The sequence below is a fragment of the Xiphophorus maculatus genome, chromosome 18, assembly GCF_002775205.1.
Source record: "Xiphophorus maculatus strain JP 163 A chromosome 18, X_maculatus-5.0-male, whole genome shotgun sequence".
NCBI lineage: Eukaryota > Metazoa > Chordata > Actinopteri > Cyprinodontiformes > Poeciliidae > Xiphophorus > Xiphophorus maculatus.
Window position 1 is genome coordinate 30,990,869 of NC_036460.1, and position 139,755 is coordinate 31,130,623.

The 139,755-nt window shown below is 39.5% G+C and overlaps 2 protein-coding genes, 2 long non-coding RNA genes and 1 pseudogene across 5 annotated transcripts; 3 read left to right on the forward strand and 2 right to left on the reverse strand.

Annotated features, from left to right (window-relative positions):
• Positions 1-52,974: 52,974 nt before the first annotated feature.
• On the reverse strand, positions 52,975-66,509 carry LOC111612009. Its single transcript, XR_002754363.1, has 3 exons — positions 65,603-66,509; positions 64,215-64,310; positions 52,975-56,420 (listed from the first exon to the last, which is right to left on the reverse strand). It is a non-coding gene; the product is annotated as an uncharacterized LOC111612009 (long non-coding RNA).
• A 131-nt stretch (positions 66,510-66,640) lies between these two features.
• lhx1 (LIM homeobox 1) lies at positions 66,641-75,052 on the forward strand. 2 transcript variants are annotated; one of them, XM_023351640.1, is made up of 5 exons: positions 66,641-67,593; positions 69,329-69,552; positions 70,132-70,415; positions 72,115-72,241; positions 73,113-75,052. In XM_023351640.1, the coding sequence occupies exons 1-5, from the start codon at positions 67,424-67,426 to the stop codon at positions 73,490-73,492; spliced, it is 1,185 nt and encodes a 394-aa protein (XP_023207408.1). In that variant the 5' UTR covers positions 66,641-67,423; the 3' UTR covers positions 73,493-75,052. The 2 variants fall into 2 exon arrangements, with proteins under 2 accessions (XP_023207408.1, XP_005813915.1); XM_005813858.2 differs by having other exon boundaries at positions 66,642-67,593; positions 72,115-72,280.
• Positions 75,053-92,317: 17,265 nt separating this feature from the next.
• LOC106700314 lies at positions 92,318-94,052 on the reverse strand (annotated as a pseudogene).
• Positions 94,053-105,976: 11,924 nt separating this feature from the next.
• LOC111611915 (piggyBac transposable element-derived protein 3-like) lies at positions 105,977-107,462 on the forward strand. The gene is made up of 2 exons (XM_023350881.1): positions 105,977-106,315; positions 106,424-107,462. The coding sequence occupies exons 1-2, from the start codon at positions 106,123-106,125 to the stop codon at positions 106,900-106,902; spliced, it is 672 nt and encodes a 223-aa protein (XP_023206649.1). The 5' UTR covers positions 105,977-106,122; the 3' UTR covers positions 106,903-107,462.
• Positions 107,463-108,917: 1,455 nt separating this feature from the next.
• Positions 108,918-109,518, forward strand: LOC111612061. The gene is made up of 3 exons (XR_002754383.1): positions 108,918-109,067; positions 109,151-109,263; positions 109,336-109,518. It is a non-coding gene; the product is annotated as an uncharacterized LOC111612061 (long non-coding RNA).
• The last annotated feature ends 30,237 nt before the right edge of the window (positions 109,519-139,755 follow it).

The following is a 139,755-nucleotide window of genomic DNA, read 5'->3' on the forward strand; positions in this document are numbered from 1 at the left end:
TTTCCCATGTTAATTCCTCCATGCTCATACGTAGAAACAATAGCTCGTCTTGTATGTCCTAAGAATTCTATTTACGCATTCTGGCATCAATACTGACAGCTTATCACTACCTCACAGCACGACCTAAACAAAGCCCACGTTTGTCTCTCTTTAAGGGTGGAAAGGATTCCCATATAAAGGAAATAAGCCTGTGGTTTCCTTCAGCACAAGGGAGGAGGATAAAGAAAGTGAGCAAGACAATCACAGACACTCCAATGAACAGTTTTAGCTTTATTTATTAGTTTTTGGAATTTCCACGGCTAATTTGCTATGAAATGCAGCTATGGACATGGAGATAATTTCCTGAACAAAACCTTGAGTAATTAGTGTGCGGCCAGATGCTGGAGAGCATCCCCTGGTAAAAATCCATTGGCTTTGGCTCAGAACAGGAGCAGGGAGAGGAGCCAAAGCATTAGCTATTTTTAACCCATTCTTTCCTCCTTAAGATCCCGCCTCACCTCTTCCTCATCCACACCGATCGTCTGCTTTGTCATTTCCTTTTTGTCTCATCTCCCACCAGTTAAAGTGAGTGATTTCTGCCAACAACAACTCTAAGCTGATGGCTGAATTTATGTTGCAAATTATGCTTTTTGGATTGCAGAAAATTATCAAGTGAAAAAAATTTAAAGTATTATCCAGCCTGTAAAATGAACATCCCCAATGATTTCTCTGTTTCAAATTTCTTTGCACCTTCTGTTACTGCACCATTGAACTAAAATGTTGCATGTCATGTTCACAATTTCAATTTAAAATACATTTTTCACAGAAACCCTTGAGTTTAAACTGTTATTTTTAGCCACAAAAGTCCCAAAACGAGTTTCTACAAGAAAAAAAATCTTAAACTTACAGACTGTCTGTTATTTCTTATCTCTATTGCTTTGAAAAACTTTCTTTTTTTTAGGTACAGCTTCAGTTTAGTCAACAAAATATTATTTTAAATAACAAGCAATAAAACCGTTAATCAATTTTAACCAAACACGGTAGATTTTAGAACATTTTAAAATGTTTAGGAGCTCATATGGTGCTGGGGACAAAATAATGTTTGTACCTAATAGATGGGTAACTGTACCTTTGATCCAGAAAAGAAAATTTCCTCTTAAAGGGGATGGTCTGTGCTGGCAAGGGTAGTCTTGGTGGTTTTCACAGTCTGCATGTTCCAGATAGCATGTTCCACCTTTTCCACCGGAGATCCTCCAGTAGTTGTTGGGACAGCATGGCAGCGAGTTTTTCTGAAGCATTCAACCTTTTCCTTTGCTTAACAGATTATCAGCCTCTGGTCATGTTCCTCATGCCACTTCATACAGTAGCAGGTCTACGTTGAATCTCCCTTCTGCCACAGACCGACTATAACAATGTCATGTGTAAACATGAAGATGAGCCTGTTTGTAAGGCCATTCTTATATAAAACGGTGATGGAGGACACATCCTGTGGAGGACAGCTATTTCCTGGATTGGACATCATTCACACTTACTGTGTGCAGGTCAACATATTAAAAAGTCTTAAATCCGTTCCACCAAATTAAGATTTTCAGAAAATCTTATCAGAAATGTCACAGAAAACATTTAGAGTAGTTTTTTTTTCCTAGTTAGACTCAGTTCTTGTGGCAAGTTTATAACTTGCTTTGTCAAACTGAAGCTTCAAAATATTGTGTCAGTTATAATGTGGTCATGTTGTGGTAGAAACACAATGAAATAAAACTCCATATCTACACTAAAACAGAGAACAAAATCATAAAAATAAGTAAATACAAATATTGTAAAGATTGTTTATACTAATTAGAAAAAAATATAAAACTAAACAAAAACAATCAACAAATTAATAAATAAGGAGGTAATACAATAAAATATGTTTACATGCCAAACTGACTAAATATCTAAATCTATGGAAAAAAAGAGTTCCAATATAAAGGTGCAGAAAAAAAACAATAAGGCCTTGACAGACTGTAGATTTGTTAGAATTTCCTTTGAACCAAGATTGCTTCTGAAAAAAAAATTGGATGCTTATCTCAGAAGATATGTAATAGTGTAAGTTTGAAAAAAGTGTCTGTTTTTATCTGTTTTATTGTTTTTATTTATAAAGAATTGGTATTTTAACCAATTTTTTCTACCCTTCTAGTCAGTTGAATGTCTTTATTTACATTACATCACTCAAACCTCTCTGATAGCTGCTGATCTTCTTTTTGTATTTTTTTTCTGGTATTTTAACTGTTTACATTTGGTCAGTTCTAGTTAGTGATTGAGCTGGGAAGGCCTTATTCTATCACCCTAATCTTTAGCTTCCTTCAGATCCACTATCAATTTCAAGTTGTGTCTCTGTCTCGGTCACTTCAAAATGTTAATATTGCTTCCAGTCAGAAGAAATGTTTTGGATAAAATAAAATAAAAAAATAACTTTAAGCCTAAATCTGCCAGGGCTGTGAATAACTGCATAAGCAAAATTATGAAATTTATGCTTTAAACTCAATATAAAGGCCAATTTAAAAAATGACTAGGGTTGAAATTAGTTGACTTTAAAATCTCTGAAAATTGCTCAATGTCATCAGCATTACCTTGATGACAAAATTCTCCCTGTTAACCAACAGTTGATGTTTCCACTCAGGGAACTAGAGTCATACAATAAAGCCCTCGTGTTCAAATGGATTACACTTGCACTGGTTAAGTCTCAATAGTTTCATTGGCGGCTGGTAGTGGAGTGTTTGAGGCTGAGCTGAACCGAACAGACAGGCAGGATCCTGGTGAACATGTGCAAATTGCCTTGGCAGAGGGCAGCACTCCTCTTCCTCCTTCAGCTCACTGTCTCCACTGTGGCCAATTAAGTGAATTTCAGCAAAAGAGCATTTTATTAGTGCTTGCCCACAGCCATAGAATATGGTGATATATTCTTCCTTTGAACACACAGGAAAACAAATTGGCACATTAAGTGGTGAATGGCTGAAAGAGGTTTTGCTACCCATGCCTCCAGCACAGGCCTTGGAATTTGAAAGTATGCCGATTGAGAGGCAATCCCTCAGCTTTATCATTCAGCATGACAGTATGGGGCTGCACTGTAGGACTCAGATGGGGGAGGCCGATACCAGATGTCAGCCATTAGCTCTTTCTCTCCATCGCTCCTCTCTCCACATGCACAGATCCATATGCACGCCCTCCAACATAGACTCCCTCTGCTCCCTTTGGCAAGACCAAGCTGTTTGCTTTTGTGGCCTGACAAGCCCTTTCTATTTATCTGTTATTACACTGGAAATGTCAGATCCAAAAAACAAGAGGGGACCCGAGAATTGTTCCAGCACTGTTGGCCGATAGTCGGTGTTTACTGCCACTCTTCCTCTCATGGAGCTCCAGCCTTTACTCACAAGCAGTCCCTCTATCGATCATTCTCACGTTGGGAAACCACACACACGCACACACACAGTCTTAGTGGACCTGCATGAGAGTCTTTCTACGCTACGGAGTTCTGTTCCTTCTGCTTTAGCAGCTAAATGAGTTTCTGCGTGTCACAATCCTTCCTGGCTAGATGCCCTTCTGCCTCCCCAGCACTGCATCAGAGGGACCTTCAGCAGTGCTAATGAGGATTAGGCTGTTTGTGCTGTTTACATGTGTGTCACTCTAATCCTTTTAGCAATAAGCTGTTTTGCAGGAAGTGTTGGTAATTTATGCATGGCACAATTTTCATAGGATTGTACTCTGACAGGACAGACATTCTTCATCCTGTAAGTGTTTACTGAGACATGGGGTAATTTGGCAGATGAAGATAAGATCTGGTTTTGGCCCACTATATGAAACAAATATCCAGAATGAATCTGTATTCAGTTCCACAAGTGGTTTTTGAGGGCCAGTGTGCAGTGCTTGGCAAAAGTATTTGTCGAGGGTGAAATAAGCATCGGACATGACACAAAGTGTCATACTAAACATATTTCTGAAGGTGCTGTTGATATGAAATGTTCAGCAGGTTTTAATGACAACCAAAGAGACAAAAATAAATAAGGTCAGAAATAAAGTTGACTCATCAAGCCCCTTGACCTCCTATTTGTTTAATACTCTCCTTGCTTAGCCGCTTTATTAGATGAATAGCCATGCTTTTCTAGGTTTGCGCTGCAGGTTGTCATACTATTTCTGTTTACAATCATCCATCAAAGCTTGGGATATTGTTTTATGACCTAACCAGTATACCTCTCCATAGCTTTCTCTCGGACTTGTCTGCTGTATTCATTGGTCTTCATCATACTGTTTATATTCATGTTTTCTGAGCTGCATTAACACAGAGGTTAAATTACTGAATGCAGTTGGTAGCGCTGGTGTTATTGAATTTCAGCCACAAAAACTAAATTTATTTGTAGCAACAGCAGAGACTTGATAAAAAAAAGTCAGCTGGTTGTCCTTATAGAAGGCGGTTTCAGTTCAGACAGACTTTGTTTCTATTTGTTCATCCCAGTCAGTTCATACTGGGATGAACTGAGTGACATGTTAAAAGTCATCCTAGGTGAGTTTCTTTCTTTTGTTTTTGCTTTTTTTTTCATTAATGTATATTTAATCAAGAAATTCCCATTGAGATGGAGAACTCCTTTTTTGATGGAAGTCCTGACCAAGAAGCAGCAAAAGTTACGCAACAGTTCCAATGGAATTACATGATTAAAATGCCATACAACTGTGAAACACATTTCCAGTCTGGACTTAAAGGTGCTCAATGAAAAATGTTCAGTTTATTTTCAGTCTGTCTGCAACTTGTTCCATGTCAACAAAGTCAAATAAACAAAGGTCCTTTGTGGGCAAATCGAACAGAGAGCAAGAAATGATCATTTGAACTCAAAGAGTAAGAATCAATGCTTCTCTATGTGATTAAATCACATGGTCTTATAAATTAAAGTGTTCCAAAGTCCCAACCTCCTGGTGGACATGGAAGGCCATCCCAGTTCACAGTGATGGGCCAAGGCCAGCTGTGTGCTTTGTATTTCTTTAAGACATTTTTGTGTACACAATTTCTTACCTTACCTTTCATGAAGCCCACATTTCTGCAATAAAAAATGTTTTTTTTGTTGTTGTTGTTGATCAGATGTAATATTCTTACAGCGAAGTAAATGTGTTTTCTTTTGCTGTCAGAAGAAAAGCATCCTAATTGATAGAAATAAATATTTGAAAACATCAGTGTGCAGACTGTGCAAAATTAATCTAGTGAATTTCTCTTAGTGAATGGGAAGAAATGAAACTTTCAGAAATACAATGAACCCCCAGTATTTGTGGTGGTTGGCTAAAGTACTTCAATAACTGAGACTCCCTCTGAAAACAATTATAAGTGTCTATTTTAACAGCTCAAGTACCACATACTCTATGGATGGAACATTTATACAATATACAGCAGTAGGCACAATGGAAGCCATCTTTGAGCACTTTGAAATGTCTTGTTGCTGAAAGGTGCTGTACAAATAAAAACTGATTTGATTTTGATCTTGGCACTACTGCAGAAGTTAACATTAACAGTATTCTTTATTTCATCTCTTGGAAGTACAACCAATCGGCATCAAGGGAAAGAAATGCTGCTCCTGGATTAGCTGCCAGGCACAAACCAGCCAACAATGTGTCAAGTAGCATTGAACTGAGGTATTTTAGATTCCAACAGTCCATTTCATTTGACATATTTTAGATTAGCCATTTGAAAAAAATGAGTGAATAAGCAAATTTTCCTCAAATAATTTGGAGTTCTGTTCCACAGGTTGGGGTCCAGTGTATTTTGATTTATTGAACATGTTGTATATACTGTATACTTTGTTACATGCCATGTAGAATTTAACAGGGAAACAAACAAATCACATCTAAAAAAGGAAAAACTGCAATAATCCGGTTCCACAGATATGCACAACTTTAAACTAAGACTTTGTTGAAGCACCTTTTCTGTTTCAGTGTCTTCAGTCATCAACTGTACTGAATCTGATGAACTGAAAATACATTTTCCCACATTTACTTATTTGAATCCTTAATTGAAGGATGCAATTAAGGATGCATCCATAATTTGTAGAAATTTCTGCCATAGTTTCTGCAAACTATGGCAGAAATTGTCTCTCTGTCATAACTTGCAGAGAGATTATGAGGGTATCAGTCATGAGATGTGTTCCTTACAGATTTCTAACCAGAAGACTGAATGAGAAAATTTGATCGGAAAATGCTTCGTTTTGAAATTATATGTACATTTTTAAGTAAAACAAATGTGTCATTTTAACAGGGTTGTTCACACCTTTGAGAGTCACCGTACAAAGTACATGAATAAATATTATCATGGATGGGTCTTCACAGGAAATATGAAAGTTAATTAAAGACCTGAAAGAGGCAGAAATGCATGATCACACTCTGCAGGCCTGTTAATGCAGCCTTTTATTTGCTAAAGGTTTGGAGTCAGGCCTGGGATATGGGCCTGGCCCTGTCAGTCAGGGCATGCTGCCGCTCCCTGGGCTTTCATCCTCTCAACAAGCCCGGCAGTCCCCTCCTACACCCCTCCAGAAGCCCATCAAAGGCTGATTCTCCACGCTGGTGGTCCAGCCAAAGGCAGGTGGGAGGCAGGAAAACTGTGGGGAAAGCAGAGAAGGCCAGTGGGCCAGAATCTGAGCACAAAGATGGAAAGCTGCTTTCTTGGCCAGGAAGTGAACTGAAAACAGTTCTGACCAAGCAGAGACCCAGATCTAAGAGGTAATAAGATTTTTACCATAACATATTTCACATATTCTATCCATATGCTCATACTACAGTGTCAATAGAGAAGATTCAGACAACAGACTTCTTCTTAAATCACTTTTACAGCTTGGTAAGTCTGAATCTATATTATGGATTTTATAGACATGATGAAGGCATACAGCAGTAAAAAACCTTGCTATCTGTACTTGCAGTCCGGACAAATTTTACCCTAGGTCTGCTTTTCTTTTAACTCCCAGCCTCCATAAGGGGTTAACATCTGTATCACACTGCAAAGGCCAGTTAGGCCATCATACCTGCTGCCCACTGGATTTTGCTCCTGTTGTCCCACTCTCTTCCCTTTCAGATTTTAAACTTCCCTTGCCACCTTCCATTTTTATGTCGGTATAAATGAGTTCCCCCACAAAATCTTCAATGCGTCTTTAAAATGCGATAACTCTCATGGCTGTGCTGTGACATCGACCCCCCCAGCAGGCCAGTTCCGGTTCAGTGCCCAGGCCTCCTGCTCAGCAAACACACAGGCAAACACACACAGTCTCAGATATCTGCACATCAACACACTGTGGGTGTGTGCGTGTGTGTGTGTGTGTTGTGTGCCAGACCCCAGGTGCACCAAGAGGAGCAGTTAAATTTCATCATTACCCTTTCTTCCCTGTGTTGGAGCTTTTTATAGGGCCTTTTTACAGCGCGCTCTGAAGGTGCCACTCTTGTCCCAATGGTGCACAGGAGAGAGATAGATGGAGAGAGACATGAGGGGAGTCAGATGAGCTAGGGGAGGGCAGGATGGGAAGAATGGAAGGTGGAGAAGCAGGATCTGTGCTGGAGGGGGGGAGAGACGGAGGTGAGAAAGAAGTGTGCATGAACAGCCACGAACATGCCCACCGTTAGGTATACAAGCTAGCAGGGCCACTGGGGAATGAGAAAAAAGAAATGAGAAAAAACACTGAGGGGTGGAGGGCAAAAAGAAGAGAATGCAGCGAAGGAGAGTGAGGACCATCAGCTGTCAGTTTCACTGCTGCCTGATATAAAAACAGTGGTGCTGGATAAGGTATATGATGAATGGGCTGGAGACACTCATCCATCCAACTAAACGATTTGTGGCCACAGAGTGGTGTCCAGACGTGTCAAGGAAAGAAAGGACTGAGAAAGAGAGAGCGAAAGAGAGGGAGACAGAGGCAAAGAGAGAGGGGAGTTATGTTTTTATGTATTAGGAAGGTATGACAGACTTGTGATAGGGAGATGGGGTGAGGCACAGATAGAGGTCTCTGTAAATCTGAGTGGATGTTTCTGAGTACATATCTAGTCATGGCATGCTGGTCTCCATGCTTGTGCTCTGAGCGTCTCGTGTGCATATTTCTTTGACAAAGCCTCTGCACCAGTAGGAAGATGACAGGCCTGTGTTCTGGAAGATGTATGGCAATACATCTGTCTAACTCCGATCAGGACCATCCATATCAATCTTTGCTATCAGCACTGTCCAACTCCGCTTTATGGCACCGAGCAGGAGTCATAATGACACGTGGAATCCAGCTCCTCAGAGTGGAGTAGATTGATTGGTAAACAGACACAGCTACTTGAAATACACTTGTACATCACTGTCCGGATTCAGCAGGTCCTGTGAAGAGGCTGCACTTTGACTGACGCCAAACCAAAAGCAGAACATGGCTATCAGTTCTCTGTGTTCTTGGTTTTAGTACAGTACAGATTCCATATCAGGTATTAAAACTTGACACAAGTTTTAAAAACATCTTATTTTATGTAAGATGTTTTAATAAGATCTTACATAATGTTAACATCATTAATAACTGCTCATAAAGTCAAGTTTATAATTACAATAACAAAAGTGAGAACAAAGTAGGGTTTGGAAAAAATACATTTCAGAGGAAACACTGCAGAGATGTCGGACATTGTTCTGTCAGAAATTCCACAATGTATTACGTTACCTATAAAAAACTTATGGGAATGATGCTCATTATTATAATCCCAACATTTTGGATAAACAATTTTAAAGGCAAGTGTAGGAATGTGGAAAAAAGGATGCTTCTGGAGCACAGCAGAATCCTAGTTGCTTTTCACTTAGTTGCTTATATTGACTGTGCAGAAATGTGTAGTTCTCGGTCATTATTTATAGGAGGGGTAAAAACATGTTTTATTATTCTATTTTTCATTTTTGAACTCCTTTGAATAATCGACTGACTTTCAGGTGTTGTTTTATAACTGAGATCCATTGGAATCAATCAAATCAAAATGATTTAAAAAAAAAAAGTACCTTGAGCCAGGCGCGGCAGTGACGTAGGGATAAATTGTTCAGTCCATGCACACGGCCATCACAGGTTCAAGTTCAAGTTCAGTAAGATGATGACTTTAAATTTTCTTAGGTCTTCAAGAGCCTAACAATGTCATTTAGTGAGATGGAGAATCTGAAGAGCCTGTCAAGTTCTAACAGATCTCTGACCCAAATTATGAAAATTACTGATGCTGATTCCAGCCCATTACCATGATCTCGTATTTGCAAGAAAAACTCTTACAAAACAAAAAGTTCCTTAGAGAGACCATGAATCCTCCAACACCACAATCTTACCTGTGTGAACTGTGCAACAGAGGAGCAAATATGTGTGAGAAAAAGTTTTATTCTCCATCTCATCTGACTGGTGATGAAGGAGTCTTTCCACCGGTCAACACTGCTGTCCACCTGTCTGACAAAGAACCTCTTGAAGGATAATACCATCCCTCCTTTGGTCCATACGGCAATGCTTCTTTCTCTTGTTTGTGTTGTTGTATTTTGTAGCAAATGCATTTTGAGTTTAGTGTTGAGTATATATAGAAATATGGAAACAAATCAATCCAGTAATACATGTTTATTGAAATTTTGTCAAATACTACATCCTGATTCTGTCCTAGACATAACACAAATTCAGCTCATAATGCCAGTTGGTCAAATCATTCCCATCTACAGAAGAACAACTGATGCTTAGGAACCTCAGAAGAAAAACCATAAAAGTAAATGACCATGAAACACATATTTCCACTTACTTTTGTTCAGTTAAATCCAGAGCATTGGTGTAGCCTGGATTCTCGCCTCCCTTCAGTGCTCCATCTGGGATTTCTCCCATTGACCTTGATTTCTCCAGTAGAATTTCAAACAGGTCAATCAGAGAACAGAAGGATTGGTTGGGAATGATGATGCAGATTTTCTGCGCTCTTGTTAGAATTGTAGACTGTTGACAGCAGCAGAGGGAGTGAACAAAGCCGTTCAGTCTGTGTTGACAATGCTTCCAAATATTGAGTAATAAAGTTGTAGTAATAGGAAAAAATATTTTATTGCTGTCAAAGATGGGGTTCAGCTCAGCACTTCTCTCTTCACAGAGGATAACGGCTGTTTAAAGTGCACATCATTTCCTGTAAGCTTCATTAGATAGCTGGCGCTTCGGTAATTGGATGAAATCAGATGATTTAAAACTTCAACACAGGCCATGCCACCAGCAGACCATCATTTCTCAACAGCCTCTGTATGAATCACTGGTGGTGTGAAGGTTCACTTTTTTCTGAGTTGTTGATTGGCTGGGGTAGGATGTTAAAGCAGCTGCATATTCAAAACTACTGCAGTCCTCTTCAGGTTATTCTGACTTTCTTATACAAGGTTTTTCCTTGTATAAGGAAAAATACATCCATATTTTAATACATCTAATGCAAATGAATGAAACCAAGTAATGTGTATTAATGAGGGGAGCCGGTGGCACCATTTCCCTCCGGTAATTTTTAAAATTTGGTGCCATAAAGGTGTCAAAGCACATTGAGTTTCAGTAAAAGATATTTGCAAGTACAAAGTTGAGCAGCCTGCAGAAATAAATCTGACCATAAAATTGTTATTGTGAAAATAATTTTGTAAACATGATACATTGTTGGATGTGGCTTTAAAATGGTTTAAAGTGGTCCACAAGAGGCTTCATTTAAATCCACAACTTTTGCCCTTGAATTTCACAATCATCACAATTTTCTTTATATTCTGAAGCAGTTGCTTTTCTTTGAATCAAACTTTCATTTCGGTGGTAAACTTCAGGGACACTTCTGATGCTCTTTGATAAGGAGTTGTCATTCTTCACTACTGTGAAAAGACAAACTGGATACAAACCATCACAGGATCATTACTGGTTACTAGAAATCATTTAAACAATGAAACTCTCATCCTGCTGAGTCTCAATAATACCTATAGTTTTAGAACAGTGCCTGCTCTCATCAAATATAAATACAAAACTTTCTCTGTAATACCAATTAAAACTTGCTGGTTCCTGGGCCTTCTAACTTAACGGTAGAGGTAACAGTATGCCTTCTTCATGGGCATTGTGTTGTCTGTAAGTTGTGCCAATGTTACCGCCTTGTGTTTTTTGCCAACCTCAACAGGGGCTGGTCCTCAGCTCACACCCCATGCCCTGGGTCTTTGCAAACTCTCCCATGTGCATATGCTCCGTATGGTTCAAGTGCAGTTGCCAATTTTCCACCATCTGCCCGTGCCCTGTACTTCGACACAGAGGCAACGTCTCTGCTGGATAGCAACCGCCACCCTTCACCTTGCCGGAGCAGAGACGTTTTAAATGTTAACTTGCAGTCTGCAGGAGCTAAGAATGATCCACAAACTACACCACAGTGCCAGCTGAATGTGCTCATGTTGAAGGAGATAGGACATATTTGTTATCATTTATTTTTCCTTTCTGCTTTTCTTTTCTGTGCTGCGTATTATCCCCAGCTTGTTCTACTGCATGCTTCCTTGGCTCTCCTGATTTTTTTTCACACCTCTGTTCTCTATCTACCCCCTTTCTTCATCTCACCACTCTAATGCTGCTTCTCTCTTGCTTGGTCTTGCAAACGGATGCCCACCAACAGTTTGTCTGCAGAGGTAACACATTTGAATGAAGGAGGTAGACAAAAGCAAGAACAAAGAGGTTAGAAAAGACGCCAAGCTCAAACTAAAGCATGTCTGATGTTAGCGTTGAAGTGAAAATTTTGTTTGTACATGAGAGGGTCTTTACTTTACCGAGGGCAGCAGTCCAATTTCAGGATGCATTACTTTACAGCTGTAAAATTCAGAAATAATTCAGAATGCATGATGATGCATTCACTCTACCGACAACTGTCCAAGGAATATCTGGAGCTTGCAGATGTACTAGAACTGTGCTTCTGCAACATCAGGGTGCAGTTCATGATAGCAGCCCTCACATGCCATAAGTCTATAGGTACAAACACACACACACCCCTGCAGACACACAAACAGATTATGCCATGAATGTAGGGCCAGCTAAGCAGATTATTTAAAGGAGGCATTCACCACATAAACGCTTAGATTAGTTTCTTTAATTGTGAGACTTTCAGAAACACTAAATGAATCATTAAATGGCTACAACAGCCTGGAGATTGAGCTCAGCTATAGACCTGAGTTTACATTCTGGGTTCTCAGGTCCGTCTGCTTTTCATGCTTTGTGTCAAGGTTCTGTTTTAAGAAAGAATTCAATATTTTTAAGATATAATGTCCACTTATTCAGCCAAGACATGTGTCTGACTCTCTCAGTCTTTCTCTCATTGTCAGTCTCTCTTTCTATGTGGATGTCTGAGGGCGCGCGTGTGTGTGTGTGTGTGTGCGTGCGTGGGGGCGTGTGTGTGGTTCCTGCTTTGTGCGCATGTTTATTCCCTGTCAGGGAAACAGTGGTGGGTGGGCTCAGAAGTGGAGGGGGGTACTTTAACGGTCTTTTGAAGGAGATAAATGGTTTACAGATGGTCCAATCAATATATTCAAATTAGACAAAGAGTCTAGCAATGAGCATTGAGCAGTGGGGTATGGGTGATGGAGGTCGGGCCCCAAACACTTCGGGTCATGACCGGCACCAGAGCTCATGGCGAAGATGCAACACAACTGAATCCATCTCATCGCAGTCAGCTAGAGTAGATTTTTTTTATATCCCAAATATTTGATATTTACTATATTTTGTTAATTCGCCTGAAAATGATCAAATTAATCAATGCTAAGCAATATAGGCAAATTAGTTTTTAAAGGCAAACCCAACATCACTACATGTAGTCTAAGTCTGCACCATATAAAAAATAAAAAAAAACACCTAAAAACGTTATCTATGCTGTCAACATCTTAGTAATATTCTATAGAGTTGTGATTGAGACAGTGCTAACATCTCAGCGTGGTATTTTAGCAGTAAAATAGCTGACAGAAGTGAAAGAAGCTAAGAGGGTGATTTAAGACTTCAAATCATTTCCAAGTTCAGTTTTTTAACTGTTTATAGCTTTCAATCAAGACTGAACCAGTCTGTGTGATTCTTGATAGAAAAAGTGAAATGTTTCAGTGGGATGTATATGAAAAAACACAGTAACATTATTTAAACTGTGAACATTGATTACTTTCCAGCTTCATTGGTTTATTACTTTTCAATAAGGTATATAAACTTAACGTTTTTTGTCCAAGATTTGAAACAGTATTGCTTATAGTTTAGCTTATCAGAAGCTATTAAAAGTGCATATCATTTTTCCTGCACAGTAAGCCCACAGGCTACGTAAGCTTTGCTGTATTTCCTGGTCTTTTTCTGCTGACTACCATTACTCGCTTTATTTGCTTCTGCCACGTTTTTCTGTTCACAGTCACAAACTTGAATAGGCAGCCTGTTGACTATTTTGAGAACTCCTGCCACCTGGTGACTGGAGGTCCCACTCAAACTGTAACCTCACTATTTGGGAGGTACTGATCTAGTGAAATGACTGTTTTCAGATTCTGATGAGGGCTTTTTAAATCCCTTACCAGAGTCATAATTTGATACAATCTTATTTCGGAGGATCTCAGACAGCTTTGGATTTTATCACTGTGTTCACTCTAACTCTAAACCAAGTGGAAAATAATTTCTTCCTCACCAGAAATAGATTTTAATTTTTTTTATTTATGTATTTTTTTTAATACTTTTTTTGTATTTTGACTACTGGTTTTTTTTGTGTTGCTTTCTTTTTACTACTTGAATTTCTTAGGTTTGTTGGTATTGTTTATGTTCATTATTTATATTGCTTTTATTTTGTTAGAAAACAATCCATTCCCTCTGTGAGGGTCAGGAGGACCTTGGTGGTTTGGCTCTACACATAAACTCCCTGTCCACTTTAATAGGTACATCTATAAAATTAGCCATCTCGATGTGGTGAAGACAACTTATGTGTAAAGTGGAAGAGAGGAGATAAGAGGAACTACATGGCTCTGACTGCAAGGTGTGGTTGTTTAGTGGCAGAACGACTTTTTTTTACGTATTTCAGAAACTGCTTAATCAATCAGTCAAATCAATCAATCAAATTTGATTTGTATAGCACATTTCAGCAGCAAGGCATTTCAAAGTGCTTTACATCATAACAAACACAATAACACAAAGTCATGCAACTGAGATTTACACACTCAATCGGTTTTACAGAGAATTTATGAAAAATGCGAAAACATCCATTGAGTTTCAGTTGGGTGGACAGAAATGCCTTGTTGATGTAAAAGGTTAAAGGAGAATGGGCAGACTGCTTCAAGATAATAGAAAAGCAGCATTAGCTCAAATAACTACTTGTTATGTCCAAGATATCTGAGAAATCATCTCTGGACCTTGAAGTAGATTGTTTGCTGGAGTAAAAGACCACACTAAGTGCCACTCCTGTCAGCTAGGATTTCAAAACTTACAATGCGATTCAGATGATAAGGTCAAAATTAGGGGTGTACAAAATGGAGACCAATGCACTGTATGCTTATGAAGACTTTATTTGATTATTAAACATCATCAGAAATAAGTTAATGGCTCTACAACAACAAAAACACACTGCCTGGTCAAAAAAAGGTTGCAAACAAAAAAAAGGTTACACACTCTAATATTTTGTTGGACCACCTGATGCACCCATCACTCTGGAATTCTGGGTAAATCTGGACTTATCAGACCATGTGACCTCCTTCTATTGCTCCAGAGTCAATCTTTATGTTCCCTAGCAAACCAAAGCCTTTTTTTCTGGTTAGCCTCAACAATTAGTGGTTTTTTAAAGGCTACATAGCTGTTCAGTCCCAGTCCCAAGAGTTCCCTTCACATTGTGCTTGTGGAAATGTTCTTACTTTGACTATAAACAGTGCCTGGAATTCTACTTTTTTTATTTATTTATTTATTTATTTATTTATTTATTTATTTGATTTCAGACGTTAAGTGATCACCGATTGTGATCACTCAGGATTTTTTCCGGCCACATTTCTTTCTTGAAGAAGAACTTTCTCCTTGTTTTCAGTAAGGTGTTGGACAGTTCTTGACCCAGTTTTAGTACTTTCTGCAATCTCCTCAGTTTTTTTCTGTTTGATGCATGCCAATGATTTGACCCTTATCAAACAGACTGACACACCATAGGATGTGTCTTTTCCACATGGTTGATTAAGAAATGAGAAGCAACTCATTGCACCAGTTGGGGTTAAATAACTTGTTGCCATCTGAGACATAATCTCCCATGCATTAATTATCCAGTAGGAGCCTTGTACCTATTTGCTTAAATCCAGGGGTTGAATTTTTTTTTTTGGCCAGGCAGTGTATCAAATAATATATATTTGTTAGGGGTTTGTGTAAATACACCTGGACTTTGTCATGTCACATGTGAGGTCACTTATCTGAGACACTGTTAACAATAGTCCATTTTAGAGATAAATATAGCAGAGACCTTCACAGTCTCATCACCAAGTAGTTAGCTTCAAGCATTCAGTTTCCATGACCTTTAACATCAGGTGATGACTTTCAACAATAAATGTTCTTTCACTTTCCTTCACAAGAAAATACATAGTATACAGGTGGGGTGGAGTACATGTTGGATGTGTCAGGACAACAGGAACAACAAACACACACCCACACCTGATGGCAGTTTACAGAGACCAGTCAATGTGACATTTATGTCTTTTCAGTGTGGGATACATGATAATAAAGGAAGAAACCCCACACATGTAGGGGGCAAACACTAAAACTGTTTGCACTAAGGCTTGGGCCAAGCAAAACTTCATGCCCAGAAACCTCTTCTACGGGGTAGATGTGCTGAAACCACCATGCAGAACTTAATACTGTGGGTTCATATTGATCACAAATTGGTAACATGTTTTATCAGCAATTGTGTTTTCTTTAAACTGTATACAATTCACAACAGGGTCTTGACCTCCCACTTTGGAAATCTCTGCTCGACACAAATAACATTGGCTCATATATGCCCACATAATGTCCCACTTACACCCTGTCCCTACACATCCTGAGAGGGGGGTTTAAAAAATTAGAGCAGCTCAAGTGGGAAAACGGCACCCATTTGTCTTTGGGATAATATGAGTGTGGGTGCATTAGAGACAAATAGCATCCACTTCCATTTCCTTTATCAGTGTCAGGTCAATTAATAGGCCAAGGATCCTGAGTCACTAGATGGAGGCAACACACACAAGAGCACAAAGGGAGGTCTTTCAGCTGGTGACCTTGGATGCTCCTCCCAACACAAAAGACCCCAAGAGATGGATGCCTCTTTAGAGAGCTCCGAGTCCCTGGAAGGATTCTGTTGCTGACACACACACATCACAGAGTCCTGGGGAGAAAAAATGACATGTATGTGCACTGATGGGTTAGGGGCTCAAACTAACACTGGAAAACCCTCAACCAGATTACTGATGTACAGAGTGGAGGCTATCAGTATCATCAGATGGAGTAGAGGGAGTAGACTGATTGAAAATCCCAGCTGTAGCATGCTCATTGTGAGGCTGCATTGAGAGCCATGAAGAGCCTTCATTGACTCTGCATTTATCAGTCTGGTAGATTAGAATGTCACCTGACTGTCACCTGAAGGACGTACTGGCTTCCTACTGGGAGGAGCTCAGCACTCCATATATTTTATACATTGTATTGATGAAGAATGATGACGATGATGATGATGATGATGATGATGATGATGATGATGATGATGATATTTTAGTTGTTGTTTGGTCATCCTTATCTCTAATTCTTAATTACAATAACGACCTGGTGGGGAGGAAAGAAATAAAACTCTAGAGACTGTTACTAACAAAATCTAGGCCCACTACCTACTCCAAACAAGATAATATAAATATTTTCTGGGAAAACTGCAGACAAATCATAAGTTTTTTGTGGAATGTCTGTATTTTTTAACTAATGGACCAAAAGAAAAAAAAAAACACATTTGGATTCCCAATACACTACATCCCATCATTGACATCATCAGATATGGTAAATCAGACTGAGTTCAGCTGTCTTTACATCATTTTGTTAATATGTACTTGCTTGCAGTCATGAACACACTATGCATTTCAGAGAATTCAACAAAGACAGTGACAACAGTAAATGTTAGGCTTAAGCAACAATCACTTAAACCTAACAGTTCATACCTTCAAATGATCTGTGCATTGAACTTCTTGATCATCAACACAATGATAAGCTTGTCTCACGTCAGTCCCCTCTGTTCGCTGCTTTCTGTGAAATGAAAGAGCAAACACTATTGTGCGGTAGAAAAAACTTATGCCAAGATGAGCAGGACTCAATATATGGTAATTATTTGACAGGATATACTGTACTTACACAGTGATTACCATATCTCCAAGACTAGACAGATACAGTGAGGAAAGCGAGGGAAGAACAGAATAGTGAGGAAGATGAAAGACCCCTGATAAGAATTATTTTGCTCCCTTCCCTACATGGGGATGTACAAGACTGTGTGAAGGCAAATAGGTCTTCCATATGTATCTTCACTGATAACTCATCTCTATAGGGACTGAAGGAATTCTGAGCAGGAGCAGCTCTGGCACATACCAGATTATAGATCATACTTCTGTCTAGTTTTCTGTATTTTGACTGTTTGTTTATAAATGCCCTAAACAGAGCTGGACTATTAATTTTGTTGTTCTGCTTACTGTGCAATGACAATAAATCTAATCTAATCTAATCTAATCTAATCTAATCTAATCTAATCTAATCTAATCTAATCTAATCTAATCTAATCTAATCTAATTGCATGCATACCAAAAGTCAGACCCATAGTTGTGTTATATCAAGCAAACAGGTACAGCATATTGAGGTAAAGATACACAGACAGAATGAGACAAAGTCAGCTAATATCCTGAACATTTGCTGAAATACCACACAAACCACACTGAGTGATCAATTACACTGTGTTTTTCCCCAGTCTAGTACATACATCTTACTGTCTGCTTTTGTGTCCTATTGGTTCATTTTTGCCAATAGTCCCACTGTGGAGTGTATATTTGACCAGTGCACAACAGTTACTACCATTTTTACAGACGCATGCATGCATATCTTTGTACTTCAATACAAACTGAAGACTTTGTATATTCTTCCATTCATTTTAGTAACTACATATAAGCCTAGCATAGATATTTTTCCTAACCAAAAAACAAATGCTAGTAAATTCCTAACCCTAACCGTAACCAAACCTAATTGACACCATCTCTCTAAACCTAACTAGCAGAGTTCAGTACAACTGCAAAAAAGTGAGGACCAGGAAGTGTCCTCATTCCTTTTGACCTTTTGATTCCTTATAAAGAACTATGATATTCACTTACTGTGAAACTGTGAAGTATTTATGATCAAGAATACAAAGGCATTCCTATGAATACAGATGTCACCCATTATCTCACATAGACCTTTAACTGAGCTGTGCATCATAATTTCATACTCTGCTCTGTCCAGTGGTTGATGTGAATTATGAAGATTTTATTAAACTAGGGAAACATTTACTGTATAAAATGAAAAGTTTTCCATTCAGAGCCAATTGCCTGAGCTCAACATCAGGAAAAGCTTTTGACCTGCTGAGTTTAGCTGTGTCCAATTTTTCTTCATTAAATTTTAAGATATTATACAATACCAGGCAAAATTGTTTTTTGTTATCCTCTTAGCAGTAATTAATTTGTCATGTTAAGATACAACGTGATCCTTATTTTAACTCTGAGAATTATTTGTGTTTCAAAACAGACCGATGCTGAAAACTCAGAAGGATGAAAGAGAGAAACTTTGCTGCAGTTTGTTTGGCCATCCTGTTATCTGTTTTAAGTTTAGCACTCAAAGCCTCAATGAACAGCAAATTTATTTTTCAGAAAAAAAGTTTATTTTGAAATAGCTGAGCTTCCTCTTAGTTTGAGATGTCTTCACTAAGTAACAACACTCACACTGAAGAGCATTGTTTGTCAGGCAGCCTGGAAGTGCTTATGTATGATTACTGAAAAAAAGATTTGACTTTTTATTTTCTGATTAACATGTCAGTGCTAAAAAAAAAACAAAACAACAATTCTCCTACTTAGCAGTATTAAGTATAATTTATTAAGAATAAAGTTAGAATGAAACGTTGCTGGAAGAAAACATCCATAAAATCATGTATCTTACAATACATGTATCTTACGTGTATCTCATATCTTACAATATAATTTGTTTATGTTGTCCATAAATATGTCAGCGTGTCTATATGGATGAATCCCTTCTCTAATTGAAGAATTGTATTTGGTATTTAAATTTTTGACTTAGAAGTCACAACTGTTACTGACTGAAAAATGTTGAACTTCAGATGGAATTTTCAGCTATTATATAAAAGCATATTTCATAGATTGCACCAATAACACATTCAGCCATCTGTAATTGAGCACATATGTAAATGAGAGCTGATGTGTCTGAGCTCCAGTTGTTAAGGGTAAAGATGTTTCCATTTGTGCTACAGGGTTTTGAACACATGGTCAAATCTTTGATCCATAGCAGTGTTAGGATGAAACAATGTTTGACTATCATTCTTAAATCATTATCTGGTGCAACATGAACAGATGATGACATCAAAAAGAGATTTGTTGTGTGATTTCTGTCTTTTATGCACTTCCCAAACTAGACTAAGTTGACCTCTTCTCATCTCAGCTTCCCAGTTCCTTTAATCATGCCTCCTCCTGTCCTGATTGAATATTTATTGGCTTATTTATTCTTAATCACAGACAGCCGCTTGTCTGTCCTATCAAATTCAAGCTCCTTGTATTGCACACACATGCTCATGCATGGACTGGTAAATGAACAGCTGAACCCCCATTCCTAGTTGCCCCTAGCAATCTTTCTGTGTACTTGTCAGTGGGTATGAAATTAGATTTGTGCCAATAAAGTCACATTTTTTCAGCAATCAAAAAAACAAATAAATATGAGATTTTAAGAAATTAAAAATAAAGGCAATTACTTCTTTGGTAATGTACTGTTGTCATCTGCATTTTGATACTGGTATGAAAATCTGAATGATAAATTTCCCATTCTATTTACTTTGTAATATTGTGACAATTTATTTGCAATTTTTTGCAGAAATATCCCTGGCACACGTGACCTTACGCCTACCTGATAATGTAACTCAGGGGTGTCAAACTCCAGTCCTCGAGGGCCGCTGTCCTGCAGTTTTTAGATGTGCCACAGGTACGAAATGCTGGAAGGAAATGGCTTAATTACCTCCTCCTTGTGTAGATCAGTTCTCCACAGCCTTGCTAATGACCTAATTATTCTATTTAGGTGTGGTGCAGCAGAGGCACATCTAAAAGTTGCAGGACAGCGGCCCTTGAGGACTGGAGTTTGACACATGTGATGTAACTTTTAGGCTTATCAAAAAACGTTGGATAGATATTTAAGCATTCGTTCATTTGACTTTTTCTCAGGTAAAGCTTTTAGGCCAAATCAAATAGGTTTATTTGTTCAGCACAGTTTCAGCAACAAGGCAATTCAAAGTGTTTGCATAATTGGAAAGAAATGGAAGCAACAAACCAACAAAAAAGACATTACATTGTAATTGCAAAGTAAGAGATAACAGTTTAAATAGGAGACAGTTAATGAAGTTCCAAAGCCAACTAAACAAATATGCTTTTGGCTTTGATATATAGGAACTCAAGATTTCAGCATCTTTGCAGTTTTCTGAAAGTTTGCTCCAGATTAGAGCAGTAACTGAATGCTGCTTCTTCATGTTTGGTTCTGGTTCTGGTGATGCAGAGCAGACCCGAATCATTAGACCTGAGAGATCTGGAAGGTTGATACAACAACAGCAGATCTTTAATGTATTGCGGTGATAAACCATTCAGTGATTTATAAACTAACAACAGTATTTTAAAGTCTATACTCTGAGCTACAGGGAGAACATTGGAAGGACTTTAGAACTGGGTGACATTCTCTATCTTCCTGGATTTAGTCAGAGCACCAGCAGCAGCGTACTGGATCAGCTTCAACTGTGAAGTAATCAATGTGACTAAAGATAAACACATGGATGAGTTTCTGGGTGCTGACCCTAGATTGTTCCTCTTTCAGTCCAAAAATAATAACTGCAGTTTTATTTCAATCAGTTAGAGAACGTTACAGCACATCCCTGCATTAATTTGTTCTATGCTTCTCCTCCCGATCACAACAGTCCCTTTAGGTAAGCAGCATGTGTGGTTATGTGTTATCTCTGCTCCTCATTATGATTTCAAGCTTATTTTCCATGAAGAGCCCACACATCTCACAGCTGCATGCTGGAATCAGTCGCTGCCTGTTTGCTGAGTGTGAAATCAGACTGTTTAGGAAGTGCATTGTTACTGAGAGGGATTACACTGGACCAGTGCCCGACCCTTCTCCACATCCAAATCTCACATTTCCACCGTGGAACGAGGAAGGTTGCCTTGTTTCACTATAGCATCACATTCTCTTGACAAGGTCTTCATACAATCTGAATCATATCTTTTTTTATGTATTTTATGTATAAAAAACAACATTAAAATGAAATTGAGCAGAGTTTGAGTTTCATTGTGAAATATTCATGGTTCAGACCAAGAGTTACCATTGAAGGAAACCAGATATCACATTAGAAGTAAAACCAGTCCCACTGCAGCCTGAACCTTATGTAAAATCTTCTAGCTTTGTTGCGTCCTCACAATCTTCTCCTTGTACCTCAATTTATCCTTGTTTTTGGGAATGTTTAGGTTTGTCCTGCTCACTCAGAAAGTCTCCGTGAGCTCAAGCTAAAACTCATCAGAATGCTCTAGAAGGTTTTTACTTTCTCAAAATGTTTAAATGAGTTCTGCTGTAAAATTATGCAGAGATTTTTACCTGAGAACCACAAACCAGTCAGATCAGTTACCATCAAATCAAGGCTTCAGTTTTTTATTCCTGTATCTTAGCCACAGTGGCTCTGGTGCTGCTTTTTCTTCATCACCAACACCTAATCTCTGCCTTTACTAAAATATGTTCAGTACTGCAAGTGAGATATTTTGTGATGCACATGTCAGAACATTCCAGGCACTCATGAGTAATTAGATATTCTCATGAGTGCCTGAGAATATCAGGCACTCATATATATTTGATATATTCTCATATATCAAATTTGGTATATAATTTGGAATTAGCTATATATACAATTTCTCATGAGAAATTTTATGTATAAATTTTATATATAAAATTTCTCATGAGAAATTTTATATATAAGTCTATGTGTCATTTGTGCAGGTCCAAGTCTTATTGTAATGCTGACACATCCTGACATCCTTCTGTCAGTGTTCTATGTTACCAGTGGTCTTTGTAGAAACATTGGTAGGCATGTCTTTTAGAAGATTTTTATGTGTTGTTGTGTTTCATGTCTTTGTTGTTTTAATGTCTATGTGGACCATGAGTCTGTTGAATAAAGCAATCAATCCATCATGTGATTTATGTGCTGCTATGGAAAGACTGAGCTGTTGGTTTTTAGGAGCTTACATTTAGCAAATAATTATTTGACACATATAATCCTATTGCTGGAAATTTGTTCACTGAAGTGACTAAATCAGTCAAAATTTGTATGTAAATTACAATCATCAGGGGAAAGAACCTCAAGGTTAAGACCAAGATTTGGACTAAAAATGAGAAAGATGCTTTTCTTCTGCTTATTTCCTTTTTTTGGACTGAAAAGTATTTTCCCAGGTGCTTGATATTCTTGTATCACCAAACATGACAGAGAACCATTCCCACATAACTGGTAGAAGCCCAGGTGAATGACTGTGGGACCCCACTCAGTGCTTCACCTCTCTGATGCCCTGTCTTTTCCACAGGCTGTCTTGCACTAATTGAAGTCACAACAGACGTGGTGTATCAATTCTAACTTTGCCATTAAGGTTTAATCGGGTGTGCAGGAGACCAGCCTGCCAGACCAAAGGCTCTTTTTGTGAGAGTCCCATCTGTTGGTGATACAATGGCCCCCAGACCGGCCCCGGCCCAGAGAGAGAGGGTAAGTGGGAGGGTTGACAGGATGACAGGATAGACTGTTCCACTTAGCGCAACCAAAACCGTCCTGCCTTGTGTCTTTCTGGACAGTTCTGCCATGACACACACAAACACAGACAACTGGGAACTTATTTCAGAACTAGGGCCATATTTATATTACTCATATTACAAGTTATCTTGAATAGGGTAGATTCTGCTTTTTTATTGTTTGATTTGATTTTTTTCTAAAGATGATTTGAGAATATTCAACAGTAAAGAAATAAAGATGCTTGATTATATTTGCTAACTAAAACCCCCTCAGTCATCTTTATGTTGAGATGTTTCTATATTTACTGTATATAGAAATATACAGTAAATAGGGTATAAATGCACACACTGAGGACACACACCTAACAGAAACACACTCCTTATGTTTCTGTTAGGTGTATGCAGGCAATTTGCGGGAAGGCCATAACCCTGGTGAATGATGAGCTATAAACTTTCATTGCTGCCACACACGTATATTTATATATGTGTTAATGTGTTGAACTGCATAGTTGGTCATATGGGTTTCATTGCAAATACAAATGTGCCAATTACCCCCTACCATTGCCAAAAAAATTTTTGGTGGAGGAAGTGTGATGCTGTGGGACAACATCTCCCTGACTCCTTAATATGACTTTCAATCATATTAGTCACTTCAGACTGCAAGATCCTGAGATGAGATTATTCAACCAATGGGATGTTGGACCTGACATCACTGAGGAATCCGTTAAATGAATGAGAGCAAATCTGAACTAGAACATTCATCCTTAAGAACAACCACATAAAGTAATGCTATATAAGGTTGATGGTTTAAATATGTCCACACCATTGACACCACCCACCCATTGTCCTGCATGGTGTCTCCCAGTACAGTGCATGGACCTTGAACCTAAGTGGTACCTTCAGGTCATGGTGGTAGTGGTGGTGGACCACCTGCCATTAATGGAACAAAGTCAGCTGTGGTACATCCTGACTCACTTTGTTGAACAAACCTGCCTCTGACACCATGATGTAACCAGACCAACAACACTCCGTTGGCTAAGCTGCCAAGGCAGGACAAGCAATGAGTATCAAAGAGAAGGTACCTGCTTTTCCCACTGACTATTCAAGCAGATATACTCCTACAAAGTGACATGGTCTGCACAATTATAAAGCAAGTCATGGTTCTAGCTTGCAACTACAAACAAAACATTAAATGGGAAAGCAGAATTTATCTTGGTGTTGAACCTCTTTTCAAATTGACCTGTGTAATTCAGGTCAACTCGACTCAGTTGCTAAGGTTTTCCATTAGGTACTGGTACTTGATACCAGCTCCTTTCTTAGTATGTACTCCCAAGTTCCAAACAAGCCAAGTGAATGAAAATACAGTGACTAAATACTGAAGGTTGCTGATTGTCTATGGTGTGTCTCCATTAAATCCGCCATTTCTAAAAACTCAGACCATAAACTAAGCATGTTTGGAGTTTTAAGGAAAATAGCCCTACTACAATCCACACCATGGTCCAAGGATGAGGTGGAGACATTTTTGTGCTTGGTGGCTGATGAGAAAAGACAGAGTGAGCAAGACAATAATGTGCAGCACATAAATTAGGTAACATTACTTTTTGGACCACTTTGCTATGGCATCCCCAGTCAGATTGATGTGGTACTCAACTGTAATGGACATGGATTAAGTCAAGCAGGTTCATGGAAAATTAAGAGCCCTGTTTATACACAAGATGACAAGTTCATACAGACGCCTGCAAAGCTAGTGTTAGCATGTCCACATGAAGCAGATTTCCACCTGGTACTTGTAGGTACTTGTGTTGCAAAAGCCACATCACGTCTGTTCAAGAAATAGAAAGAAAACTAAAAGAAATAGAGAAAAAATGCCTATCAGTAGCATCATATGTTGTGAGAACTGATTTGGACCCATTGACTGCAGGCTTGTGGTGGCCTGATCTGTGCGGCACAGCTTGATAATATCACCAACTGCTGTTGATCCTGCTGAGCTGCTGATTGTCTCAGTATTTTCTCAGGAAGAGGCCTTTGATGGAACACCACTTACATACTTTACACGAGCGCTGCAGTGAGTCCATGCTTCACATATCAGACACGGAGCAGGAGAAAATGAATGCTCACATCGCATCTGGTGAATATTGAGACAGTTTTTGTTATGATGAAAGAAATTCTTTTGAACCAAATACACAATATGAAGATGATACAAACTGATGATGATGGAAATTTTAATAAGGTCAATGATGGATCTATCTGGTCCAGTTGAAATGGTTACTGTTCTACAGTGATGGTGACACTACACACACACACACGCCCACACGAATGCACACCACAGAACAGTTTAGCACAATACACAGGCGGGGCAGCTCAGCAGGCCTCCACAACCCAGATGACACAGACCTGACCTTTATGTGTGTGATCTTGTATTTAATACGTTGTAAGGACCACTTTTCCAACAAATACTCATTTTTGTGAGGACCCACTGTTCATTATGGGGCACAAAGCCTGGGCCCCACCAGAGGAAGTGCTGGTTTTGGGTTAGTGATTAGGTTTAAAGTTAGGCATATACTGGTAATGGTTAGGCTCAAGGTTGGGCTGTAGACAAGAACGAAAAATGAATTGAAGTCAATTTAAAGTCCTTGTAAAGATAGAAAGACATAATATGCATGTGGGCGTGTGCGTGTGTGTGTGTGTGTGTGTGTGTGTGTGTGTGTGTGTGTGTGTGTGTGTGTGTGTGTGTGTGTGTGTGTGTGTGTGTGTGTGTGTGTGTGTGTGTGTATGTGTGTGTGCGTGTGTGTGCGTGTGTGTGTGTGTGTGTCCAGTCTATTTTCATGGAGGGCTGTCACTCCCCTCGCTTCTAGCTGCCAACAGCAGCAGAGGGGAAGGGGCGGGGGCTTAGGTGGTGGGGGCAAAGTCAGCAATAGCCCAGGCTCATTGGGGTGCAACATGAAGGCGTGTGTGTGCGTGTGTGTGTGCGTGCAGTTGGGGGAAGAAGGGAGTAGGGCTTGGGGACATGAAGCAGTGAAGCATTGCACGTCTGTTCATGGCTGTGTGTGATTGTTCTTGCTTGTCTATTAATTTCACATTGATGACAAATGATTTGCAAATGACGCACAAAAAAGGAGAGAGTAACTTCAAGCTTAAAATGCATCATCAGAAGAATCAGAGAATGATTCATCATCTCAATGTAACATTTGAACATTTTGTCCAGAAAAAAAAAGATAAAACAAAATAAAGTACCTAAAAAAGTACCACATCAGTGGTGAACAGCCCTTAAGCAGGCTTTGGCTAGACCCCTCCAGAACATCCACCCTGTTGCCTTTTAACTATCTCTTGTAGCATTAGCCGGAAGCTTTGGGTCGTTGTCCTGCTGGAAAGTAAATGTTCTCTAAGCCGTAGTTCTCCAGCAGATGGAAACAAAATGTGCTCCAGGATTTTTTCTAGATTCTGCTGCTTTCATTTGACCTTCTGCCTTTACAAACCTTCCAGGTCCTGCTGCGGGTAAACATCCCCACAGCATGGTGGTGTGATGGTGTGTTTATGGTGATGTGCAGGGTTTGGTGTCCACCAAACATGGCGTGTCAACAGTAACTTCCTCATTGACTCAGTGACTTCCTACTGTCCCATAAAGCTCTGAGTGGTGAAGAACCCAGGCAACAGTTGCCATCTGCAGAGTCTCTCTGCTGCTGAAGCTTGGAACTCCTTCAGCATTGTCATGGTTACCTGGGGTCCTCTCCCACCAGTCTCCTTCTTGGATAGTCTCTCAGGTTGTAAAAAGAACCTGATCCAGACAGATTTACATGTGACATACTCCTCCTGTTTCTTGATGACAATTGATCTGAACTCCATGGGTTGTTCAGAATCTTAGAGATTGATTTGTATCTCTATATGTCCTTTAGTCTTCATGCTGTAATGTTAACCAGGAATACTGATGAACCAGTACCAAACGTCTTTAAACTACGATCACTCACTGCACACCTCCATTCCAAACTAGACCTTTAAGAGACCTGGTCCGGTCTCTTAAAGGGGTTGGATAATTATGCAATCCATCTATCTGTTATTTTGGAAAAATGTTTTTTTATTTTGACATTAAAGGTTTAATTTTTGTAGATTTTTTTGTCCAAAAAGCCAAGTTTTGTTGCTTATGATTAATTTGTAAAAGCTGTAAAAATGGTGAAGGGAGTGAATACTTTTTACAGGTTCTGTAAAAGCTTGTCTCCCTGTTTGTGTGGGAATGAGACTGGAGACTTGAAAGAGAGGGCATCAGGCACGGAAGGTAGCCCCTTCTGGTTATCCTCTGAGGGGTTGATGATACTAAAGACACTGGAGAGGGACCCGGCTGTGACCCAGACACACACACACACACACACACACACACGCCCACACACGCACGCTCACATCCTCCAAACCAACCATTCTGTTCTCTTTACAACTTTACAAAATAGGCTTTTAATTTAGCTGGACGGCAGGGGCGTGTGGGGCCCGCCAGCATCAATCATCATGAGGAGGCTGAGGAGCGCCGGCGGTCCCCTGGGCTTTCTCACTGACAAGGATTCCCCTGGCCCCACCCCCAGACACACACTCAGACTCACACACCCCGCCTTATGCTCTTTTGTACAGACACTCGTTTGCAAGACCTGAAGACCTTATCATTTTGTATTATACATACACATGCGCATGCTGATGGAAATGTAGACACACACACTCTCCATTACCCTCAGGGTGCAGATGATGAGACCAGACTAAACCCAGATGGGAAGCGGGGGTGACTGCGGAAATAAAAGATTACTACTTCTCAGTATTTTTAAATCACATTTAATCATCACAAAACTAGAACAAACCACATGGCAGTACACATAGGAGTGTTAATTTTCTATGCAGCCTGACATAACTCTACTTTCTAGATCATATTTTATTTGTCTTTCCCATTTTGTCATCTGTTTTTGAATCCTTTGTACAATCATGTTCTCCTCTAAGCCAATTTGTATTTGCATGGCAAACATTCATTTCCATTTTTGGGTTCATATGCCTACTTTCTTGGTTAATTGGATTTGGATCATATTCAAATGCTCAGTGTGTACCCAGCAATAATAATATTCCAGAAAAGATCTGGATGAATATTGTCAGAAATGTTGGCAGCACATCAAAGACGTGACAGTGTTTTTTCCCCCCTAGTCTGTAAAAGATGGTTCCAAAATAACAAAACGTCAGCAGAATATCATTCCAGAGAAAGTAACATATTTCATTTACTATACTACAAAATGTAAACCCATATAGTGCCTTCAATAGTAAACAGCCCTTGAGCATGAACTCAAATTTCGATACAGTTTATCTGAATTTTATGTGACAGTCCAACAAAAAAAAGGGCATGAATTTGAAGTTAAAGGAAAAATGACACATGACTTTCATGTTTTCTTTTTCTCATCATGCGATAGTCAGATAACTTCTGACTCAAAATAAAATCCAGCTGAGCCAAGTACATTACAGAAGTGGCTTTGCATTCCTGAAAACATTAGTCTCCACAGAATGATACTGCCACTGCCATGTTTTCCTGTGGGATGATGGTGATGCGAAGGCTAGTTGTCTAATAGAAATAGTCTAATAGAAAGACTATTTGGATGTAGTTCAAAAAGAGTTTCACTTTGTAACCTCTTATGTTCTTCACTTCAACATTAGCATTGCTCTTGCCAGTCTTCCATTAATGTTAAAGTGCCAGAAGGATACATGGAGTGCATGACTTGTAGTTTTACTGCCAACTGATTCTTCAGATCAGTTGGCAGTTCTCCTGATCTCTGCAGCTCCTCCACAGTTAGGAGGATTGCGTCTCTTATCCATGCTCGTCTTGCGCAGCCTGTTCATTCATTGGGGCAGCAACATTCCCTCTTTGTGTGATACTTTAGGTCAGGTTTTACCAAAACCAATATTATAGAAGTTTGATTCTAGCATGAGAAAATGTGAAAAAGTTCAAGAAGAATTTATTTCTTTGTAAGGCTTTATATTTAGTGAAAATTGTCTTTAAACTGTTAACAAAATAATTCTCTCTTTCTTTTTGTTTTAACATTCTGCCTTCGTAAATTACCTGATTTGTCATATGTAGGTAAAAAAAAAATCATAAAAAAGAAAAGTCAAAGCCAAGGTTTTTCTTCTCGAGTGTTGTCACATAAAGTGACTAAAAGTCTTTAAGTGTCAAAGTTCCAAATTTGAAAGCAAATGTTCTGTGAAAAATGTGAAAATCCCAAATCTGTTCCTAAGGGATAGGTATCCAGCTCCAGTCCTCAGGTGCCGATGTCCTGCCAGCTTCAGATGAGTTTGCTGATGCTTAGCAGACTCATCTGCTAAGTCTGTAGCTTTACAGACAAAAATACATTTTCTACCAGGACTTGTTCACATCATTTTATTTAATCACTGATGTGATGGTAAACTCCCAAGGTGGATTACTCAGCAGTTTTAACCCGATCTAACATTCTCAGCTGTTAACTTGGCTGGTGCCAGATTTCACACAAAGTATAATCTACCAACTACAATATGCACAGGGAATATAGTAACTGGGCACATATATTTATCCAGTTGTCCAGTTAAACAGGTGAGAAAAAAAATCAATGAACATTTTTGGGAAAGATTTTTACCAACTCATTTTTGCACACAAATTAAAAACAGTTATGAAATTGCAGCACTGAACTGTACAACTGTGCTAAACTGTTTCATGTCAGCCCTCATCTTATCAGTAACTTTGGTCTGTATCTTTAATTTTCCATAATCATAAAACAGATGGTACCCAAAACAAAAACAAAATGTCATTGTAAGATAAAGTCTTAAGAAAAAAGGAAAAAAGTATTTCAAAAATCTTTAAAAAATTCTATTAGCCTTTTTTTCTGTAAAGATTCAAGCTTTTAAGGGAAAACGTTTCACAAAATTAATGAAAGCCTGATGTTGAGAGTTAAGGTATATCTATAAATATCCATAAACCTTACATAATAAGGTTAAAAAAAACATACTGCAACCTCTTCGACATCACTCAGCTCAACATTCTCTCTAATTTGTTTCATTTTTAGTCATTCTCTCTATCTCTCTGCCTGTGTCCTCATGGTTGTCTGTAATCAGATATACTGAAGCAAGAGGTTAGATAAGGAAGAGGTTCCCTAGGGGGCCATGTTGTTCCCTCCTTTCCCTCTCCCTTCAGAAGCCCCCTACCTGTACACCCCGACACACACTCATTCACACACACACTTGAAAAAAAATGGCACAAACAACACCCATCATCTCAGTGCTACTAACACATACCACCCATAGACCTTTTCCCCTTTCAGCAACCCCCCAGCTCTATCTGAGCTGCCGGTGGCTATGTTGGTTTTAGTATGCATAGAGCTCAGCTATCTGCTCCACTGCACCTTGGCTCCCCCAGTACTCTCACTTTCACACACCCCCGCACACCCCTGCACACGCCCATATGCGCGCGCACAGACACATTTGTATTTCTATCCATATTTGCTTTGACTTTGATTCTTTTTAGTAACTGCATTTATACCTCACCTACATGTTTTCCCTTTCCCTAACCAGTACCCCACCTTAACTTTAACCAAAACTTAATTCACTCCATACCTCTAAGCTCACCTCCTGACTCTATACTACACTAGGGGGTTCAACGTACTAGAATGTAGTTTAGGCCCCCAAAATCACATTGGTCTGAAGATGGTTACTACATATGTCAGAAATTATCCTAAATAGGATAGGATAGGATAAAGTACACACACATAATTATATTTTCACAGGGACGTTGCATTGACTTCCATTAATTTTTCATTAATTTTGATATCCTAACCCTGACTTTTACCCTAAACCAGTAGGTGTCTAACTCTAAACCTAACTTAAACACATTCCACATATCAGTCCTATACCTAACACTTAATCTGAAAACAGCACATCTTCTTAAGAACAGCATTTTCTTACTGGAAAAATATGCCTTACCAGGAGGGACATTCTGAAACACACACAGGTGGGTTTTTTTTGTTTTTCTTTTAATGAAAAGTATACACATGTGTGTGTATACTTGTATATAGAGCACTAAAATTCAAAATTTACTGAGCACATATGAAAGCAGCTACACAGACAGACTTTACCACCACACACACTATTGAAAGCTGGGTCAGATTTTTGGTAGCAGCTACTGCTGGGTCCATTGCAAAGCTGCTTAACAGGACTCATCTGGGATCAGTGGCAGATGGACAGCCTATCCTGGAGGCCTGGGCACAACCTGAGCTTTGGGAAACAGGTAAACCTGGTCAGAGCCCTGGAGAGCTCCCTGGACATTTATAGTGTAATCAGAAGATTTAACAGAAAAAGGCGCTCACACATGTAGGTTACTGGACACACCTTCCGAGACGTTTTGTCAGAACCAGTGAGTCCAGTCCTTATAGTTTGACTCTAAAAGCTCCAGTAGTTCTTGAGAAGATTCACACATGGAGAAAATAAATTTCACTTTAATTTCAGTATCAGTTGATTCCAAATAAAAGACATTAAGGAAAGGTCTACATAAGTGACTGTCCTGTTTCCAACCTGGACAGTATGCCGCTACCAGCAAATCACAATTCAACAGGGGAAACTCAGAAGAACTGAGCTTATTTTTACTACCAAGGCAAAGTTTGATTAAAAAAAAAACTCACATCAAAGCTATGTTTAACTTTTGCTGGATGTCAATATTTAATGGTAGGTGGACACTTGACCATTGCATTGTTGCCCAAATGTACTTGACTGAGAATTAAAAGTTACTGCCATAAATATTTATCAAGTTACTGATTTGTCTGGATTTTCTTTGTTTTAATTTGTCATGAATAAATATTGTACAACTTGTGGTCGTGTTGCTACAATCCTGTGTCAATACTGTTACAAATATTTTCGCCAGTTGTTTTCTGAGTCAGATGCAGGAATGCTCTCCGGAGATAAATGGGATGAATGGTTACAGTTTTACAGAAATTGAATAATGTTTTGTCTGATGATCTAGATCCAGGAAGTTCCTGGTGATCGGGGACCGGAAAACTGGGAGGAAGAGGTGAGTGTTGTTGAATGTAGTAATGAATTATGAGGAGAGGAAGGGGAGTTGGTCTTACTGGGAGCAATAAATGGTGGAAGCCAGGGCATTGGGCAGGTGGTGCATTGTAGGACGGACAGATTAGATGGTTGAATGGAGAGTGAGAGGTGGAGTGAGGTTGCCAGTCCAGATGTTTCTGATACAGAGGGTTATTGCACTCCAGGAGACAGCACAGAGGGATCCATGAACTCTTTAGTGAGGTTACCTCAAGAAAGGGAACAAGGCAGGACCTTTGTACAAAAACAACAGAGAACTAGAGGTACTGCTTAGGTTAGCACTCAAAAGTCAAACAACCAGCAGCCAGCTCCTCTTATTCTTCAGTTAATAGCTAATTATGCGTAAGTGTGTGGTGGCACACTGCTCAGTGCTGCCCTCTAGTGGAAACCTTTGGGGGAATAAAATGCCTCAGAGGCACAAGAACCCCAGATTCCTGACAGTCTCATTGACCAAACATTCACAATTAATGTTTAGTCCCATCTTAATACCGCTTGTACACACATCTGTCTTTCAGCCTCCAGTGGTACATTGTTGTGCTATGTCTTCACAGGATTAATACCTGATATAAAACAACCAAGCTCACCTGCTCATTCTCACCTCAGGGATTTTTAGGGACACCTTGCTAGTGTCATGTTTAATTAACTGTCACCCCAAAAACACTTACATGGAAGTCAACGGGTCCCTGAGGACTTTGGTGTCCTCATGGCAGTTAACACACTATTGCCTTCTGAAATTTCTTAACTCTTCATGGCATAGAATCTACAAGTTCTACAACAAATTTTAGCTCATACTGATGTGATAGTATCTCACACTTGCTACAGATTTGAGTCTATTAACTGTGGAAGCCGCTGGGTTACTGTGAACTGCTCATCATATTCAACAAACCCATTTGAGATGATCTGAGCTTTGCAGCATGGGGAACTACCTGCAGGAAGAAGCCATTAGACAGTGGACACACTGTGTTTATAAAGGGATGGACATAGTCAGCAACAATATTCATGCTGGTACCAATACACCGGTGGTGCTAAGGAGCCAAAAGTGTGTAAAGACAATATTCCCCACATCATGACACAGAACGTTTTTTACACGGTTAAGATCCACAGATAGACTTCTCTCTCAAAGTATGCTTGTCTGTTCGTATAGTGAAGACAATGTCCACATGCTGTCACAACCAGCTCTGTATTACACATTGTGTTTCACACTCACTTTACAGCTGACAGATGATTTGTCAGCAGCTAAAGGATAGTATTAGCTGCATCACTGTCATCCTTGGCCTTTGGCCAATAGCTCCTCACTCATTTGGTCAATTTTTTCTGTTGGTTTAAAATATGTGACCATGTAGGAGCAACATTGGAAGTAAAGATGGGCTGTTTGGCCTAGAGGGAGGGTAGCTGGGGCAATAATTAGTGTATTGAAAAGTAATAACAGTATGGATTAATGTGAGAGAAGTGGAGTGGAGCGCATCATCGAGTGAGACAAATCCAATGCTGAGAATTGGCAGACAAAGCGGAGGCAGTCAATAGGGATTATGTGGGGGGCTAAGCCGCCCCACTTTTGCTCAGGAAGGTTGGACCACAGAGGTGCAGGCTGCTTTGATGACCATGCTGGCTGCTTCTGGATTGGCACTGATTAAGGCCTCTTGGAGATAGGTCTGCTGATGCCACTAACTCAGAACATGATCCTTATGGACCCTGGCAAAGGGTTAGGGGTCGCACAGACTTCCTGATAACGGTGGAAGACTCAAAGACCACAACATCACTATATTTAGCTCCCTGGAACCCAAGTGATTGTGATGCCTCTTTAGGGAAGTGGTGCATTGGCTGCAATAGTTGAATTCTTGTCCAAATAGATGCTAATTGTGAATTGCAAAATAATTTCCTTGCAAATTGTAGGAGTCCAGACATAACACAGATCCCAAACCAGCAAGTAGAGCCAATTCAGACACTGATTCTATAAATATAAATGGCATTAAGAGTAATTCTTTTCATGTTGTGATTATTAAATTATTTAGGATCAATTGTCTGCATTTTAAGCTCAGTAATATGTATGAAATAATATGAAAGCCTCCTTTTTTATAATTTTGTTTAAGAGAGACAAATCTGTAATTCTAGATCATAAACAATATTTTTTCTTGGGTTTTTTTAGATTTTTTCTCTCAAGGAATTGTCTTGTTGCTGTGTAATCACTTCAAACTAAAGCTTTTGAAGGAAGAGGCTTTGTGTTTGCTAAGCCACGTAAAAACCACCCATTGGTGGTTTTTACATGGTTTTTACGTGGTTTTTACGATAAGGCCTTCTTATCTTTGGCCTTCTAGCCAAAGATAAGAAGGCCGTTAAACCCATGGATAAGATCTTCTTTCTACACCTGACAAAAAACTTCGGGAAACAAAATCAAATCATAACTACGAACTTTATTATCATTCCCTATCAATTCCTTTCTCTAGATATTGAGTTGGTCAAATTAAAAAATAATGTCCCAAAAGCCAAAAGGGGTCTAGTCACTCATCTGTGACATTTTGCATAATAGCTGACTCAATTTTCTCCTCTTTTGTAAATACAGAACTATTTGTTGAGTCTGTCTGAGAGCTCTTAGATGTTTGCTGTCAGGACAGTTAGCTATGGTGGCTAATGTTCAGGATTTAGCTTCCAAGAAAACTTTATGGTTTCACATCACCAGATCTGCGTCGCCATCACTGGTACACTGTCACTACTCTTTTTTTCTGTTCTTTTAGCAGTTAGATAAACAGCAACTACTGAGTTACACCTGAGTCAAAAAATCAGGTCATTAGCATTAACTTGACAACACTGAGGACATAATTCAACCATTTGATTCAAGTGATTTGGACCAGGGAGACATTTAATAGTTGCAGGACACCAGACCTTGACGTCTGGAGTTGCCGACCCCTGCTGTATTTTATTATTGTTCAGTGTTTAAAAGTCAGTATCAACCTCAATTCTCGGTTTTGTGTTATAGTATCACATCATACAACAGCAAACAATTTCTTTCTGTCCCTAAATTTGTGGAAGCCTAACAGTCTTTCCTGTAGCAACTTCCTTTTGTAGTCCTTTCTAAAGCTTCATGAACACTAATTTTTCTTAGAATTCTCAAGGAAACTTTTTATTTTTGCATTTTTAATATTTATTCATTCATTTATTTGTTTATTTATTTTGAGGAAACTGGTTCAAGCAGCCTTACTGCACACAATGCCATCTGTTCTTGGAACGTCCCTCAAAAGGTTCCTCACACGGTTGTTAAACACTCTATGCAGTGGGAAACCCCAAAGCCTAATGTTGGACAGCTTTCAACATAATTGTCTCTTTCTTTTTTAGTTAATGAACATCCACAATGGAAAGACATTATTTTAATGAGTCCTATTTTAGAAACCAAAATGAAATATCCATAAAATACCAAAATCTACAGCTAAACAAAACCTAATTATGTTGGAGTATTGTTCAATGTGGCAGACACAGATGATATCATAACTTGACACATTCCACATGATGGATTTATTTGTAAAAGAAGCACTTAGAAAATCTTAAAACTTCGAATCGGCTGCTCATCACATACACTGGGTTGTATTTGAAAGAATTCCATCAGATCTTTTTACTCAGTTTTCACTTTGCTTCCTGCTGTTGATTACATTTTTATAAGCGTGTGGAATAAGAGCAATTATACCAATACCTAGCAATATAAATATGTATTTGAGTATCACAATGTAAAAACCCATATTTTCCTTCCATTTATGTCTAGTGAGTTACTAGTTAAGAAAGAAGGGTGTTCATTCAGAGCATCAATTTTGTTCAACAATAGGAAGTAAAAAAGAGTACACAGCTTTCACTGTGGAGAAGGATGTATTAATTTATTTATTCATTCATTTATTCACTGCCTATTTTCTTTGAGTATAATTCTTTAATTTTTATGTTAATGGCCACATGGGGCAATGCAGTGTTTTGATGACTTATCTTCAGTGGAGATCCTTGGACGGCTTAACCGACCCATCCAAAAATAGCCGTGAAATCTGGCCAAATAATAGAGGGGTGGTAGTCGGAGAAGCGGGGGGCACGAACGGTGGATTTGTGGCAGCTGAGGCTTTGCATTCAAATGGCTTGGTCTGTCTGGAATGAAGAGACACCCCTCCCACCCCTGCACCTCCTCCACAACACCCTAGAGAGAGAAAGGCACAGAGGAGGTGTTATCGGATCCTTGCAGCTATAGCCCCGACTTGTTCCTGAATACAGAATGTGGCAGAGGACCAGAAAAGTGAGTTGTCTTTGTTTTGTCAAGTGTGCCATAACAAAATGCTGGGGAGCCCCTACCCAGTGACCCTTCCTAGGTATGCAAGCCAGAACACACACACACACACACACACCCCCGTGCACCCACACACACACGCACACACGATTTTATGCCACCTTGTTTGACCTCATCACTTTAGCATGAATACAAAAACACACATGGGTAATGGTGGTGTAGGGATTGTCCACAGTACCTGACACACCACTGTTGTCATGGGAATGACAAGATGGTTCTAAGTGATATATACATATAAAAAGTATAAAGATACAATGCTGAAATTGTAGAATAAAGTGTTCTCTGAAAGTATCTAGCAATTTTTTCAAAACACGTTTTAAACTTTCTGTTTCTCAGAGAAAATTTTTGTCAATATCATTAAGAATTGTGCTAAATATTCATTACTTCTCGACGTGATGTTGGGCTTGTGGCAATACATTCCAGGTGGGGACAGTGTGACACTGGCATTCAGCCTATAAGGAACAGAGGTCCAGTACGGATAATCACTCTGCTGGACCAATGAGGGACTCTGAATGGGTCATTCCATACAACATTTATTCCACACCAAATATCTATATTTGCCAGATGTATAAATAATTTTGGGCTTAATTATAGGTGATAGACAATCACAGAGTAGTTCATAATGATGAAGTGGACATAAAATGATGCACAGTTTTCCAATTTTTATTTTTTTACCAATAAAAATATGAAAAGTGTTTGTGCCCAGCCTCTTTTACTCTGACATCTCTAAATTCAATCCAGTGTAACCAGTTCTTTATAAAGTCACCCAGTTAGTAAACAGAGTTCATATGTGTTTAGCTGCTGTTTCCAGTTTTGTCTGTTGCTGAGTTCAACATTTCATCATATTCATCAAGTCTCAGTCAATGTTTGTGTTTAAGAAACAGAAGAAATATTTAATGCATCATCAAAAATATTGATGGCATTAAGATATTATCTTAAACAATTATACTCAGTCTGACAATGCTTAAAGTTAATATAGGAATATGTTTTTGTAACATGTTTTCTACAGTCAGCTCATGCACTGTTGACCTCAGCAGCACATTATTAACCACAGTGACAGTGGTTTAGAAAAAACTGCCTCACAACTTACCATTTGCTAGTAAAAACCTAGAAGAATGTGAGTTCATGTGCCGTGCTCCCTGTAGGTGTGGGCACCGCTACGTTGCTGTCTGCCAGGTTACCCACTGAACCATCTGACACACATTCACACCTCGATCACTATGGCCAAACACATGTAGACTTCTCTAGCAGCCTGCTGTGTCGATACAGTTATGGAGGTGAAGCAGAACAATGGACTGCTTTGAGATAAATTAAAATATTTCATCTAAATGCTTATTTTTTAACAGATTTGATTGAACGACCATGTCTGCTAAACTGTGCCTTGCAAAAACATGTTATCTATCCCCATTAAAACTTTTTGCCTTTTTACTCATATCAGTCTTATTTCATTTTCTTTCAATTTATTTTATTGGGATTTTTTTCTAATGGACCAAGAGAAAGGAGTGCATATGTGATACACCATAAAGTGGGAGATTGTAATGATCATTTGTTTATATAGTCAAAAAAATTTAAGGGTATAAGCCACCACATAAATTATTAGTATTACGATGCATTATATATGTTTTTTTTAGGGTGAAATTGGCCAAAATACCACGTCAAATTAAAGAAAAAAAAAAAAAGGAACCAAATTATAGACAGCGTTTCACCAGGAGACCTAGAATGAGGAGCTGCGCCCCTCCCTTCACGCGCCTCAGACAGAGTTTGGGGAAAAAGATGGCGGTCGTTCTTCGTTCGCTAATGCTGTTCTTGTTTACAAGCTTCCCACTCGGAAGATCCGATACATTCAAGTCCATGACTAGGACTTCAGAAGTAAACCCTTAAAATTCATAATACAAAGAAGCATGTAAAAATAACAGGATGTGACTTTCATCTTAGCAATCAGCTGTTTTGTTTTAAGAATTTTGCAAGTTTTTTTTTTTTCTCAAGTGGCTAATCATAAGAAGTTGTAATCATAGAAAACATGTAATGTTGGAAAGCTTAATCAAAGCTGTATATATTTGAACATTTAGAATTGTAAGCAGTCAATGGAAAGATTATTTCTATTAACTGTGAGGAACTGAATCATTATAAATATCAACAATGAATAATGTTGATCAAAGATATTAATGGGGTGAGGATGTACAATCTATGTGATTTAAATAATGTTCTGATTACAAATGGATAAAATTTATTACTTGGAAAGATAAAGGACAAGAGATGACTCAGATGTGGCTTGTTGTTTTGAACAGAGTACAGAAAACTTCACTGCAGGTGGACTCTTCCCCTCTTTGGGAAGATGGCTAATATCAACAATTCATGCAAAGAGTCACATAGACATTGAGCCCCAAAAGTATAAAGCAGAAGCACCGGAGACAGTCTTCAAGCTCACATCAGGAGAAGAGATCTTGAAACCATCAGAGTTTTGAGAGAAGACTTGAGGCTCAACCAGACTGGAGATCTGCAGTGACATCAAGGCCAACCCACAAGCCAAAGGTTTGGGTTTTCAAAATTTGGATTTACTCTCAAGATTTCTCAACACTGGGATTTTTCTTTTTGTTGCATCCAAGAACTTTCACAGGTTCTGCCAAGAATGAACTCAAGAATTTTTAAATGGATTTTTGGGGCTACATTTACCCATTTGGGGAAAATTGAATTATATAATGTTTTCCCACACAAACATGCTTTTTGATTCCTGGATAAACCCAGGAACGGTCTTCCCATGTGTCATGAGTCTCTATCTCTCACTCATCCAGAGTTTTAGGGAAAGAAATTGTCACTTTTAAGAATTCTTCCAGGTAGTAAAAAGTGTGGTTGCATGAGTTCAGCCAAATTGTTTGAGGTTTTTAATGGTTTGCTTTGATCAAGAATGTAGAAAACAAAACCCATAAAGTTTATTGTCCATACTTCAAAAACTAATTCAGCCCAAATCCAAGTGCAAGTAATATGAGAGGAGCAAGCATGTTGAATAGCTGGCCTGTTAACAGATAGCGCCACTTGAGTTGTGTATCTTTGTAGCTTCTCCACAGCTCCCACGGACCTCTTGGCTGCTCCTCTGATTACTATTCCTATTACCTGCACTCAGTGTAGTCTTCATAGGTATGCAGTTGTTCTTTTTGGTCCGTTCTTTAATGTTGTGCTTACAGATCTTCTGGAGATGGTCAAGGTTTGGGATATTGTTTTATAACCTGACTGCTTTAAGCTTTTCTACAACTTTATCCCTGACCACTGGGGTGTGTTGCTGTGTCTTTATGATGCTGTTTGTGTGATAATGTTCTCTAACAAAATTCTTTAAATAACAAATTTGTCATGTTCTGTGTTGTCTGTGTATTTAATTAGAGTTTTCTGTGTCCCCGAGTCTTTGTGCTGTCCTGTCTTCCCCTTGATTGTTTCCCAGGTGTGTCTCGTTTCTGTGATTACCCTCCCGTGTATTTTATGTCACCTGTGTCCCAGCGTCTCTGTCGGGTCCTCGTCTCATTTGGTGTCTTGTCTAAGGTGTTCCGAGTCCTTTGTGTTAACCATTTGTTTTAACAGTTGCTACCAGCGTCGAGCCCTGGTTTCTGCGCGGCCGTGCTGCCCGTTGTATTGGTCCATGTTGGACTGTGTTGTTCTGGACTTTATTCATTAAAATAATTCATTTATTGCATTCCTGGGTCTACAGCGTCTGCCTCACCACCTCTCACCACCCGCACTCCATGACAAAATTCTTCTTTAATAGGGACAACTGAAAACTTACATAAACAGCAGCAAAATAGAAGGAAGAATAGGGAAAGGAGCAAAGCCTGGGGAACACGCAAGTAACTGAGGGATCACAGATAATCACAGAAAGAGGCAGTGGAAAAATCCATCCGTCTGTCCGTCCGTCCATCCATCCATCCATCCAGCCAGCCATTCATCTTCTTCCGCTTATCCAGAGTCAGGTAGTGGGGTCAGCAGCCCAAATAGGGATGTTGTAAGTAGGCTCCCTACTTAGGCTACAAAGTAGAGAGTAAGTAGGAAGCTTAAGTAGGGCATCCCTATTTACCCTCGCAACCTGACCCTGAATAAGCGGAAGAAGATGAATGGCTGGATGGATGGATGTTTTCCACTGTATATACATGAGTAGGGAGTTCCTAAGCTCCCTGCTCACGAGCAAGTGGCCTAAGTATGGTGCCTTAGGCCACTTGTTCCCCTGGACCAGCAGCTGATTCTGGTCTTCATCTCATCTACTTTGCTTGGTCTCTTAGAGCTGACAAATTCTTAATAGATTTTCCTTGAAAATCCTCTCAAGTCTTTAGCTATTCTTACTGCTGATCCACATTTTTTCTTTCAATCAACTTTCTATGAAGATAATATGAACCATCTTTTCTAACAACGATCTTTTGTCTTTGTGGAAGGTGTCAATTCACTTTATTCTAAGAATGAGTTGCATAGATTTTCAAGTTAATCTTCAATGATCTAGCCATCTTTCTTTTTTGTCTTCTTTCTCTTGCAATAAAATCTATTTAGTTCATGATTACTTTCAAACACCAAGACATTCAGATGCCAGCTTGAAAACAGTTTGTTACATTCAGACTAGCCAAACAACAGCTGTATGTCAAAATATTTCCCATGAGCAAAACCAGAGATGTAAGAGTTGCGTCTCCAGAAGTCCAAATTTAAATCCCACAGATTTTGGACCACAGAACAGGCTCCCTTATCAGTTTTACTGCAGCAGATTGAACCTCATTTACAGGTAACTTCTACTTTTTACCTTTCTCTCTTCCAATTTTTAATATTGGGATATTTTAATTAGACCAGAGAACACTTATCTAGCAACCCTGAACAGGAGCACCTAGTTTACATACTTCAACATTAGATTCTTTTTCTTCTTTTGCTTTTTCCTTTGGTTTGTTATTTTGTTTATATTTCCTTTTAATTCCTCCAAAGCACTTTGTATTGCCTTGTTTCTGAAAATGTGCTATATAAATAAAATTACCTTTACCTTTATTGACAAGTACATACAAACAAATGATGCATGAAAATGTTTATTTTTGCGCTTCAGAGAAAGACACTGACAATATTTCTGGTGACCTTAGCTCTGTCTGAATACTAATTCTCTTTGGAAATTCCCTTTGTTGTTAGAATTCACAGTCGATCAATTATAGTCTCATATTTCAATAACTACATACTATTTTGATACATAAACACAAATAAATAGCTGTACCAATAGCTATATTCAGTGGTCTACTTCACGATCTTATCAGACACATCCCTACATCTAAAGCAGTGAACACTAGAGTCTGACGCTGATTTCAATGTGTCTCTTACTCTCACTCTCACTGTCTCCCTCCTTCTGTCTCCCTCCATCATTCACTTCCACCCTCCTTCTCCCTGCTTCTCTCTCCCAGCAGTGAGCCCTCTAATCTCTGCTGTTGAACTGCCAGGCAGACACATGCCCTCTGTCTGCAGAGCCAGTGGGTCTGCTTCCTGTGCAGGTGTACCACAGAGAAAGCACAGTAGGTGGAAGCCAGGGAGCAATAGCGCTCTGCTTCAGTACAGGCTGGCCCTGGAATGACAAGCGTGCCGGCTGACCCGACAGTTAGTGAATGGTGTGCAGTCATGGCAGTTTTGGTGAATATGGCAGGAATGACTAACGCTGTGCACAGTAAAGATGTCAAATGCAGGAGGTCGTTGCTTATGATTACCGGAGCCAAGTGTAGCGGAAACTGCAGTAGGTATGGCAGGTACTGAGGGCGCTGGGGGACTGGCAGATGGTGTGCACAGAGAATAGTACATGGCACAAGCTTTGGGTTGGATGAGCATGGCTGGAGTGGCTACTGTGGTAGTGGTCATAGGGTGAGTGCATGCAGGGTGGCGGGACCTGAGCCCAAGGTATGTGGTCAAATAAAGACTCAGGCCAACACACCCTGACCTTCAACATGGTGCTTACACTCTGCCTTCTTGCTGAGTCATTATTAATTTTTGATAGAAGGTATCGTTTCTCCCCTTGTTGCTGGCATCTCTTAATCAATGTTAATTGGCTTGAAATTAGCATATGTTAATTAATGATATTTACTTCAAATTAAAGATATGAGTGGTCCCACAGGGTTTCCTGTTCATCTAATTAGAACCAATTAGCTGCAATTAACACATGTAAATGAGACAGCAATGAGTCCAAAACAAACGGTGTGTATATGGAGGCTGCTGCCCAGATTCCCTTGTGTTGCTAAATGTGCACAAGCCCCATGTTTTCCTTATGTGGGCTAGTACTTGTGTGTGTAAAAATGCTGCCAATTAACATTAACAATAGCAGCATGTGTTGTAACAGACCAGATGCAACGTAAATATATTCCATCTTAAACAAAATACCCCTTAAAGACCTCTTCACTTCCACTTCCCATCCTCAACATGTCTTCTATTTTTAGAGCAAGCTGCTCAACCAGTTTGTTTTACAGACCATTCTATCAAGTGAAGAAAATCCTGCAGGTGTATTAATTGAAATTCAGTTGATGGCGCATCTTGTTTTGGTTTAAACCACCAGCCGTGTGGAGTGTGTAGCGTAATCTCACACAGGGAAAATTGCCAGGAAATGAAAAGATGTAAAGAAGAAAGAAGGTAGGAAGTAAACAGAACTCATCCAAGCATCCACAGCATCTCACCATGCTATTCAGAGTGTGTTACCAGCTTCCCTTATCAATGCGACACGCAATGTTATATTTAGTAAATCTTGTGAATTTTTTAATCCAATTTAAAAAATAGAATGATATCCAAACTAGATATAAATTCATATTTTCCTAACTTTATATATATATATATATATATATATATATATATATATATATATATATATATATATATATATATATATATATATATATATTTATTTTTAATTATTTTTTATTTTTATTTTTTTTTCTGGGATTTTTAGAGGGGCATGTATTTTCATATATAGTGTCATTTCATATCACAAACAAATAACTATGTAATCTTTATTTGTGATATAAATGATGTATATATTAAGCATGACTTAAAGGAAAGTTGGCTTTGAAATTTGATGTCTTGAAATTGGGCCTGTGACTCTTTAAAAGATCCTGCTCTTTCCAACAGTCCGCCGTCAGTATGTCATTACAATAATGCTCCTCCATTAAGCCTTTGACAACATCCATGATTGGTGAAACATGTTGTCCTAAATATCTTGTAATTTCCCTATTAACTAAAAACAATCTGTTTGTGATATGATAAAACTCATAACTACTTCAAAAAATGTGTATCAGGGATGCTCAAGTCCAGTCGTCCAGTGCAACTTTTATCTGCAACTTTCAGATAAAAGTTGCAGGACAGTAGCTGTGGAGGACTGGACTTGTGCATCCTGATGTATATCATGCAGCAACAGCAAAACACCAGCTTCTGTGGCCAACTCTGTCCTCTTCCTCTGTTTGGTCCTCCTCATCTTGTGATTTCTACATTCTGATCGATTACAACGTGCTCCAGCTCAGCAGACGACCTCGTGCTGTGTAAGAAGTGTCCATTAAGCCGATCCAACCAGTAGGAAGTGCTTCAGTAAGTAGGGGGGTAAAGTTTCCTCGGATTTTCTCAACAAATTGACAGCTAGAATGCCAAAGTTTGGAATGCAAATGGATGGCTAGTTGATATGAGCAAAGTTTGAAGGAGAAAATGACAATTCAATTACAATTAATTCTAACCTTATCAATGTTTTGAGTATATTTTCTATTCATTTTGCATTTTAATTTGATGATTAAAAAGCAGGGTTTTTTGGAGAAACATAATTTTTGGGTGATGCCAGACTTCAGAGCAGTAGTGTATATATATGTATGAACAATGTATGTGACAAAATATGGTAAGTTGTCAGAAATAGCAATATTGTTCTCTCAAACCAACGGATGTTCAGCTGAGTAGGATGACTTTACTTTAAAAATGTATAATGTGTCTGTATATTGAATTTAAAAAAAAAGTACACAAACTGCAATGAGCAAGTAAACATTGCAGGTGAAATTAAAGTTTCACCTGCACTTTAATTTGAAATAGTGTGTTTGAGGTCAATATTCCTTTCTATCCTTTGTGGACTGCAGAACACAAACCTCCAGCAACTACTTGAGTGCAGTGATGGAAATTTTACTTTTAATACATTTTAGATGATCTACTTTGTACTTTTATATTTTCCTTTTTTTTGCATGCACTTAAGTGAAATTTTATCCGACTGTCTGTCCTTTCGATAATTCAGATGTTGAAAAGCATGTTTTAATTCATAGGTCTAGACTTGGCATCCTAAACAAGTAAGTAAGACTTTTTTGTGTTTCTCCCAGCTCCTTTGTGTCTGGACTGTAGGACTACCAGGGAAAGGTGAAATCCACAAAGAACATTGTGTGCTGTCAGTGCTTAGCTGGTGAAGAGACCTGAAGCACTGTCTGGAGTGTTTTGGCACACATACATACATCCTTTCATTCCACCTGGGTATTATAACTTCCCACTATGTGTGTCTTTTTGAAAAACCCCAGACTTCAATTATCCATCCAGCACTGGCGAGGTTTCACAGAGGAACCCAACAGTTACATCTGCAACTTTCCATGCTTCCTTTAATCATGAATAGATGCAGATTACTGTATGTTCCTTTTATGTCATTCTTTGCCACTTTCACCATTGCCCAAACCCCCACTAACAGCCGTAAAGGTAGAAAACCTCCCAGCACAGGGCGGAACATAATCTTGAGTTAGTCGCTGTGTTGATGCTGCATTGACAGGCGTCTGTCTCTGTCTGTGTGTATGTGGTATTTAGCAGATACCCGTCTTAGTCTCCAAGGTTTAGCTGCAGGAGACGGTGAGCAGCTTCAGCATACTTACCACTCAAGAATCAGGGGCTGGATGGAAGGTGGCATTCCAGGGGTTTTTGCAGCTGAAAACATCATCTGCCGCCTTTGTTGTGTGATAAAGAAAAGGTGGGGTGTGAGGGCTGAAGGGATACATGCACATAAGGAGTGATCTAGGAAGCTTAACAAATCAGAGAAAAGCATTATGGCATAACAGGCTGCGATATTGGCAGTTTCCTTTCTTATTTATTTGTTTTTCGGTTTCACAAGGGCTGATGTGCAAAGAGAAATGTTGAGGAGTATAGATGCTGCAAATGGAGAGAGGGAATGCAAAAAACTATACTAAAAATTTTTTAAAAATATTTAATTTACCTCTGACATAGACCAAAGATCAGTTGGTCTATGTCTGTTTTATTTTTTATGTATATATTTTGGTCTGAATCTTCAAGCTTCAATTATTTGAAGTCTTTATCCTACTTAGGAAATACTTAGGCAATATAAAGCACCATTTACTAGCGTTAAAACATTTCGGAATGTTTTAACGCTGACATATTAGTTATGAAAATATGCCAACTCTGTGTAACTTCTTGCTTTTGGTTGAAAAAGGAATGTGTGTATTTGGGCACTCAGTATAAAGTTGAATTTTAGCTTTCTGTTTTTTCTCCTTTTAAATATTACTCATTTCTTTTTTTTCCACATATCATGTCCCAACAGCTCAGATACATACAATGGTGGTCTACAAGAGGGGGGTTAGTGAACTATGCCTCCAGTTGAATGGCTGACAATAACTGATTAAAGAATTGATAGCAAACATGTTGTTAACACATCCAGGTGGTCGTGTTGGAACCATTATAAAGAGAAAAAGCAGTGAGGAAAGTGTAAAAAGGGGAGCTTAAGGGAAAAGGGGGGAGATGACACTCCCAAACAAAATTACAAAAATCCAAGTATATACACATATCTGTGCATATACATACTGTACATCCATACAGTGGATCTGTAGAGAAGCTCTGAATTGAAGCTATTCACAGAGATTCAATTTTTCCACATTTTGTTTTTACAGTCGTATTCCAAATTGTATTACATTAATCTTTTCCTCAGAATTTCACTTAAAATATCCCATTATGGCAATGTGGAAAAATAGTTTTTGAGGTATTTGCAAATTTATCATATTAGTATTTGCAGCCTTTGCCATAAAACATGTTATTGAGCTGATTCCACTGACCATCCTTGAGAAGTTTCTGCATCTTAAATGGAGTCTGGCTGTGCTACGTTCAGCTGTTTGGATTGATTTGGAAAGCCACACACCTGTCTCTGCAGTTTAGGACAAACAAGACTCTCTGGTCTGATGAGGCAAAGAAAGAACTCTTTGATATGAATTCTGAGGAGAGAAATTAATTTATTACAGTTTGGAATAAGGATGTAACATAACATACATGTTGAAAAGGTGAAGTGCTGTGAATACTTTCTGGATGCTCTGAATACATACATACAGTTTATCAATTCATTTTCTAAACCCATGTATACGTGCAGGACCAACAACCATGCATGCGCACACTGACACCTGAGGACAATTTAGAGACCAGTTAACTTAACAGTTATGTTTTTGGAAGGGGGGAAGTTGGAGCACCAGGAGAGAACCCAGGCATGCACAAGGAGTTCATGCCAACTCCATGCAGAAGGATCTCAGGCTGGGATTTTACCCAGGACCTTCATGCTGCAAGGCAACAGTGCTAGCTTTTAAAATGCATAAAACATAGAAGTCTTGGTTGTATTGTCTTGCATGTGCTGTGTATTTTTTCAAATGCATTTTTTTAAATGCTTCTTCATCTATCATCACTGCTAGATCTAGAATTTCTTTTTCTGCTTTCTTCACATCTGTGTTGTCACTTCAACTAACAAATCTAAGCAGGTAGGTCCAGCTGGATATGTAGCCAGTATTGAGCAGAGGGGGCGGAGGAAAAGGAGAACTCTCCCTGCTGTCAGCTGCTTTGTGGAGATAAAGATTCAGTTTTTACCTGTGTTTGCCTTTACCTCTGTGTCTGGAAATTACACTGGGGAGTTGGTCGATAACGCCACTAGAATCAGACTCACCATAGTGAGTAGCATGTTCTCCTTTCAGAGCTGTCACAGAGGAAAGACAATGTAGCACACCTGTAAGCTCCTCTGAGAGCTTCTTTGGTTGCATTGTCAGCTGGGTGTGGAGGGACTGAGGCTGCTGCCTTTTCCTGCGGGTCCTTCACAACAGAGAAACGATGAGGTCACAAGAAGTGCTTGCCTATGTGTTTCAATACAGTGTTTCTGAACATCCTAGTTTTTATTTTGGATGTTTACACCAATTTACTTTGCACATAGAAATATCATTCTTTAAAAAAAAAAACAAAACTACCATTATCAACCCCCTTAAGACCTTAAGAACTGACCTTTTTGTTTAGCCACAAATAACTGTAATGAAATCATGTGCTTTCTCTGTGTAATCAGTTTGTAATCAATCAATCAATCAATCAATCAATCAATCAATCAGTCAGTCAGTCAGTCAGTCAGTCATTCAAGGTTGAACTAAGGTTCTGTCCTATTCTTCACACACAGCATAAAATTGTCATTCAGGGTTTGAGCTGTCACTTGAGAAAGCCTCATGCCAAAAGCAAAAGAATTCAGTTTAGACTTGAGAAACAGAACTGTTGATGTTCACAAAGTAGGAGAAGGATGAAATCATCACAATGTTTCCCAGTGTCAAGAAGTGGAATGAGTTTCTCTTTAGTCACATTGATTACTGCAACAGTGTCCAGTAACTAAAAAGTCAATCAGCAGATCCAGAACGCTGCTGCTGGAGTTCTCACTAAAACCAGAAAAACGGGGCACATTGTTATTTTAGAGTATCATACTAAATTGGGCTTTATACAAATGCAGGCAGCTGTTCAGATTTTTATTTGTAAAATATATGTAAAAGTATATTTGTTCACTTTTTACTGGTCTGTCACATAAAGAAACATTTAAATTCAAAGTGAAACAGAATGGGAAATGTTCAGTGAAGATGAAAACTTCCCCAGGAGTGACCATACTGCAACTTTTAATTTTCCATTACTTTTGTGTGTCCATATCTTCATTAAGCAAAATAAAAATCGAAAAAGCATTTATTCCATTATTGTTCAAAGCCATAAGTGATCCTACCAGAAATAACCAAACCTATTTATTTCACTCTTACTGCAGCTTTCCTTTCTGTTCGTGATTCAAGCCGTTCATTTCATCACTCTGTCTTTAAATTCAACTTTGAAATGGATTTCATCTTCTCTTTCCACCGTCATAATCATCCCGAAAAAGCTTGCAACTTGTGAACTTGGGGAATGCTAAATCCCCTTCCTCTGTTTCCCCCAGTACACATACACATACCTACATACGCCCATTCACCCCCACATACGCATTACACAGACACACGCACCCCCCCCCACACACACACACACATACAAACAGTCGCAGGGATCTTAGGCATTCATGGGCTGATGATTCCGATAATCCAAGTTCAAATACAATTCCCGGATCACAGGATTTAAATGACATTATATAGAAATTAGATTTCACATCTAGAGCAACTGCACCTCCCTCAATCCCATCTCTTTCTAATTATACCACTTTCCCTTCGAATCTGCACCCGACTCGTTCTACTGCTCCCTTCTTTGTTCATTCTGCTTGAATACAGATTGGGTTATTCTTTAGCTGCACAATGCATCTATTACAATACAAAGTAAGCCGGGAGCTGCTATATTTTCCCAGTGATGGTTCCCCTGTGAATTGGCAGTGTGTTTGATTCATGGTGGGCCGTGGTGTCACAGGGAGCATGAGGAAACCTATCCAGTCCTGTTCCTGTAACTAACAGGAAATATTTACAAATGGAGATCCAGTTCAGCTGAGCTTTGAAACGTGTGTGAACCTAGAATCAGAAAGGTGGTCTATCAGTGATATGAGCTCCTCTGATTCCACACACTGATGCAGGTATAGATGCCCGCTGAGGTCAATTTTCACTTTTGATGATGACTTTCAAGACATATCATACTCTCTGATAGACGGAAACACGTCTTTAAAGTTTGCTTGATTCTGCCGGTATGTGTATGTCTGTGCAATGTATCTACTGTATATGTATGGTAGGAAGCTCTTATAAGGAACACGCTTAGTGAGCAAGTATTCAGTGTCAATATAAGATCGTTTTGATGTCAATATGAAGATATAAAAATGTCTATTTCTATAAAAAATGTTCTTAATACTACTAGACTTTAACACATTAATTTTAATTAGATGGTTACATAGATTTTAACTCAAACATTTTTTTAACTCAATTCATTTTTTTGGTATAGTATTTGCTTATTTCTGGTATACTCTTAAATCTGATGGGCAAACAACCTCTGCATAAAGCAGCAATGGACGACAAAAATGCTTCTCTTGTCCCACTGGTGATTGATTTCAATAAAGCGATCTGGTAGAACTGCTTTTTTGAAGCACAAATTGAACACGCTGTGTTCAGGTTGTGCTGCTGTAAGTATATAATAAACAGAACAACAAATGATGGTAAATTATTGTTTTTAAATACATAGATTATATGTTGATTTAATCAACACTTTAACAGCAAAAATGGTTTTTGTATCGAAAATGTTGCTTATTTTGTCATTGTATAGTTTTCTCTTAAAATATGACTAATTGTTGATTAATTAAAGACCCTGCAATTAACCTAACTAAAAATGTTTTTTTTCTACATTATGATCAATTACATTCTTTAACACAAGATCCTTTGCAAATGTTAACATAGTAAAATTCGCAGGATGAAAAACTAAGTTTCATTGTTAAAATAATAACATTTATAGTGGACACCTGACAGGGACCACAACCAGCCATGAATAGCAAAAATCAGTGAATACTTGAGATCCCTTTTAAAAATGCCTCTATCTGCCTATTTTAATAGTTCAAACATGTAATATATCTTAATATAATAATACAGGACCTGTGATTATGCTAAGATAGCTTCCAATGTTCTTCAATTTTTTTTCTGCTCTTGGGGTTACAGCCAATCATAAAATGAATGGCACTTCTTTATCGACTTACTGCAAACATAGCAAGTAAAGTGTTAAGTAGCACTATGCTGAGGTATGTCAGCTTCAGCAAGTGGCATTTTGTTTAGAATGTTTTAGTTAAGCTCACTTGAAGCTACATTCCACAGAAAAATACACAGGTATAATAATCAGAATGCCCATTCAACAGTGTTGGCGTGTGTGTGGGCGTGTAGGGGTGTGTGTGTAGGGGGGAGGAGGTGTAGTCTCTATACCCATCTCATTGTGTTCATAACTGAACAATAACTTTGTGGACTCAAAATTAAGGTTATGAGTCAGAGCAAACACTCTTGTTAGGAAAGAATAGTTGGAAGAAAGTAGACAAACGTCCTTTAGAAGTAAATGTAAAAATACTGATATAGTCCTTAGTGAGTGAATCTTTTAGGTCCTAACAATGGCATCAGCACAGAACGTCTGTAACAATCATAAATTAAGAGCATTAAAGATCAGAAAGGCTCTTAAAACAAAATATTTTTTAGCTATTTAGTTTGCAGTCCAGATATCCAGGCTGGCTATGTCTGCAGCAGCAGCCCTGCAGCCCTGCAGCCCTGTCCCCTGTCCCCTGTCCCCTGTCCCCTGTCCCTGCCAGCTCTCATTCATCACTGACTATCAGAGGCTTCAGTATTTGTCATATGCGGAGCGCGGGACTGTGTACTGTGTGTGACCAAGCAGAGATGGGCCCAGATAAAAGGATCTTGCCAAGTCCTGATTAGATCTGCTCTCATGTTTGTCTTCCAGTATCAGGGATTACATGATTTATTAGAGTGCTGGGCTGAGAGCTGCATGCTGCTAACTCTCCCACCTATGCCCCATAGGGGAGTCTGTTCCAGTAAACTCCATGCAAATGTAGCCACTGCTCCCTCCCCTGCAGCTTGTTTAACACTCTCCTCCCCAGCTGAAGCACCTTGGGGTTGCTAAGATAATTTTCTCCATTAATGAACTCCATGATTGCAAATAAGCAACACTGAAACAGCAGATCGATGAACTGCCAAGTGTGAGATTAATTTGTGTAATACAAGCCAATTTATAATATGTGGTGAGTTATTGTTGAAGGTAAGGCTGTGTGCTCGCTATCACGCACTATTTTCCTCTTGCAGGAAAAGGTTTTTGCTGTGTTCTGTGTTTATTATATATCAAATAGTCAAATACAATTTGCTGTGTAAAATGTATTTTCAGAAAAAAAAAATCAATTTAGTAGAAATAAAAAAAGATCCACAGCAGCTTGGTTTATGATTTACAAAAATCTGAAGTTAGCTCTTTATGTAACCAAAGCAGGAAATAAAACTTTCCATCATTTGTCAGTGGCAGCTTTTTTTAACCTTGTGTGTTTTGTATTTACTCTAGTTTTCTTAATTTCGTACAGACGTTATAATTTCAGCTTCACTGGTAAATGAATAATGACATGTTGAGTGATGTGTGTAGTTTTCTGTACTGCTTTTTATTATTTCACCTTTATTTTAGCATGTGATCTAATAGACTCCCTTTTAAAATATAACCTGATTTTGATAGCGCTGAATCATTTTCCGAGCAGGTGAAGATTCGTTTCTGTATTAAAACTCCAGAATAGACGAGGTGTGTTTCATGACTGTACTTATCAGAAAGAAGAACATCATGTGGTGCAGCCAACGTTTAGTGCAAATATGAAGTACGGAATGCTTTATACACTAGAGCAGGAATTCCCCTTAATTGAGTAAAATGCATGTACATTATGTTTAATGAATGTGTTAGAAATATTTAAAAAAATAATATATTTACTAAACCTGCCCTCCTCCTTCAGTGTTTTCCATTTCTTCAGATTTTCATAACTATCAGAATCAACCCAAAAGTTTGGCTACTCTGAAAAAAAAAAAAAAAAAAAGACTGACTATAAGATTTTCATAAAATCTTATTTCATTTATTTGGTGTAGAATTTAATCAGAAATTTTAAACTTGAAATTAAGTAAATATTTAAATATTTAAATATCTATTATTTAACTAAATTAATTAATTACTTAATAAATATTGATATTGTTTAGCTCAGCTGGTTTATTCACTATGCAGTAAAAAATAAATAAATAATAAATAAAAAAGCTGACTTGAACAGTGGCTGTGAATGTTTCTCCTGGATTTCCAGCATTTAAAACGAGAGTCTCAGATTTGATTTTAGTTCTTGTGCAGGACAAACAGAAACTCTCAGTCACAGATCTTATGAATTTACTGAATCTATGTACATTATAATGATATTTAATACATTTGAGTATTACTGAAAAGTGTGTTTCAGTAACCCAGCTCACATATTATATAGTTTAATTCCACACAGACTGAAGTTTTCAAGCCTTTCTAATTGTTAAACATGTTCTGCTTACAAATGAGAACACAGCATTAAATATTAGAATGTTAAATCATTTAAAATATCAATTTTAATCTGACAATGAGCCCCATCTAAACATATTTTGACTTATTAATTCATAATACACTCCATGAACATAAGTTTTGATGTTCTCCAATGGTTGCTGTGTCGGAGGATACAGTTGACTGAACCAATATTTCCAGATGCTAAAATTTTATTTTCAAATTATATTTTTTTGATGTACAAAACATGAAATAGCAACAAAAAAAAAAACAATTCAATATTAAAATGATGCATCAGACAAACCAATAATTTAAAATGTGAAGTCAGCAAAATGTCAGTGAAAAAAAGAATACTTGGTTTTCTAAATATTTAAAAGATTAAAAATGGTTGATAAATCTGTTTCTTCTCACTTATTAAAGCGGAAATTGTCTGAACAAAACTTGATTGAGACACACAAGAAATTAATTTATAATTTTGTTGAAGTTCCTGGAATATGTTTTATACATATGGATAATATTTGCATTGAGCAGATCTTTGTCTAAAATATACGCAGTCTGAGCATTTTGTGGCTTCAGGGTTTGGTGTGAAAGAAAAATCTCAGATAAAAATCAGAGAGCTCCTCTGCCTTCATCTTGATTCTTTGCTGGATTTCCTAAAAGGAAGACAAGGGAGGATGACGCTCTCTGAAACTACTGCTGACCATCCATCTACCCTGAAGACTTATTTACAGCCCCTGCCTCCACCCTTCCATATCAGTGGTCGATGAACCTCACCACACACAAACCTGCATTGCCATTCTTCTTCCCCTTCCTCTTTCTCACCGGGTTTTGCTTTGGGTGTCTCTCTCCTCCTCCCTGGCTGGGTGTGAAGTTGCCAGCAGCATGCTCCAGTGGAGCCCAATTAGACCTCCCTGGCCATGTCATTGTAAAACATTCCCCTCTAAGGTTGTGACCTTTTAGCCTTTTCAACTTATCAGGAGTGCAGAGTCAGGAGTGAAGAAGCGTTTTCCATGCAGTGGCATAACTATCCCACCAACATTTGCACATGGCAATAAAAAGAAAGTACACCTCTTTTAACTCCAGGTTTAACTACTGTATATCAGAATGCAGTAAATAAATTAAGAGTCTGAAATAATTTCAATCCCGCCATAGGTGTACAAAGTCTTCTCTTAGTAAGAAAAAAAATCATGGCAAAATAGGAAAAAATGGGAAAAATTAAGCACAACCCGACTGCTTCTGTAGGTTTTAAAAGACAAATTAGCAGTCAGACGCTGCTCATGAAATGCACTTGAATAGAACATCAGCAAGTCTCAGAACCTAAAAAAAGATTCTATGAACAGTTTATTGCTCTCGAACATATGTAGAGTGATCAATATGATGCGATCAATATGATGTGATCAATATGATGTCCGGAAAGAAAAAAAACATCAGCTGTAACATATTTCCATTTTGCCTTCATATTTGTTTCATCTTCAATAACAGTCTGGAATTTCTTGTGTAATGTTGTAAGTCAGACCTTGTCCGGTCATTGATTTATACAATTCTGCAACTTTTAAATGAATTCTTGCTCCAACACACCGTAATCAAATGACTGAATCCCCTCATCAGCCTGACATTGAGCCATTCATTTGATTGAGGTATGGTGGAGCAGGAATGCACCTAAAAGTTGCAGGATGGCAGGAAGTCGTCTTGAGGACTATGTTTGGCCTCCCCTGTTGTGTATCTAAGATTAAATTGTTTTAGAACCCAGGAAAGGTTTATACATGCAACCACTTGAACTTGTAAAGTAAAGGAAGTTCTTTCTTTCTAAAAGACCTGGAAGGAAATACATTAGCAATGACCATAGAGAATCAACTCTCCATCTGTTGGGGTATGAGGGTGAAGAAATCAGATGATGACGTCACTTCCAAACAATACCAAACAATACCAAGTCCATCACAACCAGCATTCAGTATGGAAAAAAAATCTTTAAAATGCTTGACAATTTTCTCAAGGGTAGATGTTCTACCAAGTCTTCCCCAAGGTCAGAATGTGCAACTGGAAAAACACCAGTATATCTTTGATGATTGGCTGCTTTGGTTTGCAGCTTTTGCCTGAATGGATCTAAACCATCATTTGGACAGACATGACCAAGGTGATCAGCCGTTATGCACCAAGCAGAAAACCAAACACTGCTCCAACTGATAAACACGGTAGTGGAGGGCTGATGATTTGGGTTAAGGTTAGTCAGTGAGAAGACCATAAACTCCGCATTATACTATTGCACAGTCAAATGTGAGGTCATCATTAGTGAAGCTAAAGCTGGGCCAGAACCGGTTCTTGCAACCAATGAAACAATGTCTTACATAGAAAAATGAGCAAATATTCATGCAGAAGTCGACCTTGGAAAGTTACTGCGACTCTACAAGCTACTAAGTCATGTTGTGGATTTTGTTTTTCACTGTTATTTACATTTTGCCTTTATGTTTGATTACTGATCAACTATTGTAACTTATTATTTAATATTGTAAATCTGAGCTTAGATTGAAGTAATTTTAAAAACTGGTAAATGTTTCTATGTGGAACCACGTAGAGGGTTCAATTTCTTTATAAAATGTCTGAAAATAAACTTTTAAAAATTAGATGACATCACATATGGGTGCTATGATGTACCCGTTAGTTTCTATCTTGGATCACTGACATGAGTGTGCCCATAATAGTGATCGATTGTAGTATTTGACCACTCAGCCAAATGCAAACCAAATGTGTGACCCCCTTTAATCCTCCAAAAGCGGGCAGTGTGGTCTTATGAGTCTGCACGGCACCCTGTGTGTCTGGTGACCTTCACTCACATTGACAGACACACCACACACTGTCTGGTACACCGTTGTGATGTCACCACTTATAAGGTCCCAATCTAGACATAACAGCTTCTTGCAAAAGAAATTATTTACAATGTCCTTCTGGTCTTCATGTGTGCCTGTTAATGTCCAAACCTGACCATACATTCTAGGTGTCAAACATGTAGGTGAGTGGTTTTGATTATTAAAAGTATATAATAAAATATTAAGCTCATTTACAGTATATACTTTACAAACTCACAGGTTGTCATTTCAGTTTGTAAAGTTCCAGCTCTCGGAATAGCACCCTGTAGAGAAATGGTTCTTGAAGTAACTTCTGTGGGGTGTTTTTTGTTTTTTTATAAATCATTTTAAAGGCAGAAAATAACTTCTGAAAGCCAAGGGTACATAAATTTACCTTAAACTTTAAGGTGAAGGCAAATGCAGGGGCTGAGCTCCTGATATAGAGGCGTGGCCGTCACTCTGCTGTGATGATTTACTTTTATTTCGAAGCTGAGTTTGAGTGGGTCTCTGTGTGCCTGTGTGGGTTTTCTCTGAGTACTCTGTGGTTTTATGTTACATAAAAGTAATGAGTTTACAGCAAGGATTGTGGTTTTCAGTGAGGCCATTTTCCTTTTCTAATTTTAGTTCAAGTAGATTCACTACGTCGCATCGTTCAAAGTGCTGAGCCTGCACCTTACTAATGTAGAGATGGAGAGATTAAACATGTGCCTTTATTAAGACAATTCAGGACTTTGGTGTCTGGGTGTGTACTGTGTTAATAAAAACCATTCAGACTTTTAGCACTGAGCCGTAATACACTCACACTTGCTCATGCACATACATAGACATTCAAGCTCTTTCACCGTTCAGCTCCCTGTTGCTCTTACCTGATGAAGTCATCAGCCAGACGCCGGAGACGGATATGCTTTTCCCGTGCTCTCATCCCCGCTGCAGAGCCTTGACACAAGGAGAGACAAACAATTTGGCCTCCCTCCCACAGTTCCAGCTCTGTGAGCCAGCAGGGGAGCCAGCTAGGGTTTTCTGTGTTCCTGTCTGTGTCACAGCAGTGCAGCGGTCGGGTTAGTTTGAGCAAAGACTGTTTTTGCTGCATGAAAAGTATAAAAGGGCTTTTTGTCTGTTTGTGTTCTGATGTCATATCAGTTCTGTGATTAGCATTGTCTCCTTCAACATAACATGTTTGAGTTTAACCTTCACAAAACATTAAGTGATTTAAATGATCTACAGCGGAGTGAAAACAGGTTGAGTCTGCAGTTGAAACCAGATATTTACTTACACTGTGGAAAAGAACATGTTCAGTTATCTTAATCTCTGAATTAAATCAGATTAAATCTTTTCTGCTTTAGTTCATTTAGGATTAGAAGCAGTCTTTTTACGTCCCACAATATTAAGAAAAATAGTTTTTTAAGACACGTCTTATTTTCTTTGAATTCAGAATTTTACATGCACTGCTGTACTAAACCACATGTGTCAAACTCAAGGCCTGCAGGCCAAATGTGGCTGCCATGATTATTTCTGTGGCCCTCTGAACTCTAACTGTTCTTAAATATTATTTTATCAGTCAAATCATAGTAGTTGTTATTTGGATAGTGCCAAATTACATCAATTTGAAAAGATCTTTTAAAACAATTTAATTTTAAGAAGTACGGATCAAATAGAGAGAAATATATACTTCAACAGTTTGCTAATTAGTAGTTCTATCTCTGCATTCTGTCAATGTCCTTTGACATTTATAATGTGGTCTGAAAAAATAATGAGTTTGATATACCTGTACTAACCATTTAAACATTTTGGGAAAGCGTAAATAATAATCTCATTCCCTTGAAAGGTTGATTCACATCCTTTAAGTTAAATGTAGGCCCTTCTGTGGATTTATTTTAAGGCAAGTCCTCAAAAACAGCTTGTTTTGTGGCGCCAAGGAAATATTTTATGGAATCAGCCAAGATACTAAGAAGGGACCTGTGAACCTCTTCGTGTCTTTGGGTGCATTTTCTGATTCTTGAAACTGCTACATTCACACATTCAAACAATTAGATCTAAATATAAACAGCAAGAGAATGTCCAACTACAGTTGAAGAAGATCTGTGTCCCAGAAGTCACTGCCAATTCACAGGAAATGTTCAACCCAAAAACAAAACTAAAACACAGTGTTAAGGGTCTGGTAATAGTGTCAGTATCTGTGATTATAAACATCCAATTCTAGACAGAGTTGAAAAGACAATAATCCCGGTGTCATATCTTGTGGTCAGATAGTGCTTGGCCCTAATGATCTTAATTTCTTTACTAAAATGAGGGAAGTTTGTAAGTCTCAAGGGGTGGCAGCATCATGTTGTGGGGCTGCTTTTCTAAAGGAGGTACTGGTACACTTCAAAAATCGACAGGAACATGAGGAAAGAACATTAGGTCAAAATATTAGAGCAGTATCACAAGACATCTTCTAGAAACTTAACGCTTTGGGTGCAAATGGGTCTTTCAAAATAGACAATAACCTTAAACAGAACCAAGTCAGTTACAACATGGCTTAAGGACACTAATGTTCATGTTTTCTCGTGTGGACACCACAAAAACAGAAAACCTTTGAGCAGAACTGAACAGATGTGTGTGAGAAATGGGGCCTGGTAGAAACATGACCCAGTTACACCGGTACTGTGGGCCAAAAGGCAAGCAAGCCAAACACACACCTTAATGGTAATGTGTGTACATTTCTGAGAAAATTTGAATTTTTTTTTCTCTTTCTATATTCTATTGTTTAGCAGAAATAGATTTGGTAATCCTCAGTAAACACAGCCAAAGGCTTAGACTGATTTAATGTCAGACAGGAAGAAAAGAGGTTATCATCATATCAGATATTATCGGTATCTACACTGTGGACAGGTGGTCAGTGCATCACCAGGAAACACAACCATACCCCTCTCTCCGAACACACACACACACACACACACACACACACACACACACACACACACCCACACACACTTAAGAACAATTTTTAGAGAGAGACCAATTAACCTGACAGCCATGTTCCGGAGGAAGCTGGATTAACTGGGGAGAACACACTCATGCTTGGGGAGAGGATGCAGCCTAAGAGCAGAAAGACCGCCGGCCTTCTTGCTGCAGGCTAAAAGAACAAAAGCTGTTCTAACATGCAGTCCTCTTTTTATGCTGTGTGGGTAAATTTCTATCTGAATTCGAAAAAAAGAAAGAAAAAGAAACTAAAATAGTTTCAAATCTGACCGGTTTGCCTGCAGCAGACAGACTTCTGAGGATGTGCATTACAGTTTTTGCCCTGCTTTGATTATTACCAGAGACACGATAAGACTGGCAGGTGTTTGACACAGGTCTGGGACAAAAGGAAAACAGGGTCGTGTGGAGAGATGGTGAATATGAATCTTAATGCGGGTGCCGATGTCATTATCTCTAAATCCACTGAGCGGCCTCAACAAGGTGTGTGTGTGTGGGGTCAGGCTGTCGACGGCCACTTTCCATCCTGTGATTGTCTGACCGTGAGCCCGGGGGCATGACTGCCAATCCCATCCAGAGGATTTGCTTCTTCCTCCTCCAAATTCAGAAAGAGAATGCAGACTCATAAAGGTGATGAGAATCGGAGAATTTTTCTGGGACACCGGGCCAAAGTCAATGAGCTTGTTTGTCTGGTAACTACAGAGGAAGGTGAGGAAGATGAGGCCTTGGTGACACCTGAAACCCCCCTCCTGCACTCAGACGAAGAAGGAAAGAGCTGAAAGAGGCTGCCTGACTTTAAATGAAATAAACAGTGTCAGATTTACACACTGCCATGGTTTCCAGCAGCCCTTGATAATCTCTTCCCAGAAATAAATTGTCCCATTAAAATGAAATGTTGCCCATATAGGTTTAATCAATTGAAAACGCTTGTTTGAATCCTCTGTAATTTGGATGGAATCCCAAGCATGTAGCAAGGGGCTGCAGCAAAATAAGATTATTTGCTGCGTATTATAATATATGCAGCGTTTTTTATGCCACCAAACAGTGTCACTGAACCCCCTGATGAAATGTGTGCTTATTTATATGCAGTTATTCAGGTATGCTGTAAATTCCAATTATGTCTTAAGATTTCTATTTAGCATAGGAGAGAAATATGACAGGGAGGCCCTCTGTTTCCAGCAGTATTGTAAATCTTGTTACCTCTTTGCTGCATATAGCGAGGAAACTGCATTTATGTAAGTGAGTTAACAGAGGATGAGCTTATAACAACTAGCCTATAAAACTATGTAGAGATGTAGAAGAGGTTTCACAGAGGAATCAGCCAACGCAGAGTTTCAGAATAATTTTGACTGACTTATTGGAAGTATTGGTTTTTATTATGGGTTTTTTTTTTGGGGGGGGGGGTTCATTCTTAAAATATGTTAAAGTAAGTTTAGGTCACAGGAAACCCTTTGCACTAAACCTATGGTCTTTGCTGGGCATTCAACAAAGACCAAATTTATCCTGATGACAAATAAACTTGACTGTAGGAGGTGAAACTCTACTTACTGAAAAATGAAACAGCCCATTATTGTCCCTGACAGGTCATTACCTGTTTGGGTTTTTTTAACACTAAAGTATCTTAAAATTTCTCCTTTAACTCCAAAACACAAATAGGTAAATAAATGGCATGTAACCACAAACAGGTCTCATCCTGAGTAATTATTGCAGATAAAACTCCAATCGAAATATTCCCACCAAATAAAGTCTTCTGTATGTTCAAAATGTTTCTTTCATAACACTTTTTCCTCTTTAACTGTTGGGCAGTTACAGATTTACAGTTTCCTTGTAAATCAGTCTAAAAATCCATCATAAGGAGCCATTTTTAATGTTCCATTTTCTTTTTCCAATCTAAGTATGAATGTCAAATGTTACCATCCTGTTAGTTCTGTAAGCTCCTCTACAACTGCCTCAGTTTCTAATTGCACACCAATTTTTTTATAATTTGCCTTTGGGGCATTCCGCTGTTTTCATTACAGTCATGAAGCCAGTAGAATAAAGTAGCAGATTACGTAAAGAACTACAGTTCTATTAGGAAATCAAAAGAGGTTTTTAAATCACTCACTCGTGACTTCAGGGGAAAAACTCCATTTAAACATGGCTCATCATGTTGGTGCTGAGTATATGTTGAAGTTAGCTTCTCCACAGGGGAGAACACTTTTCAGTTCTACATGCTTTACCTTCTCTAAAAAATATAGATTCTACTCCACATATTTTATATGGTAATCTAGTGCTGCAGATGGATAGGCTTCTGTGTGTTTCACATGGTTATGAACAAACACTGGGACAGAATCAGTGTGGGTCAGCTCTTGTCTAATGCCTGCGTTCTTTCATTATGAGCTCTATCGGCACAGCCGAGGAGGCTTCTGCCGATTCTGTCGCCCCTGTTGCTCCGTCACCCCGTGCTGGGCCCCCAGGGGCCCTAAATCCCCGCAGCTCTTTGCCGCAGCCCCCCTCTGACGTGCAGCATGCCGAGGCGAGCAGCGCTTTGCCTATGCATTAGCCATCCATTTCCAGCGGCTGACACCTCTCCAACATAAAACCGTAAGGCAGAGGTAAAATATCTCTCTCCTGGCGAAAATAAAGCTTTGTCTGCCTCCTGATCTATTGGATATAAAAAAGAAAGCCGCGGCTCTGACGCTGGGCTTTACCTTCTGCGCTCCTTCGGTTTTTGCGCACACAAAGGCTCCGGTGAAGATGGATAGCGGGAGCGGCTGCTGTGCGAGCACCGCAGCAGGATCAGCCACTTCAGTTTTCCTTCCACAGTCCTCCCGCTCCCTCCCAAGCACTCTCTGATTCGTTTCTTAGACTATTGATCAGCTAATTCTGATAATTATTCTGGATTTTCTGCCTAATCGGCTTTAGAAAAGTTGTCCGCTGCATTACTAACACCAAGCTGCTTTCAGGGTCCTGTCTGGTTTTTTTTAACTTTTGATTTTATTGACTATGGAGAGAGAAAATTCAATTCATATTTGTAGCTGTACGAAGGAGGAGTATTAGGAGAAACTTTCATAATTTCCCCAGATTTAATATTAATGTATGTGAGATGTTCCACAAGAGTTTAAGGCATCAGAGCTCCCAGCAGGTCCACGATTGCTTTTTAAAATCCATCAGCTGTTATTAGAGAAGATAAATTATCATTAGATAATACTTCTTTTTTATTATTACGATTATTATTAATATTACTTTTATTTGTCTCTTAAACGGCACCACGGAGATGAAGTGTAGGCATGAGATTTATAGTGAGTGTTGTAGAATTCAACTGAAGCTAAAGAGAATACAATGAATTTTGCAAAAAGGTGAAACCAAATCTCACGTGGGCTGTTTGAAGGCCTCAAATGATGAAACTATTCTGTCCTCGTCATTTGAATGAAAACATATCTATCATTTCAGTTTCTCCAGCAAACAAATAATCGTTGGGAACATTTCTTTTTTTTTTTTCGAAACAACGTTTTCATTTAGCATTTTTCTTCTCGCAGCCACGAGCCCTTTAATGCCCTAAATGTTGCATTCTGGGAGCAATTAAATCCATGGAAGATTGCTGCACTTAAAAACAATAAGAACGTGCTGTTCTGGTTAAAATCCCTGCTGTGATTTGAAAGGTCCAGGGTGTTCTTGCATTAAATATATATAAATCTTTATGGCGTTATAATTTCCAGGAAACAGACAAGGGAAACAAAAAGGGCCAATAAATGAGCGCCCAGCTTTCTCCTCTCCATATTTTAATGCATGTATCAGCAGCCAGCACTCCCACTTTCCACGCTTTCCCCCCTCATTTCTGAAAATCCGCTGCAGCAGCAGCCGGAGCGGCAGCAGCTATCAGGCGCTCTGCAGCCATGCAGCTCGTCCCCTGAGCATTGGCCAGCGGGCGATAATATCTCAAAGGGAGTGGTTATCGCCACACATTATATTATAATCATTAGTGATCCCAGCCCTTTCACCCCGACTGCAGAATAATCGCGCAGTACCATTAATCTAAACTAGGGGAACTGCTTTACAGGCTGCTCTAGGCCCAGTGTGCAGGATAATCTCTCAGTGAGGCGGATTCTGCAGCATCTTCACAGAAAACTCTCTTTTTTTCGGACTAATCAAGGAAAACCAATGTTCTAGTTCTTTTTATTAATATAATCTATTACGGGATAGAAAAAAAGCTTTTCATTCAACATAGACATATAAAGTAATAACGATGATGATGACGGCAACAACAACAACATTAATAATAATAATAATAATAATAATAATAATAATAATAATAATAATAATAATAATAATAATAATAATAATAATAATAATAATAATAATAATAATAATAATAATAATAGAAACATTTTTAAGATTATAATTGGGATTGTAATATTAACTATAAAAGCTTCCTAAAATAGAACATTGTAGATCATCATCGATCCTCTGTGATTTTTCTTTACTAAATCCTTCACAGAGAATCAGCGATGCTTCAGTTTGGAGGCCACACAATAAAAATGAAAACATAATGTCAAAATAAAAAGTGTCACGGCCTGTGCGCCCCTTTCTTTGTCCGGACCGAATTCGCCCCCTAGAGGAGGAAGCGAGATGTTGATCGCGCCCTTTTCTCCGACTGACCTCAGAGTCTCGCGGTGGGTTCCTGTTCCCGAGCTCAGAGCCACTAATACATGATGTATTACACTACACACACCCCCACACCCCACTTTCCCCCACAAACACACCCCGATTAAAACGGGCTGCAGCGGAGGCTCTGCCTGCTGATGGTTCTGGGTCTGATCGAACCTCCGAATATTGGAGCGTTTGCGATGCTGAGGTCGATCTATAGTGGAGGCGGGGGGTCAGCAGGGGTTGACCGGCTGAGAAGCGACAGCTGTAGGGAGATGATCTATAAATCCCATCGGATTTCTCTCAGCACAGGCCGCAGCGGAGTTGGGGAGCCTGGAAAAATGTTTGCTCAGAGTTTGTTGCTGGTTCAATAATCTGCGCTGAGTTCACATCGGAATATGTTTTGGGGCAGACGGCGTGCTGGAGTGGGTGTGGGCTTGTCTCAGCCCACGCACTGACCCGGGTAGCCCGTCACACGTGGGTTACACCGCCAACATCTCACCGTGTTGCATGGTGCAACCGAAAAGGAAACACTCCGTTAAACTGCGCCACTTCCGCCCAGTTCAGTTTAAAGCCCTTAGCGGAACTTCTTAGGCGGCGTGCAATTTGTGAAAAAAGCCTATTAGATCTTGTAGTTGCTGGTTCCTTACAGTCAGTGTGAATGACTTTTGATCCATGGACAAAATTAATAAATACATAAACAAAATCCCAAACATTTCCAAGGCCCAGACCAGAGTCTGAAGCAGGGAAAACGTCAGAAATCAAAGTCCGTTTCGGGTAAAATCCTTTATTTCTCTTTGTTTCCCTGGGCGAAATATTTGAAGAAAAGAGAAGGAAATAAAAGAAAGAAAAAGAAAAAGAAAATGAATGAAAGAAGAGAAAAGAAAGGAAAAGAAAAGAGAGGAGCAGAAATCGATATGAGCAGAAATGGGGAGCGGCCCGGTGGACCCCTCTGCCTCCCTCCTCTCCCCCGGTACTCTCAGCTGACCGCAGCTCCAGTCCCGGATGATCATTTCTCTCTAACCCCGGAGTCTCCCCCCCTCAGTAGCCCGGCCTAGAGCGGCTGCTTCAGCCGTGGTTCTGCTCAGTGTCTCGCTCTGGGCTTTGGCTAGGCCTTCAACATGCTCACAGAATGCAGCTAATCACCTGCTCGGTTCAGAACTGAACCTTGTTTTGTCCTCTCCTTCCTTGGGCCGTGTCCGTCATGCGTGGCGTGGCGACACCGGCGACTCCGAGCTGAGACTGCAGAGCAGAGGAGAGACAAATAAACGAGCCGTGATTACAGTGAATGATTCCATGCATCTCCACGGCCTCTTTCATTATCTCAGATGAATTATCTCGCAGTGGAGTCGCTCACTGGTCTGCACTTCATAAACCCCAAATCTCCCGGGCTGCTCTGATAGGAGCCGGTACCTGCTATTAATGGAGGCGTCTAAAATTAGTTTGTGATTAGAGAGAACGACAGAAAAAAAACATACATCTATTCAGATTTTTCTTTTTTTTTAAATTCTTGTAATGGAAATCAGTTAACATATTTCAAATGTCCTTTTCGTTCCCTTTAGTAAGTATTCTGTCATCTCAATCTGTTGCTCGATCTGTGTCAAACCATTCCGAGATTAAAGCGAGAGGCTGAAAACAACAGAGAGAGAAAGAGAAAGAGAGAGAGAGAGAGAGAGAGAGAGAGAGAGAGAGAGAGAAGTTTTGTTTTCTTTAAACTGGGCCCAGAGGCGGCAGCGCAATGATTCCAATTTACAATTTGCGCCTGCATCAGAAGGAAAGTGCGAATAAAAATCTGTTCCAAGCAAAGGATTACATCGGTGAGGTTCAAACCATTTCCCCCCTTCATTTAATAGTGTCTCTGGCTGGAGGGAAGCAGAGATATGTTAAAGCTTATAGTTTATTTTGATTTTTTTTTCTCTTCTTTTCCATCCGTGGATTAATCCGCGCCTAGCTGCAGCTTCTAGTTCTTCTTCCCTCTTAGCTTTTTCTAAATCAGGCACAGATTATCCCTACTGACACACTATCAGTGCATCTTCCGCACATGGAAGTAACAACATTTTGTTGTTTACATGCTGGGTTAAGATGAGGGGGGGGGGGGGAGGGCGTCATTTTTCTGTCTGTGCCATCCGGGATTTCGTGGCAACACAGTCAAGCTCTGTAGTCCATAAGATGTGCAGTTTTCCCACCGCTTCTTTGGAGAATCTCATCCAGTGAAGTGGCCCGTTTCTGATTTTTCCTCCGTATGAGGTCTATGAGGGAGGAGGAAGAAAGAAAGAAAGAAAGAAAGAAAGAAAGAAAGAAAGAAAGAAAGAAAGAAAGAAAGAAAGAAAGAAAGAAAGAAAGAAAGAAAGAAAGAAAGAAAGAAAGAAAGAAAGAAAGAAAGAAAGAAAGAAAGAAAGAAAAGCAAACTAAAGCAAATCTGTTTACATTATGCTCTCTCTCTCTCTCTCTCTCTCTCTCTCTCTCTCTCTCTCTCTCTCTCTCTCTCTCTCTCTCTCTCTCTCTCTCCTTTAGAACCAGTGACCTGAACTCACGTCCTCTTGAAGGGGTTCTCCTCGGGGGGAGGTGGTGTTGGTTGGTTGGGAGATCCGGGGGAGGGGGGAGCGGTCAGCTGGACTGTTGCATGAGAAGCGGCGCAGATACATGGGAGTTTGCGGCGGCTTTCCTCCACAACACATGCGCAATTCTTCAGCGAAAAGTGTGCAAACGAACACGCAAATAAACACAAACCGCAATAGCCAACGCGATAAGTGAGCAAACTTTAAAAAAAAAAAACATAAAAGAAGAAAAAAAAACTTCCAACCTCTTTCTTGTTAGATCTCTGTCATCTTGAAGCCAAAACTTCACCGCAACTTTTTTTTTTTCTTCTATTAAGCAAATCAAATATCAGGAGTGTTTGCAGCCGCAAAATCAAACGACGAGACTTATCTGTGCGGGGCGGCCCGCGCTGCGGTGGAAGTGGATTGAGTTCCCGTAAAGAATTGCCTGGAAGAGCTGTCAACTTTCGAGCCTTTCAGTCTTTCACTTCCACGAGAGAAAATGGGAGGGCTGCGCGCGCCATCACCGGGCACGAGACATCATCATCACCATCACCATCATCATCATAGTGCTATCATCTACATCCTCGGCAGTGCGCAGCCTCCTGCTGTGAGAGGAAATATTTAGATGAGTCCAAACAGTTTAGAGTGCAGCGGCGACGCTCCGCCGCGTCGGGCCTTCGGGATGCTCTCACACGCCGCCAACACCGACAAAAACTAAACAGAGAGCGCACGCGCCTGCAATCTGCGCCTCGAGCCTGTTTATCCCGAGGAGAAGTGTGCGCGTGTACCTGCTAGGATTCCTCCTCGTCATGCCCAGAAGACATCTCTGCTCTGCAGCAACAGTCTCCCTCCGCGCCGCTCGCCCTGCGCCGCCGCCGCCGCCGCCGCCGCCGCCTCCTGCAGACGCCCTCTCTAACATATGACACTTTGCAGGGGAAATTTTTTGACAATTGGTGTCCTGAGTGTGCGGCATAAATAGCAGGCAGAGCACTTGCTGGGTTTTGATGGGGAGGTTTGATGGCTCCTCGCGTGGCTCCGCGCTGATTGGTCCGGCCGCCACCTGACGTCAGGAGGACGGGAATAAGGCTGGTGTTGGAGCTTTAGGAGCAAGACAGTGAACCGGAGACCCCAGCGCATCCCGGCACACGCACCGTACCGGAGACTGAGGTGGGCATCCCAGCATCGCGCCGCTGGCAGCACAGCTCCAGGATCAGCCCGCAGAGCCGGAGGGGAAAACACTCTTTGATAAAATCTTTTTTTTTCTTTTTTTTTTCTTTTTTTCTTTTTGGCTTCTTTTTGTTTCTTGCTTCTCCTTTGAAGGACTGGATACGCTGCCACGTAAAAACCAACCGAATGACTGTGTGAAAACTATGATCTGACAGCGGTTTGTTAAACGTGCCTGTGCTCCTGACCGGCGGCCGCTCCGCCTGCTGACCGATGCGTCGCCTCCAAGATCGCCGGGAAGAACAAGCTGCCTCCTGAGCCCATCATCTGTATCAGATCTGAATTCAGAATTTTTGCCTCGGGCCCACTAACGGGACTGATTCCCCAGTTGTTTCATACCACTGAGGACCTTCGGCGCCTTCTGCTCTTGTATTTCCTCTTCAGACGGAGCCTGTTTTTTTTTACGCATACGGGGAGAGATCTGTAGTGACAGCTGATCGACTGGCCTCTCCGCGAACACTGACCCCGGAGCTGGAGGCGGAATCAGCAGAGGCAGAACTCAAACACTCGGTCAATGCTCGGCCTGCGCCGGTGATTGGGTTTGTGCGTGCGCGTCGCTCGTGGGGGGTTGCCGCGAGCCCAGCCGAAGCCATGGTCCACTGCGCCGGCTGCGAGAGGCCTATCCTGGACCGCTTCCTGCTCAACGTGCTAGACAGAGCCTGGCACGTCAAGTGCGTGCAGTGCTGCGAGTGCAAATGTAATCTGACCGAGAAGTGTTTTTCTAGAGAGGGGAGACTGTACTGCAAAAACGACTTTTTTAGGTAAGCCTGGGGGTGATGCTGGAGAAACTCACCGGCACCAGTTTGTTTTTAGTGGGAGCAGTTCTTGTGTTGAAACGGCAGGAAAACAGGAACAGGAACGGATACACTATGGATATTAATTCAGAAAATTCAGATTCAGCAGAAATAGTAAAAGATGTCCCTAAAGTCAATTGAAACAGTCTAAATTTTAAATATCAATAGGAATATTTAAAAGTTTTTATATGTATGTAGAGTATTTTTATTTTTTCTGGACATACAGTAAAACTGGTGTCCTAAAAACAAAAACAAACAAACAAAAAAAACGAACAAACAAACCAAAAAAAAGACAAGTAGGTTGACATAAAAATAAGAATAGAAAGGGAGTAAAGGTCATTAAACAGCATTAAACCTATCAGATATGTTTTTTTTTAAAGCAGAGTGTATTTGTCAGATCATTTTACTCAAAAACGACAAAGTCGCACTCAGCACCTGGAGACAACGGGCTTTGATTAGCGTGTGATTAATTTAAAGCTTATTCGGAATTCAATGGGAAACAAAAACAAAAGGACAGGAGGAACATCCAACGCGTGTGCGCTTCTCTCTCAGCAAGGTGAAGCGTGAAAACAGGGGGCGGTTTGTTGGGGGAAGCGAGGAAATCACACCTGGGTGTATTTTTTCTAACATCGAGGATCAAACCCGGACTGGGTCAGCCCGCTGGCCCGCGCTGTTTGCCCAGTCCGACTGAGGAGGACGTGATAAGTGGATTTGAATAGTGAACTGGTCGAGAAGATCAAGTCCACAGACAAAACAACCAGACGCTTTGTCAACATCCACAGCAGCCAATATACAAAGTTGAACGGGGAGAGCTTTGGCTGTTTCCCCTTTATCATCCTTTTGAACTAACGTGTCCATTTATTCAGAGCAAGTCAGCGTTAAAGGAAAACACCACTTTACTGGAGGATGTGAAGAAGAAGTGATGCAGGAGAGAAGGCGGCTTTCAACATGTGGGAAGATTTAAAGATAGTTGAAAATTAAAGAAAACGATGCAAAGACGATGCAATGGCGTTAAAAATAAACTATTGTTCAAATATTATTATTACTAATACTATTATTAGTAGTAATGTTGATATTATTGTAGTGATGACAATAGTTATTATGATAACTATCGTTATGTTTATTATTAATAATAATAATAATAATAATAATAATAATAATAATAATAATAATAATAATAATAATAATAATAATAATAATAATAGAAGTACGGTTAGAGGTGAGAGATAAATTGTGCATATTGCATTTAATTTTTGATAAATAGTGATTAACTAGTAGTTCTCTGAATATTAGTGGGTTCGTTTATACTACATTCCTTTTGTCTTGGTTAACTGATTTCTATAGGAACCATTTTTTTAAAGGCCCACTTACAAAATCACAATTTTATATCCACTTAAAAACATCCTGAAATTATAATAATTTCTGTTCCGCCGACAATAAGTTCATTAGCATATTTTCTCAGTTTTAGCTTTATTTCATTTCATTTATTTTCATTTCGTCTTATTTTTTTTAGGTAAAGGATGTGTGTGGACACAAAAGTTTTGACATTAATTGCATTTAATCAGCCCTCGTAAAGCCTCCAGCATTCACCAAGGTGTCAAAATTTTAAACAGTTAAAACAAAACAAACAAAAAAAAAAAGGAAAGGAAAACGAGTAATTAAAAGCGGCTGTAACCACACTTGTTTGTTTCTCTTTCTTCAGGCGGTTCGGTACCAAATGTGGCGGCTGCTCGCAGGGAATTTCTCCGAACGACCTGGTCCGGAGGGCCCGGAGCAAAGTGTTCCACCTCAACTGTTTCACCTGCATGATGTGCAATAAGCAGCTCTCCACTGGCGAAGAGCTCTACATCATAGACGAGAACAAATTTGTTTGTAAGGACGATTACCTCAGTAACATGAGTGTAAAAGACACGAACCTCCTCTCAGGTAAGGTGGCTGTCGTGGGCGCGTGCATGTTTGTGTCTGCATGTGCGTGAGCACATTTTTTTACGCAAATGAATGAATGAATGAATGAATGTGGATTTGAATTGCAGTAAATGATGATGATGAGTTGAGCTTCACATTAACGTTTTTACGTGAAGGACCAGGAATTAGACGACGCCCAAATAACCCCGGAGAGTTGTTGACTCTACCGCTATTATTATTATTATTATTATTATTATTATTATTATTATTATTATTATTGATGGTGTTTATCCGCAGCTCAGTGTTTTTGGTGTCTGGATCGGTTTGGGTATTGATGAGGTGATCAGAAAACCTGATGTCAGATGTTTAAATTAGAATTCTTCCTATTCTTGCTATAAAAACAGTTTGTTAACAATGTAAAAACAGACAGTCGTTTGGTCATTTAGAAGGCATTCTTTGCAATCTGCTGTAAGGTTGCATGTTTGTCCCAGGGATCTCTGGTCAGCCACCATCAACTGACCAGTATGTCACCAGTGACAGTCCCCAGTAATGAACGGCGTGGACGTCCTCCCGTCCCGTCCTGTCCCGTTTCCACTATAGTGACGGCATGCAGCGATCCCAGTTTATCTCCGGACTCTCAGGACCAGCTCCAGGACGACGTTGTCCTAAAAGACACGGAGATGGCGGCCCTCTCCGACAAGGAGACGGTCAACAACGAGAACGACGACCAGAACCTGGGCGGAAAGCGGCGCGGCCCTCGGACCACCATTAAGGCCAAGCAGCTCGAGACCCTGAAGGCGGCGTTCGCTGCCACCCCGAAACCCACACGACACATCCGGGAGCAGCTGGCTCAGGAGACCGGCCTCAACATGAGGGTCATCCAGGTGAGGGGAGCGTCAGGGTATTTGTGTTAAAAATAAATAAATAAATTCAGGATTCCTAATTGTCCCTAAACATACTGAACGCCACACTGACGGGCCACCTGAACGTGAGCAGAGGTGACCCTCACACCTTCTCTTCTCTAAATGGTGTCAGGCAGCGATAAGCCTAATAGGTGTGAAGTAACAGATTGCATTTTATTAAAAAAAAAATCTTTGCCAAGATACCAGTCTGCGATGGTGGGACAGGACTTATCCCGGAGGGGCCCTCTCCTCTCCTCTCCTCTCCTCTCCTCTCCTCTCCTCTCCTCTCCTCTCCTCTCCTCTCCTCTCCTCTCCTCTCCTCTCCTCTCCTCTCCTCTCCTCTCCTCTCCTCTCCTCTCCTCTCCTCTCCTCTCCTCTCCTCTCCTCTCCTCTGCACCGCAGACCTCTCACCTCCTTCACCCCTCGTTAAGAGAGACCTCCTCCCTGCAAACACCGCGCTCACGTTGAACTCATTAGAACTGAACATTGGCTCAAATAGTCAGCTCCATTTGGAAATGGGCTAATTTATAGGGGAGGTTTCTGTTTGTTGGCCCCGCGCAACGGGGCGAAAGCCGCCAACTGGTGCCGGCTGCTGGGAGCGCTGGGAGTTCTGGCACAGCGCAGCCATCACGCTTTGCAACCACGTTTAGCCATGCTGGGAGCCTCTCCAGCCAAGTGGAAAAGCGCAAATCTGTTTCAAGAGTCTTCAAGACTGTCTCCTCATAACCCGGAGTTACACAAGGGCCGACAGATAATTAGCAATATTATTGTAATAATCATAATTTATCTGTAGGCAGCCGCAGCAGTAAAGTGCACTAAAGCAAGGCTTTGTACGATTATTTTAAGTTTTACATTCATGAATTAAAAATGGAAAATATTATTATTATTATTATTATTATTATTATTATTATTATTAGAATATTGTGAGGTGCGTTGGGAGCTTACAGGGTTTTGCTGAGAGTATAAAGTAATAAAACGGTTTTGTAACATGTGGAAGCACGAGGGATCCGGAGTAGGTGTGCAGGGTGAAGCATAATTAAAGGAAGCTGCTCTATAGATTATAAAATGATAACCCAGTAATATATCGGTAACAACCCTCCTATTAAGTATTAATTGGAGATTTGAAGTCCCCCCGCTGTCGCCTTCAGTCGGAGTAAATGGGGGGTTAAAAGATCATTAGGCAGGTTAGATGTGACTCTGAGTCCTGTGCGGATAATTGGCCGCAGTCCCCATCACCGCAGAGCCTCGAGGATTTAATGTATCAGATCATCACGCATGCTGCAAAACACACAAAGAGCGCAGTTAGTGGAGCCGCGGCGGAGCAGGTGCCAAAGCAAACACCAAGCTTGTTTACTCGTTGCTTTCAATGAGGACATATTTGCACACTGACGATTATTTGCGCAACATATTTACAAAAAAAAAAAAAAAATCAAAAATCAAAGTTATGGTCGATTAGATATATTATTCACAGCAACCTCTCCGCACCCCTCCGTCCCCCCATTTCAATCTCTTGCACAAAATATTGACCTAAAACCAAAACGATGCCATGCAGCAGCAGCAGCAGCAGCAGCAGCAGCAGCAGCAGCAGCAGCAGCAGCAGCAGAAGCAGCAGCAGCAGCAGCAGCAGCAGCAGCAGCCTTGTGGCGGGACGTAACGGATGTATCTTCGTGTTCACGTGCAGGTCTGGTTCCAGAACCGACGTTCCAAAGAGAGGCGTATGAAGCAGCTGAGCGCGTTAGGCGCGCGGAGGCACGCGTTCTTCCGGAGCCCGAGGCGGATGAGGACGTTAGTGGACCGACTGGAGCCTGGTGAGCTCATCCCCAACGGGCCCTTCTCCTATTATGGAGGTACGGATTAGGTGCAAAGCAAAACTGATATGTCATTTAGTGAATCTGATCAAATATGGGCACATTTTACAATCGAAGTTTTAGTCAAGCGGTTCTTAATCAAATGCTAGGAAATTGTTGTTTTTTTAATTAAATGTTCTGTAGATTCCTTTTTGTTATTTTTTGCTCTGTACAAAGAAAATAGACATAAAAACGCAACTGGGTAACAACAACTGTATTCACAAAAGAACTTTAAATTAAACTGTGTATTCTTTACAAATGATATTTCAAACAACCAGATCCAAAATATTGAAACGATTTCCTGCTTTTATTATTTTAGCAAGACCTGTGCATTAGCACTAGAAAGTTTATTTGAAAATAAAAGCATCTGTTTTATTCCAGGGAAGTTAACTTACAGTATACACAGGCTGAGAAGAAAAGCTCATTTACAGCAGAACTATTTGATAAAAATAGCTTCTTTTTATTTCTAGAGCTCTGAAGTATCAGATAATTTTCTCTTTTCTTCTTGCTGAAAAAAGGGGTCTGTAATATTATTCTTTTGAGTTTAAAAAAAAAAGTTAATCTCAGTAGGTAGAACCACTGATGAAATGGCCCCCATTTTAATTAATTTTCTCACTACGTTCTCTCCACCCAATTGCAGTTTTGATTTAAGTATAACATGGTCTGTGACTAATGCAGCATAGCGAGGGTCTCTCCCTCTCTGTCTTTCATACAAATCAGGCGATGTCTGTTCAATAAGTTTCTCAGGCTTCCTGGACTCGTTTCTGCTCTCACATTGTTCTCAATCAGAGCTGATGCTGATTTTTATTTTCCTCTGCTCTTGGATCTGTAGATTATCAAAGTGAGTACTACGGCCCGGGAGGGAACTACGACTTTTTCCCTCAGGGCCCTCCATCGTCACAGGCCCAGACACCAGTTGATCTACCCTTCGTCCCCTCCTCGGGCCCCACAGGCACCCCTCTCGGGGGTATGGACCACCCCCTGCCGGGCCACCACCCTTCCAGTGACGTACAACGCTTCTCTGATATCATGTCTCACCACCCAGGGGACTCTCCCAGCCCAGAGCCTGGAATCCCGGGGCCCTTGCACAGCATCTCTTCTGAAGTGTTTGGCCCTAGTCCGCCCTTTACCTCACTGTCACTGAATGGCAGCGGATACAACAACCACCTGTCTCACCAAGCCTCAGAAATGAACGAGGGCACTGTGTGGTAGCTTTCTGGCACAGAGGACTAAAAGCCAGACACTCACAGACGGAGGATGTTGTTGTGGACCCTCAGAGTAGGGTCCAGGAAAATGACAGGGTTAGGGGCAACTTTATAGACTGTTTTTTTTTTAAATATATTTATTTATTTATGTTGCATTTTCTCATTTTATTCATTTTTTTTTCTTGAAAAACTGATGACTCATAAAATTGTGCTAAAAACATGGTGTTCATTATTGTATGTGTGTGGGTGGTTTAATGGCTTTCTTTTTTGTTTAATCCATCACCCATACTACATCATCCAGAAAACCTTATTTACAAAAGAAAAAAAAGTAACTGGCCAGGACTGATAAACAGCCCCCGTCCTGCTTTATTTGGACCCACAGGATGCCCTGTTGCCCCTGCTGTTTCCTGTCAGTGGCCCCCTGCAACCAAATCCCTTCACACTTACAAGTGCGTTGAAAAAGAGACAAACAACACAGCCGTTTTTGAGAAAACTTCTGTTGTAGGTCTCAGACATGAAAACATGTTTTGCTACTGTCAAAGACTTGGATAGCTTTACAGAGAGAAGGAAGGGACTGAGGGTCGCTGACCTGCCTAAGTGGCATTCAGACTGTGTCAGAGGCACTCTGATTGGGTCCCTACATATTCACACACTCCTAAGACCTCTCGGCCTCTCAAGGCTCTGCCATACTGATCTTTTCACAAAGCATTGCTGAAGGCCAGGGAACACTTCAGTTTATTCACTGCAAAAGGCCTCTGTGTTTGTTTTAATTTCACTAATTCCACCAAATCTGAGGACTGCTGCCTTCAAAATGCAGTAAAACCAGTTCAACACCCCAGTGGACTGCAAGCCCTTTATTTAAAATGGAGATGAACTTGAAATATTGAAATGAAGTCTACCTTCTAAAAATACTCTACTGGGGTTCTAAGTAGGACTTCAAACAGTCAACTGTTTACGTAATCTAAGAAATTCAGGAGTCCAGAAGTCTCGACACGTTTTAGAACCTCTTGATCATTATAAAAATGTTCCAAGCAACCAACCAAACTTTTGTATTGATTTCATTTATATTGTATGGAGATAAAAATCCATTTGCTGGGGTTGTGCTTCACTGTGCTAGTTTGTACAAGATGTTGTTTACAGAAAAATGGGGGGGGAAAGTACAATAAAAACTAAAGAAAAGTAGACATTTGCCAAATTTTAAATTGTAGCACAAATACTGTTAAAGTGCTTTGCACTTGTCACGGTTTGTGTTTGGACAAATTCTAAGTGTTAAAGAGGAGAAATTGACTTTGAATTATTTTTAGTCTGCTGACAATGCAGTGTTAATATAAACATATTTAGGTTTTATTTTTGTGTCATCAAAGAAGAAAAATCCAAACTATTAAAAATTGATGGTCAAATATGCAGCTGTCAGTTGCTACATCTCTTTGAGTATGAAGCCCTCATGATATGTCTTTTATTGTTTCAATAAACCGAAGCTTATGTGACCTCCAGTGCATATTAGACCATTCACTGTATAAATTCAACATGTTGACAGAATTGTATTGCTAATAAACTAGAAAACATACAGAATGCCTTTTTAGGTATTTTCTCAGGAGTAGTTTTCCCTCACTTTATTGTCACATTACTATATAGACAGCAGAGCTGATGCAGATGTTCACTGTTAGATCAGTGGAGTCCTCTTGGTCAACATCTCTTATTTCATTATAGATGCTTTTCATACATAAATTGATGTAAGCATTCAGCTTATGTGTGAAATAACTGGCCTTTGCAGGCATGGTGGCAAACACTTCTCAGCTCTGATTAGAGGGATTCAAAAACGCTTCAGTGTAAATAACATAGCTTGTACTGCAAAATGATGGGAAAAAAATGAGAATGCAGAAGCCTGTGTCTGATGGGGAAGTGGAGATGCGTGTATTGTAGGGAGATTCGTGATGCTTATCTTCCAGCTTGGAAGTTGTTGCACCGGTTCTTGCTAATATTTTTTAGCTGATTTTAAATTTTTTCCAAGCAGAAGAAATCATTTGTGGCAAACACAAGGGGGAGTAACTCCACAACTTAAGTTGATGCAGATTCTTCTCTACTGCGTTGGCACCGCTCTCACATTCTTCCATTTACTTCCTTGAGGTCGTCCAGTAAGTATAAGCAGTTAGCTGTGTAACTGTGAAGGACAATGTGGAAATTGCCGTGACCACAGCTCTCCTGCTTGCTATGCGTGGGTTATAATTCCTTGCAGCTCTGTTCGTGCAGCGCATTACGGTGGCTCGGGGGGATTTTTATGGACGTATTTTTGGGGTGAAAATAGATGCCATAGTAATCAAGAAACCCAAACACTCTGTCGTGATCTTTTGCAGGAGGGTTGAGAAAAAAAAATCATATATGTAGCAAAAGCAAGTCAGGCGGCCGGATTGTGGCATGAATTTGGGGAAGTCTTTATCTCCCTAACCCAGTGCATGCAGCCAGGACCATTTGCAATCCCAGTTTTCTCCCCTGCCTCCAGACTGTAATCCACCATGAATTAATCATGGTCTTGAGAGTTAACCAAGCTTAGGGAGGTGGAGTGGAAGGTGGGGATGAAGGGTGGCTAGAGGGATATAGGTCTGTGTTTAGCCCCTAGGCTTACTTCACAACCCCCACCCTATTCGTGGTTACACCTTGCACCAGCAACTGACCTCCCCCCCCCCTGCTCCCTCCCCGGGACCCTGGCTCTTTAAATTCAAATCTTGTATTGATCACTCATCAGCTGTTGGTGGAAACTGACCTTGTAGTCTCACACTGAAAAAAAAAAAAAATAAAGCAGGCCTTAACAGCAGTGAATGGGTTTTAAATGACATTTTAAATCTCTGAGTCAGGACGTTTAAATAGCCCACACACCCACTGGGAACCAAAATAATTCCACTGTATGTGCTGGTTTATGATGAGGGGAACTGACATGGGGATAAATGCTTGGAGGAGCGAAGGGAGGGATGGTACAAAATGGTTTACTTTAGGCTACAATGGGGGCCAAAATATTGTGCCAATAGGAAGACAGACCCAGCGGGTGAACACTAAGATTTTTGCATTCAAACTGAGAGGGTTTTTTTTGCAGAGCCGCTTTTCGAATGAGAAGCATTTGGCTGCTAGCTTTAAATGCAGAGTGGCTCAGCTGGAAGCGCCCCCTCCACTCAGAGTGATTGTGGTGTTTGCACACAAGAGCATGGCACAGAGCCTCGTTTTGAGAAAACAAATGATACATGTTGGAGGAAGCAATTTCTTGGGTAGAAATGGGAAAAACCTGTTAATGAATGGAGGAGGTTGGTTGATCTCAGTTTGGAAGCTTCAATAACAACTCCTGTTTTACAGGAATAGTTTAGGAATAATCAGGGATAAAAACATATAGATTTTGGAAGCAACAAAGTTTCCCTTATCAGGTGTGATTATTTGTGAAGCATGTATGCAGGAACCATTGATGAGATTTTTCCTGCTGGGAGATGCTGAGATGATATTAAAGTCTACAAGTTGGGGACTGCGTTCAAGAAAAATAGAAGCTATCAAAAACAGTCTGTGAAAAAAAGGCACAGCCACCTTTAATTGTCAGGCTTTGCATGTGACGTAATATGACAGCTGATTTTTACAAGGTTGAAAAATAACTCAAATCTAACCTCAAGTTAACAAAAACAGTCAATCTTTATTTAAAAAAGGTGCTTTGTTTAGAAACGTTGAGGCACACCCAGTCTGCTTCTACTGGGCTTAACAGAACATATCAAGCAGGTGTTGATGATTAAAGGCTGTGAATGAGCTTATCTTCTGCAAGTGTGACCACTTCTAATTAGGCGAGAGCTTTGGGCCATTTGTTGGCTTTGCAGTAGGCAGCATCAACAAACCATTGCAGCAGCTCTAGCAAAGTCTAGACTGCAGTAAGACTGAAATACTGAAGTGCTGAGCTGACATCCAAATCTGCAAAATCTTGGGGAAAGAAGACTGGACCAAAATCCTTCTGCAATGACATGACCAATTGATAAAGTTAGTTAGAGAACAACTATATTTACTGCTGTGGTAGATGGTTCTACAGACCAGATGCTATTTATTTTGTTCTTCTTAGCAAAACCAGAGAAGAGAGTAACAGATAGCATGTCTTGATAAAGGTGAAATTACAGCATATTATGTGTATATGCCTATATATTTGATGTAGCCTGGCCTACAATGAGATAGTTAGACCCAAATTCACACAGTGTGTGCAGAAAGTTAAACTAGTAAGAGTTTCAAAGTCCCCTGCTACAAAACAATCAAAAAACCAAAGTGCTTCCTGACTACTTACCATGTGGTGAATATCATCTAATCTAATTATCACCTTAACTGTCGATATAAGCAAATACAACTATGTCATTGTAGTTTCTGTTGCTGGGGAAGCAAATCACAAGATCTCAATATTTAACAGAAAGTCTCTCAAAAAGCACCACTGGTGGCTGTCAGTATTTGATTTCTGACTGATGAAGTAAATGTAGACTATTATTATGAAGGTGATTGCTATGAGCGAGACACCCTGCTGTGTGTATGTTTTAGACTCATAAAAAGGGAGGAAGTAGTTCTTGAGTTGCTGCGTTGTGTTGATTAAAGGGAGTCTCTAAACACAACACACCTGAATTTGAATTTGCCCCAAAATAAATGCATCATGTCAGCCCAATTATGATGATCCAGATTGCAGACTAGCATAATGTCCCTGTACCACTGACTCGACAGGTGATACTTCCATATATACAATTTTGTTGCCATGGTGTTTCTTCTGCTACCCATGTGGCTGGAACACAAAGCAGCTGATAGTGTAGGTGATCACTTCCAGAGCCATCTGAGAAGTTTGTGCAACAGGGACAAAAAAGTGCATTGCTTCTGTGTGCCTAACCCTAACCCTTCTGTCGGATTTTCAGAATCCATCCAACAAAGAGGACTCCAACCCGGTGAGTATGAAGGGAGGACAACGTGGTTTTTAGAATGAACAGACATTTCTAGAAAGTATTTTTATTCTTCCAGTTCGAAAGTATAACTGTTTTTGCAGTTCTTTGAACTGAAAGTGTTATGTACGATCATTCTGTACCTCTTCAATTCATGTTTATTTCTTTAGCACCAATTCACATTAAATATCGTCTCAAGGCACTTTCCAAAAAAACATAAAGTAAATTCAACTTTAATATGGCTGAAATATGACATCACACAGATGTCATATTTCAAATCAAGTACATAGTGTCTTCACAAAATGAAGAGGTGCAATGTTAGCATGCACAAATAGTGAATTTATTTCTGAGTTAGTTGTAGGTATACTCATGAGAAAAAAACTGACATGATATCATACAGTACAATGTTGTGTGTGATAACACGAAATACATTATTTTTTTCAGTTTACACATCTACAGATTGTTTTCAACTTTGGTGCCACCACAATTTTTACCACTACATAACTTTTATTCCCTTATTCTTAACAATAGGCTTGGAAAGACATCATTCTCCATTTCCCCATTGTTCACCTTCCCTAAACACAGAACATCCCAATTTTACTTTCTAGAAAACCTGTTACTTACGTTTGTTCTCCCTAACATCACATTTCTCTTTTAATGTTTTCCCTTCAATAGTTAGGCATTTAAAATCTAAGGAAAAAGATGAAACAAGTTCTTCCTGCATAAACTGGGCAAACCTTCCCAAAATCTGCTGCCTTCTGTCAAATACAGACACCAAACATGGCAAATCTCTGGTCATGTCTATCTGATCAAGTCGATCTTGGTGAAAGTGGCAAACAGCTACATTGTTCAAATGTTACTGTTTTATGGAAGAGCAAAACCATGTCTTAACCTTTTTTAAAGCACTAAAATATTTTTCAGCCTGAGCTGAAGAGCATGGCACAACAAGAAGTAGCCTGACCAACACCTAATAGAGCACAGACCTCTGGCAGCGTATATCTGTGTCTCTGCTGCTTCCATAACTGTGTTGCAAGGACACTTTGACTTAAACATTGCCAGCTGTTCCTCCAGTTGATTAATTTTGTTTAACCACTGACAACATGCTGTACATTCCCAAAAATAAACACCCTTTCTAGCTTACTGAAAATATGGAAGTTGTGCTGGTCAAACCATTCTGCCAGTTGTACATCAACCTCATTGAATGGTTTGAAGAATTCAATTCTGTAGAACTCTTCAGTGGATGTTGGTGTGAATACAGGACAATTTCCTGTGTAGTGTTTTGAGGGTCTGGATAGACTCAATGTCCATCTCAAACGTCTGTCTTGTCACAGATAGTTGTGTAAACCTGATTACATTTTTCATCAGATCTATTCCCCTGAATTGTATTTCTGCTGCAATCCGTGACAGCCGATGGTGGCAACGGTGGTAATTGGTGGCTTACTTGTTCAAGCCCTCTCTGTCCGACTCCCTCATTATTTCCTTGGGCAAGACACTTCGCCTGTCCTGCCTGCTTTTATGCACCACAAATCTGGAACACTGCAAAAGAGCCGAAACACCGAGTTCCTTAAAGTCAGGGCTACAACCCACCTGTTTAAAGTTGCCTTTAATTAGTAATAAATGGAGCACTTATCAACATATTTCATTTGTATTAATGAAATATATTTCTACTATATTGGGCACATACAATACCCAATGATATTCCCTAAAACACCTCTCCTGAAACAGAGTCTTGCTCAGAACTTGCTGGTGTGGACTGCCGTCAGGCTGATTTGGCTTGATATTTGCCACTTCCTGGCTCTTTCACAATCTCTCTCTTAAACATCTTCACTGGAGATTCTATCCCTTTGACTGCTCTCAAAATGTCTCTCTCCATTGTCTCTGACTATTCTTTCTTTCTGACCATGGAGGAGCCCTGAATTTTGTATCAATTCAAAGGTAATATTATTCCAGTTCTACGCTGCAAAACTGTGGAATTCTCTATTTGTTTTGGCTCTAACAACTGTTTGCAAAACAAGCCAATACTAATATATTTCTTTCTACTACTCAACTAAAAGGAACATGTTCACAAATAGTTTGAAGCACTACATGTACCAGTGGTTTAATGAGAAAGAAATTGTCAGAAGTGCTAATAAATAGTTTATGTTGGGAACTTTGACCAGTTCTTTCATTCGCACCATAATATTGGATACTAATCTCGGTTAGCTTCAAATCTCCCAATTGAAATTCTGACTTCAGGGGGCGTTCTTACTGTTTTTCTGACTTCATAATTGGAAAATCCAATTTACAAATACCAAGAGAAAGCACAATTAACAGGTGATATGTGGGGCCAACTGGCATCCCAGAGGGTACGCAAAGGCTATGCTCTCATGAGCTCACACTCACATTTAGGATAAACTCAACTGTTTTTGAAGGAGAAAATCCTTGTAAGGCTCCAGAACACATTTGAAACAAACAACTTCTTCCTAACTACTTTACTTCACAGTCTTCAGTTTGATGTCTTTGGCCTTAACTAACACCAGTTTTCATACACGCCTCACCTCATACCTTGATGGTTGAATCAGTCACAGCATGTAGAATATTGAGCTCCACTTTGAGAAAAATGTTTGTAAATGTGCCTTTGATTTGCTTCTCAGTGTCAGTATGAAACTGAATGTTTTCCTTATAATTGGTATGTGACTCACTGTGGTACAATTTACATAAGGAAATTACCCATAGAGCAAACAATACATTCACCCAGGGAGGAAAGTATACTCGTTTAGCAAAGTGGAAAGTACTAATTTCCCCCTGGAGGATGTCCTGATGGTATCTGAGGTCTGTAGGTTGGCCTGATTAGCACAGAGCATGGAGTGTGTCTGCACCATCTGACCCACTGAGTTATAGTCATTTGTCATTCACATATTGGAGACCAACTGCTGTGTTTTTTGCTCAAGGCAAGGGTTTTCTCAATGAGTTGTTTGTGTATGATTGCACTGGCAATTTCTCATCATGATATTATATGGAATACACAGTTGAGTGCAAAATCTGTTCATAATTTACTCAAGCTGCTTTTTGCATTTGTGCGTTTCTTGTCTTTTATAGTTGAAAGGAAATGTACTTTGCAGTATTAACCACCCAACGATTATACAAAATTGCTTACAACAAAAACAATATTTGCTTTGACATGCTCTTCTTTGTCTTGTGTACAAATGGCATAATACTTTTTGCCATTTGCCATTTAATTCCTGTTTTATTGAATTAAACAAGAAGAAATGTATTGTGAAAGTAAAACACCTCGCACCACAGTACCCTTTTGGTGCGAGGGTACTGTGGTGACCCTCGCACCAAAAGAGAAAATACCAGCTTCTTAAAAATCTATATTTGCAGTCCTAAAATATTGCTGAAATAATTTTGCACTATGCCCATATAGTTCTGGCCTTGAACAATTACTAAGGGTCTGCTCCCAATATGGTTGTGTTTTTAGCATTAAATTTAATGCTAAGAAAAGCAATATTATGATTGTTGGAAGTAAGGCAGAAAAGCATCTGATAACCCTTGACTTCGGTAAATCTGGTACTGTTCTCAACATATGCTGCAAAGTTAAATATTTGGGACATTACATAAATGATAACCTGTCTGATGATTGTGACAGTACCGTGTGATGTATGCACAAGCTAATATTCTGATCAAAAAGTTTGGTATGTGTTCATCCTCTGTGAAGATAGCTCTACTGGACTATCTTCACGCTTCAAGCTTTTTGTACTCCACTATACACTGTCCATCTGTGTCAATGATATAAAAAAATCAGCCTGCAGAAACTTTGTGTGACTTACAATGACGGCATGAGGCTACTACTCAAAGTAGTGCTAGCCACATGTTTGTACATAATGCTGTACCCACATGTGCAGCTATGCTCAGGAACTACCATCTTAGCCACAGCATCATTGTTCTACATGTAAAATTGACTGAACCAGCAGCCGGTGAATTGAAAAAATAAGGCTAATTTAATCAAGCTAAAACCATAAAGTTAGTCTTCCCTTTGATGATTTATGGTCATAATCCATATTACAGAACAAATTTCTACTTGGTTTCTTGTTGTCCCTGCATCTTTCTTCACTGAACAAGAAACAACAAGAACAAAGAACAAGAGGGACTAATCAGAGATTACTGGGGGCACCTGTGGAAGGGAGCAGGCAGGAGCAAAGGCAAAATGAGAAACAACTGGAAGGGGAGCAGAATGTTAGGATGAGGGTCAAGTGAAGGAAAGAAAATGAACAAGGGTGAAGGAACTGAACCCTGATATAAACAGCAAACAGGAATAAAAACTAATCTAAAGAAACACATCCAAAGCCCAATACGAAAAAATTGACTAACACAAGAGATGAACTAAAATGGCAACATATCAGACAATAAAAAATAAAGAAATGGTCTAAACAGAAATATGGTGCTGTGGTGGCGCAGAGGTAAAGCACAACCCACAAATGGAGGCTTTAGTGCTCAACTCAAATGTCATAGGTTCGAGTCCTGTCCTGTCTTCTTTCTCTCTCATTACCCTCTTTCCTGTCTAACCACTCTCAATTAAAGGCCACTAGAGCCAATAAAACCTTTAAAAAACATAAATGAAACTAAGGCTACATTCACATAGCAAGTAAATTGGCCCAGACCCAATGTTTTGCCAAGAAGCGACCCATATCCAACCTTTCTTGACTGTCTAATTCTGATCTTTTTTGTCTGATTTGCGTCACTTCCATACATGGTACTAAATTAGATACGTGTCTGGTATTTTTTTTTTAATGTCTGCAGTCTGAACGGTCACATTTTATATGATTTCTACTTCACTGATTACCACTATCCCAGATGAAGACAGACTCAGTAAATCTGGACGTAAACAATACCGGAAAAGTATTATTATGATATTGTTGGTTTGCGATCCAAAATCAGACAAGTCCAGCCATTATAGAGCTCTAAACTTTTCTTTATCAGTTCTTTGCACATTACATGACCATTTTCAAACTGACAAACATTCCAAACAAGAGGGAGCCACCCCTCTGATTCAAACCACCTGGCTTTTAAAGCATGGCCAGGACTAATTAAGGGGCGGAGACAACAATTAGATTTCCAGGTAAACAAAAGAACAAACATTTGTGCTAAACAATATTCCTAAACAAATATTCACAGAATTACAACTAACAATTTAACACGAACAAAAATAAGCTGGGACCAAACAAAAAATAAAACAAACATCTCTCCTTCTCAAACAATGGACCTTCCCAGTAAGGTAATTTGGAAACACCAGGTCCTAGGCATCACTGCTCATGGGCGCGCCTCCATGGCAACACATGACCTCAAAGGAAAGAGAGGATGATCAAAACAAAATATTAAATAAAGCAACAATACAGGAAGCACAAAAAAACAACAACACCTGTTGAGGGGGGTAAATCCTTCACAGATATTATGGAAGAAATCTGTGTCACTGAAGAGCATCAAGTCACAATCTCACCACTCCTGATCCAGACAGGTTTTTCTATGGAATTTGCTGTCAAGACTCCACAAAAGGGTATTTGATATTAGTTGTGCCTTCTTTTTCTTAGCATCCTTTCTTATGTTGTGATTTTGTGGTATCCATTGTTACTCCTGTAAACGGTGCAATGATGTGTGACATCAACATTCACACAGAAATATGATTTCAGACACATTTAGCTAGTAGTTAAATGGTCTGGTACTATGGACCACACAAAAATAAAAAGATTTCATAAAATAAAATTGGAATAGCGATCAAGACCTGCTGTGTGAACATAGCTTAAAAGTCCAAATATCTACGTATCAAAACAAGGAGTTCTAATTACGAGTTTAATTAAAGCTGTGTGCTCTGTAATATAGATATGTTCTACAGAAAAATGCCACAACATCCTTCCTGCAAGAAGACAGCTGCTTATTACAGGAGTGGGTCACTTGCTGTCCACACACAACCAAGCTTTGTGATGACCCATTGCTCTAAACTTTACTACATCTTCTTCTTTGCTTTAAGCTCAACAATAAAACTGAAAGCATTATGCCATATTATCTGATGATAATATGATCTCATTAATAGTTTTAGCCAACAAAAAAGTAGCCAGTATAGAGATATCTGGAATTGTGCTTTGATTTTGTCAATTAATAAACTCATTATATAACATTAGATTCATACATATTTACTATTATTCTTTTGTTTGCTTTTGTATTACATTTATTAAGTTTCTGTATAACTGTTTATGCAGATTGAATGATGCAGCTGATTGCTGATACAACATAAAGCTTTGGTTTGTTCTGCCTTTCTTTTACTGTAATGGTCCCAAATAGTAGATTTTGGAAATAGCCTAGAATTCTAGTACTTTGCTACAACTTGGTGTCTCATTTTACAGGTGAGAGGAATAACATAGATTTCACACATTAGTTCTGCACATAAACGACCTGTATGTGTGCAGGTTTATGTCAGTGTTTTCATATGTTGGTTAAGCCCATCTGTTTACATAAAAATAAAAAAAATAAAAAACTCAAAGATGATATTTAAAATGTAATTTGCTTCTGACACTTGAGCAAATAGCTTTTTTTCTTGTTATTTTCTTTGGATTCTCTGTTGTCATATTATCTGTGTGTCTTTGAGAGTGTAGCTACATAGAACCTCTTCAGAAAGCCTTTGTTATCCAAACCCACAATAACTTCACCTTCAGGTGTTTGGCGCCATGTTACAGTACCATCACACAAAGCCATGAAGCTAATTACAGCAATCCTTTGCTTATCCTGAGGGGGGAATACCTGGATTAAATAGAGATTTGCAACTCAAACCTCATGTGCCTAACAAATTTAAAATCATTAGATAATTAATTCACTTGGTGGAGAGTGGATATTGCATTTGCACACTAATCTGTCCTGGTTGTCAATGTGCCAGCTGATGAGCATTTAGTGCATTGTTGCCGGTTCAACTCCCGCTCCACCTGCCTCTGTCGTTGTGTCTTTGGGCAAGACACGTCACCTGCCTTGCAGCCTCTGTCATGTGTTATCAACTAAATATTATCAGTTAGTAGATTAGGTTATCATAATTTTTTGTTCTAAAATAAAAAATAAGAATGATAATAATAATGTCGGGTTCTGGGGGTCTTGGTCCTTTTTTTTTTCTCCTTTTGTTTTTCTTTTCCCCTCTTCCTGGTGTCAGTCTGTAGCATCACTGTGGCCCACTAGATGGAGCCAGAGGCTGTCTACCTGGGAGGCGCGCCCAGGGGTTTTACGCACCTGGCGGTCGTTATCTCATCATCCTCTGGAGGTTAAAGAAGCTGACTGCCAGCACTTCGACGCCGGAGTGTTTTACCTACTTGGTACACTGAGCCCCTCGAGGTTAGTCCTCTGAGTTTGTTTTTCCTCTAAGTAACTCTTCGTGGTCCTCTGTGCTCTTCAGGAATCGTTTTCGCCTCGAGACCATTTGGATTCCCCAGAGTGACTTTCATCCTGGCTTTTTGGTTAAAGCCCTCCTCGTGACGCCGTGGACGTTACCCACTGGTTGCCCGAGTTCCGTCTTCACCTCTCCTGTCAGATCTCAAGAGTCTCAGTTGTCATCGGCTGGCAGTCGGACCCCGCCTCCACCTCCGTCAAGACATCACTTACCTGCCCGCCCTCCACCGCAGCCTCCCTGCTTAGGAACCCACAGACTATCTCCCTGATTGTGATCATTCCTTCCCACGTAAGAACCGATCTGTTTCCATCATAACTCCCGTTTCCCAGTTGACCCGAACTCACCATCTCCTCCTGTTCGCAGTTTTCCGCTGTCTTCCAGACTCCACCCCAGGATCCCCACCACATCACATAACTTTGCCTCAATAAAAATCCTTAACTGATTTCTGTTCCCTGTGGTGTTCTGCATGTGGGCAAAAGCTTTAACGCCAGCATGACAGAACACTCCGGCCAGCAGGCAAGCCCCGCAGACGCCATCAGACGAACACTATCGGAACAACAGTCACAACTTCACACTCATGAGTCCGCCCTACGAGAATTAAGTGCCCGTCAAGCCGAGACTAACCAGCGCCTAACTGATCTAATGAATTTCCTACAGAAATCTGTTCCGCAGGCTACGCCTCCAGACCCCGCGCCGGCTCCCGACCCGGCTCCGCCAGCGCGTCCTTCATACTCGGAGGTTCGACCTCCTACCCCGGAAAGATTCTCTGGAGACATATACAGGTGCAAGGGGTTCATTTTGCAATGCTCTTTAATTTTTAACCACTCTCCCCAGAGTTTCCCTCATGACGGCGCAAAGATCGCCTATGTTCTGTCTCTGCTGTCCGGTCGAGCGCTAGATTGGGCCGAGGCAAGATTTCCATCTCCCACTGATTTCGGGTGTACGTTTGACGCTTTCCTGAAAGAGTTTAGGCAAGTTTTCAGTCAAGACCAAGATAAAACATTTAACTCTCGTGAATTGTGGAAAATTAAACAGGGGCAGCGAACGGTAGCCGACTTTGCCGTCGATTTCAGGGTGAAGGCTGCAGCTTCTAATTGGAACTCGGCGGCACTAAAGAGTGTATATTTTCATGCACTAAATGAGCAGATCAAAGATGAACTAGCCACGCTAGATGAACCCGAGACATTAGAGGATCTCATAAGTTTGACCATTCGTCTCGATAACAGAATCCGGTCCCGCGCGAAAGAGAGAAATCGGAGAGAACCACCTATTAGAACTTTAACATCTGCTACTCCCTCTCCCTCCGCTCTCAGTCTTCCATGTCCGCCAAGTCCCCCAGGTCCGGAACCGATGCAAATTGGTCATACTCGCCTCACCCCAGCTGAGCGTCATAGGAGAATGACTTCCCGCCTGTGTTTATATTGTGGTTCACCTGATCACTTCATAGCTCATTGCCCAACTCGGTTAAACCCCCGGGTCCACCAGTAAAGGCGAGGAAACTGGTGGACCGTTTAGAAAAGGGGGATTCACCTCGCTTGCTATTATCGGCAACATTAATCGACCGCGATCAGTCACTTCCGTTGTCTGTCTTTATAGATTCGGGCTGCGAACAGAATCTCATTGATTCAGCACTAGTTCAGCAGCTGTCCATAGAAACCACCCCATTAACCGTTCCCCTTTGTGTCTCAGCTTTGGATGGAAAACCCCTTCCTAAAATCACCCATCAGACCAAACCGTTGAAGTTAGTTATTTCTGGAAATCATAGTGAGATCATTTCGTTTTTTGTTTTTCCCACCGTAAGCTCCTCCGTAATCCTAGGGTTTAAATGGTTGCAACAGCATAATCCCCACATCAACTGGACAGACAGACATGTTGAATCCTGGTCCACTTTTTGTCATCAATCCTGTCTCCGCTCAGCAGTTCCACCAGGTCCTCCCACGGCTAAACCAAAGGAGGCAGACATGCCTGATCTCTCCACCATCCCACCCGAGTACCATGATTTAACCCCAGTTTTTAGTAAGTCAAAAGCACTCTCTCTACCACCACACCGTCCGTATGACTGCGCGATCGACCTTCTCCCCGGGGCGCCACTTCCCTCTAGCCGGCTGTACAACATTTCTCGACCTGAACGGGAAACCATGGAGGGTTACATCAGAGACTCTTTAGCGGCCGGGATCATCCGCCCATCCTCCTCTCCCTTAGGGGCGGGGTTTTTTTTTGTAGGCAAGAAGGACGGTTCGCTGCGGCCATGCATAGACTACAGGGGCTTAAATCAAATTACAGTAAAAAATAAATATCCTCTGCCCCTGTTATCTTCAGCTTTCGAGCCAGTGCATGACGCCACTATTTTCACCAAATTAGATCTAAGGAACGCCTATCATTTACTCCGTATTCGTCACGGGGATGAATGGAAAACCGCGTTTAAAACACCTATCGGACACTTTGAATATTTGGTCATGCCGTTCGGCTTGTCTAATGCTCCCGCTTTCTTTCAAGCTCTTGTAAACGATGTTCTGAGAGACTTTCTGAATATCTTCGTTTTCGTCTACCTAGATGATATTTTAATCTACTCCAAGTCCCTCGAAGACCACAAGCATCACGTTCGTCTAGTTTTACAACGGCTCCTAGAAAACAAGCTCTATGTAAAAGCTGAGAAATGCGAGTTCCACAAGCCATCCGTCTCTTTCCTGGGATTCATCCTTGAGGGTGGGCAGGTAAGGCCAACGGAGGAAAAGATCAAGGCTGTGCTGGAATGGCCAATCCCGGAAACACGCAAACAACTCCAAAGATTCCTCGGATTTGCCAATTTCTATCGCCGCTTTATCCGCAACTATAGTCAGACAGCCTTACCGTTAACTGCCCTCACTTCGACCAAGATTCCGTTCAGTTGGACTCCCGAGGCGGATGCGGCTTTCATTAAGCTAAAGACTCTGTTTTCTAACGCACCCGTGCTAATCCAACCTGATCCTAAGAAACAGTTTGTCGTTGAAGTGGACGCATCTGACACTGGAGTAGGAGCTGTTCTTTCCCAAGTCTCCGAGGCTGATAATAAAATTCATCCTTGTGCATTCTTCTCCCGTAGGTTGTCCCCCCCAGAACGCAACTATGATGTGGGCGATCGGGAGCTTCTGGCTATTAAACTAGCCCTGGAGGAGTGGCGGCACTGGTTGGAGGGCGCTGAACATCCCGTGCTGGTCTGGACGGATCATAAGAACCTCTCTTATCTACAAGCCGCTAAAAGGCTAAATCCCCGTCAGTCCCGTTGGTCCCTTTTCTTTTCCAGGTTTAATCTATCCATTTCCTACCGTCCCGGCTCACGTAACATCAAACCTGATGCCCTGTCCCGCCTCCATTCTCCGGATGATTGGGAAAAAGGTCCTGCCTCCATTCTGCCCCCCAGTTGCACCGTAGCCGTTGTTACTTGGGAGATAGAGGACCTAATTAAACAGGCACAACAATCTGAACCAGCCCCTGACTCCTGTCCTTCACATAAGATCTATGTTCCCTCCTCTGTCCGAGCCCGTTTTCTTAACTGGATCCACTCATCCAGGTTTTCCGGACACCCAGGCATCAGTCGCACTATTGCACTAATAAACCGCAAGTTTTGGTGGTCATCCATTCACAAAGATGTTAAGGAATTTGTGCTAGCTTGTCCTGTCTGTTCCAGAAATAAACCATCCCATCAGCCCCCTGCAGGTCTCCTGCAACCCTTACACATTCCGAAACGACCCTGGTCCCATATCGCTATCGATTTTGTAACAGGCTTACCTTCGTCTAAAGGCATGACCACCATTTTTACTGTTATCGACAGGTTCTCCAAAGCTTGCCATCTAATTCCGCTTAGGAAGCTCCCTTCTGCATTTCAGACAGCTCAACTCCTGGTCAAACATGTTTTCCGTTTACATGGTATTCCACAGGAAATATTATCTGATCGAGGTCCACAATTCATATCTCAGATCTGGAGGAACTTCTGCTCAGCGCTTGGCGCAAAGGTGTTGTTAACCTCTGGTTTTCATCCGCAGACTAACGGCCAGACGGAACGTTTGAACCAGGAACTGGAGTCAACCCTCCGCTGCTTCACATCCACCAACCCCTCAGACTGGAATCAGTTTCTTCCTTGGGTGGAGTATGCTCATAATTCACATATTTCTGCTGCCACCAGTTTGTCCCCTTTTGAAGCCTCCCTGGGTTATCAGCCTCCGTTGCTCTCCTCCGAAGAACGTGACTTAGCCGTTACCTCAGTGCAACACCACATCCGCCGCTGTCAGAAGATCTGGAGAACCACTGTCACCACACTTAACAACACCGCCGAACAAAACAAACGCCTCGCTGACCGCAAACGGACTCCCGCTCCCTGTTACACCCTTGGACAAAAGGTTTGGTTATCTTCCCGGAACATTCCCCTTAAATCCATGTCTAGAAAGCTCTCTCCTAGGTTCATTGGTCCGTTTTGCATTGAACGCATCATCAGCCCGTCAGCAGTTCGTCTGCGTCTCCCGGCTTCCCTGCGAGTTCATCCCACGTTCCATGTCTCACAGATTAAACCTGTCCAGACCAGTGCGCTTTGCCCTCCTCCAGAGCCCCCTCCTCCCGCCCGTGTCATTGATGGCCATCCGGCTTATTCTGTCCGCCGGATCGTGGACTCCCGTCGGCGAGGTCGTGGGTGGCAGTACCTCGTCGACTGGGAGGGCTACGGTCCGGAGGATCGTTCTTGGGTCCCTCGATCTTTTATCCTTGATCCTTCTCTTATTACTGATTATGTTTCGTCGCTTCCCTCCTGCTCTTCTCGGCCGCCGGGTGGCGACCGTTGAGGGGGGGGTACTGTCGGGTTCTGGGGGTCTTGGTCCTTTTTTTTTTCTCCTTTTGTTTTTCTTTTCCCCTCTTCCTGGTGTCAGTCTGTAGCATCACTGTGGCCCACTAGATGGAGCCAGAGGCTGTCTACCTGGGAGGCGCGCCCAGGGGTTTTACGCACCTGGCGGTCGTTATCTCATCATCCTCTGGAGGTTAAAGAAGCTGACTGCCAGCACTTCGACGCCGGAGTGTTTTACCTACTTGGTACACTGAGCCCCTCGAGGTTAGTCCTCTGAGTTTGTTTTTCCTCTAAGTAACTCTTCGTGGTCCTCTGTGCTCTTCAGGAATCGTTTTCGCCTCGAGACCATTTGGATTCCCCAGAGTGACTTTCATCCTGGCTGTTTGGTTAAAGCCCTCCTCGTGACGCCGTGGACGTTACCCACTGGTTGCCCGAGTTCCGTCTTCACCTCTCCTGTCAGATCTCAAGAGTCTCAGTTGTCATCGGCTGGCAGTCGGACCCCGCCTCCACCTCCGTCAAGACATCACTTACCTGCCCGCCCTCCACCGCAGCCTCCCTGCTTAGGAACCCACAGACTATCTCCCTGATTGTGATCATTCCTTCCCACGTAAGAACCGATCTGTTTCCATCATAACTCCCGTTTCCCAGTTGACCCGAACTCACCATCTCCTCCTGTTCGCAGTTTTCCGCTGTCTTCCAGACTCCACCCCAGGATCCCCACCACATCACATAACTTTGCCTCAATAAAAATCCTTAACTGATTTCTGTTCCCTGTGGTGTTCTGCATGTGGGCAAAAGCTTTAACGCCAGCATGACAAATAATTTCAAACAGCCATTCTGTTGGATCAGAATGGCTGATCAAGTTTTTAAATTTTGATTATGTAACCCTATCTACAGGTCAAAGAATGTATTGGGTATACTGTGACAAAAATACTGTATTAAATTAAAATGATAAAAAAATTTCATGACATAAACGTTTTATAAACCTGAGCAAGAACATTTGACTTCCTAGAGTCAATAGTAACAATAGCTCTACCTTGGATCAAAACTGGTACAGTTTTTATCAGTTTTAACATTTTTGTATCTGATTATTAACTCCAATACTAAACATTTCAATCAATATTTGTGCAATGATGTTTTTTATTTCTCATAAATAAAGGATCCATGATGACAATTTACTCATTTGGACATAAAAAATGTGATTTACATTTTTTACATAAAAAAAAATGTAAATGTGATTTAATCACATGTAAAAAAAGAATTGATTCACATTTTTTAAGTCCACTGAAAAATCCTACACACAAAAAACAATAATTATCCTTCAAATTGATTTTTTGTAAAGCAATTTATATTACTTTTTTTTTTTCAAGGGATGATCTTTATAATTGAACTTGAGACACATATTCTGTTCTGGGTCAAATTGACCCGCTGATTAAAATCAAGACAAATGAGTCATGAAGATTTGTTTAGAAAGTAAACTTTATTCAACCACTGTTTATGGAACCAGAAATGAACAAAACAACAAAATGAAGTCTTAGGAACATGAACGCAGTGCATGTATGTCTGTGAATCTCCACAGCTCACAAGTAATATGTCATCATGTTGTGATAGTAAACGCCATGCAATGAATAAAATCAGAAATACCACAAAAATGAATATATGTAAATGAACTAGATGCTTTAGTTTTGTCATCTACACTGCACATGAAGGACATGTCATCAGACTGTGCTTTGTGCAAATGAATTTTGCACATTTCACACAAGTCATGCTCGTTTTGACATCAGATGGCTTGTAAACCTGGCACCTCTTCCTCTTCTTTTTTCCTCCAGTAGCAACCTAGAAAGAAGAATAAAATGTTTACTATGTTTTCTGATGCTCCTAAGACACACATAACATGCTCTCGCACAAACACACACTTTTACTTACCTCACGCACTGATGCACTGGCTGTAGTCCTCTCCTGGATCTCCTTTACTACAGCTGCAGTAGCCGGGGTCCTTGGCATATGCTGTCTTCGTTGTATATGTGGTACCACAAGGGCCTTGTCCAGCTCCTCTAAGAAAAATGTGCCTCTTGTACAGCTTTGACACATTCCACTCCGGAAAGATTTCCATCCAAATGACAAATGTGTTGTATGCTGATACATCAATGATGTTGTAAAAGATGACCAGTGGCCAGTCATTTGCTTGGTGCTGTATGACCCTGTCCAAATTGTCCACCCTGCCTTTGGTAGCATTGTAGTCAAGGATCATAGTTGGTTTATGGTCCTCTCATGTGCTGATTTCAGCATTTTTATGCAAAGTGCTCATGAGCAGAACATTTTTCCCCTTTTTAGGGCAAACACACCACGGCTGTATTGTCTATAAAGGCAAACATTGATGATTTAGGGTCCCTGTTTTTTGTCACCAGTAGCTCAGCGGGGAGTTCAGCTCTGTTCTTTTGAACTGTCCCATCCATTGTGAGCTTTCTTTGTAGAAGTTCTTGACCCAAGTTATATAGCTTGTGAAAAAATTGTTACAGGTTATGTTCTGAGACCATTTAACATGTCAAGCACAATCCTCGTACCTTGATTTTTTTCTGGAGCTCCGCCAGCTGGCTTTCCAGTGTAAACCTGCATGTTCTAAACATAACTGGTTTTGCATCACATGCTGACCAGATTTGTATGCCATATTTAGCTGGCTTGGAAGATATATATTGCCTAAATGAGCAGCGACCTCTGAATGCCACAGGCCTTCCATCCACTGTGACATTAGGCCCTAGGTTATAGAACAGTGGTAGTTGCTCAACCCACTTGTCCCACACTGTTCTAATAGCTGCTAGTTTGTCTGTTTCCCGTCTGACAGCTCTTGTCTCTAGATTGTAAAAATCGGATTACTCTGGAGAAAATCTGAAAAGTCTCCAGAGACATTGTGGCCCGAAATATTGCCCTGCCTGTCTCTGCATCCCATAGACTGGCTGTTGATTCATCCTTTGACTTGTAAACTCCGGTCAGAATGAGGACCCCAAATATGCATGTAAATGCATTTGATCCAGCTCCTTCCAGTTCTCTCCAAAAATGTGCCTTCCTTCTAGATTTGTCATTCAAAGAATGATTTTCTGTATTGCTCTAGGCATGTGTAGCTCAAAGACTGACTTGATGTATGTGAAGCGAGTTACTGCCATCCTAGTAGGCCCTGGCACTCTCTTAATTATATTTTCTGCACACTGTTTTCCTAGGTGCTTACTTGGAGATGAAGACCATTGTGTTTCACCATTTTTGACATGAATGTCTTGCTTGGAGAAACGTGACTATCATTTTCATCAATTGGTTCATAATCAGAATCATCAGACTCAGAATTGATCTTAATACTGTCTTCAACTTCAGACACCTCCTCTTCTATTTTAGTGTCATGATCAACAAGAAGTTCCAGCGCTTCCAGGGCTGTCATCTTTCCTGATGACCTTTCCTGCAGCTCATTTCCTGACCTCTGACAGTGACTATATCACATGTACCTTCAGTGTGTAATGTGTTTAGGACTCCCTTGCAGAGAGTATTTATACCCCCCTCCCAGCCTTCCTCTTCTGTTGAGTGTCCACTCAGTGTGGGTGGAGTTTGCCCACGGGAACAGAAAAGGTTTCCATCAAAAGTTATATGAACACCTGCTTTCTCGCAGTTTCCTAGTGAAATAAAGAGAATAGTGAGAAAGTAGGCTTGTGTGTGTGCATGTATGCATGTAGGGGTATGGTTTGGTGTGGGGGTGTGTGTGGGTGTAGAGAAATATGTCTCATAGTTTCAAAGAAACATATAGAATTGGACATTTTTTAACCCTTTATATCATTTAACTTGACTGCCGGGTCAAATTGACCCGAACATTACCTATGTAACATGTAGACGCAGGGGGTGGTGCGAATGTGTAAAATGAACCATTTTCAATTTATATGAAGAGTGCACCTCGTAAGACAAATAGACAAATAGAAAAAGTTTCATGCAGAAAAAATACTTTCAACTATTTTTTAAAATGTTTTAAACTTTAAATCGGGTCAATTGGACCTGCAAAGGAGGGTTAAATAGCAAAATCAAACAAGGCTTTGTTAAAAAACAAAATCTTAATTATGCTATAAAAGTTAAAAAAAACATACTGTAGCCAACATGCTAAGTAGATAATACAAAACATAAAAAAATACATTGCAATTGTATCATTACTACATTGTGTATGTCACTTGGAAGGGATCATAAAATACATAGATTCAAAATGTGCTGTATGCTAAATGTCCATTCATTGGGACCTTACATTTCTTCATATTTCTTCTATGTTCCACATTTATGTAAATTAATACAAAGCCTTAAAACTTAGTTTGAGAATATGACCGGAAAATTCCAAGGAAAGGAAAAAAAAACATTTATTCCAATTAAAGCAGGCCTGTATGAGTGCAATCAAGCAACTCTGTTATTCAATTCCATTAGAATGAACGATGCAGTGGCATGCAACCATGCAGTTAACAGGAATTAAAACCATAGGCAAGATGACGGATTATACAAGAACAGAGGTGTGTGTGTGTGTGTGTAAGTGTGTGTGCTTGCCGTTGTCTGTGCGCCCAAGCACATGTTGACTTTTCTTTCTATTTGTCAAAATTGTACATTGCATATTGCATTTTTCCAACACATGTACTTGAATATTAAATCTAGACATAGTGAACAGTCAAACGTGCTGTTAGGTCTAAGCTGTGGCGTGGCTTCAGTGTACTTGTCAGTATTTGCCAGCTGTACTTATTGCATGATGTATGGCTCTGTTCTTGATGCATGCATGACAGTTGGCAGTCATTAATCATTGTTAGAAGATAGGACATGGTTTAGGGTCCCTTCTCTTGCCTGCGTCTCATAAAAGTTAATCTGGTGTTTTTGAGGTCTGAGCTTCTGCACAAACAAATCTCATGTCTTTCAACCACATGAAAGCACTGGGCAGTAGCTGGTAGGTATAGGTGAGGCTGAAAAACTGACTTCTACCTTTTACACCCCACCACTGCAAAAACAAAAAGATCTATTTTTGTACTCAAGTTAAAAGAAAAATGCTTCCCTTTTTTAGAAATTTCTTTGTGGCTACTTGTAAAAATCTTATGTGTGAACCAAAATATCTGGATGCAGCTGTTTCACCTGAATTTCTCCTCTGTGGGACAATAAAGGCTGATTCCATTCTAAGTTCCTATGTCTGACACTAAGACTCATTCTTGTCATTGATGTGCATGCACAGTCTAGGTTGCACAGTCTAGCCAGTCTCTGTGGTTCTCTTTCCCCTCAATTTAAACTTAGCTATAATGTCTTCTTCTTCACTTTAAATATAAGAATATAATCTGAAGGCTCAAGTTGTAATCATCAAAAAGAACAAAATAAATTAAATTTTTTTGCTGCCCAAAATTTTATTGTCCATGGAAGAGGTCTAGGTATTTCAGACACTGTCACATCCCAGACTGCTGAGCATTTTTGTAATGTTTACCTACATTTTCCTGAGATTTATAATCACTAAAGTGGACTCACTCTGCAGAAGAACTGACAAATAGTCTTTTAAAATGATGAACTGATTTTCCGTGTAGAAGGCCTTTTCTACACAAGTTGAAGATGAACCAACTGATTTGTGATTTGAGCCCCACAGAGCAGATAGAGATGATCAGCTGCAAGGCTCTTTTTTTAGCATACAGTACATCCAGAGTTTTATTGTCTAAGATATGGCAGGTACATACTGGGTGAAGGTGGGAGAGTGAAAAACATTGAGACATGATTAAAATTATGTCTCCATTACTTTAATGAAGACATGGGCAGAGATCAGAAATGTAGCTTCAGTGTGCTGCTTTCGGAGTCTGCGGGCAACAGTGGAGAACATTGTAGGATTTTGTAGCCTAAGTCAACTGTATTGGACTAGTCCAATATAGTTGGATCACAACTGTATGGTTCATGCAATGCATGAGTTGCTGAAGTGACACGTGAACTTTTAGTCACGTTGGTGTTGACTGTGTCCAAGCAGATAAACCACCCCAACAACTTTAACACCCTGACTGTTAAAGTAAAAAAGTGTTTTAAAAGTGCAGACAAACAACTCAGCAGGGAGAGTGGTCAATGTCTCCTGAACAATGTTACGCCCAGCGCTGTCTGTAGAGAGGATCTTGTTAGTTGAATCAGGAGCATCCCATTGTCAAGAGCAGAGGACGATCAGCAGAGGTGGAGCTTTGAATGTCACACAGATTCTACAACATTGGAAATTCACTTCTCATCCTTTACTGACACCATCCCCCAAAAACTACAAGTTTTCTGATTCACTTGTTAATAAAAACGTATTTAGTGAGCAAAATCATAAGCACACTATGTGAGAAGGATACTTATATTGATTGATCCATAACTCCACTTATTCCACCTGTTCTGCTATGAGAAACATTTTTCTTACAGCATATTCTTTCAGTTTTGAACATATTGATACTATTGCCATCTTATTTAGTTTAATGTGTCACAAAATGTACCATCAAATTTGAACTATCAGTCATTAGCTAAATGACTGATGGCATGTATGCAGATTTCACTGACAAGACAAGAACAAAGAAAACAGATGCCAGAGAAAGGACACATTTACACTCCAATTAGTCTTTTTAAAGGCCTAGCTGTATGAAATGCAGGAAACATAGCTTGTAACCTCCTCCTTAATGAGTCATTGAACTATAGGTTCCAATGGGCCTCTTCAGTCACTGTCACATCGGCTGAGACTCTTAGTCACATTCAAATTGGCCCATAGGTCAACAGACATTGATAAAGGGTCTCAGTGTGTTGAGAAGCATGCAACCATGTTTCAAGCTCAGATTAAGTAGTTCAGTCCTTGTCCATCACATTCCTGTTATTTGCATTGGCCTCAATCAGTCCCGAGTGGTGAAGTGAAAATCAATGCTCAGTCAAAGGGAGCTTTCCACCAGCATTAGGAGTTGCTTTCCATCACAACATTAGCACAACCTTGCAGTGCCAATGTTAATGTCAACTCCATGTTGTTACGACTAAATACAGTAGGAGTAAAGCAGTGTGAAGCTGCCACCAACAAGACTGCCATGGTCATTCCTTTGAAATGTAATCAACAAATACATTTTTTTCTTCTTTTTCTCACCACAGAATGTAAGGGGATGACAGGACATGAAGGCAGTTCAATTTACTTCACTTGAACTCATTTTATTTCCTTTTGAAATACCGTTTTCTTGTCAAAGGTATGTGGAATTTTGGCAATCAATTATGCTTCTTCAAAGATGTATTGTAGATGTTAAAGAGTGTGGCCAGGAAGCATCTGATGTAGCAGTCAGAACTACAGCAGATCTGAAAAAGCATGTGACTTAAGACACTCTGTTGTTTGACAGACTGATCAAGAGGATGCTCAGAGTGTCTGTAAAGTTCTCAATTTGAAGAAGAATCATTTGTTGCACAATCGTCTCTACAGGCTCCAGAACAATCCCCAGAACAGAACCAGTCTTGTGTTTGCCTTTGTGAAGAAGAGTCACTATCCTTACTCTAAATCTGTCTGGGAGTGATCCTGGTTGGCAAAAATCTTTAAAAACACTAAGTAATTAATTTGCTAAAGATCTCAGAATGTCAAAAGTTTTAAGACATTCATATACACTCTGCACAATGTGCTAATAGAAAAGAGCAGAATATACTTTATTGATCCCCAAGGGGAAATTGCTTATTCGTTGACAAGGTTTGAAAAGTGTTATGTAAGTAACTTATGACTGAATATAAATAAATAAATAAAATAACAAGCATGCAGATGAAAATATATTATATTTTAATCTATAAAAATAATCTATAAATAAGTACATAGAAAATTACCTTTAAGATCTAAATCACTCACAGTTGGACATTGTAAATTTTGATGACTACAAGCAGGAATAATTTTCTGTGGCGCTCTGTGGTGCATGTTGTTGCTGTATACGGCCAGCATGTCATGAAGTGGATGAGACTCGTTGTCCAAGACGTCCTGCATCTTAAACAGGATCCTTCTGTCTGACACCACTGTCCAGCTTCAGTCCAACAACGTTGCTGGCCTTGTGGCTCTGTCTGTTTGGTCTGTTGGTGTCCTCCGTCTTCAGCCTGATGACCCATCACACCATAACGTACAGGATGGCACTGGCAGCCACAGATTCATAAAATATCCTTAACAAGGTCTGGCAGATGTTGAAGGACCTCAGCCTTCAACATCAGAAAGTACTGACAACTTTGGCCATAATAGCAGAGAAAAAACTTACTGTCACAAGAAAACTGCTTATCTGTTATTGTTTGTGGACATGAGATAACTAGCCTGAGGAGTCAAGAAAGGCTCCAGTGTGGGAAACTAACTGTAGCATAGCAAAGAGCAAGGAGAAGGGTATGAGCAGCACAAACATGAGGATGATTGACAGCACTAAGACCCTCCTCTTGGCTCTCATTGGTTGTTTTTGAAAAGGAGTGGTTTATTTCTCCAGATAGCAAAAGGACTCCAGGTAGGAGGCACAGGAGCTTAAGCTTTTCACAGATCATCTGTCTCATATTATTCTGTCGGAGCATCGTAACATTTGTAGTAAATATGTGAACTTGTCTAGCATATCAAAAGATTATAAAAATTTTGATATGGTTTCACAATAGTCCCTTTTCCAGGTACTGCAAAAAAAGGAATTTCCCTGAATAGTTTGCATCTTGAGTGAGGTTGCTGCATTGGGATATCACCAGCAGATTTAACCTTAACTGATATCTAACTAAAGCAGTAAAATCAAACTGCGGTGTCTGTGGTTGTCTGTTACCTGATCTGCTTTACATGATTGGTATTGAACCCCTGGCACAGACATTAAGCAGGCACCAACACATTACATCTGTGCCTGCTCATGCTTTTTCTCCTGGCTTGTCATTGACTTCTCCCTGCCCATTTTCCCTCATCTGGATCTGATCTGACTGATTGCCTCCACCTGCCAGGTCTCTATTTGTGTCACACCCTCAAGCTTAGTGCGACATCGTCTGTCGTCAGAGGCAGCCTTCGAGCCTTCCTTCAAGTTCATGATCCTGTTAGTCATCCCTGCCTGACCTTTGACCACAGCCCGTGCCTTTGCTTTGCTGGTAAATCTTTTTTGTCCCATGGCCTTTTGAACCTTCGCCTGGAGTTTGACCGAGCTTTTGGATTCTGGATTCTGGATTCTCCTGCTCTTTTTGGATGTTGAATGTGCATGACCCAGAACTTTTTTCTGACTATTGTTTTTGGTAATCCTTTTTCTCCCTTCCACCCAGAGATCCAATCAGGCTGTCATCATTGGGCTCTGTAGGCCTTGTCTTCTCTGTGAAGTCTGACAGCTCCTGGTTGAGAGTCTCTTGATGTTGATCCTCAGGCACCACTGCCCTACATATTTTAGTTCCAAACAAACGTATACTCATAATACTTTTTCCTTTTTTTTACCCCTCCAGGGGGTCTTTTGTGGGCTCTAGTGTCCCTTATATGAAAGTAGGGTGACAGGAAACGGGAAAAGAGAAGGGGAAAGACATGCAGCAAATATTGTCGGGTCCGGGAGTTGAACCCGCGACGGCCTCGTCGAGAACTCAAGGCCTCCAAACATGGGTCGCGCTATCCCCTACTCCACCACGGCACGCCCCTCATAATACTTTTTCATAATGATCTTATTTATTATAATTACTTAATTATTAATTTTGAACATGATAGCAGTATAATAACATGACCAACGGATGTAAAAGACACATATTTTTATATCACAATAATCTTAACTTGCTCGTAAAGGAGTAGGAAGTAGTGAGAAGCTCATAAACTACCACAAAAACTCATACAATATTTTCAGATGGACCATCATGATTAAATAAAAAAAAAATAAACAGGTTAATTAACCTTCCATTTTATCTGTGTTTACATATAAATACATAAATATATGCATCCATACCTGCATACACTCATATGGGTTAGCCTCAATTTACATATACACCTTACTGCTATCTCTCACGCATATTTCTATATCTTGTGAAAATGACCTCCTTATATTTCTTTTTAAATTGTATTAAATTTTGACTTTATTTTAAGCTTGAACAGCAAAATGTTTCGGCTGGCTACAACTTGTATTGAATTGTCTGTTTATTTATACATGTATAAATTCTTTTGTACATTTTACATCTTTAATTTTCATTGTCCAGCCACAATCTGAGACCTTCATAGTGGGTGAGAGCAGGGGAGAGTACACACACAGACACATTTTCTCCAATATCAGAACATGAATTTTTCTACTTCAGGGTGAATATACTTGTTGTTCTATGATGCTTTTAAATTAGTCATTTACCTATTTCCTAGAAAAAAAGGTAAATGACCTATTTCTAGGTTATAGGAAAGCAAATGCATGTAATGAACATTTGGCTTAAAAACAAATTAATTCCATCTTCATTCAAAATGTCTTTTTTATGACAACTTGACATTAACCAAGAAATCATGATCTGACATAACTTTGTTATAAAAGTATTACTGATTAAACTTTAAAAATTATGTAGCTTTATGTTATTAAAGCTAAAATTTAACATTTTGAATAATAACAACGTTGTATTAAAAGTGTCATGATTTACCAAATGACACTTTATGACAACAGTCATAAATATTCACGAAGACTTACTCATCTTCATGTCATGTCATGTTTATGACAGTGTTATGACAGTCTTATTCACAACCCGTGAAAATAAAGTGTTACCAAAAAATGCCTAGTAAGGTTTCTGGCATTTAGAAATACAAATAATTAGTTTGGTCTGATTTAACTTCAGACAGACAGAAAAAATGTTTGTGTCCTTTAATTCAATTTATGTGAATATCTGGTTTGAATTGTGCTCTAAAGTCAGCCAAATTAATTTGTTCTGACTTTTATTGTAATTCTTTTCATCTTAAAATCTATTTGTTCCAATTTCCACTCTTCACTCCATGGTTCCTGGTATTTCTCAATCATAAAGTAAACTCCTAAATAAAAGGCTCCATATACTGTAAGTTAACTAAATCTTTTAGGATCCCAAGAATGTCACTACCCTTCTGGATTTAGTACTTAAGATCTCAACATGGCACCAGTTATATTTCACCAACATTAATAAATTTGGTTTAACATTGTAATGGAATGGTTAATATTTCATTTGTAATTTCTGTGTATTTTTCTCCATTTCCTCATCCCTCCTTCCACTGCTACCCTGCCCCTCATTATTCTGCTTACCATGTTGTCCTGCTTTCCAAAGTAGCCAGTTCTGCTCCATGATTTACAGTGAAATTGCTTATAAATTGGGGTAGAAAATGTTTTGCAGATCTGGCAGCTTTCAAGTCCTGTGCCCATTTGTCACTCGACATTTCCTTTTGTGTAACAGCACAAGAATTAATTAGACTGTGTGGTGGCAAAAGTATACAGCATTAATTTATGGACAGATGAGATTCCTTGGACACCATCTTGTACATGTGTCGATTTATTATTTTTAGTATTATTGCAGTGTGTGTGTGTGTGTTTGAGAGAGAGTCGGGGTGTGTGTATGTGTGAATACAATGTGTGTGTGAGAGACTTGTGGATGAGGTTGTCTCGCACTGATGCCACTAAAGGAAGATTCATTTGCTGTTCTTTGAGTTTGTGGCAGGGCAAACATAATCACTGTAGAGTACAAACAAGCAAACAGGCAGGCATAGAGTACAATAGACGTCACAACAATGCATTCAAAAGCACATTATGAATAAATATGCACATATATAGGCATATTGCACCTTTTTAGTAACCACCATCTTGGCATTGACAAGCACCAATACTGGAGTTTAGTCCATGACAAGTTGCACCTGTGTGGGTGCGCTTGTGTTTCTTTACGTCTGTGTGGATGCCTGTATCTTTGCCTGATCATAACATTTTTGTGGCCTAGATTTTAAAACTTACAAATGTCTAAAAATAGAGTCTCCTTATATCATATTACCAAAAGGGAAAATTCTGTGACAGTTTTCACTTTCTTCACTCAAGATTAAGGAAACGTGTGTGCTTATGGAATCTTTTTCATGACAATATAATTTAGATTTAGTTTATTTTAATTTGGAGGCCTATATGTCTGAAATTGTGACTATGAGAGTGAATTTGAAACTATATTTAAAGGCCCATTTTTCTTCAAATAAAGCTTTTTATGAAGAGTAAAAGTAAAATTATGTCCTACGAAAATACATTAAATATAAAATAGGTAGATAAGATATGTACACTTAAGATATATAAGGTTGGTTGCCTGAAACTTCTTTTATGTTTGCCATACCTTTGATTTTTAAAGTAGAAGCTCTATGGTAAGACCGTTCTGATATAAAATCTCCTAAATCAAGATAACTAAATGCCTTTTTGCACACATATTTTCATTAATATGAGACTATTATTCAAATATTCTGCATGGTTTCAGTCCTCTGACATATTCAGTTCCTACTCTTAACTTTATAAATCTTCTCTATGCCCATTTGGGATTTCCTGAATCTACACAGCCAATCACAGACATACAGATGTTCCTAGAGTCACAGCAGGGTGCACTGTAAAAAAAGTCAGTAAATTTACGGTACAAAACTGTAAAAAACCAACAGTTTTTGACCGTCGTATCCAAAAACATTGCATTACCGTAGAAATTACATGGAACTACCGTAAGTCGAAACTGCAAAGAAAGTCAGTAAATTTACGGTAAGAAATGGTAAAAGACCAACAGTTTTTGACCGTCGTACCCAAAAACATTGCATTACCGTAGAAATTACATGGAACTACCGTAAGTCGAAACTGCAAAGAAAGGCAGTAAATTTACGGTAAAAAAGTGTAAAATGCCAGCAGTTACTGACCAGAATATTCACAGCATTATACTGCCGTAGAAAATACATGGCATTATCATAACTGAATAAACATATATCCTAAATAATTGTGACAGTCACGAATGTAGAAAATACAGAAATATAGTGTAAAAATATAAGTAATTGTAAAGTTCTTAAAAAATTGTAATATTGCCAGCAGTTAATTACCCTAAACTTAACAGTAGCAATCAGCCAAAATTACAAATTTTGCTGATGTTTAGATCTACAATGTAAAAGCGTAAACAAGACTGCAAAATAATTTTTTACAAAGAACAGAATGCTGGTGTGATATTTTGGTTTCTTTTTTAATAATGCCTTTAATACACCAAACTGAAATCTCAGCAGTAGACCAGGCATCGATCTGGCGATCCACCGATTGCAAAGCAAACTCCTACAGCCAACGCCACCATCATTTATGAGAGCATTTGATCATTAACATTAAGAGAACTGTATGTTAGCCCCTCTTGCTTGAATGAAGCTGAAGTTGGTTTCCAATTGCTGCTTCCAATTTGGGAAATGGCTAAAGGGCAATTCCACCTAATTTTTCACTGCAATCAGCATCTTTAATTTACTCTAGCTAAAAAACTACAACACCTAGACTCTTCAAATCTGGACTAGATTATTCTCAACTCATATCAGAATATTTAAAACCAAGTGTGGGATTTGTAAAACCTTTATCTGATTTGTGAAACTTCAATAAAGAACAATTCTAGTGTTATCCAAAATCATACAAGTTGTAAAGTCACCCATCATTGAAGTTTCACAAATCCCACACTTGGTTTTGAATATTGTGCTATTAGTAGAGAATAGTCTAGAGCAGGGGTCCCCAAACTTTTTCCTGCGAGGGCCACATAGCTGTTCCTTTCTCTGCTCGGGGGCCGGTCTTAGTTTTTGGAGAAAGATACCTTAGAAACTTATTGTCGGCGGGGGGGGGGGGGGGGGGGGGCTGTTCTGTTTTTGAAACTGTTGAGGGGGGGGGGGGGGGGGGGGGGGGTTGCTGACTACGACACATTCGCGGTCGCTTTTAGATAGATTTTTACCCAGAATGGAAATGGAAAAAACCGTGAGTGAAACGGTGACTGGGACTGACTAGTATATATTTGAGGGAAAGTTAGTTTAACATCTGCTCAAGAGCCCCCTGGTGGTTGAAGAGAAATCCACAAACCAGAAAATACAATATATGAAAAAATACACTGAATGCTCTCTGGTATGAGGAGGCGGGCCAGATCCGGCATTGCCAGACCAAATGACGCAGGCCGTAGTTTGGGGACCCCTGGTCTAGAGAGTTTTTCATTTTGTAATTGTGATAAATAGTAGGGTTTACAGTAAATGGAGACTGTTATTTGTCATGTAAACAAATAATTATCTAGTTTGCATTGCTGCTTGATCCTTCAGCATCAGCAGCAAGATTCTTTTAACTCTGTTCCTGTAGTGGTGTCCTGAACTCAACACAGTAAAGTCACTGTGCTAACTAAGGTTGCTAACTAGGGTGCTGAGAGCCCAGTAGGCCTGGTCCTTGTCAAGATGCTGCTACTGTCTTTGAAATCAAATTTCTGCTATTTTTGCACGTTCAGGAGGAGAAGGGCAACACATCACAGGTGAGTCCCTTTCACGGTTTCAACTGAAGTTAGCTAACTTTAACCAACTGACAAAGAAATGTGTAGTTTCTGAGCCATGCTGTTTATGTACATGCACTGCAGCTAGATATTTTTACTATATGGAACATTTAATCTTCACAGATGCAACACTTCCATTAATGTTTCTGTAGGAACGGCTGCATAGATTATATTTCTGGTCTACTTCAGACTACATGTGCTTAAAGTTATTGTTAATGGCAGAAGCAACTTTTTCCAAGTTTGGTTCAATAATTAATTTGAATTACTTTGAGTGTGAAATGTTCATGCATGCAAGTTAAATCTCTGAAGAACATGTTAGCTTTTGTTTCAATACTTTGGTAATACTTAGAAGTATAAAGCTTGGCATCAGAGATATTATTTAATATTTTCCTTTGACCTCTTGACTCTCACACCCAAAATACTTGCACTAAAGTCACTGGGTCCATGACAGTTGAAGGATTTGAAGATAAGAGAATTTAAATATTAATATTTTACAGCTTTTCTCAGTTTGGGTGCATCTCTCAGAACAGAATTGAAATTCTTAAAACTACCTGTTCAATCTTCAAATTACTGTGTCACTTCTGCACATCAAAAAAATTAGTTTTGCAAGTTTTGCTTTTGTACATCATGTAGCTGGTTATGTACACTTCTATGCTTTTATAATTGTAATTTGCTTTTATCGTCTTGATCAAAATATGTTAACCCTCCTGTTGTCCTCGGGTCAAAATGACCCGCCACTGTGTTAAACCCCCCCCCCCCCAAACAATCCCCTAAATGTAATTTTTTTAACTTGAGATTTTAAGACTTTTCCTAGATTGGCCCAGACAATAGAAAAAGTTCAGTGTTGCTTTTATTCTCATTTCCATGTAAGCTGTACAAAAAAAGGTACAAAGATGGTCTTCAGGTCAAAATGACCCGTGAGGCAAATGGAGTTGAAATCAAGGTCACAGAGTTATTTACAAACCATAAAATGTTACAAAGTTTTAGTTGTGTCTCAGATCAATCAGTAGCAGAAGTGAGCAGAGAGTGGAAGGCCAATTTTCCGAGCCACAATGCCAGTCAAACTCTTTCACACCTACTCAAGACTGATGCGATTTGATGACCGTGAATCAAGACCAGCAAGACGTATGACAGACAAACTTGCAGCCATAAGAGAGGTATGGGACAAGTGGGTGGAGCGGTTGCCCTACCTCTACAATCCAGAGCCTGATGTAACAGTGGATGAGCAACTGGTTCCATTTAGAGGTAATCTGTTTTCATATTTGTAATAAAAGTGATTTTCACTATTGATTTCTTTGACTGTTTTCTGTGACACTGATACTAATCACTGATGCTAATGTCTTTTGTCCAAAGGTTGTTGTCCTTTCCGGCAGTATATGCCCAGCAAGCCAGCAAAATATGGGATCAAGTCATGGGTGGCTTCTGAATCAAGCTATGCTTGGAAAATGCAAGTCTATACTGGGAAGTCAACCAGTGGATGCCCAGAGAAGAACCAGGGGTTGCGAGTTGTGCTTGATGTGACAGAGGGACTGAGGGGTCACAATGTGACATGTGACAATTTCTTCAACTCTTATGAACTCGGACAGCAGCTCCTGAAGAGGAAGATCACCATGGTTGGTACAGTTCAAAAGAACAAGCCTGAGCTCCCACCTGCACTGCTTGGGTCAAAGGAGAGAGAGGTCTTCTCCTCAAAGTTTGCCTTCACACCCACCACCACTCTAGTTTCCTACCTCCCAAAGAAAAACAAGAATGTAGTTCTTCTGAGCACACTGCACAAAGACGGCGACATTAGTGACCGTGAGGACAGGAAGCCAATCATCATCCTGGAATAAAACCGAAACAAAGGAGGTGTGGACAACCTAGATAAGGTGATTGGAGCATATAGCTGCAGAAGAATGACTGCCCGCTGGCCCCTGGTCATCTTCCACAACATCATTGATGTGTCCTCCTACAATGCCTTTGTGATTTGGATAGAGATCAACCCAACCTGGATGTCTCATAAGCACAACAAGAAGAGGGTGTTCCTGGAGCAGCTAGGAAAGGCACTTGTAACTCCACTCATTGAAAGAAGGAAGCATGTCCCCCACACAGAAGCCTCAGCAGCAGTTGTGAAAGCTATTCAGAGTGCAGCAGCTCCTGATCAACCTGAGGATCCATCTACCACAGCCACTTCCTCAGCTAAGCCAAGTAAGAGGAAGAGATGTCAGTTCTGCCCTCAGACTGTAAAACACATACTGTGTGCTGCAGGTGTAAGAAATATATCTGCAAAGGCTGTGCACTTGCATACTGCCCTACATGTGCCAATTAGTTGAATGGGTTATGTTATTTTTCATATTTTTGTATTGTACATCCTCTTGTTCACTGGAGAAAAGTAAAAGAAAATTAGTCACTGTGATGAATAAAAATGCATTCGAAACTCATTTTGCACATTTTTTTTCTTAAGCTATAGAAATTCAAGTGGAGAGGGAAAAGTCAAGTATTCACACATTTTGTGGTGAGTGACAATATACAAGATAGAATTTGGTGTTTAAAATTCAATTAAGCTGCTTATATTGGGGGTTTATTGAAGACGGGTCATTTTGACCCGGAGGATAAAGGGTGTATACAGAAAATGAGGACAACAGGACAACAACGTGTCTGTGTTGAATTCTCAACTTCCAAAATAGCATCAGTTCATTGTGTAAGTCTTAACATGCATAAGTCTTAAAGTTGTCATAATGTGAATCATATATTAATTAATTTATATTCTATTATTTTCTAAATCTGTCCTGAATTGGTAAATTGCTCCCAAGTGAGTCCTGAGTTTCTCTAACAGGTCAGTGTATGAACCATTAGCTCAACCAACGATCAACCAGTTTTCTGAAACAGATTGGAGGTGCATCTTGTGAACCATCAGTTGGCAACATTATGCTCTATATAGTCAGAACACAACACAATGTTACATGTCTGAGAACTGATGAACAAGTATCTGGGCAGAGTGAACAGCCAGAGAGAAGAAGAGGAGTGAGGCTGAGGAGGAAATAGTTGGGAGGAAAGCAGAAGAAGAGTCAGAAGAGGCTGAGGACATCTGCCAGTTTCCATCAGTCCAACATCAGGACATGGCTGAGACCCACAACATGATGCTGATGGAGGTCCTCCCACCCTACTGTTCATTCCTTAACCCCACTGAGGAAAAAAGATTCCTCAGTGGAGTTAAGGAACAAAGTGACTATGGAAATTAAAATGTAATGTAATTTCTACAGCACTGTACAGTTTTCCTTGAGGAGATTGTCCTGTGGCTCCTTTTCTACTTTTTTTGTTCTCTGCATTTCTGTCTTTTTCTTTCTGAATCACCATGGCATGGTCCATGAATAAATTATAGCAAAAGCGTAAATCAGTGTTTCTCAATCCTGGTCTTCAGCGTCACCCTGTCCTGCAGGTTTAGGTATTTCCCTTCTGCCACACACCTGAATTGTATCTCTGGATGATTAACAAGCTTCTGCAGTACTTGATTGTCATCCAATCATTTGAATCAGCTGTTCTGGAGTAGAGGCACATCTAAAACATGCAGAGCAGGGGGGCGTTGAGGACCAGGGTTGAGAAACACTGGCGTAAATGATCCTTTTGTAGTCTCTTCTCATGACTAATCGATTTGACTGTCTTATCTGTACATAGAGAGACTATAACTTATTATTTTGAGTCACTGATATGTTAACAGACAGGATTTTAAGAGCTGAACTAAGGATTTTGAAAGCAAACAAATGCTATTTTTCCTGTTTCTACAAATTGTTTTGAGAAATGCGCTTACTGTTTTGTAAATGCCAACAATGACTCGAGAAATGCACCAAAAGTGACTGAGAAAAACTAACCTAGCATAAATTGTCTCAGCTGTATCAATTTGTTTGCCTGTATGAAAAGTGTTCACATTTACAGCTTTGTTTCTGCTAGCTTGCAGGAAATGTAACTTACATAAATGGTTGAAGACAGCCTATTGGCCTTCATGAGACTCAGATAAATGGTGAGTATCTATTTCATAAATTGCCTAAAACAGTTATATTTGTTTTTATTTGTTTTTTGTTTGTGTATTTTGTCTGGTTGCAGACCAGAGGATCACACCTGTTGACAACAAACAAAGGTTTAACTACTGAATTTTCAGTCAGAAATGATCACACCACCTGGTTGAAGTACCTGTGTCCATATGCAAGTCAACAAAGGTGAAACAAACATTTAAGCGAATAAGATGTTCATGTAGTGCATCTTTCTAACTTTTTCTTTTTGTTTTCCAGCAGAGAGGAAACACCCGATTGACAACATGCGAGTCTCAATTTCAACCTGTGACTGGGAAGACTACAACCATCCTGAGCAACGTCTGATCTCAGCGACTTGTGACTCTCAACCCAGAACAAGAATCCTTTTATCACCATTTTGTCTTCTACAATATGTTATCTCTTATGTGGACACATACTGTTTGTTTTGTTTTTGTTTTCCAGATCTCAGTAATACCGTGAGGAAACTGGACATAAAATAGAATCAGTTCTTTTTTTAACTTGACTTTTTAAATAGAAATTGTTTCTTTAAGTGGATTACTCGTAATCTGTATTTTTGTTTAATTAGAAATTATTTTCTTTATAACTTTCTGTATAGAAATGCTTGACAAGTTACACTTCCTTGGTTGTTGTACTATAATTTGTATGGTAAAATTCTGGTAGGAACAGAGACCAGTAATTTACCATAAGTTTTTTTTGGGGGGGAGGGTTTACAATAAAATGTCAATATATCATACAGTCTGGATGTGTTTTTCACTCATGTAGATATTATGCCTCAGTCAGCATGACCGTATTTACTACGGCAAAACCACATTTTATTTTTTTTAAAATATTTTAGGAAGTACGGTATTTTACCGTATATTAAAAATACGGTAAAATCCTGCATGTACAAAATACGGTGAAAAACTGGCAGCTGTGGTTGCCAGAATTTTACCGTATATTAAAATTACGGTAAAATCCTGCATTTACAAAATACGGTGACAAACTGGCAGCTGTGGTTGCCAGAAATTTACCGTATATTAAAAATACGGTAAAATCCTGCATTTACAAAATACGGTGACAAACTGGCAGCTGTGGTTGCCAGAATTTTACCGTATTTTAAAAATACGGTAAAATCCTGCATTTAGCAAATACGGTAAAAAACTGGCAGCTGTGGTTGCCAGAATTTTACCGTATTTCAAAAATACGGTAAAATCCTGCATTTAGCAAATACGGTAAAAAACTGGCAGCTGTGGTTGCCAGAATTTTACCGTATTTTAGAAATACGGTAAAAAACTGGCAGCTTTGGTTGCCAGAATTTTACCGTATTTTAGAAATACGGTAAAAAACTGGCAGTTTTGGTTGCCAGACTTTTACCGTATAAAGACGGTAAACTTCTGGCAACTCAGCTGCCAGTTTTTTACCGTAAAATGAGGCCGTTTTTTTTTACAGTGTGTGTTTAAGATCTGTTGTGGGTAATCAGGTCTCCATGCTACATAATCTTACATTAAGCACGCCAGCTGTGTTTCAAGCTTGCGCATTCCTTTTTCATTGATTATTTCTGTATTCTGTGGTATCTTTAGGCTTACAGAATATTTTTTAAAAAATGTCATTTTGGTCAATCCAACAGAAGCTAGCCTACACCATCAGATGTATTCACATGCATCACTGATGATGACCACAGAAGTTACCTGAAAGTGACATCTCCAATCCTATATTTATCATTCTCCATCTCCTAGTTACACATGCATATATAGTCAACCATATCTTAAAAAAGCTTCTCATACCAATTTTGTAACCAATGCCCAGAGAAAATGGGATTCCTCCGGCCGCCAGCAATTAATACATTTGTGTCCTTTTTTAACACTACTGAGCCAAGCTTGAAATTACCAATGACTGGCTCTGGCTCATTTGCATATTTATTGCAGCGGAGGACGGGGAGGAGGTGGAGGCAGCAATGGTGGTGGTGTTGGTGGTGGGGAGCAGTGAAAACTGGGGCGAATGATTGATGTGGAGCTCGCCTCCTGCATTAAAAACAGCCCATTATTAGGCAGATAGAGGAAGAGAGAACGTGAGACAGAGAGAGCATGACAGAGAGACAATGAGTCAGGCTGAAAGACAGAGAAGGAGGAAGAGGAGCGGTCTAGCATACAGTTGATTAAAGTTGCAGACGGTGGGATCAGTGAACACTGGAGGTTTTTGTCCTCCATCCTTCTCTCCTTGCCGTGTGCTTCTCTTTTTCTTTTCTCTCACTCTTTCTTTTTTCTGCACCAACTCCTGTCTGTTCCGTCCATATTTCAAAAGGAAGATGGCCAGGGCGGGTGCATTAAAGGTCTGTTTTAATAGATGTTGACAAAGAGTGGACCAACAAAAGCCCAAGCCTGAGGATTTGCTTGAAAAGATTCAATCAGACATGTTTTCACTGCGATTAATTGGAGGACTCAGGGGTGAGGGAGGGGGAGGTTGTGGGGATGAAGGGATTGGCACTAGAGGTGTGAATGAGTATGATTGTTCCAAGCTACCAACCCCCCCTTCATTCCCCCATTTTTTTTGCCCCCCCATTTTTGCCTTTGTCATTTTGAGCGATAGTTTGGAAACGTCCTTTGAATGATGCTAAAGAGCAAACTCCTCCCGCCCTCCTACTTCCCTTCTCTTCCTCCCCATGAATTATGGGCAGTACTGAAGCGAAATGTGGTGAGCAAAGGACAGGACTAAAAGAGTTTGGTTTGATTAGATCTGCTCCAATTTGAGTAAAATAGTCTTCTGGTGGAACAGCCATCAATGGTGCACGCTATCTGCTCGTCTTCGTCATGTAAAAGTAGTTCTTTTAATCTAATGATCCTTTTCAACAAGCGCCTACTCAGCTCGACTTTCGACTCAATTATAAGGGTTTTTCATTAGGAATGGTTACCCAACCACTTTTTTAGAACCTGCTTCACTTGGGCACTGTTCATGCCAAGTGGGCCGAAAATGCGACGTCAGGAGGCTGTCAGGAGTCACTGATTGACCCAGGTTGGAGTCACTGGTTGCATCAAGACAGGGACTCCCTTACAGGAATTTGATCCACCATTTGAAATATTTTCTCCAGAAAGTTTCTTCTTACTGCTATCAGTGAATCTTGTGTTTCTCCTTTTTGGGTTCTGAGGACAAGTCACAGAAAGAGCATACTGTGTATCACAGCTTCTATGTCTTCCATTGTTGTGTTGCATTGTATTTGTGTTGCATCCAGAAAAAGTCCAGCTACTTTTTGGACTTTGAGGCTTCCATGATATGACAACTGCACCCACTAGAGCTGTTAAGTAATTGTAATGGAAACTCACTTTAGCTGTGTACGCCAGCACATGCCACGTCTTTTATATCAGGCTAGTTTAAAACAATGAGTTTGATTGGGTGGCAAATGCAGAAACATCTTACATCTTCAGATCATTTGGTTTCCTGTCATTGTTTGCTTCTGAAAGCTGACAACGTTGCCTGGACATTTTCTTGCAGTTACAACAGGTTCACATTTAGGACTGCATGAAGCTTCTCAGACTGAGCAGCAGGTGAGGCAGTGAGTTATCCAGCAGGTACAGGTGTGATGAATTGAGCAGTGCTGAAAAGGACTCTGGAGAACAATAGAGCATTACATCATTTTATGGGTACACAGATGCTGTGCAAGGAATAAAAAATAAATAAAACAGATCAGATTAACGTCTGTAAATAACATATCACTTTTACTTTTTGGTTCACTTTCTCTTACATTTATTATGTCGCTTTTCCTGAACAGCAACAGGATTCAATTCCAAATGAACCCCTCAGAGTTTGGACAGGGCGATATACCACATGTATGTGCACACATGGGATTCCCTAAACTATTTCCTTAAAAATTTAATAAAAATTTTAATTTAGTTAACTGGAAGCCTAACATTTTTGTGTGAAAGTATACTAGCAGATTGTTTTTTATGTTGGTCATGTGCATCCGGTTTGGGGCTAACCTCACCTCCCAAAGAAACATTGGTTATTTTTGTGAGTGCCTTTAAAATGCTGTTGAAGGTGACCCAACAAATACACGTTGAACCAGATTTCATTTTCTCCATGCACCTGTAGTGTCTTTGACTCAGAGAATATATTATGCAAATCCAGATGTAACATGGAATCTGGAATGGCATTAGCACTGTGAGCTTAAGCTCGGAAGAGGTAGTGATCCCAGAAAGCATCTTTGTCTCTCCTCCCAGTGCATACCGCTGCTTCTTCAAACTTTAGATCCTCCTCTGAAGTGTTGCTGTAAAGTCGGCTTTGGTTTTGGGGGAGGAGGAATACAAAGTGGGCCAGAGAGAGTGCGCATACAGCAAATTGGCACCTCTAACAAATTATACTGGCATTAAGGGGGTTTCACAGGACGTAATCCGTGCGGCAAAGCCTGCAGGCCCCTCCTTCCCGACAACGTTTAACTTTTGTCGATGTAAACGCCACATTTCATGCTCTGCCATTAATCTGTCGGATTACAGAATGCAAGCAGTTTGAGCAGGGATTGGGTGGGGGCATAGGAAATGGGGTGAGAGGCTGATTTGTTATGAATTTCGTAGGTGGAGGAATTCAGTACCTGACCAACTCTAGCTGAGTCCACATGTGACCTCAACTAGTTAGATGGGAGTCTGATGCCTGTTTTTTTTGTTTTTTTTTACAAATAGCCTTAATAATTTGTGTTTATTGTCTTCCATAAAAGTGTTGAAAAATGGGCTGTGCCAGAGAGGACGAATGTGATTTGTTATGATTGGATTTTGACAACAAAACGTGGGAAAATTCCTCTTCTAAATGGAGAAGTTCAGCGTAGTGGGAATATCTTAAGGAATGTTTGGAGAATATATCCACATGGGTGATGCTTTCCCATGTACTGTACTGTACAGCCATGTTGTTGGAATTTTGCAGAATAAAGTGGGACATCGTCCTTCCAAGGTTATCATAGACCTCCCTGGAAAAGAAATGTCTCAAAACTATATACACCTGTATGTCAACAGTACATTTATATATACAAATCTGTTAATCTATAGGTACTAATAAAATCTATATTGCCCTATATACTGGTCAATTTCCTTGGTGCTAATAATCAGTTCGATATGTATTACTTTTTTGGGGATGCAAAAATTTGGGTTACATTTTTCATGAGATCAGTGCTAAAAATGGTCTAATCAAAGAGCGTGTGCTTCTTCCACCAGGACATGGCAGTGGTGGTGAGCAGAGAATGGTGGTGTAACAGGTTGATTGATGGTTTTTTATATTGTTTTATTGGGATTGTATTATTCACTCAGAATGTGAATAATAAAATATTAAATAAAAGTAAATAATGACTGTATTTAAATGATAGCGTAAATACATTACTTAATGCTAAATGAGAATTTCTTTGCAACATAAAAAGGTTACACCAATCAGCTAACGTTTTTATCCTATTCCTGATCGTGTTCATGGCATCTGACATAAAAACCTAGTATTTCTCAACAGTTGTTTTGTCCAACCATCTTAGAAATGATGTTCAGTTCTACATAGATTGGCTCTGTCAAATCTATGTAAAACTGAAAGTAAAACCTTTCAGTTTTATTACTATATATATATATATATATATATATATATATATACAGTATATACTGTATATACTGTATATATACAGTATATTAAAGAATATAAGCAATGAAATTTGAAAAATGAAGCCAAGGCATAAATTCAAACTTCAGGCTGAAGAAGTTTCAGGCTCACCTGCATCGTGCAGTTGCTGCATCATACACGTCTACTGCAGCCTATCAGCATCAGATTACACCTTATAGCCAATCATCAAACAGGCCTCCCATTAAAGGGCCCTCCATGTATGGCTCCACCAGTCGAGCTTCAACCCACCTCCACCCTTTCTCTACCCTTGTTCTCCTGGCTCCTTCAGGCTTCCATCCTCTCTTCGGCCTCCACCACCAGTGTCTGGGACCTAGAGGGAGGACATCTCTGATCCTCATCCTAAGCTGCTCATCAAAGCTTATTGTAATTCACAGCGCCTACATCTTCTGCATAAAAATGCTAATAAATAAAATAAATAAATAAAACTTTCTAATCACAAATAAAACTTTCTAATCACAGCTTTTGCTTTGTGTCACTCTCTCCACAGTGAAATTTCATTTAATATAAAAACAATTTTCTAATATAATCAGAAAGGTCCGTGTACATTCAGGCAGTTTGTTTTATTCTGTTTGAAACAAAAAATGAAAAAACAAAAACACACTTCCTTTTTCAAATCATTTTCAAATCCAATCATATTTTCATCATGGGAGAAGAAGTGGAGGTGTTTGAAGAATTTCAATACCTTAGTGTTCATTTGCACAACAGACTGGACTGGAGATGCAACAGTGAGAAGAAACAGACCAGACTGGAGGAAGCTAAGATCCTTCAAGGTTTGCAGCCAGATGATGCAGGTCTTCTGAGTCTGTTGGTGAGAGCGTCATCATCAGAGGCTTTTTCAGATTTGCTGTAATACAGACTGCTACAACAGATATTTTCCTGCCAACAGCCATCACTATCTAGAATAACTCTTTGAAGAATCTGAATTAATATGAGTTACAATAACATTTAATTTCCTTTTTGGATAAATAAAGTATTTTTGAATTGATCTGAATTGAAGTGAATCCCATGAGCTCCTATCATTGCTACAAATTGAATTTAAATAAATATTCGCCCTGTAGAGTTTCCAGTAGCAAGATAAAATAAGGTCAGACGAACTTTATTGTCCTGAAGGAAATTTGCCTTGGGTATAGAATGGATGCTGCATCACCCTGAAGAAATAATGTGACTTACTATTATAGAGATTTGAGCAGTTCTGTTATTATTTATACTGCTGGGAAAACTAAAACCTTTTCTTTGTGACACCTTCAATGCCAAAAATAGTAATTAGTGTTTATGATAAAGTGGAGTCAGACATCCAACCTGGTCTACTATCAAACCCTCCTCCATTCCATTGACAGCCAACCCATCTGCATTCTGATTGGATTGTTAAAATTGTGATTGACATGATATTTATCAACCAACTGAAAGGGAGCAAACCCACAATAGTTTTTTTTTTGTTGCTTTATTTCTGTAAAAGGCGTGCTTAACAAAATAATAATAATAATAATAATAATAATAATAATTGTCTAATTATTTTTTGCAACTTCTTTATGCACACAAAACATTCTTACCTTTCGCTGCACAAACATAAAATTCTCACATTCTCACAAGGTGGCAAAATGTATTTACAACTACACATGCTGATTTACAAGCACAAAATTGATTATTTACACACATACATAGCAGTTTTCTCAGGCATTTTACTTTACAAGATTGCAAAACTAAATTCAGAACCATCCAGGCCTGATTTACCAGTAAAACATACGCATGAGTGGAATTTGGGCTCATCTTAACACACAAAATATGGTTACCAAACTGACCTTCCTTGGTAGACTGCATGGAACTTTACTTTTTCAATCCACTTTGATCCGGATCAAAGTGGGGACTGTATGTTTGGGCTTGTGGTAACACTTTTGTCCCAGTCAGTGCTTTTTGCATCATCTCTCACTGCGTGAAGTTTTGCTTTCCCTTTTTCTGCCCTTATTTTCTCATGCAAAGAGCTGCCCACATATGAATGCAGAAACAAGTTTACAGAAGCAAACTGTTTTCAGACACTTCCTTCCTATCCTTCTTTTACCTCTAACCTCCTACCTCCATGATTACCATTGTTCCGTCTCTCAATTTGTCATTTAACTTACACAGCAATACACACTAATTCCTTTTCTTCAAGGGCAAGAATCTCACAGCACATCATCTGAATAAGATTTTGAGTCAGTGTGACGTCCTAGGGTTTAAGCCCAAAGAACTCTCTTTTTCCAATCTCCTTTCTAATGTTCTAAAACCAGTCTATCCCTGTCAATAAATATGAACATCTAGAAGGATGAGATGTGCTCTGGTTCTGCTGACTATTCACTCTCTCTTAGCTGATACTGACCAAGGATTGGTGATTTGGTAAGCCACACTTAAAATCAGAGTAAGAGTTTTGAATTTTAAAAACATTTCCTCATCAATATGACAATTGAGTAATTACTTTGATGGGCTGGAACAGAATTCCTGATGACATTTGCAAACCCAGCGATCAACTTTAAAGAATAGTACAGGAGAAAGCTTTTTTTTTCCAATTAGTTCTATGCTTCAATATCATTTCCTAGGTAATTTCTTACCACTAGCACTCTTGCTCTCTCCTACACCTCCATCCTTTGGCACTTATTTTTTTTATTTTGTGGAACTACTTGGTTTATGGTCATTCTAAAATAGCTGGCTTTCAATGAGTAGACTAATTTTAAAACATGATTCATTCATGATTCATCATACAGATTCATAGTCTGAATGCAATTTTGTCTCCATCAAAATGTTATGTATTTGTAACAATAATGTTTCCATAGAAATAACTGAGACCCTCTCACACTTCATCCTAACACCAACCTGGGCTGTAGGGGGGTGAGTGAGTGGCAAGAGATAAAATGGGACTCAGACTTAATCATGATTTGCTTGGGAATCAAAACACATATCAACACTGATTCAAAATAGAAAAATACAAAACCAGATAAAGAAAATATACTTTTTAGAGCTATCATTGTTCTTATGGCAAAAAGCTGATCTAATGGTTTGGGGAGTTATGGTAAAACACTTTGTGACTCAGGCAAAATATAGAAAGGACTGTTTTTTGACTTTCTGCTCTCAGCATCATAATCTGAACACACAAGCACTGTATGATAGACAGTTATAAATAAATTAACTCTACCCAGACTCATTATTATAGAAGTGGAACTTCAGATGTTATCAGTTTGTCTCCTTCAATGAAATACAGGAAGAACAAATGGATAGAAAATATGAAAAATAGTTAAGGTTCCTAACTTTACCATTCCATACAGCACACCACGGGCATCCCATAACTGTAATACCAGCAGCTATATGGCTACTGAATACTGTCAAACTCTTTCCCTGTCCCTGACTCCCAGCTCCTGCCCCTGGGCCCAGATTCATTACAAGCTGTGGCCAGGGTATTAAGATACGGCTGTATTAACAAAGTTGTCTCTGTATCTTAATTGAATCTACCCCCGCTAGTGTCGAATCTGGATTATGTTTACCTGAAATATAAGCGGCTCGGCAGACAGAACATGGCCCCACTGATAAAACACTGGGTTGTCCCCCCTCCCCAATCCTAATCCCCAACTGTAATTTGTTCCTCGATGGTTGTAGCTGCAGTGATGGGAACCTCGATTGGGACTCATTCCAAGAACAGGGAAAGCATCTTCAGGTAAGTTCATCTCTTAAATTGTGAACCTGTCAGTGTGTGTGCCTTTCTCTCTCTTCCCAGGATGTTCACACAAACTGTCCTTGCTTCTGTTATCACTAATCAGCCGACTTCAAGCGATGTTCAAGCGTCTCCAGATATATGATTGAATAATCTCTTTCTTACATTTTCATTTGCAAACATTACTCCCAGTGTACAACAAACACCCAAAATGACCCAATCAGGGTTCTTAGAAAAGCAGCAAAAGAAGACGACATAAAATGACAAGTGGGTGTTAGCATGAAGCAGAAAATCAGTCCAAAGTGGAGTTCTTACATTTGCTCATCTGTCAGATATTTCAGTAGTACTAAAATCACACTTATTCACAAACCGTTTTAACCCATTTATTTTAAACTTCACGAGCTTAATAGCTGGTGACAGATAAAAGCATAGTCAGTAAGATACAAGATTTTACTACTTCTTGAAAATTGCCATGCAATCCTCGTCATGCATACCTGCTCATGTATTGGTTCTTTCTGTATACTTAAGTTTCCTCCAACAGTATGAAAACATGACTGTTAGTTTAACTGTTTGCTCTAAATTGCCTTTGGGTATGAGTCTGTGCGCACTGGTTGTGCGGCTCTGTGTTGACCTGTCCATGCTAAGCCCAAAATGTGCTTTAGACAGACATTAGTCCCACTGAGACCCTGCATTTATAATGGGTGAAAAAAGGAAGCTGATTCCTTTTAAGTGGATGCTGGTCATTGTGAGCCGACCTTTAGTTCCTGTTCATTCATCCAGCCCATATTCCAATTAGAAAAACCCAGAGGTTGTATTGGTGGAAACACAACAGTGCTGACATAGAGGAACCACAGATATAATAATATGTAGATACTGTATTAATGTTTATAATTCAGGTTAACAACAATGTTATTGCTCTGTACTAGTGATGGATAGGAGCAGAAGTTAAGTGATAAACAATAAGCAACTATCTATAATCACTGTGACTGCATTATGTGAAGGTTAAAGCAGGAGGAGAATATACCATAAACATTACTATAGCAATAATTGATCCAAGCACCACTGCGGTTTTCAGCTTTATGCTCTGTTCATTAAGGTCAGAGTGGAACCAGCTGTTCCCGCCTAGCTACAGCAGCAAGAAAAGAAAGTAAGGGGGGAGGAAATTACAAAAATAAATTTGCTCAATGGAAATACACCAATTTAAAATAAAAAATGTTAAAAGTTTGTTTTTTTTAATCAAAAAACTATGTTTTTATGGCTATACTGAAACAGATGTATTTCACAAAACTACAATGGATACACTTTTTGTGCATCACGCAGTCACATGAGCGACGGCTGGAAGTTACTACTGGGAAAAACCACAAAGAAGACAGGAAGAACTAGGAGGATGATGGTTGTTTTCTGTTTTTGTTTTTTCCACACTATGTGCAGCTGGCTCCATCAGAGCTCTGACAGCATCACACCATTCATGGTAACACTTTATTTGATGGGGGGGACTCACATTATGACATAACCCCTTTCATGACGATGAAGGAGTCTTCATGAATGTTGTCATGAAGTGTCATTTGGTAAATAATGACACTTGTAATACAAAGTTGATTGTTTTAATTGAGTTTTAATGTAAGTTTTAATGCAACTTTGCATAAAAATGTATTTGCTTACCAAATAGTGCTAAGTTGACAGTGAGTTGAGGAGCAGATTGTGAATGCTATTGTGTCAGCCAGGCAGAGCCTGGACTTTGATCAAATGGAACATCTCTGGGTACCAATGCTGCCCGGCTGATCTGACTCGTTTAGAGTCTGCAGAAAACAATGGTAGAAAACAGCCAAGCACGGAAGACCGGCGATGCCAGCTTAGCTTCTAACCCAGGCCAGTGTCCTGAAACGCTTAGATGCGTCTGCTTCACATACGAAAGTTTCAGGACTGGATTTGAAGTCCTCCGATGTAGATGGTGGCAAAGACTGTGAACATATGGGTCAGATTTTTATTTTGGTTGATTTAAATGTTTTATAAATCAACTTCACAATTCTCACTTTGTTCATAGAGTTTTGAGAAAAAACTTTAATCTATTTTGGAATAAACCTGAAATATCAACTGAAGGCACCTATTTATACTTGTAAAGCAGCTGGAGCAGTACTGAAAAAGGTACAGTTAAGATGGTGAAACAGTCTTAGAACTGAACCATCTTAAAAATACAACACTGAATGGCATGGGAATTTCACAGCTGCTCTGCATGTGATTCTTTCATCTACAGAGGTTATACTTCTAATGCAAACCAATAATTCAAGTAGACCACAGACACAGATAATTTCAAAACAAACACCCTTCAACTTTGTGCATGTACAGTCTCAGCTTGTGCACACTCCTTCATCTCTGAGCTTCTTCACTCTAACCCTTCCACAAGCCGAGAGGCAGCACACACTCTTATCTCTTGCAGGAGGGCTTAAGATGGAAAGTTGGCTGTACAGTAAATATCACCTGCTTCCTTGCCTCCCTCCTCCTTCATCACACTCTCATTTTACAGCTTTACCATGTCCCCTTGCAGTGACTGCCCCACCATGGGACATCATCATCCCGTGCCATGTTTGGATTGATCCTTCCACCTATCTTCCACACCTCCTGCTGGTCAAAACTAAGCCATGTGTAGCCTCCATGCTGGAATGTTGTAGACTGAGAGACAGGAGGCTCCCTGGGGCTTCATTGCATGCCAGGCACAGTCGGAGTGCACTCAATGTGATACTGCCTCTCCTCGGGTGACAACACCATCTTCTCGGCATCGCTCCCCTACCCTCAGCTTCCCGTTCCCCCCGTCCTGAAACAGATGCTCGGGATGAGAGTGGGTGCCAGTCAGGGGGGACGTGGGTTAATTGGGGTAGTAGTGGGGGTTAATTTCAATTAAAACTTCAACTAATGGAGGTCAGGGAAGCGTCTGCAAACACCTGATTAAAACAAATGTTCCTGCCAGTCAAAACTTTATCTTGGTCAGCCTCTGGCAGAGTGTCCTCGAGTGAGAAAGAGAGAATAAAAAAGTGGGAGCTGGCAGAGGGAGAAAGAATGACTAATTGGGCAACACTTTTCAGTGCAACATCTGCAGGGTGATCAGTGAGTTTGCTCTGTCTGAGCTTCTCTATATCTGCCAAAGCAAATGTTTACTCTGCCTCCAGAGATGGTAATCTAATTCTGGGGCTATTCTTTAAATATAAAAGCAAAACCTCTGGTCCTTTTCTGTTTCTTGTGACTGTTGTGATTTTAAGAGATACCTATGGATATTTGACATGTTAAAAATTAGTAGATTTGACTTCATAGAAAGGATTAAAACAATAAATTTCAGTTAAGCCTAAAAAAATAAAACATAAACAAAGTCCAGGAGAACTTGGGTGATAATGCTGGAGTTCACAATACCAAGAGGAGGAACCAAATGTGAACCAATTGAACTGAACATTAATCTCAAAAACTTCCACAGAGCTTTACATTCTTTTTTTTAATTACATCATAAATCACTTCTAAATGTTTGAATATCTCTCTTAACCCATGGCCCTCACAGAATCGCATACAGGGTAAAAAGCTTGCAGGGTCCACTGAAAATGATTTGATTGAATATTTGCAACTTTTCGAATGTTGTTAGAACAACAAAAAATTGAAGGAAATAGTAAACATTAGTTTATGTACCCATATAAATATGTTCAAATAAATATTTATCTGATTTAATGATTTGACGGTGAGGAACAGAGCTGCTCTTTTTGTCTGGTTGCCTTATGTAGTTTGTGCTTTTTGGTTGTCTCACACAGCACATTTGATCTTCTTTGACTAACTAAGTTAAAATAAAACCAAGTTAAACAATAATTCTACTATAGATATTATTACTGCGACATTACTATTTACGTATAGTGCAACCCAAATTCACAATATAAATTAAAAAAGTAATGTTGAACACATACCATAGACCACGCCCTCCCTCACTGTATGTGATATTTTTAAATCCAGTAAGGATAAGCTTGGAGTTTGAAAATATGCATAAAAATTAGAGTGAGGATTAAAATATTTGCCTAATAATTGTTTATACATACTCACAATTTTATCAAATAGCATTAAGTGACACCTTAAAATTTTTCATTTCAAATGGAGCGTGGTTGATAATACAATCAAAAAATGGACATGATGCACAGCAATACTTTGGTATTGGAAAGTAGAAACTGTGGTAACCATACAGATCCAGATTAAGTTATTTTCAACAAGTCTAGGAGTTTGTAAATTAAATTCTTCTTAATCAACCAATTACATATGTTGGGAAAAACAAGAACGTTTTATGTTTTACAAAACAGGGATTCATGTAGTCCTATATATAAGTGGAAAGACTTATGAATGTTATTTGGTAATAAATAATACCAAAACCTGGCATTTTGCAAGTTGTGTCTAAAATTTTAATACACACTTTGCATAAAGTGAAGTGTAGTAAAATTCATTTATTTCACCTGTAGAAACAGCTGAATATGATCAGAAAAAATCTGATGTCACATGTGAGTAAAAGTTGGAAGGTCAGGACGTCACAACATCTGTTGAAACAAACACCTGATAGCACTTGATTCTAAAAACTATTCAGAAGATCAAACATAGAATTGATTAATTCCTACCCAAACATAAATGAAATGCCACTATCATATCCATGTGGTGAACCAAGTTATAAAGAATATGTGTTTTGTTGTTTTTCCATGTTAATAAGCAGCACTTGGTGGGGCAGGCGGTGGGATAGAGGGGCCACGTTACTAATTCATGCTATGCCACTCTGCTGCCAATATGCTCTGCAATGCATGCTGCAGCAGCTTCCAACATCTGGCACTGGGCCTCAGGGAGATGGCAGGGGATGGGACACCCCACTGCGGCTAAATATGGCACAGGGCTACACAGCAGTTCCTTAATCACTTAGCTGCTGTCTTGCAGCACACACACTTCCCCAGATCTTATATACACCCACACTGCTAAACATCTGCACGGCCACAAGGCATCTCTTTACTTGGTTCTTTAGAATAGGATCGCTTGCATTAATTTTCTCAAATTTGTGAATTGGGCTATTGTCCATCCATTCTGTGTGTAATGATATCTTGCAAAGTTCAAACCAAGTGATATGGCTTCTTTTGCAGTTGTCATCTTACTGTCTTGGCCTCAATGAAATGATCATAGATTGTTAGCTTCATGTTTTCCAGACCTGTATATGGAGGCTGTAGTCCTTGATGCAGCTATCTGATTCAATTCCTGACTCTGATCCATTTGCTGCATTTTTTCCCATTCTAGTCTGGTTCTTCCTGGTAACGTACAAATGAATAAAGACAACTAGTGGGAAAGAAAAGAAAAAAAACTCACGACTGTATGTAACAGTTATCTTATTTTGCTGTAAAATAATATTATGCGCTTAAAAAATATTTATCACCCCGTTTAACTACATAGTCAGTTGTGTTAGATAATAAATTCAGTTTTTATTGTCTTTGGTCCTTGTTTAATGTAAATATTCTTGTCATTTTGTTGCATGTAGCAGTTGTTTCATCTACTGGAATGATTTCTTTTCATATAGATCCACTTGTATGTCAGCAGTCTGGCATCCTTTGTTCTGTGGTAACACTGTTTATTTTGTGACCATCAAAATGAGTTGTTGAGTAATGAATTAATGTTGGTAGGGTAGCCACAGTCTTCTAAGTTCAACACTATTCTTGATTTCTCTAATCGTGACATTAAATACCTACGTAGGTTCTTAAAAAGTTCTTAGGTTTTTGACAGAAAAGTAGTTTGTACAACATGCTCAGCAGATGTGCAGTTCCACCAAGTGTTTGCTAGTTGCTGCTGCCACTAGTCTGGCGGAACTGAGTTGGGAAGGCGAGGGGTTGGGGTGTTTGTGTGAGGCTGAAGCTCGGATGGAGACTGCAGGTCCAAGGAGGAGCTTCATGGCACCAGTCGTTAAACTACAAATGGCTGCCACAGGAGGTTAAAGGATTTCTCAAATGAAAGAATCAAGGCATGTTTTTGATGAGAGAAAAATATCATAACATGATGTAAAGTGGAAAAAAAGTCAATTCTACATAATACCCCTTTCAAAATTATTTGCTTAGGAAAATGCACAAACAATAAAATGGGAGAAAAACAAATGATAAGGTCACACAGAGGAAGCACTGTGTCATACTGGTGGTATCAGAGGGCTGCATGGCAGACTCGCTTCCATCAAACTGCACCAGGGCAGCTGTGGCTACAATGTAGTAGCTAGCCACTGTCAGTGTGTGTGTGTGAATCTGTAAATGGCTGAATGTAGTGTGAAGCTGTTTGGGGTCGATAAAGTGCTATACAAGCTGTTTACCATTTTACTTTTCTACCTAAAGAGGCAACAGCAGCAGAAGACATGAAAAGAGCAGACTCTCTTTCTCACTTTTTTGATGCAGAAGAGCTGACTCTGAATGGTTTTTACTGGATGGATCCCAGATGTGGCTCAACAATCATTATCAGTTGTCACAATAGGAAAGCAGCTGCAAAACATACAAGTGAAGAGGGATTCAGAGATAAGACACTCATCTGATGTCAGCATGACATACTGTACAGAAAAACTGCTAGAGGCAACGTGCAGGTCAGTGGAAACATTGGTGCTCCACAGTCACAGGAAGGGTCTTATTCTTTTTCTTTCTTCTTATATTTGAAAAGATAAGAAAATGCAAACCAAATATAACTGAGCCTCTGAAATCATAACCTTTCCGTTTCCAGAAGGGAAGTTTTGAATTTTGTTCTGGATTTAACAGCGAACCAATGAAGGAAAGTTAAAATATGGGAAACATGAGCACTCTCTTGCTGCAGCATTTTGGTAAGCTGTAGGCTTATAACTGCATACTGTAGATGTCCTGATAATAAAGAATTACAACAGTCGTGCCTCAAAGTAACAAATGCATGAACTATTTTAATTCCTGGTCAAGATACTTGGAATTTTGGAAATCCTAGAAACATCCTTAAACTGGGATTTGCATGACATGCCCTGGTAAAACACATCACCAAGGTTATTTTCTCTAATAGAAAACATCAATTTAATTCTATACAGATTACCGAATAAGCAGTTTCTTTTTCAAACACACTGGTTCAAAGACAACTTCTGTCTTGTCTGAATATAAAAGCAGGGTGTGATTCCCATGGTATTCAATATGACCATAGTGTGAAGAAGATTCATCAATAACATAATCAAGCTGGAATCAGAAAAAGTACGTATCATTTTCTCTGTTCTTTATTCTGAGGAATGTAGAGTGACATAAAGTGTATAGAAAAGATCTAACTTTGCAAAAGATTTCCCAAAGTTTTACTCAATCTGTTGTTTACTAATAGTTCATTAATATTATTTTGAGTTATTTTATGCATTTTCAACCAGCCATCTGGATATTTTTTCCCCAAGTACATTCATATTCAATAAATTCAAATATGCATTCTGTTTCCACTGAAAATAACAATCTCAAAGCAGGTATTAAACTTGCTTTTCATAAAAATGAAAAATAAAAAAACATTTTTTCTGCACAAAAACTATTGATATGCAGAAAGTTGAATTGTATGTTAAAATTTTATTTGTGGATGATTCTGATTTTTTATTTGATTTTGTTTGAATCAAATGCAACATTGAGAATATTTTAAATGAAAGAATTTAAAGAGTTTATTTCCTAACTCAATCAATTGGAGAATTGATAAGGAATTGAAGAAACATGTGAGATTGATAATGGAATCAATATCATTAAATTCTTATCAATTCCCATCTCTACCAGTGACCAATTTTTATCAGGTTCACTTCCTTTAAGATTTAATAATCATTTGCATTACTTGGTAACAATTCCACAGCGCAGCTTTTAAATAGATAAACTGACATTGACAGAAAAACACAAATGATGTAATTTCAAAGTCAAAGTAAAAGGTAAATGGCCTGTAGATGTATAATGCTTTAAGTCCAGAGGATCCCACAGCATTCACTCTACATTCAGTCATTCACCAACGCCCGCACACACACACACACACACGCAGGACCCCCCCCCACACACACACACACACACAGACTGTGATGAGTAACTTCTTTAACAGCCCAGTTTACTGACATTGTTTCACTTTGGACCAATGGCTTTTTCTTCATGTCAAAACATCTTTTTCTAAATACAAAAAAACAATAAAAATTCAAACCTGATTGAAAAACATCCAAATTATGTTTCATTGTAAATAACAGTGTAGAAATTGTAGCTTGCTTTACAGATGTTTTCCACTAGTTGTGTTTGGAGTTCTGATCTTTTGAAATCATGTCACCAAGAGCTAATTGCTATTTTCTCTAACGTATGCTTTTCCACCCCTTGGTGATCAACCTTTAGCTTAAAACCCCCAACCCCACCCTTCACTAAGCAGCCCTCCCTCCATTCACACATAGTAGCCTAAACTCCTGGTCTCACCATTTCCCACCCATGATAGTGTTGCTAATCCTGAGATCGCCTCAGTACACTTGCCATCACCTTCATGTCTCCACCCTGACAGAATAGAAACGATGGGCCAGAAATCTGCTCTCTGTGGAAACGGATTTAGCTGTGTGTGGGCGCGTGCATGCATGTGTGTGTGTGTGGTAGGTAGCGGCAGACAGAAGCATTTGTTAATAAGCCTATCTGCCCATCCAAGTGTTAATGTGTGAGATGTCAGCTGATATGAGGGTCCAGGGTGGCCTCGTCTCTCTCCATGTTTACCTGCCCTCCAGTGCCAGTCTTTCTCTCCTGTGGAGAAGAGGGATTTTGGCCTTCGATCCTCGATCGCTCCATGCCTGGGCACAGGTGGCGCTCAGTGTGCATAGACTCTCTAACCTCCATGTGTATGTTCGTTCTCAGAATGTGTGTGTCTGAGCATATGTGTTGGCCTGCACTTTATCTCAAAGAAGATAATCCTTCACCAACACATACTTCAACGTAGCTATTCTAATGTATAACAGAGTAAGACCAATGTTTTGGAATTTGACAGCTGACTGCCTACAGTATATGTTGCTAATTTTGGATCCTGGAAGATGTTGTAGTTATTCATGGAGTTAGTCACTTTTTTCATATATAAAGTCCATGGTGAAAGGTTTTGCATGTAAACCATTTAAGGATCTGAGCAAGGCTACTTTTGCAGATGGATGCAAACACCAGCCCATAAGAAAACCCATCGGTTATGTGCAGATGTAAGGGATTTTGACATAAGGTCAGAGTCGCCATCAACTAATCAAATGATTGGAGGGTTTATCTTTAGATCCATATCAATTCATGTTCAAATACTGTTAAAACATTGCGTCATTTCTCTATAAAATCTGATTCCAGTTGAGGGAAAATGCAGAACTTACAGACCTTTTGTGAAACCATGTCAAATGCTTTTATTTATTTATTTATTTATTTATTTATTTATTTCTCAAAGCATAATGTGAAACTTCCTTCTGTGAGCATCAATGTCACTGACTTGTATGAGGGTAGGTGTTTTTTGGGGATTTGTAGGTGTGGAACCCGGTATCCCGTGGATTCTCTCCATACCCACAGAGCTTTGCTCACTGTAGCCTGGCCTGGCCATCTGCCACTGTGGGCTCCAAACAGGAGAGTCACAGGGTTGGTGTTGTCACACCCCATGATCCGCGGTGACAGGATGATGCACCAAGTGTAGCAGGACAAGGCATAAATCTGCCCTGACTGAACTTAACACTGACTTTGCTTGCTTTCTGGATATGCACTAATTACCTGGGAAATCCAATGCTGTTTTTTGCAAATAGTTCAGTTTAAACTGGTATTGTCATACATATGTCATACATATTTTGTGCAAAATTTAGCATCTAACATCAGAAAATGTCATGGAACATGATTTTTTTGCAACTTTGGCTGCTGTTCCAATTTTAATTAAATGTCAACTGTTTTTTATTACACACCTGTAAAAATGATTTCTATTCCCATATCTGTTTTGTTCTCTGGGAAACTAATAATTCAGTAATGTTTTTTTTTCTTTTAAGGATATATGATGATGAATATAGAAACAACAATAAAAATCAAAACAGGAACAATAATGATAGTAATATTAATCATAAAATAATTTTCAGTACAAGTAGCCTACATCTTCTTTGGTGGGGGACAAAAAGGGACCTGAATAACAGAAAGGTTGAGAATCACTGATTTACATGATAGGAGACATACATGTCTGTAGGAATACTTTTCAGATTCTCAAGTTTCATAATTTTTATTGTTTTTACAAGTTCACAATGGAAAGTGCTGAATAATTTCATGTGAAATGTATTTAGTACCTGCAACGTAATGATGTATGCACTCCTTGGCATGGCATGCTAAGGTCTGCTCCGCTGAACTCGACACCTGACCTGCAGGACGCCACAGGGACGCAGATCTGGGGTCATATAAAAGCCCCTCAGATCCACAAAAATGTGCAGCACAATAATTTACGGGTGATGAACAGCCTATTCTAGTTTCAAGGTTTGTTTGCAATAAATCGCTTAATTTTTTTTGTCTGACTCCCATTTCTTTTTCTTGCATTTTATACTACTTAGTTCTACTTAGAACCTTAAGATCTAACAATTCAAAACGTAAATTCTTGCCGTTTTTCAAATGTGGGAAGTGTGAATTTATAGTCACAGATAAATTACTCTTAGCAAGGCAAGGTACTTCATGTATTACAACATTTATGTTTAAATCCTAGAATATATCGTCCAAATAATAGATGGTAAAGATTTCCTTGGGGGCTTCAGAAGGAAGATCAGCTATACAGTACATAGTATAGTGTAAACCTTCCCATTGCCACCAGGAGGGCTGTGATCACCCAGAGCACAAAAAGTAGCTTGGTATTCTGACAGTGGTAAGATCTTTTAGTGGGGTTGATTAAGTTCTAAGCTTCTATTTTCTGTCATCCCTACAGAGTTTTTTTAAACCCATGGAGTTCTTGCCACTTAATGGAAATTAAGTTCTGTCTGTTGATTTTGACAGTAAAATATACTGATTGGCTATTATAAAGACTAGTAAGTGTTAATGCTGTTCTTAAAACATGATACAATGTAAAGACATTGTAATATTAGCAAAAATAATTAATGAGTGTTAACATAGATGTCTTACTGCCTGTTTCCTGTTCTAGGGGCCACAAATGTTCATTTACCCCTCTAAGCTAACTGTCAGACAAACCATAGTTAATATTGATGGCTTGTCTGAAAGACATTAGCCAGACATGCCCAGTGATGCAGACTGTAAAAGTGACCCATATTAATACTGTAGGCTTCAGTTAATTTTCCACATAGTACAGTAAAGCGACTCAGCCGTGACCTGCCTTTGCAGAGCCAGCTCTGTAAATGTCACCCATATGGCCCACTCATTCATTTCTCTCAAAACAAATTCCCACAAAAGAATGACTATAAGTGTATTTAAAAGGCAAAAGCAGCCAGAAAGAAACCTCTTACCCACTGCTCGTTTTTCCCACAAGCTAGAGGTGCTCTTTTAATTTTCACTCTGAAAGGTCAGTGAAAATGTTCTCCATCTCCATCTTAATTGATTCTTTAAATGCAGCTGGTCCTGTGCACTGGGAGCCAGGAAGAAAAACTACAGAGGTGTTTGCCTACCTTAGTCACAGTTAAAAGTCCAATAACGGTTACCAAATTGTATTGAGCGTGTAAAATACTTGCAAGTTTCTGGATCTTGAAGCCAGAATATGTACTCTTTTGGCATATAAAACTGGACATAACAGTTCCATGGCAGACATCGTCTTTTTTTACTCAAATAGGCAAAGTGACCTTGTTTTCTGATCAAATCAGAGGAAGAGGGACATGCACTGGCTTTACTAAATGACAACATATATTATGCTAATTCCAGGACACTTTTCATTGGAAGTATTCTAATTTACTGACCAATAAATATAATAAATACAATTTATTGGTCAGTGCAAAGAATTTGTGCAAAGAATTAAAGCATCCACACATGGACGGATTAGCTTTAATGTTAATATCAGAAAAAATATTTTCTGATATTAACCTGTTGTCCAATAAATACTGAATAAAAAGAAAGTTAATGTAATCTTATTTTCATTTCATTTCATTCTTACTGAAGGGCTCACACAGATGTGGAACTCATGTCTGCTTTACCAAACACCCAAAACATTTTTGGTGTGATTAAGATCAGAAAACAAAAATGAAGGTTGGTCCAAAGCTAGGAGTGTCATTCTCCTACAACAAGTCTATTGTCTGCACAAAATTGAACTGCAGTATTGTCCTGTTTAAAGACAGTCACCATCACATAGATGTAGAAATCTGCCTATAAGTCCCACTGCAACATTCCAACAAATTATTGTTTTGAGGACCTGAAGCTCCATTTTACCAGTGAAGGACAGAACTCCCCAGATAAGCACAGTATTCTCTTTGATCAAGTTGGAAACATGTGATTTTCTCATCATTCCAGTAATGTAATCCAGCTATGCATTTGGGTGCATGGAGAGGCTGGAGCCTGTCACTAGTGGTCATTGGGGGACAGGCAGGTTACACTCTGGAAATCACAGATGCCAAAAATTAGTTGATCTAATAGACATATTAGTATGAGTTTAAACATAAACTATGTAGTCTGTAGGCCTATAGACTGAATTAAAGCTGATGACCTACTCATGTTCACTCATGTTCTCCCACAGTGTAGGGAAATCTGATGTATGGATTGGTCATGTTAATAAGGCCCACCAGGAGGGCAGGCTTTATTGCACTTAATACTGGCTGTGATATCATAAACCTATAGCGTTACAGAATTATGTTGTTCCTTAGGTTCACGCTGAAAGTTAATTAATATTTGATTAATTCAAACATATCTGTCTGCGAATTAGTCCTGTATTAATCCAGAGTGATTAAGACCTATTATTGGACAGGGTTGGTGTGGTTCTGGTGGGTTGGTCTCTCCAATACTGGACCCAGTTCAGCACATAGATCCACAACTCTAGGGAGTCTAAATCAGCTTAGCCAGTCATCATCATGGGCCAGAAGACCTTGGTGATCTCTGATCCTAATCCTCCAATTCGCAACCTCTTCCAGCAGCGCAGAATTACTCACGGATGTTACATCAGTATTGTCATAATCTATGCTTAATTTGTGCTAAAAAACTAATTTAAAATGAAACTAGGGTACGTCTTGCCCTGGGGATCATCAGACAGAGGATTGTGATGGTGAGAAAACATTGAAATAGTGTGCTGACGTTGGTTTAGGATTGAGGCTGTCTTATAGTTCTTTTTTGTTTATCTACACGGTCCTCAATTATGGCTCACTGGTGCAAACATATAACAGTACACCTTTAAATGGTTATGATAAAGTTGACCTAAAGTTAAAGTTTGATGTGTAATTAAAGGAATCATGAGGCAGAGTGTCTTCAATTCCCCACCTGACCATCCATTTCTAAAATGAGCATGTATGGTATTCATAGGTCGGATTTGGCATGAGAGACCGCTCATTCTCATGTCAAGTTTGTGTTTCATAAATTGCAACCTTTGGGTGGAAAGGTTATAAAACATGATACAAATTGTATCTGAATTCACCCTAAATTCATGCATAATCTCAGATAATGTAGGCAAACTCAAAAAACAGAGAATTTACCTGGCAATACAACTTCAGGAGCAAATCTGCCTTTGAAAGGACACACTGTAGTATTTAAAAACATATTTGAGAGCGGCAAATATAATCCTGATCTTACATATTTATTTAAGTTTGAAAAGTGAAAATAAAGTGTAACTAATTATCAGAAACAGAAATCTCTAGGATATATTGGGAAATAAAAGTTTCAACAACCCTTTTTCTTTGTCTGATGGGCAGACCTCAGTCACTGAGGACAAACTGCCATCATGAAATATCTGCCCAAGAGCATCTGGAAGTTTTTCTCTTTTTTTTTGCCTTTGTTGAATTCACTGAATTAATAGTGAATAAAGCCTGAAGGTACTGTAGAGTGGCTGAAGAATAAAGGAGTAAGGGCAATCACAGAAGTGGAAAAAAATTGCTAACAGATTAAATCCAAGGACACAGAAGGATACAACCTTCAATATTGAATGGAAAGCAGTCTAAATATCAACAAAAAAGCATATTGGCAGCTAAATATATTGGAAGGCAGCTAAATGCAAAACCAAGTAAAAAAAAAAAGCAAGCACATTTTTGTTGGGGAGCACAGAGGCTTACTGGTTAGAGACAGACTCAGTGTTGAAAGAAAGGCCAAACAGGCAGTGTGGATGATTGTGTGTCTGAGAAGAGAGCTGACCCAAGGCAACTGTTAGAAAAGCCTACAGCAGTTTCTACAGCACTATTACACATGAGGATCTGATAAGCAAAGATGGAGTTCATTGCAGTAAAAGCATTTGAAGAGTGGGTCAATGATACTGTGTGCAGAGGAACTGATGAACATCATTACTCTGTTGGCTGGTGTGAATCATCACTCACTTTACTTTGGTCAATAAGTAAATGAGTTTCCAACAAACTACTGGACTCAAAGATTTCCAACGGTCTAGAGTATAGAAAATCAAGATACCAACAGACTGTTCAGATTCTATTAATGATGATGAGACACTTAAAGTGTAACTAAATCACCTGTGAAAAAATAACCTCACCCCTGACAAATTTTGTACATTTCCAGCAAAGTGGGCAGAGCCAAGAGACATTTAGGCCTTGTTCACGCATAATGAGATATTTGGTAAACTGAAAACATTTTGTGCGATTTCCCATCCTCATTACTTAGTTTTAGCTTTTACTCCTTGTTTTCTTAGGCGTCTAACTTAGATTAGCTTCCCTTCAGCTGCTCGGCCGCTGGTTTTCCTCAGCATTTTCATTCTACGTTCGCCCAGTTCTCCCTTCCATGTTATTTGCTCAAAGTGGTCAGCACTCATATACACTAATCCCAATTAACTGGTGGTGGTTGGTGTTCCTTTTAATTCTTGTTCAGAAATCATCTGGCACATCTGCTTCCTTTCTCCTGCTGGGTTTGGCTTGGTTTGATATTTGTTCATTTCATTAAAAACAAAACAATTATATACAATAGAGGGAAATATACAAATCAATAAAATGAAAGTCAGTAGAAAGAAGAAGAAAAAATATTCTAATATCTGCCCGTTTTAACCCAGGAATACATTCAAACAATAAGCATTTAGAAACCAACAAAAATAAACCTTCTCTTCTCATGGACAAGCTTACATCGTTCATTGCTTCTCCATTTCATTAGCTATTATTTTGGCTTGTCCATTGGGCCTTCAAGCACTATCATCTGATGTTTCCCTTTAGTAGCTGGTCTTCATCTATCAGCATCCTACAGCCTCCCTTTACCATCTGGGCTTGATCTTTCAACATTCCATAGCTTTTTTTTTTATCAGCTAACCTTCTTTTATCAGCATCTCATATTGTTATTGTAAACCTTTTTACTGTCAATTGTTAATCTTTCAACTCTTGTAGTATAACAACTACATAGAATATTTTAGTACTGTACTGGGGAATGGCAATATTCTTACAACCTATCTAGCTTAAACACTAACTACATTATATTTGAAGAAACATTTGGAGTCGCTTCATGGTCGTCAAAACATCAGAGCAAGTCCCACCAGGTGATGCAAAAGACCTGCAATTAAAATTCGAAAGCTGGATTTTGATGCAAAACCAGTAAATCAAAGACAGTTGAAGAAGTTAGTTGGACAGCATAAGTGAGGAAATGCTCCCCTTAAACATTGCTGACTAGGCCTGATGATCATCTTTTTGAGGCAGCTGTATGTAACTACTAAGATGACTTGTAATCTAACTTAGTTACTATAAAATCAAGTGATCAGTGAAGAAACTAAGTTACCTTTTTAAGAAGTAATCAAAAATCAAAGTACTTTTTCAAGGTAACCATGCTCTCACTTGTTGACAGTCGATCATAGCGTAACGCTCACTTTTGCTCATCGTCATCCGATAGGCTAAAGTGAAGTTTAGCTTTTCAGCATATTAATTGTATGCTTTGGGTCATTTTACACAGATACTTTTTAGGTTTTCTGCATGTTTTGAACTGCAGAAAACATGCGGTTCAAAATATGCACAAAATTTGAGATCCCTGGTCGATAGACTGAGGGACCATTCCTAAGTATTGTTAAGTGCTTTTGTTGAAAACTCTATCTTCATGTAAAAGACTGAAAGGTTCACTGGGTTTTATTTGATAAATATGTCAGAATGTATTCAAGGTTTTCACCCAAGATTATGAGATCATCAACAACATTTGTCTTAGATGACATGGAGAAGTTGAACCACCACCCGCCCACTACCTCCATCATCCCATAATCACCCATCCAGCTGACATACTGTAGCTGTTATCTCCACTCGGTAATTTTGAGAAAGCCTGATCTGGCTTCAATGGGGCAGTGCACCCAACAAACATGATCTATTGCATACAAATGAGTCCTGTAATTTATGCATAAATCACCATGGCTGGATTTGCTGGAAGGGCCCTTTTTAATTGTCTTTGATTAACAGTGGCATGTGCTAGAGATAGGGGCTCGCTGTGTTCAGGTCCTCTTTTGTTCTTGCCACAGCTTTCTGAGGGAAATTATGTGTGAGTCTGGAAAAATGTCAGAGGCTCCGTTTGATATCTACACACTATTACTGGGGACTTGCAAACACTTGTACATACTGCTGGTACACAGACTGACATTTCAATGCAAAAAATAGGTAGGGCCTGAATGAACAAGGAAGACTGATATGTAAATAAATTCATGTTCATAATAACACAGAACATATGCATACAATTCACCTATGGTTATACATTAAATCGGGGTTCACATTCAGTATGATTCAATTAATTAAGAAAACCTGTAAATGTTCTGTACCTCTGGCCAAAAACAGATTGGAAGAAAAATGTGCCTTTACAATTTTGTTAAATCAAATCCGTGTGTTTGACTGGACACATACAGATAAAGGGTGGGGAGTGAAAGGAATTCAAATGAATTTGTTCTGACTGTGGCCCAGGGTCAAGCACGTCTTTTCTAAGAGCAATAACCTCAAATTACTAGAAAAGCATATATAATAAAAGCCAAATATATAAATTGGAATGTAGATCTCTAAATTGACAATTCATTTAAGGTTGCATTAGTTTGCCTTCAGCAAAATTTGTTGTTAATACTTTCTTCTCTGAAGAATTAGGAACAGTAACAATGATCTGTTGCAGTGATGTTGTTCCCCGAGAAAACAGATTCAGTATACTTTTGTTATTCAGTATGGTAAAATACTTGTCTATAATGGACATGCTTGACTCACTGTATATTTAGTTTACCTAACAGTTTGAGAATAAAGTGAACATCCAAGCAAGATTTAATTGCTTGTCTTATCTACAAATAATGCTTTCCTGTGATTCAGAACCCTGACTTTAATTGAGAACTAAAAACCATTCAAGTACACATTGGAAAAAAAATGTTGAACCTAAAGAGCTGTACTTTGTATTTATGAGTCACATACTACCATCTTATAGTACAATCAAGTAACTATGCTATCTTATAAAAATGCTATATGTGTAAAACTTGACTCAAAAGAAATTAGGTTTTGTAATTCGACATTGTAAAATTGTGTGTGTGTGTGGGGGGGGGGGGGGGGGGGGGGGTCTCTCTCTCTTTCTGACACTTCATCACAGTAATCCTTCTCACTATGCCCTTTACAACTGAGATGCTCTGTGAGGTGGAAATGGGCGGTGCTTTGTGACAGCAAGCGTTTAGGCACCACAAATGGTTGCCATGGGAGATTCAAAAAGTTCTCAAACATGCATGAAAGAATCACAGCAACACCGTGGGTATGTTTTTTGATGAATGAATGATATTATAACATACTATGAAGCTCAAAAAAGTGAATTTTACATAACACCACTCCTATAAAATGTTGAGGTTTATGATTATGATATTTTTATTGCTCTTTCACAAAATGAAGGGGGATTTGGTTGGATTTCACCTAATAACTGAGAACATCATATGAACCTGATTCTTGTATTTACATTGTTATGTAAGAATAAAACATGTTTCATCTGAAACATTTCAATGTGATAAAAAAACCCAACTGAAAATAGAGTAAATCTGTACGGGGGTAAATACTTTTTCACCTCCATTTTTTCCCTTTTTATGCAAAAACATGGTCAGATTAACAAACTGAAATTTATGGAGACAAAAATAGTGTCAACCAGAAGGTGGACTCTTCTAATTAAACGTTTGTATTTGGGAGCTGTGCATGCTTGTAGCTATAAATTCGTGTAATCCGCTGTTGGTAGAAACAGGAAGGTGTCTTGCAAACATTGTCCTCTGACAAAACATTTATTCTGTGCACACATTCATGTGAGCTTGTCAGTCGCCCCCCAACCCTAAACCCAGAAAGGTCACTGGCTTCTTTGATGTTGGCTCCATAGGTCGCCATTATTACTGTAGTCTATTGATTCCTATGGAGATGAGGTCTGCAGCCATGTTTCTGAGTGACTGATGCTGAGGTCAGGATCTTCCTCTCCCTGCATTTTCTACTGAATAAAAAAAATTCAGCAAAAAGCCTCCTATTGCTCAACATGCTGAGCTTGTCTGAAGGACATACAGGCATACAAGAATGCACTTACACATCAAGTAGATTAAGGATGTGCTGCAAGCTACCAGAGCATGGACAATGTGCTGTTTAGCAGGGTTTAGTACAGTGATGTGTTGTAATTGAAGCAGCTCACAGGAGATTTTCTTGCATGTTCTTTTTCTGGGCTGAGATTTAAAATCTTTCGAATGTGACAGTGATAAGCCCGCTCTCAGAGAATAATCAGAATTTATTTCTTATGGCATTCTTAAAGACACTGTACTTATAGGAATGACAATATCACTTTTTTGGGAAAGCACTCTAAACCGGATTTATAATTCTACAACCTCCGTTACCACAGAGCAGCAACGAGAACGATCACACCAAGCAGACTTTTGGAGTGTGATTAATGCGCCATCTTGTTAAAGCAGTCTAAAGTCATTACCGTGTGGCAGTTTATCCTAGCACCTGTATTCTAATGATCCACAGCAACATAAAAGTCTCCTCTTTGTTCATCCATATGACCCTGACCTGCAACCCAAAGTGCTTTGTTACTGTTGTTAACCATTTTGTCATGATGACCCCCAGGTCAACCCACTTCCTCTCTCTTCCTGTAGCTGCAGAGACAGACAGCAAGCCCCAGCTTGAAGTCTGCTGTGAGCCCCTGTGCTCACATCTGTCATGCTCATGCTCAGGTGGTACCTTTTTCCACCTTAACTAATGCTCCTCACTCAAAGGTGGTAGCAGCCAATCTGCTCCTAATAACCCAATAACCTCCATCAACATAACCTTGTGCAGGTAAAACTTGCAGAAATGTCATTGTGCTTGGTTACTCTTTTTTTTCTGATAAACCAAAAAACAAACATCACAAGTAATTTGCATACTCAAGTAAATTCATTCAGCACTAAAATCATGCATCAACTACTAATTTTCTACACATAATTATGGAGTTACACAATTTGCACCTCGAACTGTCAATCAATTATTGACTGAATTTATGTAAAGCTTTCCAGTCTTTTGACCACTTTATTCTAGAGACACATTCACTCATTCACAGTCACAAATGTGTACACATTTACACACCGATACACAGATTACAGGCAACTTGGGGTGAAGAGCCTTGGTCAAAAAGGATACGTATTTTCCGGACTATTAGGCGCACCGCATTATAAGGCGCATAGAATAGACACTACAGTAGAGGCTGGGGTTACGTTATGCATCCATTAGATGGAACTGCGCTAAAGGGAATGTCAACAAAAGAGTCAGATAGGTCAGTCAAACTTTATTAATAGATTACAAACCAGCGTTCTGAAAACTCCCTTCATTCCCAAAATGAACAGCTGTTGCTTCCTCCACTTCCGCACCATTGATTCGTTCATGTTAAATTCTCTCGCTGCTGCTCTATTCCCGTGTTCTACTGCGTGACTGATCACCTTGAGCTTAAACTCTGCGTCGTAAGCATGTCTCTTAATAGGAGCCATTTTGGGGTCTTTACACAAAACCCAGCGTGCACCGCTGGCTGCATCGGCGGCTGCTTTCCTCCGTTTCTTCTTCTACAGGAAAATGAAGTCGGCGTCTGCTTTCACCCGTTTCTTCTTCTACGGGGAAAATGAAGTCGGTGGCTGCTTACCGTAGTTGCGAGACCTGTTGTGGCTCAATATTGGTGAATATATAAGGCGCACCGGATTATAAGGCGCACTGTCGGCTTTTGAGAAAATTGAAGGTTTTTAGGTGCGCCTTATAGTGCGGAAAATACGGTAATTAGGGTAATGATTCTTTTTCTGAGATACTGAGTTAGTTTTGTGCCAGATGTAACAAGACAGACACATTTTGTCTGTCAGTAAAACTTAATTGTACTAAAACTTAAAAGCAGTAAACAAAATATTTTTCCAGAAATGTTGGGGATCAGAAAGATGCTTTTTGGTTTGATTTAATGAGCCTTCAGGTTTCAGCAGCAATTTTAGCCTCTTCCCCCATCTAGTGTCTTTCTTGCTGTCTAATAATTAACAATCATGTTAACCAAGGCTGGAGGCCTGAAGTATGGTTCCGTTGTGAACTTTTGGATGAATTGTCGCTGTGCTTTGGTAGGTATGCCGTTATTGGGATAGGTAAATATATTTCATGATTTCTCGCCTTGTGGTTCATTTGAGGCTAAAGGTTTTAGAAATAGCTTTGTATTTCTTTTCTAAACTGAAAGATGTCAATGACTGATTTTCATACCACCATAAATCACTTCAGACTGAACGTTTATGTGTTGCTTTTTGAGGAGATGTTGATGACTTTTTGCTGTCAAATGTGTGTCTAAAATATTCAGCTGTAAGGATGGTAGAATGGAACTTAAAGTTTCCATTGATCTGTGCGTACCACTAGAATCTTCAGGAGGATTTTTACCAATCCAATCCAAAACTACCAACTTTATCCATGTTCTGCTATCATCAGCTTTTAATCAACTTTTTTTTTTACCCCTCCAGGGGGTCTTTTGTGGGCTCTAGTGTCCCTTATATGACAGTAGGCTGACAGGAAACGGGGAAGAAGACGGGGAAGACATGCGGCAAATGTCGTCGAGTCCTGGAGTCGAACCCGCGACGGCCGCGTCGAGGACTCAAGGCCTCCAAATACGGGTCGTGCTAATCGCTACGCCACCACGGCACGCCAGCTTTTAATCAACTTTATGGATGAAGCATTTCATAAGATTATGAAAGTATTTTGAATGAATGTACTGTATCTCCATTGAAGATACTGATGAAGATGCATCATTCAGTATCTTCTCAAAAACTGAATGATGTATGAAGAGCTTCACATAATGTGTTTTTTTTCTTTTGCAACAATA

Coding starts and splice junctions, on each gene's coding strand:
- lhx1 (XM_005813858.2), top strand. CDS start 67,424: ATGGTCCACTGCGCCGGCTGCGAGAGGCCTATCCTGGACCGCTTCCTG. Junction 69,553..70,131: donor AGACACGAACCTCCTCTCAG/GTAAGGTGGCTG, acceptor TTTCCACTATAG/TGACGGCATGCAGCGATCCC. Junction 72,281..73,112: donor GCCCTTCTCCTATTATGGAG/GTACGGATTAGG, acceptor TTGGATCTGTAG/ATTATCAAAGTGAGTACTAC.
- LOC111611915 (XM_023350881.1), top strand. CDS start 106,123: ATGCCAGTCAAACTCTTTCACACCTACTCAAGACTGATGCGATTTGAT. Junction 106,316..106,423: donor GCAACTGGTTCCATTTAGAG/GTAATCTGTTTT, acceptor TTTTGTCCAAAG/GTTGTTGTCCTTTCCGGCAG.